Source organism: Miscanthus floridulus, chromosome 11, assembly GCF_019320115.1.
Source record: "Miscanthus floridulus cultivar M001 chromosome 11, ASM1932011v1, whole genome shotgun sequence".
In the NCBI taxonomy this organism is placed as follows: Eukaryota; Viridiplantae; Streptophyta; class Magnoliopsida; order Poales; family Poaceae; genus Miscanthus; species Miscanthus floridulus.
In genome coordinates, this window is record NC_089590.1 from 494,827 (window position 1) to 639,005 (window position 144,179).

General features: G+C 45.1%; 5 protein-coding genes and 2 long non-coding RNA genes across 23 annotated transcripts; 4 read left to right on the forward strand and 3 right to left on the reverse strand.

The window, feature by feature from the left end:
- Window positions 1-7,029: 7,029 nt before the first annotated feature.
- Window positions 7,030-11,091, forward strand: LOC136493908 (uncharacterized). Its single transcript, XM_066490034.1, has 7 exons — window positions 7,030-7,141; window positions 7,338-7,629; window positions 8,127-8,229; window positions 8,461-8,505; window positions 9,651-9,712; window positions 10,425-10,472; window positions 10,915-11,091. Exons 1-6 carry the CDS (start codon window positions 7,030-7,032, stop codon window positions 10,426-10,428), a joined length of 618 nt encoding a protein of 205 aa, XP_066346131.1. The 3' UTR covers window positions 10,429-10,472; window positions 10,915-11,091.
- Window positions 11,092-13,973: 2,882 nt separating this feature from the next.
- LOC136493910 (uncharacterized) lies at window positions 13,974-16,031 on the reverse strand. Its single transcript, XM_066490036.1, has one exon. The coding sequence runs from the start codon at window positions 16,029-16,031 to the stop codon at window positions 13,974-13,976; it is 2,058 nt and encodes a 685-aa protein (XP_066346133.1).
- Window positions 16,032-28,044: 12,013 nt separating this feature from the next.
- Window positions 28,045-30,501, forward strand: LOC136494349 (uncharacterized). The gene is made up of 3 exons (XR_010768571.1): window positions 28,045-29,122; window positions 29,835-29,882; window positions 30,325-30,501. It is a non-coding gene; the product is annotated as an uncharacterized lncRNA (long non-coding RNA).
- Window positions 30,502-33,383: 2,882 nt separating this feature from the next.
- Window positions 33,384-35,441, reverse strand: LOC136493912 (uncharacterized). Its single transcript, XM_066490037.1, has one exon. The coding sequence runs from the start codon at window positions 35,439-35,441 to the stop codon at window positions 33,384-33,386; it is 2,058 nt and encodes a 685-aa protein (XP_066346134.1).
- Window positions 35,442-49,451: 14,010 nt separating this feature from the next.
- On the forward strand, window positions 49,452-57,096 carry LOC136493918 (uncharacterized). The gene is made up of 4 exons (XM_066490042.1): window positions 49,452-49,576; window positions 49,654-49,990; window positions 56,574-56,856; window positions 56,930-57,096. The coding sequence occupies exons 1-4, from the start codon at window positions 49,452-49,454 to the stop codon at window positions 57,094-57,096; spliced, it is 912 nt and encodes a 303-aa protein (XP_066346139.1).
- A 65,349-nt stretch (window positions 57,097-122,445) lies between these two features.
- LOC136493924 (uncharacterized) lies at window positions 122,446-123,378 on the reverse strand. Its single transcript, XM_066490046.1, has one exon. It carries the CDS (start codon window positions 123,376-123,378, stop codon window positions 122,446-122,448), a length of 933 nt encoding a protein of 310 aa, XP_066346143.1.
- A 1,902-nt stretch (window positions 123,379-125,280) lies between these two features.
- On the forward strand, window positions 125,281-136,108 carry LOC136494092 (uncharacterized). Of its 17 annotated transcripts, XR_010768503.1 has the most exons (12): window positions 126,957-128,909; window positions 129,245-129,344; window positions 129,979-130,049; window positions 130,599-130,643; window positions 132,889-132,988; window positions 133,093-134,323; window positions 134,785-134,910; window positions 135,017-135,058; window positions 135,186-135,234; window positions 135,660-135,696; window positions 135,803-135,898; window positions 135,978-136,108. It is a non-coding gene; the product is annotated as an uncharacterized lncRNA (long non-coding RNA). The 17 variants fall into 17 exon arrangements; XR_010768492.1 differs by adding exons at window positions 125,281-125,412; window positions 125,522-125,671 and having other exon boundaries at window positions 128,895-128,909; window positions 135,186-136,108; XR_010768490.1 differs by adding exons at window positions 125,298-125,432; window positions 125,522-125,671 and having other exon boundaries at window positions 128,895-128,909; window positions 135,186-136,108.
- The last annotated feature ends 8,071 nt before the right edge of the window (window positions 136,109-144,179 follow it).

The window sequence follows — 144,179 nt, forward strand, 5'->3', positions numbered from 1 at the left end:
AGAGCTTGTCAACTAGCTTGCGATAATTGTAAAGAGAGTGATCAAGGTAGTTATACCGCCGTGTAGATGAAGAACCAATCAATCACAAAGAAGAATAACAATGAAGACCAATCACCTCGGAATCAATGATGAACATAATGATTTTTACCGAGGTTCACTTGCTTGCCGTCAAGCTAGTCCTCATTGTGGCGATTCACTCACTTAGAGGTTCACGCGCTAATTGGCTTCACACGCCAAACCCTCAATAGGGTGCCGCACAACCAACACAAGATGAGGATCACACAAGCCACGAGCAATTCACTAGAGTATATTTTGGTGCTCCGCCGGGGAAAGGTCAAGAACCCCTCACAATCACCATGATCGGAGCCGGAGACAATCACCACCTCCGCTCGACGATCCTCGCTGCTCCAAGCCATCTAGGTGGCAGCAACCACCAAGAGTAACAAGCGAAATCCATAGCAAAACACAAACACCAAGTGCCTCTAGATGCAATCACTCAAGCAATGCACTTGGATCACTCCCAATCTCACTATGATGATGAATCAATGATGGAGATGAGTGGGAGGACTTTGGCTAGGCTCACAAGGTTGCTATGTCAATGAAAATGGCCAAAGATATGAGCTACAACCGGCCATGGGGCTTAAATAGAAGCCCCCACGAAATAGAGCCGTTGTACCCCTTCACTAGGCACACTGTGCTCTGACCGGACGCTCCGGTCTTTCTGACCGGACCCTGGACTCAGTGTCCGGTCCACAGATGGATGCCACGCATCACCAGCTTCAAACATTGTTCGTTAGATTCCAACGGCTATGAGGTTGACCAAACACTCTGGTAAAACTAACTGGACGCTAGAGCCTCAGCGTCCGGTCGAGTACAGTAAGGGTCGAAACCTGGTTTTCCTCGACCGGACATAGCCCAGCGTCCAGTGGTAAACCCTAGCCTCTGTATCGCCAGTCAACGCGACCGGACATAGGCGTCAGCGTCCGGTGCTTTTGGATCTAGCGTCCGGTCACTTGACCGACGCTGGCATCTCCTCTGTTTTCACTTCTAACTTCTCCACCCTTGCTCCAATGTGCCAACCACCAAGTGTATCACCTTGTGCACATGTGTTAGCATATTTTCACAAATATTTTCATGGCTGTTAGCATTCCACTAGATCCTAAATGCATATGCAATGAGTTAGAGCATCTAGTGGCACTTTGATAACCGTATTCCGATATGAGTTTCACCCCTCTTAATAGTACGGCTATCAAACCTAAATGTGATCACACTCTCTAAGTGTCTTGATCACCAAAACAACATAGCTCCTACAAGTTATACCTTTGCCTTGAGCCTTTTTGTTTTTCTCTTTCTTCTTTTTAAGTTTAAGCCCTTGATCATCTCCATGCCATCACCATTGTCATGCTATGATCTTCATTAGCTTCTCTTCTTGAAGTGTGCTACCTATCTCATGATCACTTGATAAACTAGGTTAGCACTTAGGGTTTCATCAATTCACCAAAACCAAACTAGAGCTTTCACCCTTGCATTGCATCCTAGCAAGTAGATAGTTTTTAAATTCCAAATTTTTACTATTTGCTTGTTTTGGTCGTGTTGTCATCAATCACCAAAAAGGGAGAGATTGTAAGGAAAATGGACCCTAGGTCCATTTACTTTGGATTTTGGTGTTTGATGACCAACACAACCAAATTGGACTAATGAATTTGCAAGTGATTGTTTTGTAGTTCAATAGGGTGCAAGACGTGACATTAGACGAAGGCGACGTGATGATCCCACGATCAACACTTTAAGCAAAACCTTAGAAGCACAAGAGAAGACATAAGATATCAAACAAAGTCCAAGCACGAAGATAGGAACCAAGCCGGATGCAAGATGTGAAGAAACGAGCTCACAGAGGTGATCAGACGCTGGCTTATAGCGACCGGACGCTCCGATCAAGAGGCTCGACAACAGAAGGCGTCAGTAGCAGCGACCGAACGCTAAATAGTAAAGTGACCGGACGCACCGATGGTACTGTTCATCATCGTCCGGTCAGTAGCAGAAAAGTAGGATTTTGTCCCCAATGGCTACTTTCTCAGTGGGGCTTATAAATAGACCCCCAACCGGCCATTTGGTTAAGTGGAGCAAAAAAACATATCAAGGGTGTTGATACACTATTTTAGTGATCTCCACTTGCATAGTGCTTAGTGATTCATTAGGTGATTAGCGTAGGTACTTTGCGAAGTGCTTAGGTTGATTAGACCACCGCTTATGCATTTGCTCTAGGTTTATGCCTAGTGTTTAGTGAGGTTTACATACCTCTTACCACTCGGTGCTTGCACGCACCATTGTTGTACATCGGAGGGGCTTGTAGTCTTGGGAGATCACACCAACCATGGTTGTGGTGTGGCCGCCACCGTGTACCGGAGGGAACAAGGCCCATGACATTTTGGCCAGAAGCTTGATAGTGAAGACGGCGGGGAGCATCCGGGAGAGGCTTGCCTGAAGACACGTCAGAGACCCACTTGCGCATGGGGAAGGCCCGAGGCTATTCATGGAGTTACTCGACCAGGAGCTTGGCCCTTACGAGGGATTCCTTGCTAGGGGCTCCAACGAGGACTAGGGGGAAGCTTGTGCGTGTCTCGATACCTCGATAAAAATACCGGAGTCATCGACGGGAGTTTGCATATCTCTACCTTGCTCTTTAGCTTTTGCATTTACATTGATTGTATTACTCCTTTTGCAGTAGAGATAGCAACACACTAGCAAAACCATAGTTGCACATTTAGATAGTTTATCTTTTGCATAGGTTTTGCTAAGGTTAGTAAAAGAGGCCATAATTTAGAAGTAGAATTTTAAGTTGCCTAATTCACCCCCCCTCTCAGGCGTCATGGTCCCCTACACAAAGTACACCCATGATATGGTCAAGAAGTTTGACATGGTGAATGCCAAGCCTATCAAAACTCCCATGTCAACCAATGGACTTCTAGATCTCAATAAAGAAGGGAAAGCCATGGATACTAAGGTATATCGCTCCATGATCGGCTCTCTACTTTATTTATGCGCATCTAGGCCTGATATTATGCTTAGTGTGTGTATGTGTGCTAGATTTCAAGCTAACCCGAAAGAGTGTCACTTAGTGGCCGTTAAGAGAATCTTGAGATATTTAGTACACACTCCTAACCTTGGCTTGTGGTATCCTAAGGGCTCTAGGTTTGATCTACTTGGGTATTCGGATTCCAATTACGTCGGTTGCAAAGTAAATCGAAAAAGCACTTCAGGGACATGTCAATTCCTTGGATGGTCTCTAGTGTCTTGGAGTTCTAAAAAGCAAAATTGTATAGCCCTTTTCACCACCGAGGCTGAGTATGTTGCAGTCGGTGCATGCTGTGCTCAGCTACTTTGGATGAGGCAAACCCTTCAAGATTTTAGATGTCACTTCACAAAAATCCCACTCTTGTGTGACAATGAAAGTGCCATAAAGTTAGCCAACAATCCCATAAGCCACTCAAGAACTAAGCACATAGACATCCGATATCATTTCTTGAGAGACCACAAAGCTAAAGGAGATATCTAAATTCGCCATATGAGCACCAAAAAACAACTAGCCGATATCTTCACTAAGCCTCTTGACGAGTCAAGGTTTTGTGCTTTGCGTAGTGAGATAAATATACTTGATTCTCATAACATGGTTTGAAATTTAGCATGCCTCTAATTGATCAACTAGTATCTCAGCAAAAGAGTTCGACATTTTATATTCTGCTTCAAAATGGTTTAAAAAAGGCAACCTATGTATCATGATCATGGTCTGTATTGTTCATCTGTTGTTGTTCATGATATATAAGTGATATGTGTCCATATCTTATGTAGAGTGAGTCTCTTAGATAGTAGCTAACTCCCACTATTTTGGAGAGTGCGGCAGTGCCGGGCTACGGGTGCGGCAGTGTCGCACTTTGAATCTTTATTAAGATTTGGCCCATAATGGTTTTACTGCAGGGCCCATCTACCTTATCTCTTTACCCAGGCCTACGGTAACTTCCTCTCTCCCTCATTCTCACCCGACGCCGATGCCTACACCTTCTCTTCCTCTCATGCCCGCGCGTCGCCGTCGCCTGGCCACGTGCTGCTAGTCTCTGATAGTGCCGTGGTGGTTGCCAGCCATCTTCCAACGCCGCCGATGATTGTTGCTGCTCTTGGCCCAAGCAGTTGCTCTTCTTCCCTCTCCAATCCTCGTTTGAGAAGGTATAACCCTAATCCAACTTGATCTATGTAATGTGAGGTTGCTTGTGATGGATTCAGGTTCTTAGTGATAGTATGAACGAGTCGGAGGGAGATTTGATGGACAAATTGAATCAATATGTCGATTCATTAGTGGGGGGGCACAGCACGTGCGGTAGTGCCACACTCAGGTGCGGCAGTGCTGCACCCTGCAGCTTGAATCTACACCTAGCTATGACTTTCCACAAGATGACTCGATGTATTGATTGGATTTGCTCACCACATGCTCTCTCCCACTCAAATTGCTGCTGCTACTCCCATTCATTGCATGACCTCAAGTGTTTTATCTTGAACTGTGAGCTATGAGATCATGTGGTGATGTGGGAAAACATTTGAAGAATGGATTTGGTAAGAAAGAAGAAGGAGGTCATGAGCTCGTGGAGATGCTGAGTGCGGTAGTGCCGCTCTCAGGGTGTAGCAGTGCCGCACTGCCTGAGAAGCACTGCCCAAGTGGTCTCCCAAATTCATGATCTAAATCTGTTTTCTTATCAAGACTGTTCTATAGGTGTTTTTCTGCCTCCCATTCATATAGTTTCTTATCTAGTTCCATTACAATGCATAGATGGAGCACAAAGATGATGACCGTAGAGGAAAGAGGAAGATGGTTGAGTCAAGAGTCAAGGATCCCCCTCGCCGTGGTCATGGAAGATCAGTAGCATCTAGCAGTGGTGCAGCTCCAAGGGGTCATGGTGATAGGGGGAGGCGTGAGAAGTACATCGAAGATGAGGAAAGGTTGGAGATGACTGGCCACACCACTGATGCTTGTCTGAACACTCCCCTTCACTTGACCGAGTTTGACAGATCCTACATCAGAGAGGTTGATGGGGAGATGCTTATGAAAGTACCAGATGACTCTCGTCAGCATCCAGTCATCGACTATTCCAAGAGTTGGAAGTTGGTCGAAGAGGTGAGATAGATAAATCCCTATGCAGTGCGCAAGGATTTGGGCATCGACTACATGTTTTGGAATGAGTTTCATTCCAACTTCTATGCCACTGCTATCCTTGGTGCGAGGAAGACCAAGATAAGGAAGATGCAGTATGTTGATTGGGATGAGATATAAGAAAAGGAGGAGCCTGAGTTTGACAAGGTGATCAAGGTCTGTGACCGCTTTGAGCTCTCCGATATCATGGGTTTCTAGTATAACTGGAATGAAGAGGTACTTGCACAGTTCCATGCCACCTACTTCTATGATCAGTCCACTGATAAGATACATTGGATGACGGATGGTCAACACTACCATATTGATTTTGTCACCTTCAGTCGGATTCTGGGTTTTGGGGAAGAGCATCGGACTTACACTCATATTCATGATGAGCCCAGAGCAGAGATCCGTGACATTAGATACATGTGGAGAGACAGTAGGGTCGCTGATGGCAAAAGGAGTGGGCTGCATAGTTACTATTACATCCTAAACAACCTCATCAGGAACACTATCAATCCCAAGGATGGAGCAGCCTCGGACATAAATGGATATGTGAGGAACGTGCTAGCTCACTTTGCTCTAGGAGGGGATAAGTTCAATATCCCTTAGTTTATTTGGCATGAGCTAAGGCTTGTTATGGAGGATGAGAGGAAGGGGCTGCCCTATGCTCCTTACCTCATGTTCTTGATTGAGAGGGTCACATGGATTAGCTTTCCAAAAGACGGGATGCACACCGTCTACAAGATTGAGAAGACCTAGCCTGCAGTAGCTAGCTAGGCCGCAGGAGGCTCCTATGCTCATGAGGACATTCCCGAGTCCTCTCACTCTAGGTCTCACAAGGACAACAAGATGAAGAAATTTGGAAAGTGGCTCAAGGCGATATTTAGCAAGTGCACCTATGCAGCTGAGCGAGCCTATGAGACACAGCTTGAACACTAGGCCTGGATCAAATGACAACCAATGAGGTGCCCAAGTGGATGGCTGTAATTGGACTATATCACCCTAGATTAAAAATGGCAGAGGTGGCAATGGTCCCTTGTCAACCATAGCAAGCAATGGCTCTAACAGCAATGTTTTTGGAGCACTCATTTCCTCAAACACCTTCTAGTCATCATCAACTTCAGTGGTAGTATTACCCGATAGAACAACACCCATCCATGATGTAGAGGTAAGGCTGGTGATATACCTTTGTTGCATTCCATCGAACACCAGTTGAGCATCCATCGGGGTAGATGAAGGTTTGCTTGCAATAGTCACTATGGCGACTGGCTTGGGCTTGACATGCTTGGGGTTGTCTTGGAACTCGACTGTAGGAGGCAAACGTGTGGCCACCACATTCGGAGTAGCTGGAGCAGTGGCCAACGCAGCGGTCGTCGATGGAGTGACCGAGTTGGCGACAGAGTATGTGCCGCAGAGGTAGACGAGGCCTAGGGTGGAGGCAAGCGCCGCGATAGGCTCGTGGAAGAAGGCCGCGAAGGGTGGGTCTAGGACCAACTGCTTGGTGGCATGCTAGCCACCGTCGAGGAAGAAGAGCGGGATACGGACCCCGTCGACGTCGCAGTCGATGGAGGGAAACACAGAGTCATCCGCGTCAGCGGAGCAGACCCATGAGTTGTCGACCTCTAGTGACGCAAGCACCTGGAGGGCGCCCGGTGGTGCGCATGTGGGGAGGCGGCCACAGTAGGTGTCGTCATTGTTGGAGGTGATGGAGATGGGAGAGTCGAAGCCGTCCTAGGGAGGCTGGTACTGGACCGACGGCCTGGGTGCACCCAGGGTGAAGAGCATAGGTGTGGCCATGACGAACACGATGGCGTGGTGGCGAGGAGTATCGTGGCGTCAGACTAGGCATGGGCCGCCGTGGGGACAGGGCTGACTTTGACTGTGTGGAGGCCAAAGAGGTCTTCGGGGACCGCGGGGTACGGCGCAGGGGTGTTGAGCACGTCGACAAACCACTGGTCGGTGAAGACGCCCTCGCCGGCTTAGAAGTCATGGATGCGCTCCTCTAGGACACGGATAGGCTCCTCGAACAATCCACCCTAGTTGTCGACCATGATGTGTTGCGACGCGCTGAACTGCCCAGAAGCGGCGACGGAAGCAGTGGGCGCGTTTTTTTTTGAGAAAAATGTACATGTTAATTAATCGACGCTTTGTTTAGCTGGGCCCAAAAACCGGCCCATCCATGAGGATGGGCTTCATTTCGTGATCCAACAGCTCGCCGAGGGGCGGAAGTCGGAAGGCACCTCTTCCGGCGACGAGCTGCCGCCAGCGACGTCGCAACTACACCGGCGGCTTAGTCTCTCTCTCCCTTGGCGCTGCTCGTCGCCAACGCCGCCGTGGGAGCCGATTCCCGGGGGAAGGGAAGGTGCAGGCTCCAACGCCACGGCGTTCAGGCGGGTCCACCGTTGCTGCCAGCGTCGCTGCTGCAGAAGTTGTTCCGGCTCCGCAAGGTGCGTGCTTCACGTGCTCGATCAAATGCTCCACCGCCTTTGCCTCTTCCAGCCATCCCTCTAAGTTAATTTGTACAGCTTGGAAAGTGAGACACGGTATGCTTAGTGTTCGTCCTGTCCTGTGGGGGATGGTTCTGTAGCTGTTTAGCTTTACATCATGTACAAAAAGGCTGGCATGCTGCAAGTTATCTTGCTTTGAATGCAAATTCAGCCCCCATGCAAAGCTTACACTCTTAAATCAACTAGTACAACTCTCAAAGCAAGAGAAACAAATTTCTGTTCTCGTGTCAGATCTCACACACATTCTGTTTTCACTGTACTTGATAGTATACTGTGCTCACACATAATTAAACGGAGGAGCAACGAACAATTGTGTAGCACCGACAGTTTATAGAGTAGTATTTACTGATAGAAAATTCCAAATTTGTATCCATTATCAATCGATTAAGTATGCACAAATATTCCAAAACATGACACTCTTACTCTGTGACCACCAGCATTGCTTCAATAGAAGGAAAACTGCATCCATCCGAGTTTCTTCCAGGCCGAGTGCTCATGCGACAACACAAATCCTTGCCAGAGTTTTTTTGTAAGCTTGAGGTACTTCAGGTTGCTGCTTCCTTTACGTTCTTTGGTGAAGAATATTCTGGAGCATGTTGTTGCCATGTGTGAAATTGAATTCCGAAAGTGTTGAGGTTCAAATGCAGTAGATTAGCATCCTATTCTGTGTTTTACTTTTACATATATACATGTCATTTTATTCTTATCCCCTTTTAACTTTTGAACAACCATTGACTGCTCATACTTATTCAATGGATTCTATTGTTGCAGCAACACCGGTTGAGAAGGGTAACGAATGGCATGAGTAAATCAGTGGTAGATGGTTTTCTGTTTTTACACCCCCCCCCCCCCCCCCCCCCCCCCCCTGCGCGCGTTATCTGTTTTGTCTTTGCAAATATATATATTTTTTGGTATCATATGTAGTGAGTTAGGATACATTATGCATTTGCTAATTTGCTGGCATATGTGCAGTTTTGAGAAAATGTGAGTTATGACATTCTTTGGAAGAAATGGAATCTGTAGTTTGAGTATGGTAAAACTTGAAGGGGTTTTCTTCTGTACTGATCTCTTTAAAAAAATTATCTTAAAGCAAAGTAGTTTACATTAAGGTGGAGCAGTTTAACTTATACTCTTCACACAGAAATGGCGATTAGATCAAATATTTTCCTTCATCTAGTATATATAAACCTATGGTTGCTGTGCTGTGCTGCAATGTGTCGGAACTGTTACTTTCTGGTATGGATCTTAAAAAGATGCTAATACCTAATAGTCAACTCTCATGTCCAGATCTAGAAAGAAATAAGTGCTTTTGAAAAAGTGACCACAATGCCCCAACGAAGCCTTATTCTTTGTGGTTGGTACAGAGTTACTCCACCGATTATGGCATTTTGTGGATTTTGCACTCCTTCCTTTGTCGCTTGAGAATTTGACACTCAATGCATCATGGACATTTGGTTCATGGGGCCATTTGTTTGTAAAACAATGGACTGTCAAATCATTTTCCCATCGGTTATGACCTATCTTCCCCTAGTACCATTACATGAATGAGAAAGTTGGTGACTTGTCATCATGGTTTATAATTTGTATGATGCGACATCAATCACTGACCAAATAGTGACATGAACTGATAATATGCCTCAGTTTTTCACAAACTATCATCTGTATTTTTAGTAATTATCAGGAGGACGATCTAATTGACATTCTTTCATTATTTGGGGAAGTTTGTGGAGCCACAAATCTTTGCCATTGTTCTCTTCATTTTTCATTTCCTGCAGTTTCTGTCTTCAGTATTTCTTCATGCAACCATACTGTATTGTGCCATGTTACAAAGCCTGGTTATTTTACAGTTCATCTTGCACACATGTATATCATGTTTTGATGTAGTTATGGTTTATTGACAAAGAAAAAAGTGGCGTGGATGAACACCAATGATATTGTAAACTGAGCCAGTTTTGATGTAGAGTGATGAACTCCGGAGAGTGGGTACTGAAACCCCTGTAACCGGCCTCAGTACGAAGCCAAGGTATTCTTCTTTAGGACAAAATCTTGGACGTCTCTCCCTCTGGCCAAGTATTTTTTTGGTCCTCTATTGTAGTAAGATACATCATTTTAATTGTTTACCATTTCTTCCATATGTGAAATAACTTTGTTTACTGTACATAGAGCCTCCTTGGTTGGGTTCCAAAACTTGCCTAGCCAAAATGAAGGTATGATTTTGGTTGTGCAGGTTTTGGAACCCAAAAGCAGGCTCATAAACCAACCGTAAGTCCTGGCAGGGCACAAACATGCCTGAGTTGTGATCCATCTTAGACAAAGTTTATGACATCTAATCTCAACACTAACCTCTCACATCAGTACATCGCTATTAAACTATCTAATAGAATATGATAAGATCTGATTCTGATAAAGAGCTTGGGGAAAACTTCAATATGTTGTCCACCAAAATCAAAGCAAACAACTTCCCGAAGAATACTATGAATCAGTGAGTAGATTGATTGCAATATCACACGTTGAGGTTGCAAACTAGATTGATTGAATGGTCAAGGCTCTACCTATTCCTGTGTTCAAACATTAGAAAATAAAGTTTTCCTCGCTTCCAAGCGTCTGCCTAGGATGATTGTTTGATTTGGACTACATTGGCTTGCCATCGGATTGTTGTTTCATCTGGCTAGAATGTGTTTCATTTCTTCTCATGCCCAACTCATGCTCTACAATTTATACAAATTATATTTCAGGTGAGGATTGGGCAATCTAGGCTTAAATCGAAAGGAAGATAACAAAAGGTATGTACTTTTAAAAATATTGTAACCTTACACGTGATATATTTTTTTTCTCGAACATGCAAAAGATTTGTGCATCTTTGTATTAAGGAAATTCCACAATGCGTGGAGGAATTTCCACTGGATACATGATTGACCTTTTTAATACTGTAATTTGGACGTCCATCATCTACCAACTTGAATATCGCGGAATCAACTTATCAATCAGCTGTAATTGTACCATCATGTTTTAGTAAATTTTAGCGCTCAACATGCTAGCTACGTCTCGGACTAAAAAGGGGTAATGAAAAAGAAATCTGAACTTTCAAATGACCATTCAATTAGGTAGCCTTTTCATCCAAACTACAGTTAAGACAATTTGTCTGCTCATAACTCGACTCCTGACCATCAGAATTTTGATACCCTACAATCTTGTTTGGATTTTTGATTGTCTCCTTTTTCGAAGCTGTGTTATCTCAAGCTGGCACGGTGTTAACTCCATACGGGCTCGGCTCTCCACTGGCCAAGCTCAAAGTGGCACGGCTCTCCACTGGTCAAGCTCAAAGTGTGCCGCGCCTCAAGTTTTCTAGTTTGTTTGTAAAACAACGGACTGTCAAATCATTTTCCCATCGGTTATGACCTATCTTCCCCTAGTACCATTACATGAGTGAGAAAGTTGGTGACTTGTCATCATGGTTTATAATTTGTATGATGCGACATCAGTCACTGACCAAATAGTGTCATGAACTGATAATATGCCTCAGTTTTTCACAAACTATCATCTGTATTTTTAGTAATTATCAAGAGGACGATCTAATTGACATTCTTTCATTATTTGGGGAAGTTTGTGGAGCCACAAATCTTTGCCATTGTTCTCTTCATTTTTCATTTCCTGCAGTTTCTGTCTTCAGTATTTCTTCATGCAACCATACTGTATTGTGCCATGTTACAAAGCCTGGTTATTTTACAGTTCATCTTGCACACATGTATATCATGTTTTGATGTAGTTATGGTTTATTGACAAAGAAAAAAGTGGCGTGGATGAACACCAATGATATTGTAAACTGAGCCAGTTTTTAGATGTAGCCTAATGGGGCTATATAGCACAATATTTTTGTTAGTAACCGAGTCCTCTAGTGCAGTACCAAAGCTTACCGCGGTGCAACGGTAGAGTGATGAACTCTGGAGAGTGGGTACTGAAACCCCTGTAACCGGCCTCGGTTCGAAGCCAAGGTATTCTTCTTTAGGACAAAATCTTGGACGTCTTTCCCTCTGGTCGAGTATTTTTTTAGTCCTCTATTGTAGTAAGATACATCATTTTAATTGTTTTAAAGGTTTCAGGAAAAGATGGGGAGTAGTGCCTTGGTAATGAGAATCAGATTGATTTCTATGTAGCTTTCAGATTTACATGGCGTAAATATATATCTATTTTTTTCAAAGGTATTTGATTAGTCTGGATGCTAAATGATATTATTGTAATCTGTAATTTTTTTCCCTTGGGAATATGGCCACCATTGTGGTCAACAAACCACCTGGAATGCCAATGTAAGTAGATGTAGATAGCTTTATTTCCTTTTCCTGCAGTTTCATCCCCAAAAAAATCAGCTCCTATCTGAAACCTTTGCTTCATTCTGAAGGGTGGCATTGGCATACAAATTAGTACTGATATTCTGATCCCAATATTTGGGGAGGGTTCTTCTTAAGCACCTCGACTGTTGAGTTCTGGGCGGCATACTGTGCTAGTTACTGGCCAGGCGCACTGTGTGCACCCACTTATACATCCTGCACACCATCTGCTCCATTAGGTCCCAAGCTCCCAGCTTTGCAGCTTCAATGGTTGCCTGAACTGAAAGGGTGTTCTTGATATCTCTAATCCACTGCCGATCTAGTTGATTATCCGCCACTGTGCGTTCGTTGATGAACCTTTACTGACAACCGCACTAGTTTGGGTGCAATGTGTAAGAATGTTGTCCATTGAGCCAGCAGTACTACCTTAGCACATGGCAGTGCGCAACGACTACAACAGATATTGGCCCCGTAAAAAGGCCTTAGATGGTAAGGAAAAAAAAGTGAATGTCAAAAGGTAACTGAAGCTAAGAATTCGTTATCCAAAGAAGCATCCAGTTATATCAAAGTGACCACAATCTTGATAACATAAGGTCTAGACCCAAAGAAAGGCATACAGTTGTAATGGGCAACACCTGAAAAAGAAAAACCGGAGGCCCAGCATTATCTGCCACTCCATTTTTGCCACACAGAATATGCTGAAGAGATAAAGAAAGCAATCATCCATTCAAACTGCACGGAAGGCTAAGTTAATATTCTTATAAAAAAGGGCAGCAAACAAGCTCAACAACATTAAATTACAAGAATTGCTGCGATCATGTTGCATGCTACCAGAAGCTTAAGCTATGGAAAGAACCTCAAGACTGGCAAGGTTTGAACTATACATAAAAAAAATCGCTATCGAGAAGAAATCATTAGATGCCTATTTTTACAATCATCAATGCAGTATTGTGAAAATGTAAATGCCATAATTGACACTTGACCAAGAGTCTTCCCCTCCCCTATGTTGCATATGTATGTTTCAAATATTTTAGGCGTTTTAGACGTATGTTGCAAAAGTTGATCGGGGGATGTCGCACATGTTGCATATGTTGCAATTGTTTTAGAGGCATGTTGCAAACGTATGTTTCGAGTGTTTTGGATGTTCCAGAGGTATGTTTCACCTGTGTTTTCTGGACGCATGTTACAAGTGTGTTTTTCTGGATGTTGCATATGCTTCACGCATACGTTGCATGTGTTTTATTTGGATGTTGCGCATGGTTTTCAAGTGTTTCAGAAGCATGTTTCAAGTGTTTCAATTGCCTTCACACTTATGTTGCAACTGTTGTATTTGGATGTTTCAAAAGTAGATCTGGTGTTGCATCTCTCCTCCGCACCTTCTACTGCATCGTCTCGGTGTGTCCTCCTCCCGGCGCCGACAGGGCATCCATACGACGTCGCGGCTGGGTCCTTCCGAATCGGAGGCGCCGTGCCCTTTCCCCTCTTGTCGCTCGGGCGGCATGGGCCGCGCGTGGAGGGCGCGAAGCGGAGTGCATCGCGCAGGCGTCCGTCCGGACATCCGGGCGCTAGCACTACCGATATATTAAATAGTGTTGTAAGTGTCCTTATGAAGCATCTTATGGACGTTTAGACCTCTTTTGAATGAAGGATGATTTTTTCTTTCCTTATGAAAATGAACTGATCATATTTGAAAGTTCTTTCAGACTATATTAGTCTTATAAATGATGTATGATTGGGGGAAACATTGATTAAAAGAAAGTTTTGAACACCATGTGGAACACATGCATGCCTTGTATTTTGGGACGGCAAGAGTACACCTTTGAGTCTTTGCATCAACCGTATATGGATATTAGAGCCATCATTACACTCACAAATATCTAAATATATTTAGTAAGTAGACAAATAAATGATGCATGCATTGCGTTTGTAATGCATGCATTTTAAAAGGGACGGTGATTCTCATGGCAGTGGTGGTAGCATCGGAAGGGCCTGCACGCTGACATATTCCACTAGAAGGGAAGCGATAGTGATGAGCTCACCGCCGCTGCCAAGCTGCTTGGCATGAGAATACGCGCTGCACCGGTGGCCTGCGTAGCATAATATCTCGATCCACACCTGGGCGATGAGCTCCGGCATTATTGCAGAAGAAGGCAAGTCTGGCATCCCGTTGTGGATCAGCTCTGTGGCAAGCCTACATCCACGGTGCAATGTAAGGTCTATCCGGTAGGCCTTTTGTCTGTCTTGTGCATCACCCAGACTAGTGTCAAACGGGATATCAGACTGCAGGGTCGCCGTCGCCGTATCCTCCTCCCTGTAGTGCCGCAGCAGCAAGTTGGCCAGATCCTCAGCTGAGCTGCACATTATACCAATCAACTCATAGCAGGAATTAGCGTACATCCCACGGTCAACAGGGGCAGGCAGCATGTAGGGACGTGAGGCAAGGAGGAAGAGCATGTAACTGGAGAGCGCCTCCACCGCCTCGACGAGATCAGCCTGCCTCTGCCTCCGTGCGTCGTCGTCGCCTTGACCGCCGGCATTTGCTTGCTCCGCCTGCTTCTGCTTGTACCAAAAGAGATAGATGTCAGTGCCGATGTGCCATGTAAGGATGGTCTGCTCCAAGGACCTTTTGGGGTCCAAGCTCCATTCCAGCTCCTCGTACAGTCCCTTGCTCTTCAGGGCGGCCAGACCCCTTGAGTTAGCGATGTGATCTTCGTTTGTTGGAAGGACGCCGCAACTCAACACCTGGTTGACCAGCAGCTGCTTGATGAATGCCGAGACAGGGACGGAGGAGCAGTAAGCCAGCGTATTCCACGGGTCCTCAAATCCCATCCATCTCGCAATTTTGCTGATTCGGCTGACCCTGCTACCAACGCACAACTGAAGCAAGTTGTGCTGCCCCATGGAGCCGGACCAGTACCTTCCTCTCCATTCTGCTGCATGCACAAACCGACGGACAGATGTAATCCCACGACCAAGCAAGATACTGATATTTCTTTCTTCCTCTCCTGGCCTACTGAAATCCCTCCTCGGTTTTAGCAGGAGCGAACTTGTCCAGCTCGAGAACATTGCCTTAATAGTTGACATGGCCTCCAAAACAACAGCCCCAATAAGCAGGACATAACTGATAGCAATGTCTACTTTACTGTAACTCCTCCTCCCCATACCTTGATCACCCAAAAGATAAAACAACAACAATGCCACGGCTGTGCCCGGCAGCGAGATGACACGGATGCAAAGGCCACACCAACTGTGCACCACCTCAGTCTTTGTAAACAAGACATCGTGCATCAAGGAGAGTTGCATCTCAACCACCTCCTCCAAAGCATGCTCATCTACATCATGAAACCGCAGCTCCTCTTCATCCCGCAACATACTCATCATGAATTTCTTAGGAACAGCCAGGAAGAGGTGAGCATCCAATAGGTAATCTTCCTTATCCGGGCAACTTTTGGACGGTATGGTCCGGTACTGGGATCCCGAGACGTAAATTAGAGGTTGATAGTTGCCGCCCTGCTCTGAGGTACTACTACCAGCGCACTTGAGTGCCCACACTCTCTCTCCATACTTGGCAACACCAACCACAAACATCAGGATGGTGGCTGCCCGGAGCAGTGACCCGCTGGCAAGGATGGAAGACACATAGACGACATATGTAGCTGCAGCCACCTGCACGGCAAGAGTCTGCAGGTGCCGCAGCCACAGATTGTTGTCTTCGATGCTGTAGGCGGTGATGTTGTCTTGCCCACCGAGGTGCAGGAGGAGGAAGGGCGCCCAAAACGCCACCAGCTCATGCTCCGGCGATCTGCTCGTCACAGACATGTGTCCCAGCACGTAGATTGCCGTCGCATCGGCCAGCATGTACGCTGACCACGCAAAGGCCCGTAGCACGCCGGAGTCGATGCGCCGGCGGAGCTCCGCCATGATGAGGAGCATGATCTGGAGGGTGAAGCTGAGCAGCACCAGCACCTGGATGCCCCATTCGTTCCATAGATGCAGCACTTGCCCTGCCCCTGCCATCGGCCGTCTGAAATGGATTCAATTAAACTATACATTCCTTGCATTAATGGCTTTCATATTTTAAAGAGTAATATTCTCTAAATTACCTACTAACTGTGAAGAGATTTGTTATTATAGAGAGCTAACGACAGGTACCAGTACATTAATTATTAGCTATTGGTGAGTCTTTTACGGTCTTACGATATACAAATATGTGACTAACGGTACCTCATTTTTCATGACAAGGTAAAGAAAAACGTACTGACGGTATACCCATCATTATTTCTTTCTTTTGTGTTGGTACCGAAATTAATTAACATTAGCTAGTGATGTAATAACCAGAACAACGCAACTTACATGGGATAAGTGGAGAACCACCAGAATACAGATGATAGATGACCCACGGCCGACTGCAGCAAGCGCTTTGATATACTGGACTATGAATACTTGCAATGCAAGTATATATCCAACTGTATTCACAGTGAAAATGAAACATCCATTTATATATAGGACAGCACATGAAGCTAGGGCAAGATTTGGTTGAGGCCACCGGCACATCCGGCTTTAATTTGGCTAACCATCCTGATTTGTTTTTACATTTTTCTTGCCCTTGCCCTTTCCTTTTCCTTTATCTTTATCTTTATCTTTTTGTTTTTGGACAGAATCTCGTTTCCTTCTCTCTATGTCATGTATTTTTGCTTTTCACGTTACCTGGGTCTAAAACATGAACTGGCACCGGGCTTTTTCGTTATCGTTAAAAAAAACATGAACATGAACTGATTTGTTTTTACATTTTTCTTTGCCCTTTCCTTTTCCTTTATCTTTTTCTTTTTTGGACAGAATCTCGTTTCCTTCACTCTGGATCGTGTACCTTTGCTTTCACATCATCTGGGTCTAAAACATGAACCGACATTCCGCACCTTTTTGTTTTGTTAAAATTAAATACGCCCTCGATCTGTTTTTTAATATATGACGTTTAGGACAAAAAATTTAGTTCATTTTGAAATAAAATTGTTGTTGTCCTAAACATCATATATTTTAAAAACGGAGGTAGTAAATAAAAGCAGATCCTAGATATCCTCAAAGATCAATAAGATATCCCAAATTCGTTGTCAAAGGTGGCGTTAATCCTTGTTAAGGGGGCACGTGATACTCTGCATACGTTCCGTGTTAAGGAGCGCCTATATATTCCACGTTCAGCATGCAGTCATGCACCGATCCAATGAAAATCACAGACTAGCCGCCGTCTTCCCCCACCGTTGGCTATCTAGCTATCTAAAACTGCTATTTAGGTCCCTACGCTCTAAATAATATTTAGAGCACCGTCAACCACGGTCAGTCGTCGCAGGCATCCGCTCCTACTGTCTTGAAAGAATATGATTTCCACAACCGTCGTCCTGTTCGCTTGGCTTATAAGTCGTACTTTTTCAGTCAACGAACAGTATTTTTTTTTCATAATAAATCAGCCAACAGTACTTTCAGTCTTGGCTTATCAGCCGAGCGAATAGGCACTACTGGATTCAGGTTCTTTGCCGAGTGCTTGAGGCACTCGGCAAAGGCTATATTGCACTCGGCAAAGCCTTTGCCGAGTGCGGCACTCGGCAAAGCACACACGGCAAAAAATTAATCGGCAAAGCACTCTTTGCCGAGTGTATTTTATCGGGCACTCGGCAAAGGCTTTGCCGAGTGCTCCGGGGGCACTCAGCAAAGAAAAGCGACCGTCACGGCGCCGGTCCCGTTGACGGTCACTTTGCCGAGTGTCAACCCCACAGGCACTCGGCAAAGATTTTTTTAATTTTTTTTTAAAATTTCTTTGCCGAGTGCCAACCCGTGAGGCGCTCGGCAAAGATTTTTTTTTTTAAAAAAATTCTTTGCCGAGTGCCAAACCATGAGGCACTCGGCAAAGAGCTTTTATTTTTTTTTGAAAATTTTCTTTGCCGAGTGCCAACCCTCCAGGCACTCGGCAAAGATTTTTTATTTTTTTTAAAAAATTCTTTGCCGAGCGCCAACCCGGAAGGCACTCGGCAAAGAGCTTTTATTTTTTTTTGAAAATTTTCTTTGCCGAGTGCCACCCCTCTAGGCACTCGGCAAAGATTTTTTATTTTTTTTAAAAAACTCTTTGCCGAGTGCCAACACGGCAGGCACTCGGCAAAGTTTAAATTTTTTTTTAAAATTTCTTTGCCGAGTGTTATAGTCACAGCACTCGGCAAAGCTGGAAAATCTGTTTTCTGGTCGCCCATTTTGCCAGCTTTGCCGAGTGTTGTGACCATTGCGCTCAGCAAAGGGGTCCTTTGCCGAGTGCAACACTCGGCAAAGTGACCCAAAACGGCAATTTTTTTTTTGCATTCCATCATGACAAATACATTCATACAAACATATATCACATATATATATATCTCATCCGTCACATATATATCTCATCCATCGCATATATATCTCATCCATCACATATATATCTCATCCATCTACACATCCATCCGCCCATATCACATCCATCACAATATATAATAATAAGTGCTCAAGTCCATCCAAATAAGTTTACAAGTCTATCAAAGTCCACAAGTGCATCACAAGTATATCACAAGTTCATCACCAAGTGAACAACAAATGTAAAAAATACAACATGCACTCATCTCGGCCACTGCGACTGTGGTGAAGGCCTAGATGCATCATTTGTAGGTGCATGAGGTGGATTATTCGAACCATCGTCAAATGGAGACTACACAAAGGAGAAGAGATTACATGTGAGACAAGATTATTTTGATAGCTAATCTAGGACGATAGATGCCATACAAGCAAAGCACAAGCGAAAGTAAAAAACTTTAATACTCACAGGAGTAGCTGCAACTGTAGGACGCGGAGGCGGAGGTGGAACCAACAGCCCAGGTGGCAGAGACAAGCCCATACGTTGCCCAAGCCCTTGTAGGAAATCTGTAATGTCCATCAGCCTCTGCGCCTGGGCCTGCCGCTCGGCCCGCTCGGCCTCCAACTGGCCCCCCCAGCTCCTGACGTTCCTTCATTTCTTATTCCAGCCGGGCCTGCAATATTTCACTCCAATGTTTCAGTAATGCAAAGCTAATTAAGGTGTGTAAAGATCAATGTATGACGAGTAAAACAGGAATAACCTCAAGTGCGTCGACCCGGTGCTGTGCAGCGGTCGGCCGTGTGCGAATGGCCGGGCTCTCGCTCGTGCTCCGTGCTCGGATCTGGGAGAGAGAGGGAGTAGAGGCCGTGTCGATGACGCCGTCGCCAAGCCAGAACCGCCCATGGTTCTTGCCTTGCCCCGCCCTCATGACGGCCTCTCCATCAAAGTCCTAGGTGCTCGGATCGTGGTCTGCCCCATGGAGCGACCTCGCCACCTCAGTGTACTCACTGATGCGGGAGTGGACGCTCGGGTTCGTGTATGCCTCGGGCGGGTCCTCCAAGTTGAAGGAGACGTCGGATGTCGCCTTACCCTTGTGGGCCATACACCATGCCTGGAAGTCCGAGCAAGCCTGGCGACTTTGTGACGCCAACTGCGAGAAAGACAGCACAATGATTAGAAATCAGACAGAACTGAGCATGACAATAGATAAATCAATTCGCGTACCCATGCTTGTTTGTATCCGGCGAGGTTGCGACTGCCTTGATGGTGTGCTGGACCTTGCATCAGTAAACGATGGTCCCGGGCATCCCTGTGCATCTTGAGGTACTCCTCCGTGAACCACCTGTCCACCATCATCGCCCAGCACTCGGGATACGCTTGGCACCACTAGGGAATCACCTACACGTCATCAAGTATTGGACATATAAGAAGATCAAATTAAACCAACTTAATCTCAAATCGAATCAATATTGATGTTCTTCATTTACCTCAAGGTACTGCTCCCGGGTCAGCTGCATCTCTCTTGCGTCTTTCTTGGTTTTCCTCTCTCCAAGCTTCGACCCGTAGTAGGTTACGATGGCCTGGATGCGCACCTCGTGATGCATGTCGGTGATGAGTTTTTTACAAGCTTTGGTAGTCACCTGCTCCGCCCTGGCCTCAAATCCCTCCTCGCATCTGTAATAAGTCTGCATACAAAAGCGATGTATCGATTCATTATTTCAAGAAAAGTTCAATGAATGCGACATATTGAGCAATGTTGTGCAAGGGAGACTTACCCAAAACTCTGCCTTCACCCGCGCCGCCTTGTTGGGATACTCCGCATCAGAGGCGATGACGTAGTGGTCAAACGAGTAGGCCGGCTCCGTCTTCGATGCGTATGTGACAATGCCGGGGAAGTGCTGCCTGCACAGAAGACCCAGGATGCCATTGACTAGCCGTGCGCTACCACCCGACACAACCACCCAGTTCCTGCACAAGTAATTAAGAAAAATTATTAGTTTTTTTCATCATATCATACGAAGTAGTGGTGATAACATATACAATTACTTACTTTTGTCCTTCGGGGCGAATCATTGGGCGTTGGTGAGGAAGCAAAACCTGTGGGAGGCTCGCGGGACCTTGCAAGTAGACACTCAAAGAGGAGTTGGAGGAAGCGGAACCCGTGCCTGCCGCCTCCCCCCTCCTCCTCCTCCACCTCCTCCTCCACCACCTCCTCCTCCTCCTCCTCCTCCGTCTGCCGAACCAACTCCTCGTCTGACTCGTCCACGGGCGCCACCTCCTCCTACGGCTGGCGGTCCTCCTCACGTGGCATGGGAGGAGACGGCCCCCTCCTGCGGCTAGCGGTCCTCCTCCTCCTGTTCAATCCCTCTGCCGCCCCCTCCGCCCCCTCCTGCAACCGGCGTGGTCTTTGGTAAATCGAGTCCATAGACCTATGACGGTCGCCCACCATCTTTGTTCAATCACCTGCAATAAAAAAGAAAAACAAGACGTAATTAGAAATAGGTGCAAAAATAAACAAAACATAATTACAAAAAACATAGTATTACATGTATTAGAAATATATGCAAAAATGAACAAAACATAATTACAAAAAACATAATATTACATGTATTAGAAATATATGCAAAAATGAACAAAACATAATTACAAAAAACATAATATTACATGTATTAGAAATAATCTTCATAATTGAAATTAGCTGGATCATAGGTCTCGTCATCACTATCAACATTGTCCAACTCATCAACACTATCCGAAGGAGGAATGCTGTCTTCATTGTCATTGCCGAAATGTAATCGCTCAAGCATTTGTATGTCCTTCAGATTTCACACCTCGTCTCCAGCGTCCTCGTCATCATCCCTTTCATTATCTACTTCCATTCCTATCTCTTCGGTTAAGTCTATGTCAAACCTCCCTTGTAGCCCCTCTTCTTGATAGAACTCTCCATCATATGTGTTTGGGTTGAAGTTGTAATCTTCATCGTTTGGGACAGGTAGTTTACCATGTGGCGATACCTTGTGCACAATAGACCAACCCTTAAGATGCTCGGCGTCTTTGCACGCGTATGACGTATAATAAACCTGGACGGCCTGTTGAGCCACAATGTAGATATCTTTTCCTGGATAGACGGAATCCTGTTGAATCTTGACTAGCCCAAGCTTAGGGGCCCGTCTCGTTACACCAGGATGAAACCAGTGGCATTTGAATATGACAGGAGTAAGAGGTTTGGAACCATAAAATGATAGTTCATAGATTTCTTCAATTCTTCCATAATAGTCAAGTCCATCAGTGCCGGGCGTAACAACTCCGCTGTTTGTGGTTTGTCGATTGGGCCGACTCTGCTCGTAGCTTGCTATGTGAAAACGATATCCATTCACGTCATAACCGGTAAATGACTTGACCCTAACGACACAGCCATTTGCAACCTGTCTTAACTCATCACTTATAGGCGCATCAGTTTGGGCTTTCTGTTTGAACCAACAAATGAAATCGGGGCTCCCTAGTCCCGCACCCTATGAAAGAAGGGTATCATTTTCTTATGGGGTAGGTTGCCTTGATCCATGCCAGGATTGACAAAGAAATTCCCTGTACCAACGAGAAACAAGGGGGTTGGACGACGAAACAAGGACATACGGCGAAATGAAACAAGTTCGTTTAGAACTTACCGAATGAACGGTTGCACCTCGACAAGGTTGGTCAACACATATAGCATGATACTATGCCACTCTTCATTTTTCAATTGCTTAGTGGTCGATGCACTTGCGCTTCCAAGTTGCCCTTGGAAAAGGCTGAGGTTCAATTCATTTTCTCCAGCATTGTAACGAGGGGGGTGGATTATGAACGTTAGGAAGTTTCTCAGTGTAGTATTTCTCTGTGAAGTTCGACACCTCCTCTAGAATGTATGCCTCTGCAATGGAAGCCTCAATTCTGGCTTTATTTCTACATTTTTTGCGAAGAGTCTTCAGACATCTCTCGATTGGATAGCACCAATTGTTCTGCACGAGCCCCCCCATCCATGCCTCATACGGGAGGTGTACAATCAAATGTTGCATCGACAAGAAGCAGGCGGGTGGAAAGATCTTCTCTAACTTACAGAGCAACACGGGTGCCGCTTTTTCCAAGTCATCAATGATGGTCCGAGAGAGCTCCTTGGCACAAAGCTGGTGGAATAAGTAGCTCAACTCTGCCAGCACTTGCCAGACATGCTCTGGGACATAGCCTCGAACCATCGTCAGAAGAAGCCGCTCAATCCATATGTGGTAGTCATGACTCTTGATCCCGTTGACTCGCAGAGTGCCTAAGTTAACTCCCCTCTTTAGATTCGCTGCATACCCATCAGGGAACATTAGCTTCTTGATCCATTCAAGTACTTCCCTCCTTTGGTCCTTTTTCAAGACGAAATCAGCCTTAGGCCTTCTCCAGGTCTTGCCACGACTAGGAGGTTGCATCTCTTGATTTGGTCTATCGCACAATGTTGCTAGTCTACTCTAGCCTTTGGGTTGTCCTTAGACTTTTTAGTGTCCATGAGTGTTGCCCAAAGTGCCTCGGCGACATTCTTTTTAGTGTGCATTACATCAATGTTATGTGGTAGAAGAAGGTCATCGAAATAGGGGAGCCTCGTCATGCCCGAGATATGAGTCCACATATGCTGCTCACCATATCCCACAAAACCACCTTCTTCATTGGGCACGAGAGCACCTATCTGAGCATGAACCTCGGCACCATTCATCATCCGTGGTGCAGGGTTTGTCACTTTGACGCCTTTCGTAAAGTTCTTGATGTCTTGTCTGAATGGATGGTCAAGAGGTAGGAATTGACGATGTCTATCAAATGATGAATACTTGCCACCCTTCTGCAACCAAATAAACCTCACACCTTCCTTGCATATTGGACATGGGAACTTCCCATGAACACACCAGGCGCAGAATATCCCATACGCCAAGAAGTCATGCAGGGAGTAGTGGTACCAAACGTGCATTTTGAAGGTTGTCTTTGTAGCTCGATCGTATGTCCATACCCCTTCGTCCCAAGCACGGACCAATTCATCAAACACGGGCTCCATGAACACACCCATATTACTCCCTGGGTGTCTAGGAATTATCAACGATAAGAATATGTTATGTCGTTGAAAGGAGACACCGGGGGGAGATTAAGGGGATAACAAAGATGGGCCAACATGTGTATGGGGCAGCCATCATTCCATAAGGATTGAACCCATCTGTTGCCAACGCGACATATACATTACGAGCCTCATCTGCTTTGTCACGATGTTTGTCATTAAAGCGGATCCAAGCTTCACCATCGGATGGATGTACCATCTTGTCAGGATTGTACCATTTGCCATTTTTGTGCCATGTCATCTGTTTCGCGGATTCCTCGGTCATGTATAGCCGTTGGATCCTCGGTAGGAATGAAAGGTACCATAGGATTTTCATGGGGATCGTAAGTTGCCTCTTCTGGCCATCATCAGAGTCTACCTCCAGGTACCTGGAGGATTTACACTTTGGACAAAACTTTGCATGCTTGTGTTCTTTCCTAAATAGGAGGCACCCTTTTGGACAAGCATGTATCTGCTCATACGGCATCTTAAGTGCTCGAAGGAGTTTCTGTGACTCGTACATGCTATTCGGCAGAATGTGGCCCTCCGGAAGCAAGGTGCCAATCATGGCCAACATCTTATCAAAGCCAGGTCGACTTAAGTTTAACTCAGACTTCAACCCCATTAAGCGTCCAATGGCATCCAGTTGAGACACCGTTGACCGATCGTGAAGGGGTTTCTGTGCCGAGTCCATCATATCATAGAACGCCTGTGCAGCTGCTTCCATCTCCTCCTTCTCACGTCCCTCATCGAACTGTCCTTGGTGAAAGTCATCTAACATGTCTGCTACCCCAGCATCAGCATCAAAATCCTCCACCCGTGGTCTCACCACCTCCTCTCTCATACGATGGGCTTCACCATGGTGGACCCACCGGGTGTAGTCTGGCGTAAATCCATTCTTCACAAGATGTTTACCCATTTCCACCTTGTTTACCCTTCTCCTATTTCCACATTTGCTGCAGGGACACAAAACTAGGCAATGTCCTTTAGCAGCGTTGCCAAATGCACTATTCAAGAAAGCATCGGTCTTGTTCATCCATTCCGTGGTGTAATCACTCTGACTTCTCCAGCCCGTGTACATCCACTGACGGTCATCCATCCTCTAACATATGTATCGGCGAGTAATGTAACCATCAATTGCATCTACATGGTGTTCCTACTGCCTAATAGGTGAGGATAGGTCCTAATCCCACCCGCAGATGCATAGATGAGGTTAGTTTCCATGCTCTACTCCTATCCGAGATAGAATTTCGGCAGCACCTCCCCGCTGTTCTCCAAATACACGTCCTGCCAAAGAAGAGTGTGTATCCGGAGAACAACAGGGAGGTGATGCCGAAACTCTATCTCGGACTAGAGCAGAACATGGAAACTAACCCATCTACGCATCCGTGGGCTGTCCAAAAAGCGTGGACAATCCGAAATAGATACGGTCATAGATATGCAAAGATCTGCATACCTCCAACCGTATCTCTTTCGAACGGGAGACGCCTAACTGGGTTACGTGATCTATGACAATGATACGAAAAGAGGGGTTATACCTAGGGTGGCGATGGAGTCAGGCTAGCGGGGCCGTGGCGGGTCGGTGCAGTGGCGAGACGATGCGGTGCAGGCAGACCGACACGGTGGCAAGAACTTCAACTCAACTCTGACGGGCTCTTCTCTAAAAAAATGGAACAAAATACTGTCATTTACAAAAAAAATTCGGCAGAACCTCCCCTGCACGGTGAGGTTTCCAAAACCTGCAAAAAACAACAACACGATGGCCGACAAGCACATATGGCTCAACAGAAGCCATGTAGTTTGGATATCAATCCATGCAGAAGAATATATCCAAGTAGTACCACTACTTGTACTACTACTTTCACTATTGCTACTACTACTACCATTGGTTCTTCTACTACTACCACTATTGCTACAACTACTACCATTAGTTGTACTACTACTACTACCACTACTTCTACTACTACTACCACTAATTCTACTACTAATACTACCACTAGTTGTACTAATACTACCATTAGTACAACTAATACTACTACAACTACCACTACCTCGACAATAATAAGTGAGAAGGCATACCTGACGGGCGATGGGGTAGGGGCGGGCGGCGTCGGGATCGGGCGGAGTCGTGGACGGGGTCGAGCACGGATGGCATCGGGGCGGGTGGTCCACGGGGCGCGGCCAGGGGCAGGGCAAGGCCAGAAAAAAGGCGTAGCCGGGGCGCAGGGCCAGCCAGGGTCAGGGTGGCGTGGTCGGGGGAAGGGCCAGCCGGGGGCACGGCGCGGCCTGGCGCGCGGGCAGTGGGCGGCGCGACTGGGGGAAGGGCCGGCCGGGGCACGGCGCGGCCGGCGGTAGGGCGCGAAGGCAGCGGGCGGCGTGACCAGGGGAAGGGCCGGCCGTGGGCAGGGCCGGCCGAGGGCACGGCGCGCGGGTGGCCGAGCGCGTGGGCAGCGAGGGCAAGGCGGCGCGGGCGGCTAAGCACGCGGGCGCGCAGGCAGCATGGCGGTCGGGCAGCGTGGGCGCGCGGGCGCACGGGCAGCGCGGCGGCCGGGCGGCACGGGCGCGCGGGCAGCCGGTGGCAGCGCAGGCGAGCGGGGCGGTGTGGGCGCGGCGCGGAGGCGGGGGCGGGCAGGCGTGGGCACGGGGTGGCTGGCTGTGACTGCCCGGCCGGTCAAAAACCGCTAAGTCCGTGGCTTTGTCGAGTGCCGGATCAGGGAGGCACTCGGCAAAGATTTGTTTTTTTTTGTTTTTAATTTCCTTGCCGAGTGCCCCAGATCTGGCACTCGGCAAAGATTTAATTTTTTTAAATTATTTGCCGAGCGTCTCAGATCTGACGCTCGGCAAAGAAATTTTTTTTATTTTAAAAATACTTTGCCGAGTGCCCCCTGGACGGCACTCGGCAAAGATTTATTTATTTTTATTATTTCTTTGACGAGTGCTCCTGTGGATGCACTCGGCAAAGAGGAAATTTTAAAAAAAAATTAAAACATTCTTTGCCGAAGAATGTTTTAATTTTTTTTTAAATTTCCTCTTTGCCGAGTGCATCCACAGGAGCACTCGGCAAAGAAATAATAAAAAAAATTAAATCTTTGCCGAGTGCCGTCTAGGGGGCACTCGGCAAAGTATTTTAAAAATAAAAAAAATTTCTTTGCCGAGCGCCAGATCTGAGACGCTCGGCAAAGAATTTAAAAAAAAATTTAAATCTTTGCCGAGTGCTAGATCTGGGGCACTCGGCAAAGAAATTAAAAACAAAAAAAACAAATCTTTGCCGAGTGCCTAACCGCAGGCGCTCGACAAAGAAGGCCATGACAGGACGCCATTTCATGGGCAGCCTATGCCGAGTGTAGAGATTTTGCCGAGAGTCTAGCCCTCGGCAAAGAAGTCCTTTGCCGAGTGCCCGTGTTTGCCGAGTTGCCAGCACTTGGCAAAGAAATCTTTGCCAAGTGCAATTCTTTGCCGAGTGCAGCACTTGGCAAAGAAGGTCTTTGCCGAGTGCTCGATTTTTGACACTCGGCAAAGAATTTTGCACTCGGCAAAGTCTCTATTTCCAGTAGTGAGGGTGCGTAAACTCGTTCGTTATGGTAGTAAAAGTAGAACACCAGAAAGTTACGTGTATAAGGGCAACTCCAACCAGCCCCCTATCTGTCGACAGAATATCATCGACAGTTCTCCGAGGGGTATCCCACGAAGGTAGATTGATCGATAGAGAAGCGTGTGATCAAGAACAAGAAGGCAACAGAGACACACGAGTTAGACAGGTTCAGGCCATCAGTATGACATAATACCCTACTCCTGTGGTTTGTATTAGCTATCGTATGATATTGCGTGTGTTTGGAGGGGGTCCTTGCCCGTCTTATATAGTCCGAAGGGCAGGGTTACAAGTCGGTTAGATCTGATTAATAATCGGAAAGTAATAACAAATTATAGGAATCTTGGGATCATACGTATCCTAATAGATCTCGTAATATCTTCATAATATCTTCCTAGTGTCTTGTGGGAGGCGTCGAGCAGAGTCGTGCCCTGCAAGGCTTCATCTTGTGGGCTGGGCCGCCCCTGGGGGCGCAGCCCATGTGGTCTATCGTGGGTATCCAGGGTCGTACCCCCCACAGCTAGTCCCCGAGCGCCTTGTACCCGTTGTGCAATGCCATTTTGAGCTTGTCCGAGTAGGTGCGAACGAAGCCGAACTGTCAAACTCATAGTCCGACCACCGTGATGAGTTACCGAGCAGTTGTGAGCAGTTGTCGAGCAGCATGAACCATCGCCGAGCAGTGTGAACCATAGCTGAGCAATATAACCCAAGTACGGCTTGCGATAAGGGTGTAAGGAGCTCAAGTTTAGAATCGAAAAATTCTTCACAGTGGACCAAGTGTGCCCACTTAGAGTCCGATCACAAGAAAAGGAGATAGTCTTCTTTAGCTTCAAGAGACGCGGAGTCTTCTAGAATAAAGCAAACACATTCACCGCGAGGTGAAGTGTGCCCACTTAGTCCCCCTGCGCGCGTTATCTGTTTTGTCTTTGCAAATATATATATTTTTTGGTATCATATGTAGTGAGTTAGGATACATTATGCATTTGCTAATTTGCTGGCATATGTGCAGTTTTGAGAAAATGTGAGTTATGACATTCTTTGGAAGAAATGGAATCTGTAGTTTGAGTATGGTAAAACTTGAAGGGGTTTTCTTCTGTACTGATCTCTTTAAAAAAATTATCTTAAAGCAAAGTAGTTTACATTAAGGTGGAGCAGTTTAACTTATACTCTTCACACAGAAATGGCGATTAGATCAAATATTTTCCTTCATCTAGTATATATAAACCTATGGTTGCTGTGCTGTGCTGCAATGTGTCGGAACTGTTACTTTCTGGTATGGATCTTAAAAAGATGCTAATACCTAATAGTCAACTCTCATGTCCAGATCTAGAAAGAAATAAGTGCTTTTGAAAAAGTGACCACAATGCCCCAACGAAGCCTTATTCTTTGTGGTTGGTACAGAGTTACTCCACCGATTATGGCATTTTGTGGATTTTGCACTCCTTCCTTTGTCGCTTGAGAATTTGACACTCAATGCATCATGGACATTTGGTTCATGGGGCCATTTGTTTGTAAAACAATGGACTGTCAAATCATTTTCCCATCGGTTATGACCTATCTTCCCCTAGTACCATTACATGAATGAGAAAGTTGGTGACTTGTCATCATGGTTTATAATTTGTATGATGCGACATCAATCACTGACCAAATAGTGACATGAACTGATAATATGCCTCAGTTTTTCACAAACTATCATCTGTATTTTTAGTAATTATCAGGAGGACGATCTAATTGACATTCTTTCATTATTTGGGGAAGTTTGTGGAGCCACAAATCTTTGCCATTGTTCTCTTCATTTTTCATTTCCTGCAGTTTCTGTCTTCAGTATTTCTTCATGCAACCATACTGTATTGTGCCATGTTACAAAGCCTGGTTATTTTACAGTTCATCTTGCACACATGTATATCATGTTTTGATGTAGTTATGGTTTATTGACAAAGAAAAAAGTGGCGTGGATGAACACCAATGATATTGTAAACTGAGCCAGTTTTGATGTAGAGTGATGAACTCCGGAGAGTGGGTACTGAAACCCCTGTAACCGGCCTCAGTACGAAGCCAAGGTATTCTTCTTTAGGACAAAATCTTGGACGTCTCTCCCTCTGGCCAAGTATTTTTTTGGTCCTCTATTGTAGTAAGATACATCATTTTAATTGTTTACCATTTCTTCCATATGTGAAATAACTTTGTTTACTGTACATAGAGCCTCCTTGGTTGGGTTCCAAAACTTGCCTAGCCAAAATGAAGGTATGATTTTGGTTGTGCAGGTTTTGGAACCCAAAAGCAGGCTCATAAACCAACCGTAAGTCCTGGCAGGGCACAAACATGCCTGAGTTGTGATCCATCTTAGACAAAGTTTATGACATCTAATCTCAACACTAACCTCTCACATCAGTACATCGCTATTAAACTATCTAATAGAATATGATAAGATCTGATTCTGATAAAGAGCTTGGGGAAAACTTCAATATGTTGTCCACCAAAATCAAAGCAAACAACTTCCCGAAGAATACTATGAATCAGTGAGTAGATTGATTGCAATATCACACGTTGAGGTTGCAAACTAGATTGATTGAATGGTCAAGGCTCTACCTATTCCTGTGTTCAAACATTAGAAAATAAAGTTTTCCTCGCTTCCAAGCGTCTGCCTAGGATGATTGTTTGATTTGGACTACATTGGCTTGCCATCGGATTGTTGTTTCATCTGGCTAGAATGTGTTTCATTTCTTCTCATGCCCAACTCATGCTCTACAATTTATACAAATTATATTTCAGGTGAGGATTGGGCAATCTAGGCTTAAATCGAAAGGAAGATAACAAAAGGTATGTACTTTTAAAAATATTGTAACCTTACACGTGATATATTTTTTTTCTCGAACATGCAAAAGATTTGTGCATCTTTGTATTAAGGAAATTCCACAATGCGTGGAGGAATTTCCACTGGATACATGATTGACCTTTTTAATACTGTAATTTGGACGTCCATCATCTACCAACTTGAATATCGCGGAATCAACTTATCAATCAGCTGTAATTGTACCATCATGTTTTAGTAAATTTTAGCGCTCAACATGCTAGCTACGTCTCGGACTAAAAAGGGGTAATGAAAAAGAAATCTGAACTTTCAAATGACCATTCAATTAGGTAGCCTTTTCATCCAAACTACAGTTAAGACAATTTGTCTGCTCATAACTCGACTCCTGACCATCAGAATTTTGATACCCTACAATCTTGTTTGGATTTTTGATTGTCTCCTTTTTCGAAGCTGTGTTATCTCAAGCTGGCACGGTGTTAACTCCATACGGGCTCGGCTCTCCACTGGCCAAGCTCAAAGTGGCACGGCTCTCCACTGGTCAAGCTCAAAGTGTGCCGCGCCTCAAGTTTTCTAGTTTGTTTGTAAAACAACGGACTGTCAAATCATTTTCCCATCGGTTATGACCTATCTTCCCCTAGTACCATTACATGAGTGAGAAAGTTGGTGACTTGTCATCATGGTTTATAATTTGTATGATGCGACATCAGTCACTGACCAAATAGTGTCATGAACTGATAATATGCCTCAGTTTTTCACAAACTATCATCTGTATTTTTAGTAATTATCAAGAGGACGATCTAATTGACATTCTTTCATTATTTGGGGAAGTTTGTGGAGCCACAAATCTTTGCCATTGTTCTCTTCATTTTTCATTTCCTGCAGTTTCTGTCTTCAGTATTTCTTCATGCAACCATACTGTATTGTGCCATGTTACAAAGCCTGGTTATTTTACAGTTCATCTTGCACACATGTATATCATGTTTTGATGTAGTTATGGTTTATTGACAAAGAAAAAAGTGGCGTGGATGAACACCAATGATATTGTAAACTGAGCCAGTTTTTAGATGTAGCCTAATGGGGCTATATAGCACAATATTTTTGTTAGTAACCGAGTCCTCTAGTGCAGTACCAAAGCTTACCGCGGTGCAACGGTAGAGTGATGAACTCTGGAGAGTGGGTACTGAAACCCCTGTAACCGGCCTCGGTTCGAAGCCAAGGTATTCTTCTTTAGGACAAAATCTTGGACGTCTTTCCCTCTGGTCGAGTATTTTTTTAGTCCTCTATTGTAGTAAGATACATCATTTTAATTGTTTTAAAGGTTTCAGGAAAAGATGGGGAGTAGTGCCTTGGTAATGAGAATCAGATTGATTTCTATGTAGCTTTCAGATTTACATGGCGTAAATATATATCTATTTTTTTCAAAGGTATTTGATTAGTCTGGATGCTAAATGATATTATTGTAATCTGTAATTTTTTTCCCTTGGGAATATGGCCACCATTGTGGTCAACAAACCACCTGGAATGCCAATGTAAGTAGATGTAGATAGCTTTATTTCCTTTTCCTGCAGTTTCATCCCCAAAAAAATCAGCTCCTATCTGAAACCTTTGCTTCATTCTGAAGGGTGGCATTGGCATACAAATTAGTACTGATATTCTGATCCCAATATTTGGGGAGGGTTCTTCTTAAGCACCTCGACTGTTGAGTTCTGGGCGGCATACTGTGCTAGTTACTGGCCAGGCGCACTGTGTGCACCCACTTATACATCCTGCACACCATCTGCTCCATTAGGTCCCAAGCTCCCAGCTTTGCAGCTTCAATGGTTGCCTGAACTGAAAGGGTGTTCTTGATATCTCTAATCCACTGCCGATCTAGTTGATTATCCGCCACTGTGCGTTCGTTGATGAACCTTTACTGACAACCGCACTAGTTTGGGTGCAATGTGTAAGAATGTTGTCCATTGAGCCAGCAGTACTACCTTAGCACATGGCAGTGCGCAACGACTACAACAGATATTGGCCCCGTAAAAAGGCCTTAGATGGTAAGGAAAAAAAAGTGAATGTCAAAAGGTAACTGAAGCTAAGAATTCGTTATCCAAAGAAGCATCCAGTTATATCAAAGTGACCACAATCTTGATAACATAAGGTCTAGACCCAAAGAAAGGCATACAGTTGTAATGGGCAACACCTGAAAAAGAAAAACCGGAGGCCCAGCATTATCTGCCACTCCATTTTTGCCACACAGAATATGCTGAAGAGATAAAGAAAGCAATCATCCATTCAAACTGCACGGAAGGCTAAGTTAATATTCTTATAAAAAAGGGCAGCAAACAAGCTCAACAACATTAAATTACAAGAATTGCTGCGATCATGTTGCATGCTACCAGAAGCTTAAGCTATGGAAAGAACCTCAAGACTGGCAAGGTTTGAACTATACATAAAAAAAATCGCTATCGAGAAGAAATCATTAGATGCCTATTTTTACAATCATCAATGCAGTATTGTGAAAATGTAAATGCCATAATTGACACTTGACCAAGAGTCTTCCCCTCCCCTATGTTGCATATGTATGTTTCAAATATTTTAGGCGTTTTAGACGTATGTTGCAAAAGTTGATCGGGGGATGTCGCACATGTTGCATATGTTGCAATTGTTTTAGAGGCATGTTGCAAACGTATGTTTCGAGTGTTTTGGATGTTCCAGAGGTATGTTTCACCTGTGTTTTCTGGACGCATGTTACAAGTGTGTTTTTCTGGATGTTGCATATGCTTCACGCATACGTTGCATGTGTTTTATTTGGATGTTGCGCATGGTTTTCAAGTGTTTCAGAAGCATGTTTCAAGTGTTTCAATTGCCTTCACACTTATGTTGCAACTGTTGTATTTGGATGTTTCAAAAGTAGATCTGGTGTTGCATCTCTCCTCCGCACCTTCTACTGCATCGTCTCGGTGTGTCCTCCTCCCGGCGCCGACAGGGCATCCATACGACGTCGCGGCTGGGTCCTTCCGAATCGGAGGCGCCGTGCCCTTTCCCCTCTTGTCGCTCGGGCGGCATGGGCCGCGCGTGGAGGGCGCGAAGCGGAGTGCATCGCGCAGGCGTCCGTCCGGACATCCGGGCGCTAGCACTACCGATATATTAAATAGTGTTGTAAGTGTCCTTATGAAGCATCTTATGGACGTTTAGACCTCTTTTGAATGAAGGATGATTTTTTCTTTCCTTATGAAAATGAACTGATCATATTTGAAAGTTCTTTCAGACTATATTAGTCTTATAAATGATGTATGATTGGGGGAAACATTGATTAAAAGAAAGTTTTGAACACCATGTGGAACACATGCATGCCTTGTATTTTGGGACGGCAAGAGTACACCTTTGAGTCTTTGCATCAACCGTATATGGATATTAGAGCCATCATTACACTCACAAATATCTAAATATATTTAGTAAGTAGACAAATAAATGATGCATGCATTGCGTTTGTAATGCATGCATTTTAAAAGGGACGGTGATTCTCATGGCAGTGGTGGTAGCATCGGAAGGGCCTGCACGCTGACATATTCCACTAGAAGGGAAGCGATAGTGATGAGCTCACCGCCGCTGCCAAGCTGCTTGGCATGAGAATACGCGCTGCACCGGTGGCCTGCGTAGCATAATATCTCGATCCACACCTGGGCGATGAGCTCCGGCATTATTGCAGAAGAAGGCAAGTCTGGCATCCCGTTGTGGATCAGCTCTGTGGCAAGCCTACATCCACGGTGCAATGTAAGGTCTATCCGGTAGGCCTTTTGTCTGTCTTGTGCATCACCCAGACTAGTGTCAAACGGGATATCAGACTGCAGGGTCGCCGTCGCCGTATCCTCCTCCCTGTAGTGCCGCAGCAGCAAGTTGGCCAGATCCTCAGCTGAGCTGCACATTATACCAATCAACTCATAGCAGGAATTAGCGTACATCCCACGGTCAACAGGGGCAGGCAGCATGTAGGGACGTGAGGCAAGGAGGAAGAGCATGTAACTGGAGAGCGCCTCCACCGCCTCGACGAGATCAGCCTGCCTCTGCCTCCGTGCGTCGTCGTCGCCTTGACCGCCGGCATTTGCTTGCTCCGCCTGCTTCTGCTTGTACCAAAAGAGATAGATGTCAGTGCCGATGTGCCATGTAAGGATGGTCTGCTCCAAGGACCTTTTGGGGTCCAAGCTCCATTCCAGCTCCTCGTACAGTCCCTTGCTCTTCAGGGCGGCCAGACCCCTTGAGTTAGCGATGTGATCTTCGTTTGTTGGAAGGACGCCGCAACTCAACACCTGGTTGACCAGCAGCTGCTTGATGAATGCCGAGACAGGGACGGAGGAGCAGTAAGCCAGCGTATTCCACGGGTCCTCAAATCCCATCCATCTCGCAATTTTGCTGATTCGGCTGACCCTGCTACCAACGCACAACTGAAGCAAGTTGTGCTGCCCCATGGAGCCGGACCAGTACCTTCCTCTCCATTCTGCTGCATGCACAAACCGACGGACAGATGTAATCCCACGACCAAGCAAGATACTGATATTTCTTTCTTCCTCTCCTGGCCTACTGAAATCCCTCCTCGGTTTTAGCAGGAGCGAACTTGTCCAGCTCGAGAACATTGCCTTAATAGTTGACATGGCCTCCAAAACAACAGCCCCAATAAGCAGGACATAACTGATAGCAATGTCTACTTTACTGTAACTCCTCCTCCCCATACCTTGATCACCCAAAAGATAAAACAACAACAATGCCACGGCTGTGCCCGGCAGCGAGATGACACGGATGCAAAGGCCACACCAACTGTGCACCACCTCAGTCTTTGTAAACAAGACATCGTGCATCAAGGAGAGTTGCATCTCAACCACCTCCTCCAAAGCATGCTCATCTACATCATGAAACCGCAGCTCCTCTTCATCCCGCAACATACTCATCATGAATTTCTTAGGAACAGCCAGGAAGAGGTGAGCATCCAATAGGTAATCTTCCTTATCCGGGCAACTTTTGGACGGTATGGTCCGGTACTGGGATCCCGAGACGTAAATTAGAGGTTGATAGTTGCCGCCCTGCTCTGAGGTACTACTACCAGCGCACTTGAGTGCCCACACTCTCTCTCCATACTTGGCAACACCAACCACAAACATCAGGATGGTGGCTGCCCGGAGCAGTGACCCGCTGGCAAGGATGGAAGACACATAGACGACATATGTAGCTGCAGCCACCTGCACGGCAAGAGTCTGCAGGTGCCGCAGCCACAGATTGTTGTCTTCGATGCTGTAGGCGGTGATGTTGTCTTGCCCACCGAGGTGCAGGAGGAGGAAGGGCGCCCAAAACGCCACCAGCTCATGCTCCGGCGATCTGCTCGTCACAGACATGTGTCCCAGCACGTAGATTGCCGTCGCATCGGCCAGCATGTACGCTGACCACGCAAAGGCCCGTAGCACGCCGGAGTCGATGCGCCGGCGGAGCTCCGCCATGATGAGGAGCATGATCTGGAGGGTGAAGCTGAGCAGCACCAGCACCTGGATGCCCCATTCGTTCCATAGATGCAGCACTTGCCCTGCCCCTGCCATCGGCCGTCTGAAATGGATTCAATTAAACTATACATTCCTTGCATTAATGGCTTTCATATTTTAAAGAGTAATATTCTCTAAATTACCTACTAACTGTGAAGAGATTTGTTATTATAGAGAGCTAACGACAGGTACCAGTACATTAATTATTAGCTATTGGTGAGTCTTTTACGGTCTTACGATATACAAATATGTGACTAACGGTACCTCATTTTTCATGACAAGGTAAAGAAAAACGTACTGACGGTATACCCATCATTATTTCTTTCTTTTGTGTTGGTACCGAAATTAATTAACATTAGCTAGTGATGTAATAACCAGAACAACGCAACTTACATGGGATAAGTGGAGAACCACCAGAATACAGATGATAGATGACCCACGGCCGACTGCAGCAAGCGCTTTGATATACTGGACTATGAATACTTGCAATGCAAGTATATATCCAACTGTATTCACAGTGAAAATGAAACATCCATTTATATATAGGACAGCACATGAAGCTAGGGCAAGATTTGGTTGAGGCCACCGGCACATCCGGCTTTAATTTGGCTAACCATCCTGATTTGTTTTTACATTTTTCTTGCCCTTGCCCTTTCCTTTTCCTTTATCTTTATCTTTATCTTTTTGTTTTTGGACAGAATCTCGTTTCCTTCTCTCTATGTCATGTATTTTTGCTTTTCACGTTACCTGGGTCTAAAACATGAACTGGCACCGGGCTTTTTCGTTATCGTTAAAAAAAACATGAACATGAACTGATTTGTTTTTACATTTTTCTTTGCCCTTTCCTTTTCCTTTATCTTTTTCTTTTTTGGACAGAATCTCGTTTCCTTCACTCTGGATCGTGTACCTTTGCTTTCACATCATCTGGGTCTAAAACATGAACCGACATTCCGCACCTTTTTGTTTTGTTAAAATTAAATACGCCCTCGATCTGTTTTTTAATATATGACGTTTAGGACAAAAAATTTAGTTCATTTTGAAATAAAATTGTTGTTGTCCTAAACATCATATATTTTAAAAACGGAGGTAGTAAATAAAAGCAGATCCTAGATATCCTCAAAGATCAATAAGATATCCCAAATTCGTTGTCAAAGGTGGCGTTAATCCTTGTTAAGGGGGCACGTGATACTCTGCATACGTTCCGTGTTAAGGAGCGCCTATATATTCCACGTTCAGCATGCAGTCATGCACCGATCCAATGAAAATCACAGACTAGCCGCCGTCTTCCCCCACCGTTGGCTATCTAGCTATCTAAAACTGCTATTTAGGTCCCTACGCTCTAAATAATATTTAGAGCACCGTCAACCACGGTCAGTCGTCGCAGGCATCCGCTCCTACTGTCTTGAAAGAATATGATTTCCACAACCGTCGTCCTGTTCGCTTGGCTTATAAGTCGTACTTTTTCAGTCAACGAACAGTATTTTTTTTTCATAATAAATCAGCCAACAGTACTTTCAGTCTTGGCTTATCAGCCGAGCGAATAGGCACTACTGGATTCAGGTTCTTTGCCGAGTGCTTGAGGCACTCGGCAAAGGCTATATTGCACTCGGCAAAGCCTTTGCCGAGTGCGGCACTCGGCAAAGCACACACGGCAAAAAATTAATCGGCAAAGCACTCTTTGCCGAGTGTATTTTATCGGGCACTCGGCAAAGGCTTTGCCGAGTGCTCCGGGGGCACTCAGCAAAGAAAAGCGACCGTCACGGCGCCGGTCCCGTTGACGGTCACTTTGCCGAGTGTCAACCCCACAGGCACTCGGCAAAGATTTTTTTAATTTTTTTTTAAAATTTCTTTGCCGAGTGCCAACCCGTGAGGCGCTCGGCAAAGATTTTTTTTTTTAAAAAAATTCTTTGCCGAGTGCCAAACCATGAGGCACTCGGCAAAGAGCTTTTATTTTTTTTTGAAAATTTTCTTTGCCGAGTGCCAACCCTCCAGGCACTCGGCAAAGATTTTTTATTTTTTTTAAAAAATTCTTTGCCGAGCGCCAACCCGGAAGGCACTCGGCAAAGAGCTTTTATTTTTTTTTGAAAATTTTCTTTGCCGAGTGCCACCCCTCTAGGCACTCGGCAAAGATTTTTTATTTTTTTTAAAAAACTCTTTGCCGAGTGCCAACACGGCAGGCACTCGGCAAAGTTTAAATTTTTTTTTAAAATTTCTTTGCCGAGTGTTATAGTCACAGCACTCGGCAAAGCTGGAAAATCTGTTTTCTGGTCGCCCATTTTGCCAGCTTTGCCGAGTGTTGTGACCATTGCGCTCAGCAAAGGGGTCCTTTGCCGAGTGCAACACTCGGCAAAGTGACCCAAAACGGCAATTTTTTTTTTGCATTCCATCATGACAAATACATTCATACAAACATATATCACATATATATATATCTCATCCGTCACATATATATCTCATCCATCGCATATATATCTCATCCATCACATATATATCTCATCCATCTACACATCCATCCGCCCATATCACATCCATCACAATATATAATAATAAGTGCTCAAGTCCATCCAAATAAGTTTACAAGTCTATCAAAGTCCACAAGTGCATCACAAGTATATCACAAGTTCATCACCAAGTGAACAACAAATGTAAAAAATACAACATGCACTCATCTCGGCCACTGCGACTGTGGTGAAGGCCTAGATGCATCATTTGTAGGTGCATGAGGTGGATTATTCGAACCATCGTCAAATGGAGACTACACAAAGGAGAAGAGATTACATGTGAGACAAGATTATTTTGATAGCTAATCTAGGACGATAGATGCCATACAAGCAAAGCACAAGCGAAAGTAAAAAACTTTAATACTCACAGGAGTAGCTGCAACTGTAGGACGCGGAGGCGGAGGTGGAACCAACAGCCCAGGTGGCAGAGACAAGCCCATACGTTGCCCAAGCCCTTGTAGGAAATCTGTAATGTCCATCAGCCTCTGCGCCTGGGCCTGCCGCTCGGCCCGCTCGGCCTCCAACTGGCCCCCCCAGCTCCTGACGTTCCTTCATTTCTTATTCCAGCCGGGCCTGCAATATTTCACTCCAATGTTTCAGTAATGCAAAGCTAATTAAGGTGTGTAAAGATCAATGTATGACGAGTAAAACAGGAATAACCTCAAGTGCGTCGACCCGGTGCTGTGCAGCGGTCGGCCGTGTGCGAATGGCCGGGCTCTCGCTCGTGCTCCGTGCTCGGATCTGGGAGAGAGAGGGAGTAGAGGCCGTGTCGATGACGCCGTCGCCAAGCCAGAACCGCCCATGGTTCTTGCCTTGCCCCGCCCTCATGACGGCCTCTCCATCAAAGTCCTAGGTGCTCGGATCGTGGTCTGCCCCATGGAGCGACCTCGCCACCTCAGTGTACTCACTGATGCGGGAGTGGACGCTCGGGTTCGTGTATGCCTCGGGCGGGTCCTCCAAGTTGAAGGAGACGTCGGATGTCGCCTTACCCTTGTGGGCCATACACCATGCCTGGAAGTCCGAGCAAGCCTGGCGACTTTGTGACGCCAACTGCGAGAAAGACAGCACAATGATTAGAAATCAGACAGAACTGAGCATGACAATAGATAAATCAATTCGCGTACCCATGCTTGTTTGTATCCGGCGAGGTTGCGACTGCCTTGATGGTGTGCTGGACCTTGCATCAGTAAACGATGGTCCCGGGCATCCCTGTGCATCTTGAGGTACTCCTCCGTGAACCACCTGTCCACCATCATCGCCCAGCACTCGGGATACGCTTGGCACCACTAGGGAATCACCTACACGTCATCAAGTATTGGACATATAAGAAGATCAAATTAAACCAACTTAATCTCAAATCGAATCAATATTGATGTTCTTCATTTACCTCAAGGTACTGCTCCCGGGTCAGCTGCATCTCTCTTGCGTCTTTCTTGGTTTTCCTCTCTCCAAGCTTCGACCCGTAGTAGGTTACGATGGCCTGGATGCGCACCTCGTGATGCATGTCGGTGATGAGTTTTTTACAAGCTTTGGTAGTCACCTGCTCCGCCCTGGCCTCAAATCCCTCCTCGCATCTGTAATAAGTCTGCATACAAAAGCGATGTATCGATTCATTATTTCAAGAAAAGTTCAATGAATGCGACATATTGAGCAATGTTGTGCAAGGGAGACTTACCCAAAACTCTGCCTTCACCCGCGCCGCCTTGTTGGGATACTCCGCATCAGAGGCGATGACGTAGTGGTCAAACGAGTAGGCCGGCTCCGTCTTCGATGCGTATGTGACAATGCCGGGGAAGTGCTGCCTGCACAGAAGACCCAGGATGCCATTGACTAGCCGTGCGCTACCACCCGACACAACCACCCAGTTCCTGCACAAGTAATTAAGAAAAATTATTAGTTTTTTTCATCATATCATACGAAGTAGTGGTGATAACATATACAATTACTTACTTTTGTCCTTCGGGGCGAATCATTGGGCGTTGGTGAGGAAGCAAAACCTGTGGGAGGCTCGCGGGACCTTGCAAGTAGACACTCAAAGAGGAGTTGGAGGAAGCGGAACCCGTGCCTGCCGCCTCCCCCCTCCTCCTCCTCCACCTCCTCCTCCACCACCTCCTCCTCCTCCTCCTCCTCCGTCTGCCGAACCAACTCCTCGTCTGACTCGTCCACGGGCGCCACCTCCTCCTACGGCTGGCGGTCCTCCTCACGTGGCATGGGAGGAGACGGCCCCCTCCTGCGGCTAGCGGTCCTCCTCCTCCTGTTCAATCCCTCTGCCGCCCCCTCCGCCCCCTCCTGCAACCGGCGTGGTCTTTGGTAAATCGAGTCCATAGACCTATGACGGTCGCCCACCATCTTTGTTCAATCACCTGCAATAAAAAAGAAAAACAAGACGTAATTAGAAATAGGTGCAAAAATAAACAAAACATAATTACAAAAAACATAGTATTACATGTATTAGAAATATATGCAAAAATGAACAAAACATAATTACAAAAAACATAATATTACATGTATTAGAAATATATGCAAAAATGAACAAAACATAATTACAAAAAACATAATATTACATGTATTAGAAATAATCTTCATAATTGAAATTAGCTGGATCATAGGTCTCGTCATCACTATCAACATTGTCCAACTCATCAACACTATCCGAAGGAGGAATGCTGTCTTCATTGTCATTGCCGAAATGTAATCGCTCAAGCATTTGTATGTCCTTCAGATTTCACACCTCGTCTCCAGCGTCCTCGTCATCATCCCTTTCATTATCTACTTCCATTCCTATCTCTTCGGTTAAGTCTATGTCAAACCTCCCTTGTAGCCCCTCTTCTTGATAGAACTCTCCATCATATGTGTTTGGGTTGAAGTTGTAATCTTCATCGTTTGGGACAGGTAGTTTACCATGTGGCGATACCTTGTGCACAATAGACCAACCCTTAAGATGCTCGGCGTCTTTGCACGCGTATGACGTATAATAAACCTGGACGGCCTGTTGAGCCACAATGTAGATATCTTTTCCTGGATAGACGGAATCCTGTTGAATCTTGACTAGCCCAAGCTTAGGGGCCCGTCTCGTTACACCAGGATGAAACCAGTGGCATTTGAATATGACAGGAGTAAGAGGTTTGGAACCATAAAATGATAGTTCATAGATTTCTTCAATTCTTCCATAATAGTCAAGTCCATCAGTGCCGGGCGTAACAACTCCGCTGTTTGTGGTTTGTCGATTGGGCCGACTCTGCTCGTAGCTTGCTATGTGAAAACGATATCCATTCACGTCATAACCGGTAAATGACTTGACCCTAACGACACAGCCATTTGCAACCTGTCTTAACTCATCACTTATAGGCGCATCAGTTTGGGCTTTCTGTTTGAACCAACAAATGAAATCGGGGCTCCCTAGTCCCGCACCCTATGAAAGAAGGGTATCATTTTCTTATGGGGTAGGTTGCCTTGATCCATGCCAGGATTGACAAAGAAATTCCCTGTACCAACGAGAAACAAGGGGGTTGGACGACGAAACAAGGACATACGGCGAAATGAAACAAGTTCGTTTAGAACTTACCGAATGAACGGTTGCACCTCGACAAGGTTGGTCAACACATATAGCATGATACTATGCCACTCTTCATTTTTCAATTGCTTAGTGGTCGATGCACTTGCGCTTCCAAGTTGCCCTTGGAAAAGGCTGAGGTTCAATTCATTTTCTCCAGCATTGTAACGAGGGGGGTGGATTATGAACGTTAGGAAGTTTCTCAGTGTAGTATTTCTCTGTGAAGTTCGACACCTCCTCTAGAATGTATGCCTCTGCAATGGAAGCCTCAATTCTGGCTTTATTTCTACATTTTTTGCGAAGAGTCTTCAGACATCTCTCGATTGGATAGCACCAATTGTTCTGCACGAGCCCCCCCATCCATGCCTCATACGGGAGGTGTACAATCAAATGTTGCATCGACAAGAAGCAGGCGGGTGGAAAGATCTTCTCTAACTTACAGAGCAACACGGGTGCCGCTTTTTCCAAGTCATCAATGATGGTCCGAGAGAGCTCCTTGGCACAAAGCTGGTGGAATAAGTAGCTCAACTCTGCCAGCACTTGCCAGACATGCTCTGGGACATAGCCTCGAACCATCGTCAGAAGAAGCCGCTCAATCCATATGTGGTAGTCATGACTCTTGATCCCGTTGACTCGCAGAGTGCCTAAGTTAACTCCCCTCTTTAGATTCGCTGCATACCCATCAGGGAACATTAGCTTCTTGATCCATTCAAGTACTTCCCTCCTTTGGTCCTTTTTCAAGACGAAATCAGCCTTAGGCCTTCTCCAGGTCTTGCCACGACTAGGAGGTTGCATCTCTTGATTTGGTCTATCGCACAATGTTGCTAGTCTACTCTAGCCTTTGGGTTGTCCTTAGACTTTTTAGTGTCCATGAGTGTTGCCCAAAGTGCCTCGGCGACATTCTTTTTAGTGTGCATTACATCAATGTTATGTGGTAGAAGAAGGTCATCGAAATAGGGGAGCCTCGTCATGCCCGAGATATGAGTCCACATATGCTGCTCACCATATCCCACAAAACCACCTTCTTCATTGGGCACGAGAGCACCTATCTGAGCATGAACCTCGGCACCATTCATCATCCGTGGTGCAGGGTTTGTCACTTTGACGCCTTTCGTAAAGTTCTTGATGTCTTGTCTGAATGGATGGTCAAGAGGTAGGAATTGACGATGTCTATCAAATGATGAATACTTGCCACCCTTCTGCAACCAAATAAACCTCACACCTTCCTTGCATATTGGACATGGGAACTTCCCATGAACACACCAGGCGCAGAATATCCCATACGCCAAGAAGTCATGCAGGGAGTAGTGGTACCAAACGTGCATTTTGAAGGTTGTCTTTGTAGCTCGATCGTATGTCCATACCCCTTCGTCCCAAGCACGGACCAATTCATCAAACACGGGCTCCATGAACACACCCATATTACTCCCTGGGTGTCTAGGAATTATCAACGATAAGAATATGTTATGTCGTTGAAAGGAGACACCGGGGGGAGATTAAGGGGATAACAAAGATGGGCCAACATGTGTATGGGGCAGCCATCATTCCATAAGGATTGAACCCATCTGTTGCCAACGCGACATATACATTACGAGCCTCATCTGCTTTGTCACGATGTTTGTCATTAAAGCGGATCCAAGCTTCACCATCGGATGGATGTACCATCTTGTCAGGATTGTACCATTTGCCATTTTTGTGCCATGTCATCTGTTTCGCGGATTCCTCGGTCATGTATAGCCGTTGGATCCTCGGTAGGAATGAAAGGTACCATAGGATTTTCATGGGGATCGTAAGTTGCCTCTTCTGGCCATCATCAGAGTCTACCTCCAGGTACCTGGAGGATTTACACTTTGGACAAAACTTTGCATGCTTGTGTTCTTTCCTAAATAGGAGGCACCCTTTTGGACAAGCATGTATCTGCTCATACGGCATCTTAAGTGCTCGAAGGAGTTTCTGTGACTCGTACATGCTATTCGGCAGAATGTGGCCCTCCGGAAGCAAGGTGCCAATCATGGCCAACATCTTATCAAAGCCAGGTCGACTTAAGTTTAACTCAGACTTCAACCCCATTAAGCGTCCAATGGCATCCAGTTGAGACACCGTTGACCGATCGTGAAGGGGTTTCTGTGCCGAGTCCATCATATCATAGAACGCCTGTGCAGCTGCTTCCATCTCCTCCTTCTCACGTCCCTCATCGAACTGTCCTTGGTGAAAGTCATCTAACATGTCTGCTACCCCAGCATCAGCATCAAAATCCTCCACCCGTGGTCTCACCACCTCCTCTCTCATACGATGGGCTTCACCATGGTGGACCCACCGGGTGTAGTCTGGCGTAAATCCATTCTTCACAAGATGTTTACCCATTTCCACCTTGTTTACCCTTCTCCTATTTCCACATTTGCTGCAGGGACACAAAACTAGGCAATGTCCTTTAGCAGCGTTGCCAAATGCACTATTCAAGAAAGCATCGGTCTTGTTCATCCATTCCGTGGTGTAATCACTCTGACTTCTCCAGCCCGTGTACATCCACTGACGGTCATCCATCCTCTAACATATGTATCGGCGAGTAATGTAACCATCAATTGCATCTACATGGTGTTCCTACTGCCTAATAGGTGAGGATAGGTCCTAATCCCACCCGCAGATGCATAGATGAGGTTAGTTTCCATGCTCTACTCCTATCCGAGATAGAATTTCGGCAGCACCTCCCCGCTGTTCTCCAAATACACGTCCTGCCAAAGAAGAGTGTGTATCCGGAGAACAACAGGGAGGTGATGCCGAAACTCTATCTCGGACTAGAGCAGAACATGGAAACTAACCCATCTACGCATCCGTGGGCTGTCCAAAAAGCGTGGACAATCCGAAATAGATACGGTCATAGATATGCAAAGATCTGCATACCTCCAACCGTATCTCTTTCGAACGGGAGACGCCTAACTGGGTTACGTGATCTATGACAATGATACGAAAAGAGGGGTTATACCTAGGGTGGCGATGGAGTCAGGCTAGCGGGGCCGTGGCGGGTCGGTGCAGTGGCGAGACGATGCGGTGCAGGCAGACCGACACGGTGGCAAGAACTTCAACTCAACTCTGACGGGCTCTTCTCTAAAAAAATGGAACAAAATACTGTCATTTACAAAAAAAATTCGGCAGAACCTCCCCTGCACGGTGAGGTTTCCAAAACCTGCAAAAAACAACAACACGATGGCCGACAAGCACATATGGCTCAACAGAAGCCATGTAGTTTGGATATCAATCCATGCAGAAGAATATATCCAAGTAGTACCACTACTTGTACTACTACTTTCACTATTGCTACTACTACTACCATTGGTTCTTCTACTACTACCACTATTGCTACAACTACTACCATTAGTTGTACTACTACTACTACCACTACTTCTACTACTACTACCACTAATTCTACTACTAATACTACCACTAGTTGTACTAATACTACCATTAGTACAACTAATACTACTACAACTACCACTACCTCGACAATAATAAGTGAGAAGGCATACCTGACGGGCGATGGGGTAGGGGCGGGCGGCGTCGGGATCGGGCGGAGTCGTGGACGGGGTCGAGCACGGATGGCATCGGGGCGGGTGGTCCACGGGGCGCGGCCAGGGGCAGGGCAAGGCCAGAAAAAAGGCGTAGCCGGGGCGCAGGGCCAGCCAGGGTCAGGGTGGCGTGGTCGGGGGAAGGGCCAGCCGGGGGCACGGCGCGGCCTGGCGCGCGGGCAGTGGGCGGCGCGACTGGGGGAAGGGCCGGCCGGGGCACGGCGCGGCCGGCGGTAGGGCGCGAAGGCAGCGGGCGGCGTGACCAGGGGAAGGGCCGGCCGTGGGCAGGGCCGGCCGAGGGCACGGCGCGCGGGTGGCCGAGCGCGTGGGCAGCGAGGGCAAGGCGGCGCGGGCGGCTAAGCACGCGGGCGCGCAGGCAGCATGGCGGTCGGGCAGCGTGGGCGCGCGGGCGCACGGGCAGCGCGGCGGCCGGGCGGCACGGGCGCGCGGGCAGCCGGTGGCAGCGCAGGCGAGCGGGGCGGTGTGGGCGCGGCGCGGAGGCGGGGGCGGGCAGGCGTGGGCACGGGGTGGCTGGCTGTGACTGCCCGGCCGGTCAAAAACCGCTAAGTCCGTGGCTTTGTCGAGTGCCGGATCAGGGAGGCACTCGGCAAAGATTTGTTTTTTTTTGTTTTTAATTTCCTTGCCGAGTGCCCCAGATCTGGCACTCGGCAAAGATTTAATTTTTTTAAATTATTTGCCGAGCGTCTCAGATCTGACGCTCGGCAAAGAAATTTTTTTTATTTTAAAAATACTTTGCCGAGTGCCCCCTGGACGGCACTCGGCAAAGATTTATTTATTTTTATTATTTCTTTGACGAGTGCTCCTGTGGATGCACTCGGCAAAGAGGAAATTTTAAAAAAAAATTAAAACATTCTTTGCCGAAGAATGTTTTAATTTTTTTTTAAATTTCCTCTTTGCCGAGTGCATCCACAGGAGCACTCGGCAAAGAAATAATAAAAAAAATTAAATCTTTGCCGAGTGCCGTCTAGGGGGCACTCGGCAAAGTATTTTAAAAATAAAAAAAATTTCTTTGCCGAGCGCCAGATCTGAGACGCTCGGCAAAGAATTTAAAAAAAAATTTAAATCTTTGCCGAGTGCTAGATCTGGGGCACTCGGCAAAGAAATTAAAAACAAAAAAAACAAATCTTTGCCGAGTGCCTAACCGCAGGCGCTCGACAAAGAAGGCCATGACAGGACGCCATTTCATGGGCAGCCTATGCCGAGTGTAGAGATTTTGCCGAGAGTCTAGCCCTCGGCAAAGAAGTCCTTTGCCGAGTGCCCGTGTTTGCCGAGTTGCCAGCACTTGGCAAAGAAATCTTTGCCAAGTGCAATTCTTTGCCGAGTGCAGCACTTGGCAAAGAAGGTCTTTGCCGAGTGCTCGATTTTTGACACTCGGCAAAGAATTTTGCACTCGGCAAAGTCTCTATTTCCAGTAGTGAGGGTGCGTAAACTCGTTCGTTATGGTAGTAAAAGTAGAACACCAGAAAGTTACGTGTATAAGGGCAACTCCAACCAGCCCCCTATCTGTCGACAGAATATCATCGACAGTTCTCCGAGGGGTATCCCACGAAGGTAGATTGATCGATAGAGAAGCGTGTGATCAAGAACAAGAAGGCAACAGAGACACACGAGTTAGACAGGTTCAGGCCATCAGTATGACATAATACCCTACTCCTGTGGTTTGTATTAGCTATCGTATGATATTGCGTGTGTTTGGAGGGGGTCCTTGCCCGTCTTATATAGTCCGAAGGGCAGGGTTACAAGTCGGTTAGATCTGATTAATAATCGGAAAGTAATAACAAATTATAGGAATCTTGGGATCATACGTATCCTAATAGATCTCGTAATATCTTCATAATATCTTCCTAGTGTCTTGTGGGAGGCGTCGAGCAGAGTCGTGCCCTGCAAGGCTTCATCTTGTGGGCTGGGCCGCCCCTGGGGGCGCAGCCCATGTGGTCTATCGTGGGTATCCAGGGTCGTACCCCCCACAGCTAGTCCCCGAGCGCCTTGTACCCGTTGTGCAATGCCATTTTGAGCTTGTCCGAGTAGGTGCGAACGAAGCCGAACTGTCAAACTCATAGTCCGACCACCGTGATGAGTTACCGAGCAGTTGTGAGCAGTTGTCGAGCAGCATGAACCATCGCCGAGCAGTGTGAACCATAGCTGAGCAATATAACCCAAGTACGGCTTGCGATAAGGGTGTAAGGAGCTCAAGTTTAGAATCGAAAAATTCTTCACAGTGGACCAAGTGTGCCCACTTAGAGTCCGATCACAAGAAAAGGAGATAGTCTTCTTTAGCTTCAAGAGACGCGGAGTCTTCTAGAATAAAGCAAACACATTCACCGCGAGGTGAAGTGTGCCCACTTAGTCCCCGAGCCTAATAGTAGATGACATAGTCATGTGGTGCCAGGGTCCAAAGTAGAAGAAAAGTAGAAGACCAGCCGAGCAGGCAGTCAGTCCCCGGGCGTAGCCCCAAAAAGCACATTCACCACAAGGTAAAGTGTGCCCACTTAGTCCCTGAGCCTAACAGTAGGTGACATGGTCACGTGGTGTCAGGGTCAAAAACAGTAGTAAACTTGGAGAAAACAGAATCGCGGAGAAAACACCGGAGTAATGGCTGTACAATAGTGGTTACTGAGCCTCAATAAATGGCGGCGAAGTAGACGAATTTTCAGCGAGTAATAACCAATTGCGACGATAAATGGGCGATACGAGCTGCGGTTGCGCGAAAGCCCAGGTATCGGCCCATTAAACCACTTTGGAGTATTCAGAAAGGCGCAAATCGCAGGAACAGTTTCCTAAAAACCCTTGAACACGAAACAATGGAGGGAGTGCTTTATAACTATGCCACCGCACCCCACGCTCCCACCTTTGCCACTTTGCCATTTCATCTTCCTCCTCAGCTCTTGTTCTTCCCTATTCACATCCACACGCGCATCCACCACCAATCTTGAACCAGATCTAAGAAATGGCACCAAAGAAGGGAGCTGTGAAGCCAAAGAAGGCGGTCACCGGAGCCAGCCATGATGAGGAATGGATGCTGTCAAAGATGGGGGAGGCAAAGCTCAACAGGATGGTGGCGGCGGGCATTCTTCCAGACCTCATCACCGCCGGATGGCAGCCAGCCAACGGTGAGCCCTTCTTGATGACTAACACTGATGAAGCTATAGTGTTTGAGGATTATTTCTAGCATGGGTTGGGGTTCCCTGTTCATCCTTTCCTACGGGATCTTCTAGAGTTCTGGACAATTAGTCTGTGCAATCTCCACCCAAACACCATATTGCACATCTTGGTCTTTATCCATTTCTGTGAGACGTATCTGGGGGTTATGCCGCACTTCAACTTCTTCAGACACCTATTCTGGTTGAAGAAGAAGGGCGACGGTGGTTCCCAGGTGGTCGGCGGCGTATATCTGTAGCTCTAGGATGGGATGGCCAATGAGTACATTAATGTACCACTAAACACTTCTATGAAAGGGTGGAACTCTAGGTGGTTCTACATGAAGCAGAGCCACCCTGCAATCCGCTGCGACGTCCATCACATCCCGGAGAGCCAGAAGAGCAGGTTGGAGAAACCAAACAACACTGACATGGAGCAGGCGAGGGAGCTCCTCGGCTTGATTAAAGGTGTGGAGATTAACGGCAAACTGGTGGCGATAAGCTTTATAGTGTGCTGCATCTAGCCCTGCAAGGAGAGGGCCCACCCGGGCTTTGACTTCAAGGGTGATGACGATGGGACCCAGGAGAGGACGAAGCGACTGACGAGGAAAGATGTGCTAGAGAGGGCCGTAGAGCTATTCGCTACCAACACCTCATTCAGCATGTTAAGGCAAACGAGGGCCTTCAACTGTACAAATCTGCCTCCTCATGTAACCATCTTGATTGTTTTGCTCATGCTGCTTTGTATCCATGATTGTTGTCGAGCAGTGAACTAATTCACTTATGTAAAGATCCATTTGCAGGAAAGAGCAATGTACTTCTCAAGTGTGTCGAGGGGTGATTGGCCAAAGGGAGTAGACGCCTGACCATCAGCTCGGCCTGAGGAAGATGCGTCTAGTGCCTCGTCAGGGTCTGGAGGCATAGATACTGGTCGGACGGAGAGTTCTCCCCTGTTGTCGGAGAAGGTTCGGGGGAAGAGGGCAGCGTTAGATGAGCCAGCCCGAAAGAAGAGAAAGACAGCGGTCGTCGCTCCCCTCAAACCAAGCGGCATTTCACATGGCGATGACTAGACCACTTGAACGTGAAGGACCGCGGTGTTCAAGTGGTCTGATGACGATGAAATTTTGGTTGCTCCTCCACTGAGCACTGAAGCACCTCCGCGCAACACGCGTGTGGAGGTACAATCAAAGAGAGGCAAAGAAGTCCTCGAGCAGTGGGCGAGGGCAGTCCCCATGCAACATGCGATGGGAGTCCTTGAGCAGTAGGAGGAGGAAGTCCTAGAGTGGCGGGCAATGCAGAGGCCAACGGTGGAGGAGGCGGGACCTCCGCCCCAGAACACGGGAGCCGACCCCACGATCACGCCTGGGGGCTCGAGTATGAAGCGTCGGTTCAAGAAATTGTACCGGCAGACCAAGTCGTAAGTACCATTGCCTTGGAGTTACTTTGCTGTCGTTCCTTAGCTTATTTAGCGCTTGACAAACTGATCTGATGTAGTGCAAAGCGTGCAGAGGATCTGACCCTGCCAGTCCAGACTATTGAACAACCGAGGGCTAATCCTAGGGTGGAGGCAACACCGGCGGCTCCTGTCCTAGAGTCCCCAAGTGCTCAGCAGCCAGAGGAGGAGTCAACCGCCGCTGTTGGCGAACTTGGCGATGACGAACGGGTGGTGTTAACAATGGACGGGTCGGCGGCTATGCCCGAGGCAACGGCGGGAACCGTCGGGCCTTCGGGAGCAGAGGCTAGAGTTACCGATGATGCGCCGGAGTCTAGGGCAGTGAAACCGGTGGCACCCAAGGACCAAACGGTGCCCCCTGAGGCACCGCAAGGCATGGTTGGACCCGCTGTCTGGCCATGGAGCCCCCCGGTGGTGCCTTGAGCTATGGTGGAAGAGGACGAGGTGGAAGAGATCGAGCATGCTAAACCTCGACCCCAATCTATCCAAATCCTCCACAAGCGCGATGACGAGGTGGTGGTTATCGAGGAGGAAGACACCACCAGGGTGTAAGGAAAATGGACCCTTGGCCCATTTACTTTGGATTTTGGTGTTTGATGACCAACACAACCAAATTGGACTAATGAATTTGCAAGTGTTTATTTTGTAGTTCAATAGGGTGCAAGACGTGACTTGGACGAAGGCAATGTGATGATCCAATGATCAACACCTCAAGCAAGACCTTAGGAGCACAAGAGAAGACCCAAGAGATCAAGCAAAGTCCAAGCATGAAGATTGGAACCAAGCCATACGCAAGATTGCGAAGAAATGAGCTCACTGTGGTGACCGGATGCTGGACCGGATGCTGGACAAGCGACCAGACACTGCAACCAGACGCTAGGCAAGTGGCTCGGCAGACAGGCGACCGGGCACTAGACCGGACGCTGGCAGCAACTGACTGGACGTAGGACAGCAGCGTCTGATCGAGTACAAAGAGGTTCCAGAGCGGCAAATCTGCGACCGGACGCGTTCGGTGGTAGGCGTCCGGACGCTGGCCAGTGTCCAATCAGTATATTGCCGGCTCAATGGTCAGGACGACCGGACGTGTCCGGTCAGGATGATTCAGCGTCCGGTCAGTAGCAGAATTACGGGAGTTTGACCCCAACGGCTACTTTCTCAGTGGGGCTTATAAATATAACCCCAACTGGCCATTTGAGTTGTGTGGAGCTGAGGAAACATACCAAGGGTGTTGATACACCATTTTAGTGATCTCCACATGCATAGTGCTTAGTGTTTTATTAGGTGATTAGCATAAGTGCTTTGCGAAGTGCTTAGGTTGATTAGACCACCGCTTATGTGCTTGCTCTAGGTTTATGCCTAGTGTTTAGTGAGGTTTGCATACCTCTTGCCACCCCATGCTTGCGAGCACAAGTGTTGTACATCGGAGGGGCTTGAAGTCTTGAGAGATCACACCAACCGTGTTTGTGGTGTGGCCGCCACCGTGTACCGGAGGGAACAAGGCCCACGGCGTTTCGGCCGAAAGCTTGATAGTGAAGACGGCGGGGAGCATCCGGGAGAGGCTTGCCGAGAGGCACATCGGAGACCCACTTGCGTGTGGGGAAGGCCTAAGGCTATCCACGGAGTTACCCGACTGGGAGCTTGGCCCTTGCGAGGGATTCCTTGCGAGGGGCTCCAACAAGGACTAGGGGGAAGCTTGCGCGCTTCTCGATACCTCGGTAAAAATACCAAAGTCGTCGATGGGAGTTTGCATATCTCTACCTTGCTCTTTAGCTTCCGCATTTACTTTAATTGTATTACTCCTTTTTGCGGTAGAGATAGCAACACACTAGCAAAACCATAGTTGCACATTTAGATAGTTTATCTTTTACATAAGTTTTGCTAAGACTAGAAAAAGAGGCCATAGTTTAGAGTTAGAATTTTAAGTTACCTAATTCACCCCCCCCTCTTAGGCATCATGGTCCCTTCAATTGGTATCAGAGCCGGTTGGCTCATATTTGGACCTTTGGCTTAACCGTCGTTGAGCTGACGCTATTGTAGAGTGGTTGGGATGGATACCGCTAGGCCTCCACAATTTGATGGCACTAACTTCCTTTACTATAAAGCAAGAATGGCTTGCCACCTTGAGGCGGTTGATTTAGGTGTATGGAGAGTCACTCGTGATGGGATGAAACCCATTAAGAATCTTGAAAAGCCCACAAAGAGTGATAAAAAAGAAATGCATTTCAATGCTAGAGCTAAGAATTGCTTATTTGAATCTTTTAGCATGGATGTGTTTAACCAAGTGTTCACTTTAAATATGGCACATGAAATTTAGTTAAAACTCCAAGAGCTCTATGATGGCACAAGCAATGTTCGTGAGCAAAAACATTGTCTAGCAAAGCAAAACTATGATTCCTTTACTATGAATGATGATGAGCTTGTTCATGATATGTATTTTCGTTTGAATCTAATTATCAATGAGCTCCATTCTATAGGATTATTAAAGCTAGATGATGCGAACATCATGAGGAAGATCATCTCCGTGCTACCACAAAAGAAATATGCAAGCATCATCACCATCCTTCACAACATGGAGGACTTGAGCAATATGACCCCGGGCATAGCCATTGGCAAGTTAGTGGCATTTGAAATGTCACATAAGATGGGGCAAGAAGAAGCTTCTTCATCAAGCAAAGGCAAAGCTCTCGCTTGTAGCGAGAAGAAAAAGATGAAGGGCAAGAAAGTTGAGTCAAGCCCAAGCTCAAGCTCCTCAAGTGAAGAAGAAGATGAGGATGATGATGATGATGAACAAGAATCAAGTGATGATGATCAATCTTCCTCCTCCACCTCTGACCTTGATGAAGAATCAATCAAACTTATCAAAAAGGTGGAGAAGATGATCGTAAGGCTCAATGTCAAGGGTGTGCCCATCCAAATTCAAGACCTCGTTTTCACTAATCAAAGAGATGAGCAAAGAAAGAAAGGATGCTATGGATGCGGCGAGTTGGGGCACTTTGTGGAAGTTTGTCCAAACAAGCCCACACCCAAGGCAAAGAAGAAGGCATGCAAGAACAAAGCCCTCACATCAATAAGGTCATGGGATGATTCCTCAAGTGAAGAAGATCATCACAAGAGGCGAGGGCGCAAGCACTCATCATCAAGCTCTTCTCGTGTATGCCTTATGGCATGAGGTAATGAAAGCTCATCCTCTAGTGAGAGCGATAGTGATGATGATTTGCCTTCTTATAATACAATTGTGCTACAAAATCTTAAATATGCTAAAGTTTGCACTAGTCAACAAAAGAAGCTCAAAAATTTAAAAGAAGACCTAGGTAGTTCACAAGAAGCATACAAAAATTTGCTTGAACAATATGAAAACTTTGCAAATCTCAATGTTGAACTATCTACTAAAATTGAGCACCTTGATGCTAGTGCAACAACAAATGCATGCACAATCAATGATGAGCAACTTTTAAAGAAAAATGAAAAATTAAAAGAAAAGTTAGCTAGCTCACAAGAAGCATATAATAGTTTGCTTGCTAAAATGGAAACCATGTGCAAACATTGTGATGAGCTAACTAATAAAGTTGCTAATCTTGAAGCCGTTAGCACAAACCCCACCAAGGCATCTAAAAAGAAAAGTTCTATCTTTAACATGTCAAAAAGGGATGCCTCTACTTCTTATAATGATTTATGTTTAGACTCACCTTTGTGCAACCAAGTTTGTGTTGAGAAAGTTATTGTAGATACATGCACATAAGAGGTTGCAAAGGAGAATGAGCAACTCAAGCAAGAAGTAGCTCGCCTCACCAAGGACTTGACTCAAGTAAAAGGCAAGGCGAAGCAAACCCAATTTCATCAAGATAACACCATCAAGGGAGTGAAGAAGCTTGATGAAGGACAAACTGTGGTTTGTTACGTGTGCCACAAGGAAGGTCACAAGTCCTATGAGTGCAAGATGAAGAATGGGGGAGGAGCAAAGAAGAAGGAGAAAAAGAAAACAAGCAAACTCTCCAACACCTACACCAACAAGGTGGACAAGAAGGCCTCCACACCTTATCTCTTGAAGAAGAAGAAAAATGACAAGGTGGTGGCCATCAAGGTGAACAAGCAAGCCAACAATGGGGTCAAACACTTTTGGGTGCCAAAGGAAATAATTTTAAACATGAAGAGCACCAAGAAGGTTTGGATCCCGAAAGAGAAGTGAGAAATCTATCGGACTTTGGGGAATTTGGAGACTTGGCAAAGTTTGGGTGCATTTCATGGGGTGCATCATGATGGACAAAGTCATTGCCAAAGTAAGTTAGTAAATACAATGGACCCAAATTCCCCTTCCCATGTTAGGTAACTAGATGTCATTACTTTCAAATAGTATTCATTTCAATTGGCTTTGTCTCTCAATTGGTATACTCTTATAGCATCTAGTTATCTTTCATGCCTAATGTTTGCATTTACATGCTTAAATATTTTGTCATGCACTCAAAAGGTATATCATATGGTAGGCTTGCTCGGTTTCATTATCAACCCTTGGAGCAAACCTACATGGTTTAAAATTGTTCAGGAGCACAGCACATAGCTTGTTTTACAATTAATTATCTAATATGTGCCAAAGTCCAATTGTAGATAATCTCTCCCAAATATCATCTTTCAAAGTGGTATTTTGATACTTAAATCAATGTGCACAAATTTTACAAGTATTCAACACTTGTGTGCATAAATTTAGGGGGAGCTTAATCTACAACTTAGATGCTTTGAGACTAACACTTGTTCAAATGGTATCAATTTTTTCAAACCTATCGCATGTGTAGTAGTCTCATTGTAAGGAAATTGGAGTCCCCGGAGTTAAGCATCTTTCTTCAATTGGCATCATCATGTTGATTTCATTTCATATTTATATGCTTTCTCTATGCTTTATATAGATTAAACTCTCTTGTACAATAAATTGCTAATTATGCATATGCTTTGCTTTCTACCATATGTATGCATATATTTAGGGGGAGCTTAGTCTATATAATGTGAGATTCAAATCTTGTGATCCATTTCACTTTATACACAAAGGATCATGAAATTTGACCCTCCCTTGTGCTACTAATGTTTTCCTTTTCGGTGTTTGATGCCAAAGGGGGAGAATTTGAAGGACCAAAGACAAGCATTTAGTTACAAATAGTAATGGTCTGAGAAAGGGAGGAAAGTGAATTATGGATTAGTCTAAGTAATGGGAGATTTTTTTTAGAAAGCTAGTCTTTAATCCATAATATCACATGGGGACATTTGCAAGGGCAAGACAAGCTTTTAAGTAAAGTTTCAATTGGTATCTATCTATTAGTATCCTATCTATTAGTATCATATAACCTTGTCCTTTGCATTGCATCCTAGCAAGTAGATAGTTTTTATCTTCCAAATTCTTATTATTTGCTTGCTTTGGTCGTGTTGGCATCAATCACCAAAAAGGGGGAGATTGTAAGGAAAATGGACCCTTGGCCCATTTACTTTGGATTTTGGTGTTTGATGACCAACACAACCAAATTGGACTAATAAATTTGCAAGTGTTTGTTTTGTAGTTCAATAGGGTGCAAGACGTAACTTGGATGAAGGCGACGTGATGATCCGATGATCAACACCTCAAGCAAGACCTTAGGAGCACAAGAGAAGACCCAAGAGATCAAGCAAAGTCCAAGCATGAAGATTGGAACCAAGCCGTATGCAAGATCGCGAAGAAATGAGCTCACTGTGGTGACCGGATGCTGGACCGAACGCTGGACAAGCATCCGGACGCTGTGACCGGACACTAGGCAAGTGGCTCGGCAGACAGGCGACCGGACACTAGACCGGACACTGGTGGCAACTGACTGGACGCAGGATAGCAGCGTCCGATCGAGTACAGAGAGGTTCTAGAGCAGCAAATCTATGACCGGACGCTGGCCAGCGTCCGTTCAGTATATTGCCGGCTCAATGGCCGGGACGATCGGACGCGTCCGGTTAGGACGATTCAGCGTCCAATCAGTAGCAGAATTGCAGGAGTTTGACCCCAACGACTACTTTCTCAGTGGGGCTTATAAATACAACCCCCAACTGGCCATTTTAGTTGTGTGGAGCTGAGGAAACATACCAAGGGTGTTGATACACCATTTTAGTGATCTCCACATGCATAGTGCTTAGTGTTTTATTAGGTGATTAGCATAAGTGCTTTGCGAAGTGCTTAGGTTGATTAGACCACCGCTTATGCGCTTGCTCTAGGTTTATGCCTAGTGTTTAGTGAGGTTTGCATACCTCTTGCCACCCCGTGCTTGCGAGCACAAGTTTTGTACATCGGAGGGGCTTGAAGTCTTGCGAGATCACACCAACCGCGTTTGTGGTGTGGCCACCACCGTGAACCGGAGGGAACAAGGCCCGTGGTGTTTTGGCCGGAAGCTTGATAGTGAAGATAGCGGGGAGCATCCGGGAGAGGCTTGCCGAGAGGCATATCGGAGACCCACTTGCGCGTGGGGAAGGCCTAAGGCTATCCACGGAGTTACCCGACCAGGAGCTTGGCCCTTGCGAGGGATTCCTTGCGAGGGGCTCCAATGAGGACTAGGGGGAAGCTTGCGTGCTTCTTGATACCTTGGTAAAAATACTGAAGTCATCGACGAGAGTTTGCAAATCTCTACCTTGCTCTTTAGCTTCCGCATTTACTTTAATTGTATTACTCCTTTTTGCGGTAGAGATAGCAACACACTAGCAAAACCATAGTTGCACATTTAGATAGTTTATCTTTTGCATAGGTTTTGCTAAGGCTAGAAAAAGAGGCCATAGTTTAGAGTAAGAATTTTAAGTTGCCTAATTCACCCCCCTCTTAGGCGTCACGGTCCCTTCACAGGGAAATGAGAAGATCGAAGACCGCCCTTGCTGAAGTGATGAAACAAATTGAGGTCAGTACTACATCTGTAATGCTCGTCTATGATGTTGGAGATCGGAGTATGTCATTATCATTGTGCATTTGCAGGGGATAACTCGGAATGCTGAGCAGCGGCACCAGCTGATAAAGAGGATGGAGCCCCTCACCGAGGAGAACGAAAAACTCAGAGAGGCGATGAACCTTATGGAGAGAAACATCCAGAGGGCCTTGCGCGAGCAAGACCTTGCTGAGTCCAACGTGTGGGACCTAGAATACCAGAAGGGGGTCCTGTCCGAGCAGCTGCGGTGCAAGTCCGAAGAGCTGGCGAGTGCCTCCATGCAACTGGAACAGAAATTCGAGCAGCTCAGAAGTGTATCCGAGCAAAAAACAGGTACAGTATATCGGCGAATGTGCTTTGTATTGCTAAACAGCCATATTTTTTGTAATGACTGTTGTGCTTGTAGAGCAAGACGTGGAGCTCGGCCAGCTATGCCAGGCCCTCGAACATCTTCAAGAGGAGAAGGCGAAGGAGACAGGGCGAGCAGACAAACTGGCCGAGGAACTGAATGGTGAGTACTTCCTGGTTAGAGTTACTGCTGAAGTAGTTTCCTTGCTTGATGGAACCTTGTAATGCTTACAGACTACCATTGGAGGGTCAAGGCAGAGTTCGATGTGTTGGAGCAGGATGCCCGGACCTAGAGGGACAAGTTTGACGCCGTAGTTGCCAGAGTCAAACCAGTGCTCGACTGCGTTGACCTGGAGGTGGCTCCTCAGCCCGACGGTAGGCCGCCGTGCCCAGACATCATCATCGAAAGGTGCAAGATGGCGTGGGAGAGCTTTAAGAGCTTCAACCGTGATGTCGTTGTTACTGCCATTACTCATGCCCTTGCAGTGGTTTGGTCCCACTATCAATCCATTGACCTTTAGGCGATAGGGGCCAAATTCACCGAAGGGATGGGCGAGGTGGAGACCTAGAAGCTAGAGGATGAGGTGGAGGACACGGCGAAAAAACTGGCCGGCGACATCGACCTGTTTGGTGAGACGGACGGTGATGGCGAAGCTCGGTGATCTTCTTGGAGATTATCATCTGTAACATCTGGACAGTGTAGTTAGAACGCGTGAAAGCGCAAAAAACATTTATGTATGTGTATAAATGTTATAAGGTGCATGTGTATGCAGTTTGCTGGTATTTCGGTGAAAAAATCTTCATAGTTTTAACCATAACGCAATTATACATAGTATAAGTAGCGTCCGAGCAGTTAGTTCGCTACTGAACCCTATGGCATTGGCTAGCCCATAGTCCATAACGTCGAGCGTGGATCCCATGCACGTGTAGGAGGAACAGGCATGACCAAGGAACCACGGCCGACCACCCATAACGCAGAGCACGGAGCCCGTGGCACCTGTTGTTGATGCAAAAGTGGATCTGCAAACACAAAGGGCTAATACCCGAATCGATATCCAAAGCGTGCCAGTCGATTTGACCTGCTAATCGACAAGGATGGAGATACGAACACTTTAGTCCTGACAACAGCGATACGCCCGGAAGTCACGGCCAAGAGGTGCTCACGCGGAACTCAAGAATCGCCGAAGATCGCACTGAAACGATGCAGCTCGCCGAATCAATGAGAACTCGTAAAAAAGGAAAAATATGCAAATTGACGAAGTCGCCGAAAAGTAAGTAGATGCGAATAGGAGTAAAAATTGGTTTTTATATTGATTGATATATCTATTACATTGCCCCTTACTCCATATTTATACCCTGATCTAAAGAGATACAACCAAACACAACTAGGACACCAATCCCATATCTAAGGAAACACGTGACTCTTACATGAATCATACCCTAACAAATATAGAAAAGGAAATCAACTCCTATCTATTTCCCTGTCCGCCTCAATTACGATGGAAATCTCACCGTCCTCCTTCCCATCGGCATACTCCCTATTTCATCGGCAGTAGTCTTCAAGCCTCCCTTCATCGGCATACTCCATGTTTCATCGGCAGTAGTCCTCAAGCCTCCCTTCATCGGCATCGACAATAACACCTCCAACCTCATCGGCAACGCCCGAGTCCAAATCAACCTTTCCATCGACCATCACCAGCTATCGGCAACCATCTTTACAACTGGCTTTCATCGGCTATCAAAGTATTCAATAACTTTCCCCTTGCCGATTAGTCCACTCCGATTATTTTGACACGTGCAAAAAACGGTGTCAACACATGCCCCCCAATTTCGGAGTATAAAACCATTAATGCTCCGAAATTTACTCCAGATAACGCTTGCCTTTGCCCGATTACCGTAACTCATTCTCCAAGCCAAAACTTGATTTGTTATCAAATCCAATCAAATCTAATCTTGATTCACGCACTTCAGTAAATATCGCACAATCGCCAACCACTCTTGCCTTGATTATGGTTAAGATACCGAAACAATAACCCATCGGCAAGATCTTAACATGATAATGCTGCCATTTTCAGAATTAAAATATCATGTATCGATATCCCTTCCAAGTCATGATTACTTGTCATCAACTCATCTGTACAATCCCCTGATTATCGCTGCGAACAGTTACCATATCCCTCTGAACCGCCTTGACCTATATGCGCGCGACATAGAGATAAGTCCAAAATACCCTTATTCTGGGCGGCTTATAAATAGATTTCTCCGGAACCCTCATTTTCTATCTTCAGCCTCCAATCCTTGGCATTCTCTCTCTCCGGCGGCGACTCCGACGAACAACCGCGCGACCTCAACCAACAAGAACCCTTCTCCGGCGCTAACTTCAAGTTTCCGGCTCGTACCTCCACCTTCCTCAAGACAATGGCCATCAACTTCGACGTCCCCGCGGTTCGCTCCACTTCCATTACCTTTTACTTTGATCTTTTTGCAAATTCATTCAGTTGGTGATTTTTCCTTTCTTCTGTCTTCTGGATTCCATAACCTTAGGAACTGCGCAACAAATTAATTATCCCAACCGATCAGCCGCACGTCCAATGCCTTGGACCAATGGGCAACCCAGATCCAACCGATCTGATCAATGCAGAGGTTAACAGAATCCCCTTTAGAGCTCAAAATTTCTCTCTGAATTTGTGGAAAGACACATTCCGATCTTGGCCCAAAACCACCAAAGGGTGGAAAGATTGGTACTTGAGGGTTAATAGATCGATGCAAGTATACTGGGCAGAACGAAGGTTAGACCAATGCATTAGGCTCTCTATTGCCGATATGCAGAAAAATGAATCAATGATAATTGCAGCTGCTTATTTCTGGTCAGACACGACCAATACTTTTATGTTTGGACATGGCCCAGCTACTCCTACCCTTGCCGATATCCACATGCTTACTGGCTTGGACATCTCAACTGCCGATGAAGGCTCCATCTATGGTAGAAAGTCTGAATATAGGGTGAATACCCGCAACATCGGCGGTTGGACAGGATATATTCAAGAATACCAGAAAACCGGGACACTTAGCCAGAGGGAACATGCCACATTCCTGAATATGTGGTTAGAAAAATTTATCTTCTGTGGTCGATCAGTAGGACCAACCAACGCCTTCCTCCCTGCAGCTGAACTTTTGGCTAATGGCGTAAGGTTTCCTCTTGGCCGATACCTTCTGAGCTCCACTTATCATCTTCTTCATCAAGTGTCTCAGAAACTTTTGCTTGGCGAACCCATCGGCAACCTGGGAGGCCCGTGGTGGTTTATCAACATGTGGCTGAATGCCCATATGCACAAACGTTTGCAATGGGACTTTTTTGCTCAACAATTCCCACGAGAAATTGCTGAAGACTATGTGCTTGGGGATGATGAATCGGCAACACGCTCACCCCTCAATTTTGGTGAAGCCATAATTGTCCTTCCTGGAATAGAAGCCAACGAAGACCAAATCGGCAGATTCTTTCAAAGCTTCTACAATGGTCTTTCTCGTGATCATAGGGCCTGGGTGCCTTATATTGACGAAGAAAACAGATTCCCCCTTCTTTTCAACTTTGCCGATGACACTCTGAATCAAGATAATGAGCTCATGATGGCTATCATCACTCCCAGGGCGATTCCAGTAAACACATTCGGCAGCGGGAAAAACACCAATATTACATATGAATTTTACAACCCATCGGCAGTATCCCGCCAATTGGCTTTTGGGCAACTGCCAATCAAACTCTGCTTTGCCGATGTGATCAAACCCAGGGAAACAATCACCTGTGGAACAGATTGGAACAAGGTAGTACAACTCTCCCCCGATGCCGATACTACAGATGTTGATATATCCACCTGGACACCAATATCTTTCATCACCGAGTCATACAAGCAATGGTGGCGAGAGTGGAAAGAACAACTGTTCGCAACTTCTGCTCACACATATCGGCACATGATCGACCCTGAATATGCCATCCCTGACGACGCGGTAAGTTTCCTTTAACTCCCTTCTGCTTTTCCCTTCATATATCAGTAACTGATTCTCTTGTAACAGGTTAACAACCCAGCACCATCGGTGAGCAAAAGTGGGAAACCCTTCAATCTCCGGCCTGTTTCCCCAACATCGCCGATCGGCTACAACGCTCCCACCTTAGCCGCTTTGACCCACCAGAAGATTCGTACCAAGACCATCACTTCTAAGTCCAAATTGGCTACATCCAGGGCTACTCCATCGGCCGCTGCTACAACCTTGGTCAAAGCATTTAAGGTAACAACCTTGTTTATTTTCACTTATGCCGATCACAAACTATATTAACCTTAATCATCAGGGGGTAAGAGCTGCTACTGGATCGTCATCGGCAATTCCGCCGATATCAAGCACCACTTCTTTCGATGAACCTTCAGAGGTAGCTTCTTGACTTTACATTTTAGCTGTTAAATATCATATCTTACACTTGTTTTGCAGCAACAATTGGGTACATCGGCAAACGTACCAGATGTCCAAGCTTCACAACCAACAAGTGTCGATGCCCCCCAGCCAATCGTTGCCGATGCCCAAGCAAAGCGCAAAGCTTTAACAGATACTGAAGCACAGCCAAAACGACAAAGGTCTATGCCGATCCCTACATCTGCCCCAATATCATCGGTCATCATACCTCAAGAGCCCACCACCGATGAAGTCACAGAGGATATCCCATCGGCAAGCTCAGCCGATCCCCCACACGACATACTCCAGGTTGCTTCCTCCAGTCAAGCACAGGAAATTGCCTTGAAATAGGTAAACCAATCAACCTATCTGATTTTACAATACTCATACTTACCCCTAACTGATCTCCTTTTCTCTCTCTCAGGAACAAGATTCCCCGAACAGCCTATTTTCCTTTGCCATTGACATTTCTGACGACGATGGAGAGGAGACAAGTTCTTCCCTTGCACTGGGAACAATATCGGCAGAGACTAAATCCAAGTTGGAAACTCCTCCTGAACTTGCTACAGCAAGGTACCGCCCAACTGGTAGATGACTCGGATCCCGCAAAGGCAATTTTCAAAACAATTCACGGCCAGGTCCCTGCCGATGTTGAAGAAGTTACTCTTCCCAGCAGCTCACTTAGAAAGCCGCCAACTGCAATATCAACGGGCTGCTCAGCGCATTGCCGATAGAGCAGCTCAAGCTCAACTTAAAGAAGAGATGCTACAACTGAAACAAATCGCTGATGAGAAGCACAAGGGCATCGTCAACTTGCAGACTTCGGGTGCTGCACTTAAGCAGAAAATCTTGGATCTATCAGCAAGGAAGGTAGCTCTATTGGCTGAATTGAAAGAAATCGATGTAGCCTTAACTCATGCTCAACAAGAAGAAAGCCAGCTACCCAATGCCGTCAAAGCCCTTCAGCAAGAAAGAGATATCCAAGCTCGCAAAGCTTTAGCCATGAAGAAAAAACTCAAGCCTGTGGAGGGTGCTGCCGATGACGATATCAAAGAAATGGAGGAAGCCGACCAGATTCGCCTGCGTGCGATATTAGCTATCCAATCCTTGTTGAACGTGTAATCTTATTTATTGTATCGGCACTTTATGAGACATTGACACTCTTGCATAATTCTAGCCGATAGTACTGTTATCGGCACTTATACTTTTATGCATCTGTCCAGATACTAGGGTAATATTTCTTTAAATATTTTCCATTTAACGCTCTGGGAAACACAACCCCTTCGAGGGTTTCTAAAATATAGGCATTACCAGGAACAGACTGATTTATCCGATATGGACCTTCCCAATTAGGAGACCACTTTCCAAACTTTGAACTTTTAGTCCCAATCGGTAAAATCAATTTCCAGACCAGATCTCCATCGGTAAACTCTTTTACTCTCACCTTCTTGTCATACCATCTAGCTACTCTTTTCTTATTTTCTTCGATACTAACTAAAGCCCTTAACCGATGACCCGCCACATCTTCTAACTCATCTTTCATAAGAGTATTATAATCATCTGCTGTCAGCTGATTTTGAGAACGTATTCGTCTAGAGCCAACCTTAATTTCCCAAGGCAATACTGCATCGTGTCCATATACTAACTGATAAGGCGTTACTTTGGTTGCACCATGATATGACATCCGATATGACCACAAGGCTTCATTTAATACTGTATGCCACCTCCTAGGATTCTCTTCAATTTTGCGCTTAATGAGTTTGACGATCCCTTTGTTAGAAGCCTCAGCTTGACCATTAGCTTGAGCATAATATGGAGAAGAATTTAAAATTTTAATTCCCATACCTACAGCAAACTCATCAAATTCTCCTGATGTAAACATAGTACCCTGATCGGTAGTGATAGTCTGAGGAATACCAAATCGGTAAACAATATGTTCTTTCACAAAATCAATCATATTGACCGATGTCACCTTTTTTAAAGGAATTGCCTCAACCCACTTTGTGAAATAATCGGTAGCAACCAGAATAAATTTATGTCCTTTACTCGATGGCGGATAAATCTGACCAATGAGATCAATAGCCCATCCCCGGAACGGCCATGGTTTGATTATAGGATTCATAGCCGATGCAGGCGCTCTCTTGAATATTACCAAACTTTTGACACCCCTGGCATCCCTTAAAATATTTAAAACAATCTTCAAGAATAGTCGGCCAATAGTACCCATTCCTTCTGATCATCCATTTCATCTTGAAAGCCGATTGATGTGCCCCCACATACTCCTTCATGAATTTCACCCATCAAGCTTTTCGATTCATCATTGCTAACACATCTGAGTAAAACTCCATCTATAGTTCGATAATATAATTCATCATCGAGGAGCACATATTTGGTAGCTTGGAACCTTATACGTCTCTCAACCTTTCTATATGGATCCTTTAAATAATCGACAATCTCTTTCCTCCAGTCATCGGTATCAACTGCCGATGTTAGCACTTCCTGAATAGGCTGATACCCTGAAGCATGCTGAGCTAGTCGATTAGCTTCCTCATTATGCAATCGAGAGATATGTTCAAGATGAAAATCTCTAAATCCTTTCAACAATTGCAAACATCTTTCATAATACGAAATCAAAGCTTCACTTCGGCATTCATAAATTCCAGCCAATTGATTTATAACTAGCATAGAATCACCAAAGATTTCAACAACATCGACACGTATCTCCTTTAGCAATTCTAACCCTTTTATCAAGGCTTGGTATTCAGCTTGATTGTTTGTCGCTGTAGCAACAATCGGCAATGAAAACTCATACTTCCTTCCTTGAGGTGAAATTAACACAATGCCGATACCTGCTCCTTCACCACATGTGGACCCATCGAAGAAAAGTGTCCAGGGAGCAATCCCCAGAGAGTCCACTGCATTACAATGCTGAGTGACAAAATCAGCCATCACTTGCCCTTTAACTGCCTTAGTTGATTTGTAGCGTAGTTCAAATTCTGATAATGCTAAAATCCATTTGCCGATTCTACCACTTAATATCGGCATCGACAGCATATATTTGACCACATCGTCTTTGCATATGACCGTACATTCGGCAGATAACAAATAATGCCTTAATTTAACACAAGAAAAGTATAAACACAGACACAATTTTTCGATGGCCGAATACCTCGTCTCAGCATCCACTAATCTTCTACTCAAATAATAAATAACACGTTCTTTCCCTTCAAATTCTTGAATAAGAGCTGAACCGATAACCGTATCATCAGCTGATAAATATAACCTGAAAGGCTTCCCATGTTGAGGTGGAACTAGCACTGGAGGACTTGATAAATATTTCTTAATTTCATCAAGGGCTAATTGCTGTTCAACTCCCCATACAAATTCCTGATCAGCTTTTAATTTAAGTAGTGGGCTGAAAGCCTTAATCTTACCCGACAGATTAGATATGAATCTTCTAATGAAATTAATCTTACCGATCAAAGATTGCAATTCAGTCTTATTGGCAGGAGCAATCACCTTGTTAATTGCATCAATAGACTTCCTACTGATTTCAATGCCCCGCTGATGCACCATAAAACCCAAGAATTGTCCTGCCGATACACCGAATGCACATTTATTAGGATTCATCTTCAATCCATGCTTCCTTGTGCACTCCAGTATCTTTCGCAGATCGGCTAAATGTGCTGTGATATCCCTAGACTTAATCACTACATCATCAATGTAGATCTCCACTAATGTGCCGATGTACTCATGAAAAATAAAGTTCATAGCCCTTTGATAAGTAGCACTGGCATTTTTCAAACCAAACGTCATGACTATCCACTCGAACAACCCCACATGACCTGGACATCTGAAAGCAGTCTTGGGAATATCTTCCTCAGCCATGAATATTTGATTGTACCCTGCATTACCATCCATGAAGCTGATAATTTGATGTCCCGCCGCAGCATCAATCAACAAATCAGCAATCGGCATTGGATATCCATCCATCGGTGTGGCTTTGTTGAGATTCCTGAAATCAATACAGACACGAAGTTTTCCATTTTTCTTATAAACAGGAACCACATTAGAGATCCACTCTGCGTATCGACATTGCCGAATAAACTTTGCTTCAATTAATTTAGTTATTTCGGCCTTAATGTCAGGAAGTACATTAGGGTTGCATCGGCGCGCTGGCTGCTGATGTGGCCGAAATCCAGATTTGATAGGTAACCGATGTTCAACTATCGATCGGTCTAATCCAGGCATCTCAGTATAATCCCAAGCAAAACAATCTTTATACTCTTTTAACAAATCTGTTATTCGCTGTTTACACTTGGAATCTAACTTAGCACTAATAAAAGTAGGCCTTGACCTATCACCATTACCGATATCTACTTCTACTAAATCATCTGCCGATGTGAACCCTTGACCTAATTTTCCATCATCGGCAAACCTATCCATTAAAACTCCTCTTCAGAACCGACTGCTTGGATCGGTGGAATTTCATAATCAGCAACTCTAAGGAACTCTTTTTCCCAAGCTTCTCCTGATATGCACTTAGTTCGCTCATAAGTATCTGATTCTGCCGATGCGATGATATAAGAAGAATCACCAGGGACGACCTCAATCTTATCCCCAATCCACTATACGAGGCATTGATGCATTGTAGAAGGAACACAACAATTAGCATGAATCCAATCCCTCCCTAGAAGCAGATTATATGCACCCTTGCCGTTGATAACAAAGAACGTCGTTGGCAAGGTTTTGCTGCCGATGGTCAATTCAACGCACACTGCCCCTTTAGCCGGTGACACATTGCCTTCAAAATCTTTCAACATCATATCGGTTTTGGTCAAGTCTTGATCTCCCTTACCAAGTTTCCGATACATCACGTAAGGCATAATATTAATCGCAGCCCCTCCATCAATAAGTACCTTAGACACAGGCTGCCCATCAACTCTGCCCTTCACAAATAAAGCCTTAAGATGCTGTCTCTCGTCATCGGTAGGTTTCTCAAAAACAGCCATCATTGGATCTAGTGTTAACTGAGCTACTTGATCAGAGAGAACAACTTCTTCCTCATCAGATAGTGCCAAAAACTCCATCGGCAACATGAATACCATATTAACATCTGCCGATGGACCCTTATTTTTGTGTTTTACCTGCCACTGCTGATGACCAGGCCTTTCATTGGAGGAATTTTCCTCTTGGTATAAATCCTCCTGACGCTCACGTTGCATCCTCCTTCTCTGCGTCTTTGTCAGACCCTCTGGGCACCATCGAGGAAACTTGGTTTTCCAAACCGGCTGATAACAAGTCCTAGTTGGTTCTACACGACGTATATTAGGGTCCCTGTAGAATATTTCCTCATCGGGAACTCTTGCGTTTGCCATTTCCTCAAGCTCCTCTTGATTCCTTGGAAAATATCCAGCGCGTTTACCAAGCCTCTCATGTACACTAAGTCTGCCCCCTAGCCGATCATGCACTGATGCTCTGCCTCTGATCGGCTCATTGACAGACAAACCCTGATTACCAAGTTGAAACCTCCTTTCTGAGCGATTGACTCCGTAATAACCATTACACTCAGGGCAATTTTCAACAGTTGGCAACTTAATACCTTCTTCCCAGCAATGGATGAAAAACGGACATCTCCAATGATCTTTATGTCGATTCCATTCTTCCTGACGTCTCATTTCTTGCTGTTGTCGATATCGGTCATTACGTTGACGCCAACCCTCCTGCTGCCTTCGATGAGTAATCACAATGCCAGGTCGAGGAGGATTTTTGGAACTACTGCTTTCTCCTAGCAAACCTTTACTCTTTGCATCATCGGTAGTTATCCGATGTTGGGGGTCCACTGACGCGTTTTTCTCAGCAGCCTCTGACGTCAATACCTTGGTCTTTCCTTTGGCATCCAACATATTTGCTGGAAAAGGGTGTTGATCAATTTTCATCGGCTTCTGGGCCTTGGAAGTACCAAACTTAATTCTCCCAGATTCAATAGCCGATTGTAACTGTTGCCTGAATACCTTGCACTCATTTGTACTGTGCGAAGTTGCATTGTGCCATTTGCAGTACAAAATCTTCTTCAACTCTTCTGCCGATGGGATCACATGATTAGGTGACAGCTTAATTTGGCCCTCTTGAAGCAGAAGATCAAATATTTTATCGGCCTTGGTGATATCAAAGGTAAACTTTTCTGGCTTTTTTTGACCAAAGGGACATGATATCGGCTTTTTATTCTTAACCCACTCAGCTAAGCCGATAACTGGTTCTTCATCAGAGTCAGAATCTCCTACTTCTTCAACAAATGATACCTTTTTACTCCAGTTCTTTTTAGGTTCAAAAACCCTAGTATCTTGATCAGAGATCCTTTGCACAAGATGACTGAGGCTTTCAAACTCCTGAGAAGCATATCTGTCTTTAAGATGTGGCAATAACCCTTGGAAAGCCAGATCGGCAAGCTGCCGATCATCCAGCACCAGGCTGTAGCACTTATTTTTTACATCTCGTAGCCTTTGTACAAAGTTCTCTACCGATTCATCATTACGCTGTCTCAATTTTACTAAATCGGTAAGCTTCTTTTCATGGATTCCAGCAAAGAAATACTTATGGAATTGTTTTTCTAGATCAACCCAAGTAATAATAGAATTTGGTGGTAATGAAATGAACCATGTAAATGCTGATCCAGACAAAGATGATGAAAATAATCGAACTCTTAATTCATCTCTGTTAGCTGCCTCTCCACATTGAATAATGAAGCGATTGACATGTTCCATTGTTGATGTATCATCTTGCCCAGAGAATTTAGTGAAATCCGGTACCTTGTACCGATTTGGGAGAGGAATTAAATCGTATGCAGGAGGGTATGGAGTCCGATAAGAATAAGTATTGACCTTGGGCTTTATCCCAAACTGATCCTTCACAATTTCTGCTATCTTATCGGCCCAAAAAGCATCAGCCTCCTGCTGACGAACTGGTTGAATTTCTACAGGAGGTGCCTGCTGACATCCCTCCACATATCTTTGTGGCCCACGATCTCCAGCAATCGGCATATTTGCCGTTACTTGTGGTCCATTAGCCTGTTGGAAAGGATTCATCGGCTGGGCTGCCGATGCTTGATTCTGGAAACCAGTTTGCATATGACCTTGTTGAATCCCTGCAACCTGCTGATTTTGCTGAACTGTATTTTGAACAGGTAACTGTCCTGACCAATCATTATTAGAACTCATCGGTACAAAACTTACCGATGGCTGGTAATTTGCTGATATTGTTGGATAATTATAACTGGTTTGAGGCATGAACTGAACCCCAGTTTGACTCATAGCAGGGGCTTTCTGCTGCATCGGCAGTAAGCTCACCGATGGACTTGAATTGAATGTTTGAACCATAGGCATCTGAAAACCTCCTGGAGTTGGTTGCACAGAAGTAGTTGCGGCATATTGAGGCACTTGAGCCATCGGCGAAACGGCCGATGGTATAGGCGCTCTTCCTACTGCATCAAACACTTGAGGTAATCTAGGATTGAAAGCAGATGACTCTGGAGGCATGCCATATCCCCACCAATTAGTAGGAATCTGGCTATTCTGAGACACAGGGCCTGACATAGCTGATGCCGATAGATCTGTATTAAGCTGAACTCGCCCTCCTGGTAGTACCTGATCTGATTGTATCGGTGTAGATTGAATATTAGGTGAGCCTGCCAATACTGGAGGGGAAGTAACTTCTGTACCCACAACGGCCGAAGGAGCCGATGGAGTTTTGACAGACGCCGGCTCTGGTTGATGATAGGCAGGCCCAACGTAATGTGGTGCCGCTTGTCCTTCTTTGAGAGTTCGAACCACAGCATTATGAACAGTATTGGACAGCACATTGGAATGATTAATCAAAGCATGATTTACTGCAGAATTAACCATCTCTTGAAGTTTACCAGGATTGGAGTCAAAGGTAACCTGCCGAGGCAACGGCAAATCTTACTTCTGGATGACTTGTCCACTCTTGTTCAAGCTAAATGATCTCAGACAAAGCTGCTTGTATTCTTCTACAGCCTTTTCCATAGCCTGCCTCTGTTCTTCCTTGAGATCTTCTTCTGATACTGCGATAATGTTCCCTGAATCGATCTCGGGATTGAACATATTGATTGATTGGTCCCACTGGGCATGCCAAAAGATGTGTTGATGCAAAAGTGGATCTGCAAACACAAAGGGCTAATACCCGAATCGATATCCAAAGCGTGCTAGTCGATTTGACCTGCTAATCGACAAGGATGGAGATACGAACACTTTAGTCCTGACAATAGCGATACGCCCGGAAGTCACGGCCAAGAGGTGCTCACGCGGAACTCAAGAATCGCCGAAGATCGCACTGAAACGATGCAGCTCGCCGAATCAATGAGAACTCGTAAAAAAGGAAAAATATGCAAATTGACGAAGTCGCCGAAAAGTAAGTAGATGCGAATAGGAGTAAAAATTGGTTTTGATATTGATTGATATATCTATTACATTGCCCCTTACTCCATATTTATACCCTGATCTAAAGAGATACAACCAAACACAACTAGGACACCAATCCCATATCTAAGGAAACACGTGACTCTTACATGAATCATACCCTAACAAATATAGAAAAGGAAATCAACTCCTATCTATTTCCCTGTCCGCCTCAATTACGATGGAAATCTCACCGTCCTCCTTCCCATCGGCATACTCCCTATTTCATCGGCAGTAGTCTTCAAGCCTCCCTTCATCGGCATACTCCATGTTTCATCGGCAGTAGTCCTCAAGCCTCCCTTCATCAGCATCGACAATAACACCTCCAACCTCATCGGCAACGCCCGAGTCCAAATCAACCTTTCCATCGACCATCACCAGCTATCGGCAACCATCTGGCTTTCATTGGCTATCAAAGTATTCAATAACTTTCCCCTTGCCGATTAGTCCACTCCGATTATTTTGACACGTGCAAAAAAACGGTGTCAACACCTGTATGGAGAGATCAGAGACTGGGTCTTCTCCAGAGAGAGCAGAACAAAACATGTGCTGCTCAGTAGTTGTTGAAATAACTTAGAGATAAACGTAGTATAAGTGGCGTCTGAGCAGTTAGTTCTTTACTGAGCTCTCAGCCTTGGCTAGCCCATAGTCCATAACATCGAGCGCAGAGCCCGTGCACATGTAGGAGGAACATGCATGACCAAGGAACCACAGCCGACCACCCATAACGCAGAGCGTGAAGCCCGTAGCACGTGTAGGGAGAGATCGGAGGCTGGGTCTTTTCCATAGAGAACAGAACAGAATGTATGTTGCTCGCTGATCGATGAAATATCTTGGAGATTTGGAGAAAAGTGTTTAGCGATTTGGAGAAAACTGTTTGGCAAAATACGATGGTGATTTGGAGAAACGTGTTCGGTGATTTGGAGAAACATGTTCGGCAATTTGGAGAAACATGTTCGGCAATTTAGACAAACGTGTTCGGTGATTTGGAGAAACCTGTTTGGCGAGATACCATGGTGATTTGGAGAAACCCGTTTGGCGAAAATGCTAGAGATTTGGAGAAACGTGGTTGGCGAAATGGAGAAACTCGTTCGGTGAAAATGTTGGAGATTTGGAGAAACGTGGTCGATGATTTGGAGAAACTTGTTCGACAAAAACATTGGAGATTTGGAGAAATGTGTTCGGCGCATTAATGGCGATTTCGTATTGGAGTTTGTTATGGAGTAGCTGAAAGCTCAGCGACCGTAAGTGGAGATTAAATCATAATGGAGAAATAATGGAGACAAATTATGGAGACCAAGACTTTATTCATCATGAAGTGGAGAGTACACATCAGGAGCGTTTCAAGGATAGAAACGTATAAGGTGCTCGATGTGACATGAATTGGGGACATCGATTCCGTCTAAGTCATGTAGGTGATAAGACCCTGGTTTTGGACTTGACGACCACATCATCGATGTAAGATTCGATGTTGTGGCCGATCTGTTGATCCAGGCACATCTAGATAGCCCTTTGATAAGTCGCCCCGATGTTCTTGAGTCCGAAGGACATGGTGGTGTAACAGTACACATCGAAGTGCGTGATGAACGACGTCTTGATCTGGTCTTCTTCCTTAAGGGAGATCTGGTGATACCTGGAGTAACAATCAAGGAAGGAGAGCAGTTCATAGCCGGCGGTGGAGTCTACAACCTCATCTATTCGAGGCAGACCGAAGGGGTCTTTAGCGCAGTATTTGTTAAGATCCATGTAATCAACTCACATTCTCCATTCTATATTCTTTTTTCAAACGAGAACAGGGTTTGCTAACCACTCAGAATGATACACTTCTTTTATGAATTCGGTAGATAAGAGCCATTTTATTTCTACCCTAATAGCCTCCTCGTTGTCTGGCGTGAATCGATGGAGTTTCTGCTTGATCGGTTTGGCGATCGGCGAGACATTCAAGGAGTGCTCGATCTTCTCCCGTGGTACCCCCGGCATGTCTATAGGTTTCCAAGTAAACATGTTGGCATTGCCACATAGGAAGGAGATGAGCGTGCTTTCCTATTTGGGGTCAAGGTGAGCCCCAATCTTCATGGTCTTGGAGGGGTCGTCGAGGCCGAGGCTGACCTCCTTTATTTCCTTGGACTTGGCGGAGGCGCGAGGAGGCTCTAGCTCTAGGATCTCCATGTCGTCGGCAGGCACCGTCTTGGCTTCGGTGACCACGTTGGTCATCTGGATGGAGAGGTCAGTGGCTTTGATGAGGGCGAGACTCTCTGTCTCGCAGGCGTAGGCGATGGAGAGGTTGGCCCGCAGGGCCAAGACTCCTACAGGCGAAGGCATCTTCAGCACTAGACACGCGTAGTGTGGCATAGCCATGAACTTGGCCAGAGCTGGCCAACCAAGTATGGCATGGTAGGCGGTGTTGAAGTCGGCGACGTAGAAGTTGATGTGCTCGATGTGGTAGTTGCTTGCTATGCTGAACTGTACTGGTAGGGTGATCTCTCCAAGTGGTTTGGATGCCCTGCTAGGTACCACACCCTAGAAGGAGGAGTCTAAGGGTGTGAGATCCATCATCCTGAGGCCCAACTCCTTTAGGGCTCCAACGAAGAGGAGATTCAGAGCGCTCCCACCGTCGACAAGCACTTTTCCGAAAAGCACCTTCTGGATGGTTGCATCAAGGACAAGGGGAAAACACCCTATGTAGGGAATGTCTGCCCACTGGTTGGCCCTATTGAAGGTGATAGGGACCTCAGACCATGGGCGATAGCTGGGGTTAGCGGCGGTGTCTTCCGTAGTGACAGCGAGCACTTGCCGGGCGGTGAGCTTCCGTTCTCTTCTGCTCTCGGTGGAGGCGAGGCCGCTGAAGATGGTGGCGACCACCTTGTCATGGTCCTAGAAGGCATTGTCATTGCCCCTAGGTGGTCGGTGGCCTTTGGCTCCATTGTTGGTGTTGTCGTCTAGATTTTTGTCCTGGAACTCCTTAGCCAAACCAAGGCAGTTCTTCATCTTATGCTCGACGTTCTTATGGAGAGGGTATGGGTCAGCGAGGATCTTTTTATATTGCTCATTGTACTTGCGCTTGGCCCGAGGCTCATTGACGGCGGCGACAATGTGGTCTAGCCAGCGGCGGCAATTTTGGCCAGACTTAGGTCCTTCAGGCTGATCACGACCGCTGTCACAATGGTAACTACGATCATCATAGTGGTGGTCATTGTGGCATCGATCGTTAGGGCGGTCGTCATAGCGACGTGTTGGGCGATGAGTGCCCGCATCCTTGTTGAAGCGCACCTCGGCTTCCTCGGTGTCAGTGTACTGGTTGGTGATCATGATCATCTCGCCAATCCCTATGGGCGGCTTATGGTTGAACTTGGAGCGAAGCTCGCGATGGTGGAGTCCTCGGATGAAGGTGGTGATGACCTCGGCTTCCGTGATATTGGGAATAGAATTCCTCATCTCAGAAAAGCATCAGATGTAGCTACAGAGGAGCTCGGATAGCTTCTGGTTGATGTGGTTTAGATCATGCTTGGTGCCTGGCCGAGTACACGTAGCCATGTAATTGTTGGTGAAGACTTTTTTCAGCTCTTCCCAGGATCCGATGGAGTCCAGGGCAAGGCTTGTAAACTAGCTCTTGGCAGCTAGCGTGAGGATAACGGGAAGATAGTTTGCCATGACACTGGTGTCTCCTCTGGCAGCGCAGACAGCAGTGGCATAAGCCTGTAGCCACTGTGTCGTGTTCATCCTTCCTTTGTAGGGCTCAACCCTAGTGATCTTGAAACCACGAGGGCACTGAAGTGTTCGGAGCACCCTTATGAATGCTGGGGGGCCCTCAGGGTTGTCGGCACCGTCATTTGCAGCAGGCCCTCAGGGTTATCGGCGCCGTCGTCTGTAGCGTTGCCATTAGTGAGCGGCTCGAGAGCTGAGTCCGGGTTACCATACTCTTGCTTGTACTCCTGGCGATGGCGTACTTCTTCTTCTTGGCAACCGAAATGGCGTTCATCGATATGTTGTCGTGCATCTCAGAGATTGTTGAGGTGCACTCAGATGTCCTGGTTGACCTCCTGGTTGGGTTGGCGGTGATGTTCAATGCGGTTGCCCCTAGCTCTGCCCTGGAGGGGTTGCCTATCGTCGTGGTGCTAGTCGGTGAAGCGACTTGGGTGGTGATCAGATCTTGTGGCAACTGATCGGCGAATCGAGGTTGTGGAGTAAGAAGGTCTCTAATCCTGGTGGATCTCATTGACCTAGCAATGCGCCGTTTTAAGCATTACGGTGACCTTAGCAACCTCTGGTGTCTGTGGGAGCCAAGCGAGCTCGTTGGCAGCCACGGCCAAGTTGGCGCTTGGGGTCTTGTAGATGTCGTGGCCATCAACATGGACAAACTCATCATCGAGGTTGCGTTGGAGTGGTCTTCCTTGCGAGTCAAGCTGCTGCTCGGCCCTCGCAAGGACAATCTCGTTTGCTTGGCGCTGCACGTGGTTGACGTTCTGGTTCTTGCAAGCGGCACGTTCCTGCTCGGTTTAGCCGTTCTGAGGGGGGCTGTCGACGCTGACGTTGAAGATTACGCCGCCACAAAATGGAGGGGGAAGAAGTAGTTTGGTGGTCGTTTCAGTGATGGTCTCTATAGAGCCCTGGGACTCGGAGTCCAGATTCTCCTCTGGGATGGTCTGGAGGGACGCTTCGAAGCACCGGCTGACGTGGAGCATGTTGACGGCTGGCGGAGGCTAGTCGGCGATTTGGTCGGCGATAGGATGGACATCTCCAACCTGGTTAGCGAATCTGCCCCTTAGGGCATCTTGGTAAGTGGTGGCGGCATTGGTGAACCCAAAGGGTAGGGCCATAAGCCCTAGAGTTTCCCAAGCAGTCTCTGATAGATCTAGATCAGAGGGTGGTTGGTACTGAACTAGAGTATCCAGAGCCGATTCGGCGATGGAGAGGCAATCGGCGAGCTTCAGACCAACCCGATCGATGGATGCGATCAGGTCGTCATTGTTGATCTACCTCCTCTGGTAGCGAGGAAGCGGGCGGCGAGTCGTCGTTGAAGGCGACCTCGGAGGCGGTTTCAAGATCGGATCTGCAGTCGCAAGTGTGGGGGTGATCCGCGCAGAATTGATCTGCACCAGCTCGAGGAGCTCTCTGACTCTGTCAGCGTTGATGATCCACGAGATGGATCTAACCATGAAGATCTAGCCGGGCTACGGGTGGGACGAAGAGCCTGCAGAAAAAGCCATCTTGCTCGTCAAGGAAATAGCACGCACACCCCTACCTGGCGCGCCAACTGTCGACAGAATATCATCAGCAGTCCTCCGATGGGTATCCCATGAAGGTAGATTGATCGGCAGAGAAGCGTGTGATCAAGAACAAGAAGACAACAGAGACACACGAGTTAGACAAGTTCAGGCCATCAGTATGACATAATACCCTACTCCTGTGGTCTATTGATTTGTATTAACTATCGTATGATATTACGTGTGTTTGGAGGGGGTCCCTGCCCGCCTTATATAGTCCGGGGGTAGGGTTACAAGTCGGTTAGATCTAAGAGATAACCGAAAAGTAATAACAGATTATAGGAATCTTGGGATCATACGTATCTAATAGATCTCGTAGTATCTTTAGGATATCTTCCCGGTGTCTTGTGGGAGGCGCCGAGCAGAGCCGTGCCCCGTAAGGCTTCGTCTTGTGGACTGGGCCGCCCCTAGGGGCGCAACCCATGTGGTCTGCCGTGGGTATCCAGGGTCATACCCCCCACACTATCTCAACTCCTCTCTTATTTTTGAGGGTTCAAACACAAAATTTTGTCTCCAACCAATCCCTCATCCAAACCCCGATGGATGAGGGTCTCCTATTTCTCTCTCCTCATCTCCTAGATGTGGGGGACTCTCAACCGATCGCTCTTCCGCCTAGGAGGCCAATGGCCCGGTTCCCGCGCCGCCGCTGAGTTTTCCTTTTAGGTGCGTGCGACCGCTTCCTTCTTCTATCTGTGGCCTTCATCCCCGCCCGTGCTCGCCCAAGGGCAATGGGTGACCTGTATTCAATGAGAGAGTGAGGGAAAAGAACCTGTGTGTTGTGGATCTAGCCGCGCCGGCCATGCTCCGATCTCCTGCACACGCGCTCGTTCCACGGAGGCCAGCTCGTCGACGTGCCCGAGTGCAGCCCCATCTTCCCGTGCCGCACCTGTACGCGCAGCCGCCGCTGCTCCAAACCAGCCCTACAAGCTTTGGCATTATTTAATCAAGCTTTGTCGCTGCTCCCAATCGGCCCACGTTGCCCCACCCGTAGTAGCGTGGAGTGTTGTGAGGGAGCTGTGAGAGTGGCGTGAGGTGAGAAAAAAATAATAGTTGCCAATTATTTGGAAAAAAATAATTCCTCCAATATTTAGCCGTAAAAAAATGTTGTTAACAAGTATCCATTCCAATAATACTAACACGGTTTAGATATAAAATACTGGACTTGGTAGTTAGAAGTTGTGTATAAAATATAGGTGAGAGAAATTAAGGAGGCTGAAATGAGAATTCGGTTAAAGTGCAGAGAGAAATGAGAGCTAAAATCTGGATGAGGGATCCTCATTTGTTCCTATAGAAGGAAAAATTTGCGGGATTGGTTAGAGTTGCCCTAAAATACTAGGTCCTTGTCTCTTCCTCATTTCCCTCCTTATTTCTCTCTCCTCGTAACTTCCCATTATTTCCTCCCTTCCCTCTCTCCACATTACCCCAAATCTGTATCTCGCGACACTGGTGACGGCGCTCCCTCCCTCCGCTTCACCTCCCAGCGACGGCGGTGGCCAAGCAGAGGCTCGACCGGGCGATATCTTGGCGGCGTGAAGTCGAGGGCGCTCCCTTCGGCCATCGTCCGGCGGCGGCAGCCCAGGGGAATGGCGGCAGCGGCATCATCGCGCCTCCATCCCATGCCGTGGCGGTGGCTGACACGGCGCCCTCGCCGTGGCCACGGCTCCTCCATTTGATAGCCACCCACCCCACGGCGGCGGTGGCCCACCAAGCTCCTCCATGGCGCCCGCACGGCCCTCCCCGCCCGCACGGCGCGGCCCCTTCCCCGACAACAACGGCGGTGGCCTCCCTTGCCATGTGTCGCCCCTGTTCGAGGTGAATCCGGTGGCAGCGCTCCCTTCCTCCACCAACAATGGTGGACGTCACCTCCATTCCTAGATCCAGATCGGCACCAGGCACAACTGCAGTTGCGCCCTCTTCCACTCCCGGATCCAGATCGGCACAAGTCATCTCCTGGATTAGTTACGCTATAATTTGAAAATGCCCATGGTAATCCCTTGATTAATTGCTCAAATAATAATACCTCATGCATCATGTAACCTACCAAATACTAGTAATTTTGTACATAAACTATTGTAGAAATCTGAGGTAAATAAATGAGTCGTCTCCTGGATTAGTTACATTGTAATTGTAATATGAAAATGCTCAGGATAATTCCTGGATTTACCAAGTAGTAATTTTGAACTTGAACTACTGTAGTAATAATATCTCTATTTGCATCCTGTGATTTACCAAGTAGTAAGTTTGAACTTGAACTATTGTAGACATCTGAGGTAAATATGTCTTGACTGTTAGGTTTCTAGAATTCTGTCTTCTATGCTAAGAAAAACCGAAGAAGCAAACTCAGCTAACTTTATAAAAAAACTGGACCCGGCCACGATGGTTCGCAGTAATGGAAGAAGTAAACTGTCGGTGCGAAAAGTGACCAACACGTAAATATTTGTAGTTTTATCGTGCGTTGTGATCGGATGTGGCATAGCACTCAATAACATAGGGTTTATACTGGTTCAGGCAACGTGCCCTACATTCAGTTTCAGTTGGTCGTTGACTTTATTCCTGAGTCCAGGTGCTCAAAATTTATCGTGGGGTTACAAACGAGTGAGAATAAGATGGGGGTGTTAGAGGTCCGGTCGGACTTTGGACCAAAGAGCCAAGAGTGATGGGAGCTCCTACGTGCGCTGGGTATTGGAACGTATGCTATGTGTAGCTTTAGAGTTCTAGAGCCGTGGAGCTGTTCGAGTGCTCAGCGTGTCTAAAGCTAGCCGAGAGAGAGTCGAAATGACCGTTTTTTTCTTTTAGGAGAGAGCGCATCCCCTTTTATAGATGAAGGGGGTCAGCTTTACTAGTTAGGAGAGAGAGAGTGTGTATTTTCTAGTCTTGTTGCCCACGCCATCAGGTACAAGACAGTTTGTCGACGCCCACAATACTGTTGACGCTCAGATGCACGTGGTAGGCTCTATCGTGTTCTTCTGGTATGAAAAATGTCGACGCCCACAACACTGCTTGTGTTCTGACATGTCTGAAAGATTGCAAAGCATCCTTCTGGCATGGCCTGACAGTACTATCCTGTAGATGTGCAGGGTACGGTCCTCGGTATTGCGGTTGACTTGAACGCCTTACCTTATCTGCTCCGCCTGATTTCTTGGGTCCTCACTGAGTGGGCGTCCCCGGTCGGTCATTCCTAGTTGGCTCCGACCGTGCCGGTCGGAGAAGAGACATAAGCAGAGGTTCGGTGTATTCCCGGTCGGAGAAGCGGGTCAGAGTCGGAAACGAGTGTCATCCCCTCCTTGGTCAGGCCTTCCGGTCGAAAAAGCGGGTCGGAGTCAGAAGCGAGCGTCGTCCCCTCCTTGGACAAGCCTTCTGGTCAGAGACTGGATCGCTCTTCTGGCCTATCGTTAGGTAGCTGGGCCGGCCTAGGAGTTGTGAGTCGTTTGTAATGTCGTCTACTGGGGCGAGCTTTTGTTGGGAAGCGGGCCTATTACAGACCCCAGGTATATGAACTTGACAGGAGCCCCCCAAGCCCCCGGGTGATTCGGGTAGAATCGTCTGGGGGATTTTTTGACTTGCCAGCGGGTGCGCGCGAGCGCACCCGGTGGGTGTAGCCCTCGAGCCTACGTCCAACTGGTGAGTCGGTTGGAGGCTGAGTATCTTGGTACCCTTTCCTGGGGCCGCAGACTCCTATGTTTTTGTCGGTCGGGGTGTTCGTCCGTGTTTGTCCCACCCATGACCCACGCGGTCGGTTGGTTTCTTGAGTCGGCATCGGGCGACCCGAGCCCTTGAGCCCCGTTGAGTTTGGTAGGGGTTGGTCTAGTTTCGTGCGTTACCCTGTCCATGGTTTCCACAACCAGAGGGGCTGAGCTAACGTCGTTTGCCTCGATGGCTCAAGTGACACGCTCGGTGAGCTCACTAACGGGCACGTTCGAGCCGAATCCGGGTCCATTGTTCGTAACGGGGTCGGCATAGCCCTCATGTGGCATTCCACTGCTCCTTAACCTGCCTCCCAGTAGATGTCTGAGCCATTTCGGAGACCGACTCAGGTGGCCCACTGGCCTCCCCTCGATGGAGATTATGTGGGCATGGCTTGAGGTTAGGATCGAACAAGAAGGTCGAGATGACCCTACCTGCTTCTGAGTAGATTGGGCGAGGGCTACTGGGGCTCATCTATGTTTTCTCCCCTAGCTCTGTTTGACATGAGGTAGCCTCGAGCCCTTCATAAGCTGGCCTTTGAATCCCGATCAGTCGTCGCTTATGTCAAATGAGGCGACTACCGCTTCGTGACGTAACACGAAGCGTTGTGATGCATCAATTGCATATGCAATGCTTTGGATGTATGGGATGAATGAATGATTGCATGGATGAATGTGTGAATGCGTGTATGAGGAAGGATGAATGTGTGAACATGCATCAAAAAATAAAGTAAGACGGTTTGGTAAAGTTACCTCGATGACTCGAGTGACGGGTTTAAGGAGCTCTTATCGGATATGTCCATATGGGATCCATGTTCGTCGTTCGTGATGGAGACAGCATAGCCTGCACGAGGTGTCCCACTACTCCTTACCTGTCTTTCGGTAGTCGCCTGAGCCGTCCGATCGACTCAGGAAGCCCATTTGTCTCTCCTCGACGGAGATCCTATTGGTGGGCCCTTCCGAACCCTGCTCGAGAAGGTGGAGGGTCATTTGCATGCGATTGCGCCTTGTTTACTGTGCCTGGGTTGTGGTAGTGGTGGGCCCTACCTAGGCCATGTCCCGCTTTAATCGGGTGATGTTTTGTTGGACATGGTGTGTCCCATCAGTCAGGACGCGTCCCACCGCATGCCTATCCGCATTAAATAGGGGAAGGGAGAGGGTTTTCATCCCATTCCTTCGTCTTTCTCCATCTGTCGCCTCTCCTCCTTTCTTCTCGCCAAGCGTGTTCGTGTGCCACGGTGGTTCCTAGGAGAAAGAGGATAAAGCGAGGGAGAGGAGAACTCATAGTTTTGTTCGCGAGTCCGGAGCACGATGTCGAACTAGAGGCCATCCAATGTAGATGAGGAGGTGCTGGCCATCTTTGCTGAGAAGGGGCTGCTTCCGCCAAAGGAGGTGGCACATTAGAGGGCTCCTGCGCTAGGGGAAGTCGTTCCGCGACCTCGGACGGACAAGGTTGTCTCCTTTGGGGGCTCCTGTCAGGTTCATAATCCCGAGGTCCATAATGGGCCCGCTTCCCAGTAAAAGCTTGGCCAAACAGACGACATTACAAATAATGCGCAACTCCTAGGCCGGCCCAGATACCTAACGATAGGCCGGAAGAGCGATCCAATCTCCGATCATAAGGCCTGGCTAAGGAGGGGATGACGCTCGCTTCCGACTCCAACCCGCTTTTTTGACCGGAAGGCCTAGCCAAGGAGGGGACAACGCTCGCTTCTGACTCTAACCCGCTTTTCCGACCGGAAGGCCTGGCCAAGGAGGGGACGACGTTCGCTTCTGACTCCGACCCACTTTTCCGACTGAGAATACACCGAATCTCTGCTTATGGCTCTTCTCCGACCAGCGTGGTCGGAGCCAACTGGGAATGACCGGCTGAGGATGCCCGCTCAATGAGGACCCAAGAAATCAGGCGGAGCAAATAAGGTAAGGTGCTCAAGTCAACCGCAATACCGAGGACCGTACCCTGCACACCTATAGTATGGTAGGCGCCATGGTAGAAGGGTGCTTTGTAACCTTCCAAACATGTTTAAGCTATTTGCAAGGTCACACAATCACTTCATGTAGTAGTCACTCATTGAGCTAGTTAGTGTAAACACAAGAAAGCTTAAGTGTTGGTTCATGAAATGTAACCCTAAACAAGGTTCTATTTGCTACCCTAGGTGTGGCTACATGTTTGTGTGACTCACATCCACCAAGTACATGTGTCCACTCATGATCATATGCATAGGCACATGGAGACATGAAATAACGAGAAAAGTTGCATATGTTTAAGAAACATGCGATAATAAGCAAACGTTGTAGATGTTGCAATCCAATGTTTCAAGTGTCAAAGCTTATATATGAATGCTTTATGATCATGCTCATGCTATGCAAGTCAAGTTATGCAAGGCTAACACCCGAGGTGTTACAGCCCCTCCCCCTTGTAAAAATCTCGTCCCGAGATTTACAAGACCTACCATTCTTGGAAAAAGGCGGGATAAACTTCTCGTAGATAATCTTCTCTTTCCCACGTAGCATCTTGTTCACTATGATTGTTCCACACCACCTTATAGAACTTAATAATCTTACTCCGTGTTACTCTCTCCATCTCCTCTAATACTCGAATTGGCTTTTCCTCATAGGTCAAATCCGATTGAAGCTGCACGTTGGTGGGTGCAATAGCTTCTTTCGGTACTCGAAGACATTTCTTTAGCTGAGAAACATGGAACACATCAAATATTGCACTCATTTCTGGTGGAAGTTGTACCTTATACGCAACATTCCCTTTTCGTTCCAAAATTTTGTATGGCCCTACATATCTTGGTGAAAGCTTCTTTTTCATCCCAAATCTTTTCACACCTTTCATGGGTGATACTCTCAAGTATACATAGTCACCCACTTCAAAAGTTAGTGGTCTTCTTCTTCTATCGGCATAACTCTTTTTATCTTGATTGAGCTGCCTTCATGTGTTGTTGAATGATACGTACTTGCTCTTCGGCTTCATTGACAAAGTCAATACCAAAGTATCTCCTTTCACCGGGCTCAATCCAGTTCAAGGGAGTTCTACATTTTCTGCCATACAAGGCTTCAAATGGAGCCATTTTGATACTCGCTTGATAACTGTTGTTATAGGAGAATTCAGCTAAAGGTAACCATTTCTCCCATGAACCTTTTGAAGATATAACACAAGCTCTAAGTAAATCTTCTAGGATTTGGTTCACTCGCTCTGTCTGTCCTGAAGTTTGCGGATGATATGATGAGCTTCTGATTAGCTTGGTTCCCAAAGCCTGGTGTAAGTGCTCCTAGAAACGAGCTATGATCTGTGGTCCTCGATCTGAGATTATAGTCCTGGGTACTCCATGTAGTCTCACGATCTGGGAAACATATATCTCAGCATATTTTCCAACTATATACCATGTGTTCACGGGTATAAAGTGTGCTGACTTGGTGAGACGATCAATAATTACCCATATTGAATTGTGACCTTGTGGTGTCATTGGAAGGCCTATGATAAAGTCCATGCTGATTTCCTCCCATTTCCATCCTGGAATCGGCAATGGCTGAAGTAACCCAGCAGTTTTCATATGGACGGCTTTCACTCTACTGCAGTTATCACACCTAGCAATATAGGCTGCGATCTCTTTCTTCATCTTAGTCCACCAAAAATAGGTTTTCAAATCTTGATACATCTTACTACTACCCGGATGGATAGACAATTTGGATGAGTGACCTTCATCTAGAATTTGATTCCTTAGCTCATGGTCTTTTGGTACCACTAGCCGGTCCTCAAAACATAATACACCTCTTTCGTCCAATCTAAAATGTTTGGTTTCCTACTCTTGCATTTTTCTCTTGATGTGACTTATTCCTACATCTGTCTGCTGTAGCTCTATGATTTTGCCCTCAAGTGAACAACTGATTATGATATTGTATAGTACAGCAGGATGTAACAAGTTGAATCCATCTTCCAACAATGCTTCCACAGTGTTGCAATGGGACTTCCGACTGAGTGCATCGGCTACTACATTAGCTTTACCTGGATGGTAATGCACTTCTAAATTGTAGTCCTTAATCAATTCTAACCATCTTCGTTGTCTCATGTTCAGCTCTGGCTGGGTAAAGATATACTTGAGGCTTTTGTGGTCAGTATAGATATGACATATATTGCCCAACAAGTAATGTCTCCATATCTTTAATGCATGAACAACAGCTGCAAGTTCCAAATCATGTGTAGGGTAGTTGACTTCATGTTTTCTCAATTGCCGAGAAGCATATGCAATTACTCTTCCTTCTTGCATCAGCACACATCCTAAACGTATTCCCGATGCATCACAAAATACATCAAAAGGCTTTTCAATGTCTGGTTGTGCTAGCACAGGTGTTGTAGTCAACAAAGTTCTGAGGGTGTGAAAAGCTGTTTCACATTCTGGTGTCCATTTATACTTCTCATCTTTCTGAAGTAGTCTGGTCATAGGCTTAGCTATCTTTGAGAAATCTGGAATAAACCGATGATAGTATCCTGCTAACCCTAGAAAACTCCGAACTTCATAAATCGAAGTTGGGGTTTTCCAATCCATGACCTCTTGTACTTTTGATGGGTCTACAGAGATTCCATCTCTTAATAAGATGTGACCTAAGAAAGGTACTTTGCTCAAGCAAAATTCATATTTGCTAAACTTGGCATATAGCTTATGCTCCCTCAGTCTAGATAGGACAATCCTCGGATGCTCTTCACGATCTGACTCATTTTCTGAATAAATCAATATGTCATCGATAAACACGACCATGAACTTGTCAAGTTTGGGCATGAATACCGAGTTCATCAGGTACATGAAGTAGGCTGGAGCATTTGTTAGTCCGAAAGACATAACCAAATACTCGTATAAGCCATACCTAGTAGAGAAAGCAGTTTTTGGTATATCCTCCGGTCTGATCTTTATCTGATGGTAACCTGATCTCAAGTCAATTTTGGAGAATACCTTTGCCTTCGCTAGCTGATCGAACAAGATGTCGATGCGGGGCAATGGATATTTGTTCTTGATGGTCACAGTATTGAGTGGTCTGTAATCTACACACATTCTCAGTGACTTGTCCTTCTTTTTCACAAACAAGGCTGGACATCCCCACGGAGATGAGCTAGGTTGGATAAGACCCTTGTCCAACAGATCTTGCAACTGAACCTTAAGTTCCGCTAACTCATTGGGTGGCATTCTATAGGGCCTTCTTGATATGGGCGTCGTACCTGGCACTAACTCGATTTTAAACTCCATGTCCCTATCCGGGGGTAGACTGGGTAATTCTTCTGGAAATACATCCGGAAACTCACAAACCACGGGGATATCACATATGGTGGTGGTTTGGATGGCACAGGCTAAATGTTGGGGCTCAAAATTGTGGGAGAGTGGTACTAGAAAAGCATTCCCTCCCGTGGGTTCTCTCAACATAATAGTACAGGTGCTAGGGTCAATAAGAACACCATGATCCTTCATCCAATTCATACCTAAGATTACACTTATCGATAACCTAGGCAATATTATCAAATCTGTTGTGTACTCCCTCCCTTGTATAGAGATGAGTACATTTTTTACTATCTTTTTGGTAGTAACAGTTCCCCCTGCTAAACTTATGTTAAAACCCCCTTTGCTTACTTCAATTATTTCTTGATCATGTCTAGATGCAAATGCTTGACTCATAAATAAATGAGAAGCTCCCGAATCAAATAAAACAACAGTGGGATGCTTGTTGACGAGAAACATACCAGCCGTGACAACTTCTCCAGCGGGCACTTCCTCCACAGCGGTATAATGCACTTGTCCCTGACGTGCCCTAGCATTCGCCTGTCTCTGATTATTCTGATTCTGGTTGCTATTCTTCTTGGGGTGGGGGCACTCTTTGGACCAATGACCCAGTTGGTTGCAGTTGAAACATGGTTGATTACTTCTGAATCCGGTAGAGCTGTTCTGATTGCCATTTCCTTTTGGTAGGGCAATAGTGAATGCCTTATGAAATGGTTTCTGTGGCCTATTATTCTGAGCTTTCGGTGGTGGAGACCTAAACTTGGGTGTAGGTGGACGGAATTGTGGCCTAGCTATGATAGGCGCTTTTGACTAGAAGGATCCGAATGCACCGGCCTCATATGCCCTCTTGCGACCCTTGGCAACTGCATGCATGTTGTTGTGGTTCTCTTGGGTCAAGGCATCACTAATAAACTCATTGTACATGGCACACCTAGAATTGGCCATGGTCTTCATAAGTTTAGTACCTAGACCTCGCTTGAAACTCTCTATCTTTTTCTCCTCAGTTTCCACGAAACTTGGAGCATATCTAGACAAGTTGTTGAATGCGTGCATATATTCTGTGAGTGACTTTGTTCCTTGAGTGAGCCTCATAAATTCGGCTGCTTTCATGCGCATCAGGCCCAGGGGAATATAATGTCCCCTAAAAGCCAGCTTAAACTGTTCCTAGGTAACTCACGCATTAGTAGGCAAAGACGATAGAAAATGTGTCCACCAGATCCCTGCTAGTCCTTGCAATTGATGAGAAGCATACTCTGCTTTCAGATGCTCCGTGACCCTCAGCAGACGGAATTTCTGCTCAATGGTATTCAGCCACTCATCGGCCTGTAGTGGTTCCTCAGCCACCTTGAAGATTGGAGGCTTCGTATCCAGAAACTCCTTGAATGTACTGTGCTGATTTGGCTCGGCCCCTGGTTGATGTGGGTGGCCACGAGCAGTGTTTTGTGCGATAAGGCGCAAAGCTTCCTCCATTGTCCTTTGGCTCCCCAAGAACTGGGTAAAGAACTCCTAAGCAGACGGCGGCGGTGGGGGTGGCAAGTCACCATGGTTGCCATCCTGACTGCCACTAGCTCCAGCATGGATGCGCATCATCTGCGATGTTGCAACAATAAGCGATTATTGGTTGATGTCAAGAGATTGCAGATGAATTAGGTACTCATGCCAAACTGAAACTACTGGAGAAAATTCTCAAAATCACAATAAAAACAAAGGCATAACAATTCATTCTCACAACATGACATCCCCAATTTGACCACTCATCGCGCTCATAACGCATGCAAATTTAAATCGTGATTACCGACAAAGGACTGTAATTGCATTGATGTTCAACCAAGCGTGCGATTAATCAACATTACAAGATAGTCGGGTCACTAATGCCAAACTCGAACTATAGGTCCATTACATGAATAAAGGTGATACATTAGACCTTCCACTAAGTGCTAAGTGATCTAATCCTCATCATGATCACTATCAAGGTCAGACGTAGGATCATCTCCTTCCTCAGGCTCCACTTCTTCTTTAGGCTCTACTTCTTCTTCTTCCTCGTCCTCTTCTAGATCCATCTCTGTGGCTTCAGGTGGAACATAAGGGTGGAGCTGGTTGTTCAGTAGATGAACCTCTTCATGTAGGTGATCATTGTATTCTTTCGCATTGGCCAGCTGCTGCCCCAGCTCGAACTATCGAGCTCTCAGAACATCTTCCCTGGTCCAGGCCGCATTCCTTTGGTGAGTTAACCGAGTCATCTCTTCAGTGAGCCTCTCAATCTCGGCATCGTGCTCCCTCTGAAGCTGATGTCGGTCCTCGTGGGCATGACCAAGAGCACCAGACACACGTCTGAGGCTACCTTCTACTCCATCTAACACTCTCATCACTGCGAACATGGCGCTCATGGAAGGGTTATCGCTGTTCTGCCCTTCTGCTGCACCAATCTCCAAAGATCTTCCTCTTGCTTACTGCCATGAGTCATTGGAGGGGTTACCCCTCAGAAAGACTCCAGCCAAAGCGGCTGCCAGCTCCTGAGGAAAACGATCCATGATATCCCTTAGGATCCCAAAGGCTGCTCTGCCAGCTGCTTCTTCAGCAGTCCTACCAGTTGACTCATAACACCAACCTGTCCACTTAGAATCGTCACCTCAGGGACGAACAATGGCCTCCACAGTAACTAAGAGACCTTCTCCCAACTGCTCATTCGCTCAAAAGTAGTGGGGTTCCATTCCATTAGGATAGCCTACATAGCTGAGCACTCTCCACAAGAGTGTAGGCATCCCAAACTCTCCAAGGAATGTGTGATGTTGATGGGTACGTGGAGCAAGCTGATGGCTGAGAGCTCTGCCTCCGATGGACTTGCGAGCAGTCTGCTTGGTGCGTGCCATCTGCACCATTAACATGTACCCTTTGGTGAGACAATGCCATAATGGATAAGAGTTACATAACCGAGTAAGAATTTTATAAGGGGAGGAACAATGTAATTATGTGAATGATAATTATCATGATGCATGCTCATTCCATACGTCCTCACAAACTTAGGAAAAATTTGTTTCTAACGGTAGACACGGTGGCATACATATGTTCTCTCATAAATAGCGTAACTAGTCGAGCTACACGTTTCGTTGTTAGTGTACCTGCATAAGAATTCCATTTCAGCCCTAAACCCATAATGAAATATGCATAATGTAATTGTAAATACTTCCATATATGTATACCCATACATATACTTCCATATCAATCTACCCGACAATAATTTTAAACCCACAATTAAATACGTACCATATACATATGCAAGCATGCATACATAGCCATACCAAAGCTAACTCTTCCCGACCGCACTCTCACATCTTGCGGTCATACACTCATCATCTTACCTTGGCGTAGAGGCATTTGATCCATACATTACCACTCAACTGAATGGTATTCATACAATAGCACGCCGTATGGACGACGAAGTAGAAACCCCCATGTTAGTACTTAAATAGCCACCTAATAGTCCTTAATTTGGGCATAAGGAAAGTGATCATTGGCACACTTTAGATTTCAAATACCTATTATATAACTATTAGTTGCTAGAGAAGGGTTTTTTTGAAAACAAAAACTTTTGTTTTAAATACACTTGTGACAATTAACGTTGAATCTTGCTCTGATACCAGCTGTCACAGAATCGACCAATTTATAAGAGTACAAGTACAATGGTAGCCCACAAGCGGTCGCACTGTCATACTTGAACCCATATAAACCCGGTAGTCCGTCGAGTACCACGACGGGTCTCGATAAACGATTTACAACAACCAAGATCATACAGGATTCAACATACATGCCACATATTACATAAAGTTCACAGATACATTTCGTCATCAGAGTATGAATAAAAGTTATTACAAACCGAGTTTGATAATTTAAGCGGAAGCAATTAAGTTCGAAAATAAAGTTTCCAACACAGTTTGATACAGTGCCAACTCGGATCACGGTCCACAAAAGCAAGGATAGGAATTACTAAAGAAGCCTGCCCAAGGCTTACTTCTCATCCACAATGGGATAGAAGCAACTCTTGCAATAACCATAATACACAGTGCCATCTGCAACAATGGGAAAATAAACCCTGAGTACGAGAAAGTACTCAGCTAGACTTACCCGTCATGAACCAGAAATAAAATGATTCCAAGGATTATGCAAGGTTATATAAGTGGATGTAACTTGACAACATTTTTGCGTAAAAGCAATTGAATCCTAGTACAGTTACAATTTCTTTATCAGGTTAATTATAACTATCCATTTCTAGATTAGCAACTATCATGTGCCAAACATGTGGTATATCATTTAGAAGCATACAATAGTAACCATAGCAGGTATTGTAATTCCGTATTCATCCAAACCATCATGTTTCATAACACAGTTGCTACGATATTGGGACTAGCCAAGTTTCTCACTATCCGGGAGAGATGGCAATTCGAATCGATTTCAACCAGCTGGGAATTTATTCCTAACACAAACCCAGGTCTACCAGCTACGATAGCCTTAGGTCACCTTTGGTACAACTCAGGTACATATTTTGTGGGTCTATACCACGCCGCACAATCTGGAACACCAGATGCTAGGATGCTCAGGTCAAGCGTGCCCTTGGGCTCAGTCTGATCGTTCCCCGGAAGGAGCGCACAACAGAATGGTTCCCGGCCTGAGTTGAATTACTCGGCTTCGTGGTCGGAACGAGTTATCCGGCCAGCTAAGTGAGAGGCATGCGTTCAATCTTGTCAGAAGCGCCAACAATGGTATGGTCCTTAATCGACACAGACGGGGATAGATCCACACCCAAGACCTCCATGTCTTGTTGCTTCTCTATCGACTTCCCATCCGGTCTCGATTTTCTTTTACCCCATGGTTCTGTTCCACGATTGCAAATATAGCCAACCGTGCTCCGGTGTCCACCTATATCTCGCAGGTGATAGGACATCACCCGACTTCTACCGGTCTAAGCATGGCTAAGCATTTATTCGATCCTGGACCTATACCAGTTAAAGGGTTAATATCTGGACAAGGAATTTACATGCATCAAGTGGTTCCATTCAACTCTTATAACCTAATGCATCAATCATAAGTACATAAGTAAACATTTGTAAATTACTGGGAGACTTATAATGCTCTGGGGCTTGCCTCGTAGAAAGGAAGTAGGGCGGTGGTCAGGACACTCCGGAAGCTCTTCAAGGTTCTGCTCCACGCCTTCGGGAGCTGCGGCTTGCGGATCCTCTTGCTGATTCCCTTCTTCTGCTTCTTCAAATTCCAGCAACATGATCTCTTCCTCCGATCCTAGATGCATGAGTATGGCATAAGTATTACGAATGCATATATGTTAACAAGTGCATCATGTTTATTGAGTAGGTGCATATCTCTTCTCAATTATTTAATTAACTATTTCCACAATGCATCGATTATGCCACAAAACAGTAGCTACTTGTTTCACTCATAACTGGAGTTCTACTAATCCAAACATAGTGATCCTGGACTTTCTGGAAAGCTTATCAAATTCCCTACAACTTTGTTATTAACTATTTTTACAGTACACATCATTTCCAACATGCAATTCATCAAACTCTAGAATCTGTCCGGAAACTATTCAACATGCATTACAAAGTAACAATACTTCTACTTCATGTAATCATTCCAAATTTGACAACATAAAACCTACCAACAGTTTAAGCATACCAAATCCATTTAAGATAATATAATGGTGAAGCCCAAACTATTTATTTAAATGCCTTTATTATTTTATTTAGATATCTAGGTTAAATAATAAACATATATCAGATGTGTTTCAAAAATTCTTACAAATTTACAGTGCCTTACTAATGCTATCAAAGGACTACTATAAAAATTTCATGTCATTTTGCCAAGTATAACATCCTATACAAAAATGACAAGGCAGCAAGGCTTGAAATAGCATAAATAGAAAACCTTATTGAAAAGTGTCAAGCAATAGATTTCCTATTTTTCTTAGCATCCATATACTACTAGGATTACCTCCAAAAATTTTCATGAAGTTTGGATTCATAAATAATTTATAAAAATTTACACAAGGATTAACTATTCATAAAAGAAAAATCTATAACTATAGATCTACACATGCACTGGTCCTCAAATTTTTATCAGAGTTCATATATGCTAAGACTAGCTTACCACAAAAATTTCATAATTTTTGGAGCACAGGAACTCTGGATATAAAATAAACAAATTTGAATGCATTCAAAAGCACATTTCAAATCCTTATTTAAATCTCTAAAAATTTCTACTGTAAATGTGAAGAACATAATTTTCTTAAATACTACACTTCCTAAGGGACACTAACAAGTTTATTTCACAATTTTTGAAGCTACCAAACTGAAGATACAAAAATTACAAAACATATGAAATCTGCATTCAAAATGAACTGGCTTTAAAACATGGAGTCGCTGACACGCGGGACCCACTGGTCAGTTGACCCCACCGGTGAGCAAAACCAAAATAGAGTCGGTGGCGCTGAGCAAGCTCGCGCGGCCATGGCTCGTCGACGGCGAGTTCGCCGGCGGTGACGTCTTCACCGAGCGACCTACTTGACCTAGCGCACTGGGTGAGCTACTCGGTGGAACCTCTCGTCAGGGCTATGTACAGCGGCGGCGCTCATGGCGGAGCGGCTGCGCTGGACGACGGCGCTACCCCGGTGGGGGCTACGGCGGCTCGGCCTAAAGCTTGGACGAGCACCAGTGCCCTACGGCGAACCTAGCGCACACGGTTGCACGGTCTACGGTGGAGGAAGGTGCCCTAGCCACGGTGATGGGCGCGGCGGGGATGCTCCGGCGAGCTAGCGCACGGCGCCGTTGCTTACCAGGTGCGGTCAGCGAGCGCGGGTGGAGGCAGTGGGTCGCTGGGGAGCTAGTGGTGCTGCTGCGGTGACGATTGGGTGGCTCGCCGCGAGCTTGCGCATGGCTATGGCGACGGCGGTGCTGCTCGGTGCTGCGGGAGCTCGACGGCTCTGCTGTGGGCGAAGAAGGAGGCTGGGAAAACGAAATGAGGGCGCTGGGCGTTGCGGGCGAACGTTGGAGTGTTGAAGCCGCGCTCAGGCGCGTCGTGGCCTGCGCGGTCAGGGCAATGGCGACGCGCGGCCGTCGCCGCGGACACACGGCGCGTAGGCTCTGCCGGTGGTCGGCCACTGAACGGCTTCGTTCAGTTCGTCAGTTAAGCAAGCCGAGCCTGACAGCGGATTTTGCAATCGAGTTAACTCCCTATGCAAAGCGATTCAGTGATTTCTTTCAGAACCAAAGTCGTAGTCCTAAGTACCATCTCCAAATGTTGTTCAATGATCTTGTGCTAACTCACAACATAAACTGAGTAAAATCATGATCAAGGTCAGCTTGTCAGGCTGTCAGTGATCCAGGACTTAGCAAAATTTTGCTAAGTGTGGAAATCTTGGTTTTGCTGATTTTTGTGGGACCCATTCAAGCATGTTAGAAGCTAAATCAGTCAATGACCCAAAAATAAAAGTTGTTCCTTATGTCAAACACTACAACTTTGCTTTAGTGATCTTTTCCATGCAAGGTCTCTAACACCTAGTTCAACTTTGGTTAAACATGTCACTTTTAAATGATGATACACATCAAAGCATGGCTTAATGACCAAATTAGCCCTAGCACTAAATACCAAGTTGTTCATGATGATATTCTAAACATGTTTAAGCTATTTGCAAGGTCACACAATCACTTCATGTAGTAGTCACTCATTGAGCTAGTTAGTGTACACACAAGAAAGCTTAAGTGTTGGTTCATGAAATGTAACCCTGAACAAGGTTCTATTTGCTACCCTAGGTGTGGCTACATGTTTGTGTGACTCACATCCACCAAGTACATGTGTCCACTCATGATCATATGCATAGACACATGGAGACATGAAATAACGAGAAAAGTTGCATATATTTAAGAAACATGCGATAATAAGCAAACGTTGCAGATGTTGCAATCCAATGTTTCAAGTGTCAAAGCTTATATATGAATGCTTTATGATAATGCTCATGCTATGCAAGTCAAGTTATGCAAGGCTAACACCCGAGGTGTTACAAAAAACCCCGGTAGAGATCGTGAGTCGAGCAGAGCTCAAACCCATGACCGGCCGCTGCACCACCTGTAGCGTTTACCACTAGAGCTACGGCTCGATCCCCAAGAGCAAGTTATTTTGTAATATGATTCTGTGCAGAAGTGATGATTTTGTAATTTACTACTAAGATTATGTGATCTGGTTTGTGAATTTGCAACGACGATATAGCTTGATTTGTATGGATACCAAAGTGTTCAGTACTAAAGATTTACTACTAAAGATTAAAGAATACTACTGAATTAGTACTGCATATTCTGGTTTACTACTAAATTAGTAGCAGCATGTTCCAGTTTATTACTAAATTTACGTTCAAAGTAGTATTAGAAAGGACAAGTTACGAGTAAATTACGGTCATAGATAACACTCGGGACAAACAAAAACTTTTCAGAGAAGCTTTAATTGCCATAAAAATTGCTCTTTACGGCTAACATATGCGTGACCAGAAAATAAATGGGTGAATAGTTACGGTTGCATGGTGGTGGCAGATGTCTAATTGAGAGAAATAAAATCATGAACTTCCTTAATTACATGCATTTATTACGTTTAATTGAGGAGGAAAATCTGCTCCTTCCGTATCCACCCATAGTTAGAAATAAATAAACAAACATTAGATTCCTTAATTATAGGCATTTACGGTTAATCCACGAGGAAAATCTGCTGCTTCTTTCACGGTACTGCAGACATGCAGACTTTTACGGTAGCTGCTGATGGTTGCGGGAGAGAAGAGAGAGAAGTCGGCGTGCATGCACCGACGCGCTACACTATTACGGTCACGGGCTCGCGGCTTGCTGCTGGAGTTTGGAAGCTCTACGGTTGCGGGATTGGAGCTGGGTTCGGTTGCGGCACATTTAGGCCTCGTTTAGCAGAGCTTCACTTTATTAGTGAAGCTATTTTTTTTGCTTCAGCTTAACGAACAGCTCCACCGGTGGAGCTGAAGCAGTTTTGGTAAACCATTTGGTAAAATGGCTTCTCTGTGAGAGCATATTTTTAGGGGCCTGGAGGAGGAGCCAGGAGAAGCCACTTTTTTGCTCTATCCCACCCCAAATCACTGTGAGAGCATGTTTTTAGGGGCTTCACCGGTGAAGATATTTTACTTTACCCCGTTTGGTAGAAAACGGCTCTAAACAGCTCCTGAAGCCGGTGGAGAAGCCCTGTCAAACGGGGCCTTATTGTTGCGGACCAAAAACTACCGTAATTTACGGTTGCTGTTGGAGGAACCGCTGGAGCTCCGTGAGCTCCGTCGCACGTGCCCCGCGGACTCAATGAGTCGGGCGTGGAAGACCATAACAAAGAACATAGAAGGATAAGACCGACTGCGTTAGAAAACAGCATAAAAGGAATATAAGCACCTTAAAAAACAATATTCTACTACCAATAATAAATTAGAATTAGCTTTACAGGTTTTAGAAGAGAATAAAGTTTGTCTAGGAAGAATTAGCCAGAATAGTGATTATATTAAAAAAGATATAATTTATCTATATAAGAAGATTGGTAATATTAATATTGTTGAGCATAACAAAGAAATTGTGTTATCATCAGCAGGAATAGTTGAGTCTACCATATCTTTAAACTCAGAAAGATAGAAGTATCTGAGAGCCTCTCTAGAAGAGACAAGTCATTTTAGCTAGTAAATAGAGACATAAGACCTCTGGGTTTTATAGAAAAACTGAAGGAAGGATGTGATGATATTGAAACCTAACAAGAAATTATAGACATAGAAAGAGATCTTGAAAGATATCAGAAAGATATTTTAAGAAAAATAAAGCATCAACAAATATATCAAATGGGTTGGTTTGAAAATAAAAATGAATTATATAGAATATCTAGAGAAGTAGAATTAAGTGTATCGACAGAACCAGTTTTGGTAAGAATTGTTAGTAAATAATTTGAGAATGCTTTAAAATATTCAGGGTATAAATATATACATCAGAGAATGTATATCATTGGAATTAAAGGAATAACAAGGAAAAAATTAGGAACCAAGGTTTTAATAACTTTATTAGATAAAAGATGGAATTCAATAAATAAAGTAGCATTAGGATTTTTAGAAGATGATATGAATGAAAATATGTTAATAACATATATAGCTCTAGATTTAATAATGCCAGTTAAAGAATTTATAGATAAGATGGTATTTGGATTTCAGACTAAAGGATATGAAGACTTTAAAGGAACAAATCTATTAGTAAGCATAGAATTTATAGGAAGGTTAACCAACAGAAGTGGAACCAAATATAAAGTAAATATGAACAATGTTATAGAAAGTATGCAATCTAAAGGAATAAATTTTATGAGTCCTCTAAAAATAAGTTCTGAAGAAAGAGCAGGAGAAGAATAGAATATAAGCTCGTTAATAGAACCAAAAATTTTAAAACAACCTAAAGACTACATAAACTATGAAAATAATAGAGGGATGACTAGTATTAGGTTTGTAGATTATAAAGAACAAAGTTTAGATGATTTAGAAGTATCCAGTTCAGAGGCAAAATTAGAAGAAAATAGAAGGCATAGCATATGTGAATTTATGGAAAAATTAGATATAGATAATGAAATAAAACATTATGAGTTAAGCAAAATTCATGATGAATACAAAACCTCTATGATATGTCATTGGGCTGCTATAAGAGAAAAGAAACTTTACTTTAGACGAGAGTTATATAGACTTAATAACATCAAGAAAGATAGAGAGTTAAATAATAAGAAATTTAGCATTCCAATAAAGAAAAATGAATTTGTGTCAAAACAAATAGAAAATAGGGTAAGGGAAGCCCAAAAAAAATTAGAATATAGCAAAGATAAGATAAAAGACATAGACGATAATGATATAAGCGAAGAAGATCAATGGAAAATTAATAATAAGTTTTTACCAGAAAGCTATGAAGAAGAGGATGAAGATACAATTGAGATATGCAGTAAGTCAGTAACTCTCGTAAACTCCTTAGAAAATAAAGAGTTGCATAAAAATAATGCTATAGAAGCAATGGAAATAGATCCAAGTTCATCAAAAAGAAGACGAGGTCCGAAAATAAAGATAGAAGGAGAAAAAGAGAGACCAACTAGAAAACCTAGAACTTGGCCATCAGAAAAAAGAACCTGCATATAAATATATACCTGGACAATATAAGCATATGTGTTCAAAAAGAAGAGAATTTGAAAAGACGGTTCAATTCCAGAATTATAGAAGTGATGGTGCTATATTAAATTTAGCAGCACATGATCCTATAGATTGGTCAAATATAATTAGCATATGAAAATGATTGATAGTCCAAAAGTATATACAAAATCAGCATAATATTGGAAATAGAGTAGAAGATATGATTACATATTTAGAAACATTTTTAGGAGAATCAATCATAGTTTTATGGGAACAATGGGTAGAAGCTTTCCCTAATCATTATGCCTAATTAAAAATGGCTGGTAGTAACCCATATAATTTTGCAAATATTATATCAAGCATTATAATAGGTGAAGATCCTGAATTAGGATTTACTATTTTACAGAATGAAAGATTAAAAGAAATAGAAAAATTGTCACTAACAAGCTGGAAAGGAATAAAAGAATTTTCTCAACACTATTTGTATAATGCTACGACTGCCAAGCAAGGCTATAACCAAAGTATAGTTGAAAGATATTTTAATAAATTGACAGATCCTTTAGGTTCTATGATATTCGAAGAATATAAAAAAGAAACTAATGGTAAAGAATATAATATCTCTCAGGCTATAACATTCATTTTCAAACAATTAAGAAAAATATGCATGAACATACAAGCCCAAAGATCAATGAAACAATTAGATTATAATTTTTGCAATAAAATAGTTCAAACACCACTAACATATGGAGAAGAGAGATCTAGAAACAAGAAATATCCTAAGAATTATAAGAAAGTAAATGTAAGGACAAAGAGACGTTATTTTCTAAGAAGATCAGACAATAGAGCTCCATTCCTCCATAAGAGAAAAGTAAGAAGATATAATCCTAGAAAAAAATTATGATAGTACATGTAGATGCTTTATTTGCAACTCGCCAGATCACTTAAGCAAAACATGTCCTAATAAAGACAAGAAAATGTATTCCAATAAGCAAAAAGAACAAGAAAATGTTCTAATAATAGATAGTGTGAATGAAAATATTTTAGTCTGTGATGATGATATAATGGACGATGAATCGATATACTCAATTATAGAGATAGATGAAATAGAATATGATGAAGAAAAAGAATCAAGTGAAGAAGAGTTAGACTTAATTGATGAGTTAACAGGAATAAAGATAGAAATGATGGATCAAATAAACTGCGAACACAAGTGGAATCATAAAAAAGGTGATTCTAATATAAAATGTGTATTTTGTATATATTATCAAGATCCAGCAAAAAGTGCAACATATAGGTTATGTTTAAGACAAGCATGTATGTCATGTCTAAAACAGCAGAATGATATGAAAAATGAGTCAGAAGCTAAAATAATATATGAGGAAAATAAAGTACAATTAGAAGAAGAAGTAATTCTAGAGGAAAAAGGAAACAAATATTTAAATAATATTCCACAAGAGTTCCTCATTCCTAGATTAAGTTTTAAGACTGAACAAATTTTGTCATACTTTACTCATGATATTATAGATCTAATTTGAAAAAATATGCTGAAAGACAATACAAAACCTTTCATGATATACAAAACTATTTTATGAAATTATACCAAGGAAAAGAAAGGCCTCTAGGAATAATTGCGAATGCAAATATTTTTCTTTTACTTCATCTCGATGATAAATTAATTGTTAAGCCTCATCAAAGATTCTTAATATTGAGGGCTGATATAAATTTAAAATATTTCAAAAGCATACAAAGAAATATTAGAGATGATATCTCTTTACAAACTATTATTGATCATGGGTTAGTCCATGATATATATGGTACACTTGAAGAAATTTTCCAATCAACCTTGGAATAGCTATCAAATAAGCTTGTAAGAAATTAGCATGCATTCAAGGAAGATATAAAATTAAGTTTTGTTCTAATCCACTAAAATTTACACAACCAATATGACCAGCATGCCATGATATATATATATATATCACAAAGAGATCATACAAATTTCCTACTACATGGACTCCAGACTCATGGCAAATTATGAAGTGCTATTCGTAAAAGACACGAATCATGATAATTAGAGAATTTTCAGTGAAGCAAAAGAATTAGAAGGAGATACCAAATTTGCTTATGAATATTATATAATGTGCCAAAATAAAATAATAAAAGTATTCTTACGAGAATATTATGGAAGATATAGTATAATACAAAGAGAAATCGGAAGACTAATAAAGCCTAGTTATGGCAAAGAATGTTAATTATGAAAAGAATATCATGAATTGTTGTCCTGGTATAAAATATGGCAACCTAAAGAACTGGACAACGAAGAAAATATTGAGTAATAAAAAGAGTCAATATAGACTCAGTTCAATATCAATATATATATTCTAGACAAAAAATATACTCTCTATATTGATAAGGTGTTATCAACAATTTGGCCGGTGAAAGATACATGTCAGAATCCTTGATTGATATTTGCAACATCAATCATTCGAGCGTGGAAAACCATACCAAAGAATATCCAGAAGGATAAGACCGAGTGCGTCAGAGGACAGCGCAAAAGGAATATAGTCACTCTACTGTAGCCAGAACAATTATTGAAGTATGCAGCTCCGTCTAGCTGTCCAGGCAATAGTAAAGGAGAATAATTAAAGACACCAGAAGACTTAAGCATGAAGTAACTCCAGAAGATAAGGATAAGGACAATCCAAAAGGCTCCCTTCGTGCTATAAAGTGAGACGCTAGGCGCATTCATGCGGCATCGGACTGAAGACCACCAGCACCATCACCACGAACCCAGCCACTGAAGACTCCACCACCACCATCTCTCCACTCACACATATACCATGAAGACTACAATTTTAGGAGTTCTCTGAGTTCGTCCACCTTTAGTACTAATACTCCACTTACTTAGTAGCCACTCCACCGTTGTAAATTAGAAAATAAAGGAAGTCTCCATGATCTTACTGCGCTTATAAGGTAATCCCTAAGGTTTGTGCTAAGTGCTTAGGGTTTTTCGAAAGGAGAAGTCGTATGTAAGCTTGCTCTGTGGAAATGAATTAAGCTTTCTTATTTTAATCCCTGCCTTCCTTTAAGCTCATTTATATGGGACGATGTCTCTATGCTAGAGATCCTAGAGGAGAAACCTCTACGTATGTTGTTCTCGTGTTAGCCCTGGTAGCGACGTTTATAGAGAATCCTATGTACACAGAGAAGTGTTCCCTTCGGGTGAAACTGCCTGGAGAGACGATAGAGCCTGAGTCCAATGTGTGCGTGGCTGGGATAGCGAGGGAGAAGACCGAGTTAGTCTGGTTCTGAAGTGAGCTAGTGATGCATACGGTGAGTACCGAGTAGGACTGTCATAAGCTTAGTCGCACGACCGGCTGAACGTTGGTCTCGCCAGCCTACAAAAGATCCTAAAAAATATTAATCCGCATATTCACTAATCGCACGCATAACTAATCACTCACACATCATGCATCCATAAAGCAAAATAAGTGCTCCAAATAGTTTTACAGCATAGTGCTTGAATAGTGAAGGGGTTGAGTGTCTGAGCCACTCCCAGGAGAGTGCTCGTGCACTGTTCATATTCTGAATTTGAATAGTAATAAGTATTTTGAATAGTGAACGCTGAATTTGAATAGTGTTGTGAATAGTACCTCATGAATTTTAAATCTGAATTCTGAATCCGAGTTAGTTTCCCAGTGTTTGCTGTAATATCCGCCGCCATATAACAGTGGTATATATACACGCGCTATTTTACACCCTAGGTGTAGAATACTATTCTACACCAAGCTGTTATACTGAACAAAATTCAGTACTGTTCAGTAGTTGTGTTTCAGTATTTTTCAGTATTTCGAGGTACTGGGTATTGTACTGACTGATACTGAACATGGTTCAGTACTACTCAGTATTTTTTAGTCAGTTTTGGCTTGTGGTGTATAATAATATTCTACATCTAGAGTGTAGAATAGCGCTGCCGTGTGTGTGTTATATACTGGTGGAGATGCACGTGCGGTACGCATATGTCTGAAATCAAAATTCTAAATCTAGTTACTATAACTATAAAATCGTAGTCCTCAACCATAAAGCCTGATTTTTTATAATGCATAGAAGCGGTCTTGAACTCATATCACCATTGGCCTAGTCACAAACTCATAAAAATTTACAGCATCACTTGTAATGTCATATGGAAAGAATATTAATTCTAATGCATAGGGAAGCATAACGGCAAAATATTAATTTTCCTAATGTGTAGAAGCCGTCACAAACTCAAATCAATATTATTCTAGGCCCAAAGTAATAAACAATTACCATCACCTCTATCCTAATTGAAAATAAAGAATATTGATCCAGGCATACATATATATTCAGGTGAAGGCCAAACCCATCCAATAAACAGAGGCATAAATATTGTATCTGGCACTTTTGGTAAAGAACTCAATGAACTCACTTGCGCATGTTCGCCCGGTCTGGGTACCTCTCTAGTGCTTCCTTCACAAACCCCTTGTCATCCTTCTTGTCGAACTCCACTTGCACGGTGTAACAGAACCGACCAAATCATAAGAACGTAAGTACAAAAACAATCACCGAAGTGATCAAATTCTTGTACTTAAGCTCCTATAATCCCGGTAGTCCAGAAATCACGAAGGATTTCAACCAACTCTCGATATACAAACCAAGACCATAGTGATTCAACACAACACATCATTCGTTACAACATTTCACAAGTAGCATTCGGATTACATCCATCAAAGTTCAAATAAAATATTACAAACCAAGTTCAAATTGCAGAAGCAACATAGTTTAGTACATATCTTCATAGTTTTAAATACATTGCCAGATCATAGTCATATCCCACAAAAGCATCATCAGGTACAAGAACTAGGAGAGACCGCGCCCAATGGTCTAGTCTTCATCCCCAGCCGGGAGAAGGCAATACTTGCAGCAACTTTAAGAATAGCTCTATTCAAATCACTTTAAAACATATATCTAACTTAATTTGAAGAACGAGATCAACTTACCTAACTTGCATAACCTAAGATAAAGATGCTCATCTTCAGTTAAAGGCCTAACACCTAGGAACATTACCACAAACTTAGAAATAGTAAAGGCATACTTAAATTAATATTTAAAGTTTCGTATGCACACAAGTAGTCACATAATTCAATCACAACAAGAGTTCTACAATTCCAAATGACTTGCATGAGGACATTCTGGAAAGCTTATGAAATTCTCTACAAATCATTTGTAAACATCAAAGCATGTTTCTTACGTTAACCAAATCGAATTCAAGTAAACCTAGAATCTGTCTAGAAATGACAGGTTTACTAAATTAATTATTTGGTGATGATGCAAAAGCATAGTTGGACCAAACCAAGTTTACCAACTTGTTGAGCATACCAGAGGAACATCAAAAAGTATAGTGCCAACTTCTAAATAAATTATTCAATATCCTTTTCTAATTTATTTAGTTAATTAGGTGATTAAAGCAATATATAGTAAAACTATTCAAACAAATCTACAAAAATTACAGTAGCTATCTCATGCTTTACATACACTACCATAAAAATTTCAAAGCAATTGGGCAAGCAGAACATGATGTATCCAAAATAACAGATGGCATGTCTATTTCGAGCATAATTAGGAAACCCTATTGAAAAGTGTCAAGCAATAGATTTCTTATTTTTTCTAGTATCACTCTAGCATAAGAATAGCACTCACCAATTTTTACCTTTACTGGATCTATAGAAAAATTATGAAAATTCACACAAGATCCATCCATGCAAACAAGAGAATTTTCTAACTCCTACATACAGTGTCCAAAATGTATGAAACTTTAACTACAGGCTATTCATGATATGAGCAGTACATCATAAAAATTTCATGCCATTTCGAGCTACACAGAAAAATATATAATTACCCCTATTTCCTCCTTGATTAAAAGAGATAATTAGCAACTCCATTTTTCATAACAGAACATGGTATAAATTATATTTTTAGTATAAACTAGACATTATCATGAACTCAACAAAATTGGAACCGCATCATTTGAAGCTACCAACTAGGAGATACATATTTTTGAATATATACACAAATCTATGAAAAGAATAAAACAAAAACGAATTTGAAACCCTAACTCTACTGCTGGGCCAGCCCGAACAGACTTGGCGGCCCACGATGCATGCACAAGCGCAGCCCAGCCACGACGCGGCCCAGGATGGCTCCCGCCTCCGCTTTAGCGACTGACACACGAGACCCGCGAGACAGTGAGACAGGCAGGGGAGGAAGAGAAGATGGCGGTGTAGCTCATCGCAAGTGGCAGCTCCGGCGAGTCCATCGCTGCTCTGGTGTTCGCCTCACCCATGCGCATCTAATGGTGCCATCAATTGAAGCTATTGCTGCGGCTAAAGGGGGTGGTGATGGTCATGGCGGCGCACGGCCACGGCTTGGCCGGCTCCAGCGAGACGACGGCGTCACGGCCCTAGTGAGTGACCCTACAAGCCTTAGTAGCATTCATAGTACCAAGCACAAGGGAGAGAGGGGATGGGAAGGCCATGGTGGCAGTTGGCCATGTGGAGCGCCAACTCCAGCGAGGTCCTGCCATGGCGGCGGTGGAAGAAATGGCGATTACGCCCTTACCAAGCTTCAAACAACCTGACTGAATGGTGGAGGTGGTAGAGGCGATCACGGTGAAGCTAGGAGCAAGATGGCCAATGCATTTTTGCCATGGCGAGCGTGCAAGGTGACAGCGACGCTCGGTCAGAAATGGAGGAGCTAATGCAGCTTCGGTGCTACACGGGGTGGAGGCGAAAGAAGGCAAATGGAGCTGACGACTCGGTCGGGCAGGCGCGTGCGAGTTCAAGGCATGGCCAACAGTGCCAGGATGCCCATGGCACGTGGTAGTGAGAGCAGAAGACCGGTGACGGGTGGCAAACACATGACGTTCATTTTCTAAAGACTGTCAGTTACTGTAGTTCCCATTCAGACGACTTGAACCGCCTGACAGCGCGACTTCAACGTGTCAACATGGCTAAACCATTGATCGATTGCAAAAACTATGTACATAAAAAATGTAGGCCTACCATCCATCTACAACTTCTTTTCAAGGACCATCATCTAATTCGCCATGGATCAGAAGTTACATCAAGCCAAAGTTGGCTCAATCAAACTGAAAATGCAGTTCGGACTTAGAAACATTTTTCGGTGTTGAATCCACCATCAATAATAGCTTGTGGGCCATGTTTGAGGCTGTTCCACACATTTTCATGAGTTGATCATAAAACAACTTTTGTTCCTTGATAAATGAGCTACAACTTTGGTAAAGGGTGCACAGCCATGCAAGGTCTCTAAGTTAGTCTTTTGAATTAGTCAAATAGTGGCACTCTAAGGGTCATTCAAAGTCAAACCTCCACTTAAGGGCAATTTAGTCATTTTGATCTACATGAACAATGTCCCATCAATTTCCCTAAGTGTAGTTAAGGTGTATTAGACCCTAATTAACCACTTTGCATAAGTGCTATACCAATTTCTAATGATCACATGTGATAAAGCAATAAAACAATCAATTTCACTCAAATGTTGCAATTCCATGTCTCACATGTTTCATGCCTTTGTTGTAATTTTAACTTGCCACATTCCTACCATGTTGCCATGTTTCAAGGTATGAGAAACTCATGTTGCATTCACATGTTGCACTACTACCATTCACAAGCAAATCAAGTATGAAACAACCAGAATTGCGAATGTTGCATATGTATGTTTCAGTGACAATGGCATAATGAGATAGATGATGCATATGTTTATGAAATGAAATGCACTTTTGTGGAAGCCAAACACCTAGGGTGTTATAGCCCTCCCCCTTAGAAAAATCTCGTCCCAAGATTTGGAAAGCGTACCAATCAGTATAGAAAGCCGGATAATTTTCCTTTAGATAATCTTCTCGCTCCTAGGTTGCATCCCGATCACTATGATTACTCCAAACTACCTTGTATAACTTAACTACTCACCTATGAGTCACTCTTTCTTGAGTATCCAGAACCTGCACAGGCTTCTCCTCATAAGAAAGATCAGATTTCAAGTTGATTTTCCTCGTAGCTACTCTTTCCTCGGGAATACAGAGACACTTCTTCAGCTGAGACACATGGAATACCGGGAATATAGCTCCCATTTCACATGGTAGATCGAGTTTATATGCTACTCTTCCACTTTTCTCGATAATGCGGTAAGGTCCAACATATCGAGGCTCAAGCTTCCTTTTAATTCCAAAATGTTTTACTCCTTTCATAGGGGATACCTTCAAATAAACATGGTCACCTACTTCAAACTCAATAGGTTTTCTTCTCTTGTCAGCATAGCTCTTTTGTCTAGCCTGAGCGGCAGTCATATTCTTCTATATAGTTCGGACTTACTCTTCGGCTTCTTTTACAAAATCAATACCATAAAATCTTCTTTCTCCAGGTTCCACCCAGTTCAAAGGAGTCCTACACTTGCGGCCATAAAGAGCTTCAAAATGAGCCATTTTGATACTCTCTTGATAACTATTGTTATAAGAGAATTCAGCGAGAGGCAACCATTCCTCCCAAGAGCCTTTGCAAGAGATAAGACAAGCTCTAAGTATGTCTTCAAGAATTTGATTAACACGCTCAGTCTGTCCTGATGTTTGCGGATGATAGGCAGAACTGCGAATTAGATAAGTGCCAAGATTCTGATGTAAGCACTCCCAAAAGCGAGCCGTGAATTGCGGTCCTCTATCTGAAACAATGGATTCGGGTACACCATGGAGACGTACCACTTGTTGAAAATAAATCTCAGCATAATTATGAGGGTGATAGGTAGACTTGACTGGAATAAAGTGAGCGGATTTAGTTAGACGATCTACGATAACCCAGATGGAATCACAACCCTTTTTGGTAGTGGGTAATCCAACAATGAAATTCATGACAATTTCTTCCCACTTCCAGCCAGGAATAGAGAGTGGCTGCAATAATCCGAGCCTCATGTGAATAGCCTTGACTCTACAACAGTTATCGCACCTTGCCACGTAGGCTACGATTTCTTTCTTCATCTTGGTCCACCAATAATACAGCTTGAGATCTTGATATATTTTACTGCTACCAGGATGGATGGACAATCTAGAAGAATGGGCTTCAGCCATAATTTGATTTCTAAGTTCTTTGTCTTTGGGTACTACAAGCCTATCATTAAACTAGAGAATTCCTTTGTCATCGACCCTAAAGTGCTTGGTCTCTTGCTCTTTCATCTTTCGCTTGATGTGAAACACACCCACATCAGTCTTCTAGAGTTCGATAATTCGACTTCTAAGAGAGCAATCCACAGTGATATTGTGGAGTACTGCAAGATGAAGGAGGTGTGCCAGATGAAAGTCTTCACTAACTAAGGAATTGCAATGGGCCTTTCTGCTTAAGGCATCAGCAACCACATTGGCCTTGCCAGGATGGTAGTGCACTAGAAGGTTGTAGTCTTTGATCAATTCTAACCATCGTCGTTGACGCATGTTCAACTCGGGTTGAGTAAAGATGTACTTGAGACTTTTATGGTTAGTATAGATGTTGCACACATTACTAAGCAAGTAATGTCTCCAAATCTTCAGGGCATGAACAACCGCAGCTAGCTCTAAGTCATGGGTAGGATAATTGACTTCATGTTTTCAAAGCTGGCGTGAAGCATAAGCAATGACTCGGCCCTCCTACATAAGAACACACCCAAACCGGTGCCACATGCATCACAATAGACATCAAAAGGCTTCTCGATGTCAGGTTGTGCCAATACAGGAGCAGAGGTTAGTAAGGTCCACAAAGTGTGGAAAGCCTCTTCACACTTCGGAGTCCACACAAACTTCTCATCCTTTTGAAGTAGTCGAGTCATGGGCTTGGTGATTTTTGAGAAATCTAGGATAAAGCGACGATAGTAGCCAGCCAAACCTAGGAAACTTTGGACTTCTATGACCGTAGTAGGTGCCCTCCACTTAAGGACTTCTTGCACCTTAGTAGGGTCAACCGAAATTCCATCTCCAGATAACACATGACCTAGAAAAGGTATCTTGTTCAACCAGAATTCGCACTTGCTGAACTTAGCATAAAGCTGGTTGTCACATAACCAAGTTAAAATAATTCTCAGATGTTCAGCATGCTCTTCTTCATTCTAAGAATATACAAGGATATCATCAATGAACACGACGACGAACTTGTCCAATTCTGGCATGAATATCGAATTCATTAGGTACATAAAGTGTGCTAGAGCGTTTGTCAACCCAAAGGACATGACAAGGTATTCGAACAAGCCATATCGAGTAGAGAAAGCTGTCTTAGGTATATCTTCAAGACGAATTTTGATCTTATGATAGCCAGACCTCAAATCGATCTTAGAGAATACCTTAGCTTTGGAGAGTTGATCAAATAGAATATTGATGCGAGGAAGAAGGTATTTGTTCTTGATGGTAACAGCATTAAGGGTGTGATAATCTATGCACATGCACAGAGACTCGTCCTTCTTCTTCACAAAGATAGCCGGACAACCCCAAGGAGAAGAACTAGGCCGAATCAAACCTTTCTTTAATAGCTCATTCAACTGAATCTTCAGCTCAGCCAACTCATTGGGCGGCATTCTATAGGGCCTTTGAGAAATAGGAGCCGTACCTAGAATGAGTTCTATCTTGAATTCTACATCATGGTCTGGAGGTAATCCAGGCAAGTCATCAGGGAAGACATCTGGAAACTCATAGACAACCGGTATATCTTCAATGGCTTTGGCTAGGGTAGCATTGGTTGTACTGTGGATAGTGATATCATGAGGTAACTGCACTAGAAAACCCTTCTTATCCACATGATCTCTCAACATTACCACACGGGTTGATGTATCGATCAACACTCCATTCCCGCTCATCCACTTCATCCCTAGGATTACATCGATTCCTACCCCGGGCAGAACTACAAGATCTGTAAGGAACTCTCGATCCCTAATCTCAATCCTTACATCTTTAACTACTTGGTTAGTCATGATATTATTTCCAGTAGCACTAATACAATAACCACCCTTGACAATTGTAATCACATTCATCTTATGCTTAGATACAAAAGTAGAACTCACAAAGGAATGTGAAGCACCCGAATCAAAGAGCACAACTGTAGGGTGATCATTAACAAGAAACTTACCAGCGGTGACCACTTCACCAGCAGGAATTTCCTCCACAGTAGTGTAGTGAACACGCCCCTGACGGATATTTCCCTAAGCATTCTGCTTGGAAGGATAGGGACACTTATTAGCCCAGTGACCAGGCTAGTTACAGTTCTAGCATGGCCTGTTTGCTGGTGGGACATTGGAGCTGCCCTGCCCAGAGGTATTCTTTGGCAAGGAAATTGTGTACCCCTTGCGGAAACTAGTTTTAGCTTCATTCTTCTTCTAAGGTGGGCGGTACCGGACATTAGCATTGGGTGGACAATACTGGGTCTTGGATACCACTGGTGCCTTAGACTGAGAAGCACCTGCCTCAAAGTTTCTTTTATGGGTCTTGGAAGCAGCATATACCTTATCATTATTCTCCTAAGTCAGGGTGTCACTGATAAACTCATTGAAGGTGACACACTTGCAGTTGCCCATAGACTTCATCAGTTTAGGGGAAAGTCTCCTCTTGAAGCTAGCTATCTTTTTAGCGTCAGTATCAACAAACTCGGGAGCATACCTCGCCAGGTTGTTAAATGCCTGGAGGTATTCATTAAGACTCTTGTTGCCTTGGGTTAGCTTCATGAACTCGGTATGCTTAATGGCCATGAGACCAGGAGGGATAAAATGTCCCCTGAAAGCTGTCTAGAACTGGTCCCAAACTACCTCGACGTTTGCAGGGAAGGTGGTCCTGTGATGGGTCCACCAGATGCCTACAGGGCCTTGGAGCTGGTGTCCTGCATACGAGGCCTTCATACCTTTTGTCAATCGGAGCAATCCAAACCTTTGCTCTATCGTACTCAACCATTCATCAGCTTGTAATGGTTCTTCTGCCTCTCGAAAGATAGGAGGCTTTGTGTCCATGAAGTCCTTAAAGTTGCTATACTATTTCGGCTCGGGTCCCTGGCGGACATGTCGGTTATCATGGTTAGCCAGTTGGTGCATAGCCTCAGCTAGCATGCGCTGACTTTCGACAACTGTCTACATTAGCTTAGCTGGTGTGGGCAGTGGAGGAGGTGGTTGTTCCTCATCTCCCATGCTACGACCGCGATGAAGGTTGTAAGCCATCTGCAAAATGTATAGCCAATGAGCACTGACGATGTGGAAATTTTTGTAGATGAATTGTATAATTATGCCAAACTGATTCCATTGGAGAGAATGCATTTATATAATCAATAGAGGCACAATCATTCATCACAATCACACAACTCATCAAGCGCATCAATTGACACATAAATGCGATGAACTTAACCAACAACGAGATCTATAGACCGCAAAGACGGAATTTAACAAAGGCTCACATACGTGGAGCATAACACGTTTGATAGGTTACATCCAAGCCATAATGGTTCCAAACTTTCATCCAAAATAACATAGGGTCCGATATTACATCCCAATGATTAACTTATTACAAAGCTACTCGTTCATGCATGAGGATCAACAAAAGACTAGCTCTAGCGCATTAGCTAAGTAGTAAGCTAAACTACGCATCATCCTCGAAGTCAGTGTCAAAGATCTCTCCTCCATCTTCATCACTAGCAGGCTCTAACTCCTCATCTTCCTCCTCTTCAGGTGGAATGTCCTTAGGTCCATTGACCTCCATGTCATCATCACCTTCAGCCATGATGACACCAGAGCCCATCTCATCCTCATCATCAGGGGGCAGGAGAGGGTGAAGCTGATTATGTAATAGGTGAACCTCCTCATGGAGATGGTCATTGTACTCTTTGGCAACTGCCAACTACTGCTCCAGCTCCACCTATTGCGCTCTCAACACATTCTCTTCGTGCCAGGCTTCATTCCATTGGTTTAGCACGTGAATCAACATACGTTCACAGTTGCGGTGAGCAATTGTCAACCTCTGAACCTCTAGGGTCTCTTGGTCCTGTTCCTGTGTTACTTGCTCCAAATGGTGCTGAGCCACATTCCTCTCAGCAGTCACTTGGGCCAGCTCTGACCTCAGCCTTTCCGCCTTAGTAGGCTTCGGACGGGGCTCACGAGGAGCTAACCGGTGACGAGGCACCCTGCCTCCAACGAACTTGCGAGCAGTGCATTTTTTGCGCGCCATCTGTAGTAAAAAGTTGCAACATAAGGGAAGAATCATTTAAGGGATACAAAATTTAATTAGTCGAGACCATCAATTTTAAAGGAGGGAGTAATGCAAGAAATGCCATGTATGCTTGAACATGATGCATGCACGATCCGTACATCCTCACAAACCTAGAAAAATTTAAAGGCTAGCGAAATATACGGTGGCATACATACATTCTCTCATATACAGTAGCTAGTTGATCTACAACGATACATTGTTAGTGTACCTGCAGCAAATTTCATTTCAGCCCAATACTTTCCCAAATGCATGTAAAGTAAGCAGTAAACTAAATGCTTTCATACATACATCCCCCGATGTATATACTCTAGTATCATAGCTACCTGTCAGAGATACCCACACTTAAGTACTCTCATAGATACATGATTGAACATGTAAGTATGTGAGCAACCGCAACTACTCTCCCCTAGACCGACGATTGGACGGTCATGCTCTCACAACTCCCACTTACCAAAGCGTAGAGGTATTTTGATCCATACATTACCACCCAAGCGGATGGCATCCATACAATAGCACGCTGTATGGACAATGAAACAGAAACAAGCAGGAACCCCCACGTTAGTACTTTAATAAGCCACCTAAGAGTCCTTATTTGGGCATAAAGGATATGACCACTGGCAATACTTAGTATTTAATTTAGGATTTTCACAAATATTTTTGTTTTAAATACATAAATGACATGTTTAGTGTCAAATCTTGCTCTGATGCCAGCTATAACAGAACCGACCAAATCATAAGAACATAAGTACAAAAACAATCACCGAAGTGATCAAATTCCTGTACTTAAGCTCCCATAATCCCGGTAGTCCGGAAATCACGAAGGATTTCAACCAACTCTTGACATACAAACCAAGACCATAGTGATTCAACACAACACATCATTCGTTATAACATTTCACAAGTAGCATTCGGATTACATCCATCAGAGTTCAAATAAAATATTACAAACCAAGTTCAAATTGCGGAAGCAACATAGTTTAGTACATATCTTCATAGTTTCAAATACATTGCCAGATCATAGTCATGTCCCACAAAAGCATCATCAGGTATGAGAACTAGGAGAGACTGTGCCCAACGGTCTAGTCTTCATCCCCAGCCGGGAGAACGCAATACTTGCAGCAACCAAAGTAGAACTGGTCACCTGCAACAGGTGGGAGATAAACCCTGAGTACGAGAATGTACTCAGCTAGACTTACCCAACAAAAATAGAAATAAAAGACACCAAGGGTCATGCAAGGCTTATGAGGTGGGCTCGCTTGACACAGTTGCATAAAAGAGCTTATGAATGTAGTGCCCAATTTAAACTTAGCAACAAGCTTATCATCATTTACCTATCCACTAGATTAGCACTTGTACTAGAGCACTCACTTATTAGGAGCAAACAATATTAACCATAGCAGGTATAATAAGGCTGTCATCATCATATCATCATTTCCAAACCATTAGGTTATTAGTGTATCTACTTTGGAGATAAGCCCGTCAAGTTCTCACTAACCGGGAGAGACGGCGACTCGAATCGAATTACAACTCAGCTGAGGGGGTATTCCTAACTCTCACCCTGGCATACTTTGCAAGAGTAGCCGTGGGTCACCTTTGGAACAACTTAGGAACCAAATTTGCGGGTTCGATCAGCGCCAGCACTCTCAGGGATTACCCTTCTGCTAGGACGATCAGGACTTTTAAATCACCTACCCTTGGACTCACGCCTATGGCTCCCTTTCGAGGCGCACTTTATACTTATCGACTCCCGGCCTGAGGTGAGCTACTCGGCTTCGTGGTCGGTCTCTAGACCCGGCCAACTAAGAGAGAGGCATGCGTTCAACATGAACAGGAAAGGCTCCAAGATTTAGTACATAAGCGACATAGACGGAGTCACTGCAAACTGACAAGCCTCCGCTCGGTCTTCATTTCCAAATAAGACAGGTTCTTTTCCACGATAGCAAATATAGCCAACCGTGCCATATGTATGTCCCTATATCTCGCAGGTGACAGGAAATCACCCGACTTTTACCGCGTTTAAGCATGGCAAAGCACTACACGAACCTGAGCTACATAGGATTTAGGGTATCAATATCTGGACAAGGATTGGATAACCAATGTGGCAAGTGTTTGCATCCAACACCTAAACTTAATGCAACAATATATATATGTAACAATAATACTTTAACTGCATTTCGGAAATTAGGAGGCTTAATATGCTCCGGGGCTTGCCTTTCACAAAGTTGCACGGGCGGTGATCCGGGCACTCAACGGCGACCTCGTCTGGCACTTCTCCTGAGGGCTGCACCTCCTGAACCTCCGGTGTTGGCTGCTGCTCGCTCGGTTCCTCGAATTCTAGCAGTGTCACACCTTCTGGTACACCTATTGCATGCTGATGCACAAGATAAATATCATGGATGCATAAGGAATGACATGATGCTCATGATGAATGAATCACCATAAGTGTTTAACGAAAACATCACTGGACACTCGTTTACCGATTAAGAATAGCTCTATTCAAATCACTTTAAAACATGTATCTAACTAAATTTGAAGAACGAGATCAACTTACCTAACTTGCATAACCTAAGATAAAGATGCTCATCTTCAGTTAAAGGCCTAACACCTAGAAACATTACCACAAACTTAGAAATAGTAAAGGCATACTTAAATTAACATTTAAAGTTTCATATGCACACAAGTAGTCCCTTAATTCACTCACAACAAGAGTTCTACAATTCCAAATGACTTGCATGAGGACATTCTGGAAAGCTAATGAAATTCTCTACAAATCATTTGTAAACATCAAAGCATGATTCTTACGTTAACCAAATCGAATTCAAGTAAACCTAGAATCTGTCCAAAAATGACAGGTTTACTAAATTAATTATTTGGTGATGATGCAAAAGCATAATTGGACCAAATCAAGTTTACCAACTTGTTGAGCATACCAGAGGAACATCAGAAAGTATAGTGCCAACTTCTAAATAAATTATTCAATATCCTTTTCTAATTTATTTAGTTAATTAGGTGATTAAAGCAATATATAGTAAAACTATTCAGACAAATCTACAAAAATTATAGTAGCTATCTCATGCTTCACATAGACTACAATAAAAATTTCAAAGCAATTGGGCAAGCAGAACTTGTTGTATCCAAAATAATAGATGGCATGTCTATTTCGAGCATAATTAGGAAACCCTATTGAAAAGTGCCAAGCAACAGATGTCTTATTTTTCCTAGTATCACTCTAGCATAAGAATAGCACTCACCAATTTTTACCTTTACTGGATCTATAGAAAAATTATGAAAATTCACACAAGATCCATCCATGCAAACAAGAGAATTTTCTAACTCCTACATACAGTGTCCAAAATGTATGAAACTTTAACTACAGGCTATTCATGATATGACCAGTACACCATAAAAATTTCATGCCATTTGGAGCTACACAGAAAAAATATATAATTACCCCTATTTCCTCTATGATTAAAAGAGATAATTAGCAACTCCATTTTTCATAACAGAACATGGTATAAATTATATTTTTAGTATAAACTAGACATTATCATGAACTCAACAAAATTGGAACCGCATCATTTGAAGCTACCAACTAGGAGATACATATTTTTGAATATATACACAAATCTATGAAAAGAATAAAACAAAAACGAATTTGAAACCCTAACTCTACTGCTGGGCCAGCCCGAACAGACTCGGCGGCCCACGACGCATGCGCAAGCGCAGCCCAGCCACGACACGGCCCAGGCTAGCTCCTGCCTCCGCTTCAGCGACTGACACACGGGACCCGCGAGACAGTGAGACAGGTAGGGGAGGAAGAGAAGACGGCGGCGTAGCTTGTCGCTGGTGGCAGCTCCGGTGAGTCCATCGGTGCTATGGTGTTCGCCTCACCCATGCGCATCTAATGATGCCATCAATTGAAGCTATTGCTGCGGCTAAAGGGGGTGGCGACGGTCATGGCGGCGCACGGCCACGGCTTGGCCGGCTCTGGCGAGACGACAGTGTCACAGCCCTAGTGGGTGACCCTATGAGCCTCAGTAGCATTCACAATACCAAGCGCAAGGGAGAGAGGGGATGGGAAGGTCGCGGTGGCAGTTGGCCGCGTGGAGCGCCAACTCCGGCGAGGTCCTGCCATGGCGGTAGTGGAAGAAATGGCGATTACGCCCTTACCAAGCTTCAAACGACCCGACTGAATGGTGGAGGTGGTAGAGGAGATCACGGCGAAGCTAGGAGCAAGATGGCCGACGCGTTTTTGCAGTGGCGAGCGTGCAAGGCGACGGCGACGCTCGGTCGGAAATGGAGGAGCTATGGCAGCTTCGGTGCTGCGCGCGGTGGAGGCGAAAGAAGGCAAATGGAGCTGACAACTCGGTCGAGCAGGCACGTGCGAGTTCAAGGCATGGCCAGCAGCGCCAGGATGCCCGCGGCGCGTGGCAGTGCGAGCAAAAGACCGGCGACGGGTGGCAAACACGCGGCGTTCGTTTTCTGAAGACTGTCAGTTACTGTAGTTCCCATTCAAACAACTTGAACCGCCTGACAGCGTGACTTCAACGTGTCAACACGGCTAAACCATTGATCCATTACAAAAACTGTGTACATGAAAAATTTAGGCCTACCATCCATCTACAACTTCTTTTCAAGGACCATCATCTAATTCGCCATGGATCAGAAGTTACATCAAGCCAAAGTTGGCTCAACCAAACTGAAAATGCAGTTAGGACTTAGAAACATTTTTCAGTATTGAATCCACCATCAATAATGACTTGTGGGCCATGTTTGAGGCTATTCCACACATTTTCATGAGTTGATCATAAAACAACTTTTGTTCCTTGATAAATTAGCTACAACTTTGGTAAAGGATGCATAGCCATGCAAGGTCTCTAAGTTAGTCTTTTGAATCAGTCAAATAGTGGCACTCTAAGGGTCATTCAAAGTCAAACCTCCACTTAAGGGCAATTTAGTCATTTTGATCTACATGAACAATGTCCCATCAATTTCCCTAAGTGTAGTTAAGGTGTATTAGACCCTAATTAACCACTTTACACAAGTGCTATACCAATTTCTAATGATCACATGTGATAAAGCAATAAAACAATCAATTTCACTCAAATGTTGCAATTCCATGTCTCACATGTTTCATGCCTTTGTTGCAATTTTAACTTGCCACATTCCTACCATGTTGCCATGTTTCAAGGTATGAGAAACTCATGTTGCATTCACATGTTGCACTACTACCATTCACAAGCAAATCAAGTATGAAACAACCAGAATTGCGAATGTTGCATATGTATGTTTCAGTGACAATGTCATAATGAGATAGATGATGCATATGTTTATGAAATGAAATGCACTTTTGTGGAAGCCAAACACCTAGGGTGTTACACATGGTGCTCTTGTCGACAAGTTTCAGGTTCAGCAGCTGCATGAACCGTATGCTCTTGACCTGCCTAATGTTACCTTGTACTTGAAGACGTACTCCTGCACAAGCGGGATCACCATGAGCTACACGAACATTCAGTTAAATACAGAGCAGGCAGCATATTGGAGTGAAGGAGTAAAATCAAATATACATTTACTGAACTAGAGCAAAATATAGCAGAGCTACAGACCAGTTATTTATATGTAGATGGATACAAAATATGCATGCAGTGCCATTGATCATAACATTAATGGATAGAGGCTCTTTGGATAGGGAAAACAAATTCAGTGAGCAGGTTTGAGTATCAACTACACGTGCGGCACTCACATGTATCATAAAACTTTATTCACAATAAAAGAATTATATGTGCACACTTAATAAATTATGTTCCATGGTAAAATGAATTTTAACCAAATAGTCCGTAAACATAATTAAGGACAAACTTTGGTAAGGAAGTTTCAAGAGGCTTAAAAACTTAATTGATATTTGTACATACAATTTAACAATTAAGCAAATGCATCAATTCCTGCCCCTCAAGAGCGGGCCAAATTAACTGTTTAGGCATACCATATCTCTTGGTCAAGCGTGAATATTAGAGTTTTCGGCTAGATAAAAACTCTTTTTATTCAGCAAACAAATCATTTATTCTTAAACCCTTGACATTTTGAATTCATTTCCTCTAGGTCAAGCTTATTTTAAATTAACTGTTTAAGCATCCCATATCTCTTAGTCAAGTGTGAATATTAGAGTTTTCGGCTGGATAAAAAACTCTTTTATTCAACAAACAGATCACTGGTTCTTAAACCTTGACATTTTGAATTCATTTCCTATAGGTCAAGCTTATTTTAAAGAAGCCAATATTGCTACTTGGACTTATTATTACGGTCAAGTGTGAATATTAGAGCTCTCGGCCGGATAAAAACTCATTTTGTTCAACAAACAAACCATTGGTTCTTAAACCCTTGATATTTTAAACAGTATTTCCATGAGGACTTCTAAAATTTGTAAATCGGTAAATGCCATCTGGACTGTATAAATTAGATGGCAGTGTATTTATGAGGCTATAATCGAGCATGTTTCGAGGATCCTCCTCCCTCTGGTTAGCTTGATGAGGAACTTGATGATAATTGAGAAGCATGGCGGGTTTGTGCCGAGGGCATCACACGTGGATTGGACACGCGGTGGTGGACGCGAGCTAGCAAATAAACCGTAGCAAAGAACTGCACTATGATATTCTGCCATATACATGTAGAGATATCTCACAGGGGCATCACACGCGGATCAGACACACAGTGGTGGACGTGAGCAAGCAAACTGTAGCAAAGAACTGCACTATGATATCCTGCCATATACATGTAGATATATCTCACTTATGTCCAATGAATATAATAATAATTATTATTATATATAGAAACATCTCTACTAATTGCAGCACACTTTATCCTACTACAACTTCATTCATCAAAGGAGCAGAAATTAAAGTAAAGTCCATTAATTAAGCACATGAAATTCCATCTGATGCGTCATGCATGACAAGGCTCTCCAACGATCATTTTTCACCAATCTTGGACAATGACCTTTTCTTTGACCTCAACTGAAAAATCAAAGGACACAGATTAGATGAAAGAATGACCAAATGGCAAATGTGCTGATAGTAATTGAAGTATGGTTGCGATATAGTATGCAGAGTAGTAAACTCATCATCAATTAAAAGCAAAGTTTTAAATAGCCGGCTATAGCTGGAGCTATATCCGGCTATAGTTATTGGGCAAGACTAAAGCTAAGATATATCACTTTTAGCGCTAAGAAAAGTAAGAGGCTAATAGCCAGAGATAGCTGGAGATTGCCGCTAAATGAACCATAATTTAGCTGCAGTTAAGCTATTGTTGGGCCAGCAAATCGACCACGCGCCCCAGTAAAGCCTCCCTCACCCAATCCATTCGTCCATCGCAGCCCTATTGGCACTCAAGCTGTCACGCACGAACGGCTGCGGCCTGCGGCTAGAGCAGAGTAGCAGACTAGATCAACCAAGTAAATTTCTTCTTTACTAAGCTGCTCATTTGAAATTAGTTTTACTGATTGTTCACATTATAATTTAAAGATCAGTTGTACATTGTAGGATCTATGCTTGATTGCTTGTTCAAGCAAATAATTAAATATTTGTGACATGGTTCTGTGTATTTTTTTTCAATTTTTTGTAAAAACAGCTAAATGTCTTAGCCACAGCTATAGCCCGCTATAGCTGCCCTTAGCTGTTGGTGAGGACAGCAGCTAAGAGGCTTAGCCGGCTATTTAAAACCTTGATTAAAAGTCTATTTTGTTATAGATACTATGACTGGAAAAGAAAAAAAATTATGATCGCTTAAAACCAAGAATATATAAATGAAGGGACAAAAGTACACTTGATGACCTGTAATCCAATTATTCTGACAAGAAAATCTGAAAGAAATGACTACTCAAAGCAGGGATGCCAATGCAATGACCTCTCAAACAAAGTACTCCCTCCGTCCCAGAATATCTGTCGTTCTCGCTTCCCGAGAAACAACTTTAACAAAATATATATTAAAAATATTATTATTTATAATACATAATTAGTATTATTGGAAAGATCTTTGAATCTAGTTTTTTAACAAATTTATTTGGAGACACAAATGTTGCACATATTTTGTACAAATTGAGTTAAAGTCGTGGCACGGACACCAAAAACGACAGATAAATTGGGACGGAGGGAGTATTGTATAAGACGACTAAACAAACCTAGAAACATGGACAGTGCATCAACATCAACTAAAACCAATGAGCATGAAAAGTGACATATATAGTCTATAAGATCTAACAAATTAAATTATTGAATGAACAAGTAAAACTGATGGTTCTCACCTCGTCGCTGTGCGCCTGTGCCCAGACTTCTTGCGGCAGTTGGTTGCCCTGTGGGGAAGCCGTGCATAGCACCTGCAGGAGAAAGACTGAATTTTTTTATACGTGGAGAGGGATCAGAGTATGCGGCTGTGGCCTCTACCGTCGTGTAGGACGCGGAGGCCCTGATGGCGTACGTACCACGTAGGCGCCGTGCAGGAGGGCATCATGGAGGGCGCGTCTTCTTTCCTCGGGCCTTTGGTCTCCTGGTGGTGCGGATGCGGCTGCGGCCTCTGCTGCCATGTAGGACGCGGAGACCCTAATGGCCTACCACGTAGGCGCCGCGCAGGAGGGTACCGTGGAGGGCGCGTCTTCTTTCCTTGGGCCTTTGGTCTCCTGGTGCCGTGGGCCAATGCAGCCGCCATTATCGAGGCTATGCGGAAGGATTTGGATGGGAGATGCAGATGGAGAGGGAAAGGGAAAGAGGCCGTCGGGAATGTCGTCGGCCGGGGGTCGTGAGGCCGCGGGGGCGAGAGGAGGAGGGTAGACGCAGGCGCGGGCCGGTGGGAGATGGGGCGCGCGACGACGGGCGCGATGCCACGGAGGGGGAGTGCAGCGGAGGCCGGGAGCGAGATCGGCACGGAGAAGGAAACCGCGGTGGGGAAGGAAGCGTCGTGATTCATCGAGATGGTAACCACTGTGGGTATGCGGGCGGGTAAACAATCGCTCGGTGAAAAAAAAACGCGAGGGAAGCATGGCCGCAAGAGTGAAGGCATAAGATCTTACGCGTAAGATTACTACGGGTTTCCTACGTTCCTGTCATCCTTCTTTGGTGGATCCACATGTCAAATAAGATGGGCTAAGAACTAAGATGGGTAGAAAATTTTTACGATAACAATAAATTTCAATTCCTTCGCTCCTTTATACATGCACGTGCGACACGCACGTTTGCACGTGCGACACGCACGTTCGCACGTGCTTATAAGACATTTGTATTTTTTTTATTTGCTATTTTCTAGCTTGCTTGCCATTACATCTCATCCTAGTATTTCTATGTTTATTTGAAACCAACATTTTTTTTATTCTTGTATCTGTAAATTTTGTTGTATATAAATTCATTTATTTTTTGATTTTTCGTTTCAATATATGGGATTTTTTTTGAAACATTTGTATTTGTATCCAATTTATTTTTGTTTTGATGAATTCTATTTCTTTTTTTACTTTCATAATTTTAAATCCCTCGTTAGTTTTTTTAGCAACTTTGTACATGTATATATATTCTATTTAATAATTCTAATTGGACCAAAAGCCCACAGACCCACCGGTAGCAGCGAGCAGGCCTAGGCCCAAGCTTCCATAATTGCTCCTATCGGCACAAATTTATGTACAGCGGCGCATCCCAATTCAATGTCTTCCGCATTTCTCTCCAGCTCCTCTACGTACTTCGCCCCAGCTCCAATCCCGCCGTGGTTCCTTGCCGTAGATGTCGGGGAAGAATGCGAGCCGTGCAGAGCACCGCCTGTTGTCTTCACAGCTCGGCGCCCGCCACCGACGCTTGATCAATCACTCAACTGCACACTCAGAACGAGAACGCACATACATGCGAACAGCGAGAGGAAATTTTGGTGCCGCAACAGCGCGCAGTTTTTCTGACTCTATTCAACAACCTATTAAAAGTTACTAGGACGCTGAGATCTTCACACTCCGTCAAGTGTCGTGCCATCCCACGACTGGAGCCATGCCGATCACCACGGCAACTACGACGCGCACGCCACGACCTCCTACTGACCCGCGCCATCCCACGGATGAGAGCGAAGCGTGCGTCTAGGACCACTACTGCTAGAAAGAAGGAGAGTCTCTGCATGAACACAGCATGCATCAGACCCGTACATGACGCACCCGGCTTTGGCTAAGTCCGAGTTCAGTTTATTGAACTGAAAAAACGCTAACTGAAACTGAAGACTAAGACTAGCTACTGAAACTCTGAAACTGGACTGAACTACTGAATGAGGCCAACAATCTCCCCCCTCATGATGTTGGTTCAGCCCAGACTTACAACGCCGATCTTCTCCCGAAGTTCACAGAACCTTGATCGCCCAAGTGCCTTCGTCATCAGATCAGCGAGCTGCTGCTGTGAGCTCGCAAACTCTAGCGAGATGCTTCCCTTGTCGATGCATCCACGAATGAAATGGAACTTAGTATCGATGTGCTTACTTCGATCATGCAGTACAGGGTTCCTGCTGAGTGCGATTGCAGCCATGTTGTCCATCTTCAGTTGAGGCGTCTGTGGATCATCGCCAGTGATGTCCTTCAGCAGCCTCGCGAGCCACACCGCCTGGCACGCTGCTCCAGCGCCCGCGATATACTCCGCCTCACAGGATGAGAGCGCCACCACCCTCTGCTTCTGGGACTGCCAGGCCACCGCCTTCTTTCCCAGGAAGAAGATGATGCCCGTCGTGCTCTTCCTATCATCGGTGTCTCCCCCCAAGTCACTGTCACTGTAGCCGATCATGCTGTTGTCGCCGACTGACAGCTTGGGGTAGATGATGCCGAACTCGATCGTTCCAGCAATGTACCGGAGCAGATGCTTCACCGCCGCCATGTGCTCCTGCCTGGGCTTCTCCATGAAACGACTCACAAAGCCCACCGCAAACGAGATGTCTGGGCGAGTGTGAACCAAGTACCTGAGGCTTCCCACCAAACTGCGATATTCAGTGGCATCAACCAATGCCGTCGTTCCATCCTTCGAAAGCTTCAGACGTGTTTCCATTGGAGTATGGCAGGGGTTGCACCCAGCCATGTTCGCCTTCTGCAGCAGCCTGCATGCATACGCTGCTTGCCCGAGAGTGACAGCAGCCTTGGATTGCCTCACCTCGATGCCCAAGTAGTAGGACAGCAACCCGAGGTCACTCATCCTGAACAGGCGCTGCATCTCCACCTTGAATGCTTCGACCCCGCCTTCCTTGGCTCCGGTAATAATCAGATCATCGACGTAAACACCGACGACCACCCGCGAGGACCCCTTTCCACGGGTGTACATGCCATGCTCGCTGGTGCACCGCGTGAAGCCGAGATCACGCAGGCTGGCGTCCAGCTTCTGATTCCATGCCCTGGGAGCCTGACGGAGTCCATAAAGCGCCTTCTTCAGGCGCAGCACCTTCCTCTCGTGTCCAGCCGCGGTGAAACCGGGCGGCTGGTTCACGTACACCTCCTCGGCGAGATCTCCATTGAGAAAAGCCGATTTGACATCCATATGATGGACAAGCCAGCCTTCCTGTGCAGCGACAGCGAGGAGCATTCTCACCGACACCATCCTCGCCACAGGTGCGAACACTTCTTCGAAATCAACGCCGGCCTTCTGGACATACCCCTTTGCCACCAAGCGCGCTTTATGCTTGACGATGGCGCCCAGTTCGTCGCGCTTGATCTTGAACACCCACTTGAGCCCGATTGCACGGTGCCCTTGTGGGAGGTCGACGAGTGTCCAGGTATCATTCTGCTCGATGGACGACAGTTCGTCGAGCATGGCCTTCCGCCACTCTTCTTCGCCACGCGCCTCATCGAACGTGGTAGGCTCGTCGTCGATGGCGAGCAGTAGCCCCGCGCCATGCTCCCCATCACCCTCGCCAAGAGCTGGTGCGGTTCCTAGAATGTCCTCCATCGTCCGGAACCGCAGTGGCGCGTCGTCGTGATCAGCATCCACCACCGGCTCCCCGGCAGGTGGAGACACGAACAGCACCCCAGTTAGTGTTGCTGGTGCAGACGTGCTTGACATGGCTCCTTGCGCCGGTGTTGCAGACTCCTCGATGGGACCCGAAGCTGGTGTGGAGGGCCCCGACAAGGTTGGTGGTGTCGGCGTCGGCGTCTGTGGTGCATGCCTGTCGCTCGAGACAGACATCGTCACGTACTCGACGGTGAACGGCTCCCCCTGATCTGAGTCCGGCGAATCTCCGGTAGCAATCTCCCAGTTCCACGCTTTCCCTTCTTCGAACACCGCGTCACGCGAAATGCATACGCGTCCGGTGCTCGGATTGTAGAATCTGTACGCCTTTGTGTCGGGTTCATAGCCGATGAACGCCATGGGCGTGCTCCGGTCGTCCAGTTTGCGCTGGTGACCGCCGGCCACCTTCACGTGTGCAGTGCAGCCGAAAACACGAAGGAAATGCACAGCAGGCTTCGAACCATACCACACCTCATAGGGAGTCTTGCCGTCCATGCTCCGCGTCGGCGACCGGTTCAGGATGAAGACGGCCGTGCACACCGCCTCCCCCCAAAGCCATCCGGGCACCTTCATTCCCTTCATCATGCTCCGCGCCATTCCCAGCACCGTCTGGTTGCGCCTCTCCACCACACCGTTTTGCTGAGGTGTGTACGGTGCGGTGAAGTGGCGCTGCACGCCTTGATCAGCGCAGTGCTCCTCGAACACCCGCGCCGTGAACTCGCCGCCACGATCCGTGCGCAGCGTCCCCAGCTTATGCCCAGCCTCCTTCTCCAGACGCGCCTGCAGTTGAATTAGAGCCGTCCCGGCCTGGTCCTTGGACGCCAGTAGGACCAGCCACATGTACCGGCTCCGGTCGTCCACGACGAGCAGGAACAGGCGCTTGCCGCCCGGTGTGGCCGGTGTGATCGGACCGCACAGGTCCGCGTGAACGAGTTCCAGCGACCGGGACGCCCGGAACTTGCTCACCTCCGAGAACGGCTGCCGGCGCTGCTTCCCGGCGAGGTAGCTCTCGCACACCTGCTCCACGTGGTCAACCGCAGGAAGACCACACACCATGTCCTTCCTCGACAGCAGCTTCAGGCCGTGGAAGCCGAGATGCCCATACCTCGCGTGCCACCTCCAGACGATGTCGTCGGCATGTGCCGCCAGGCACACCGGTGTACTGATGGTGATGTCGAGGGTGTACAGCCGGTTTGCCGTGCGGACGACTTTGGCCAGAAGACGCCGCCGCTGATCCCACACACGCAGCACGCCGTCCTCGATCAGGATCTTGTAGTGATTCTCGTCGAGCTGGCCAAGGCTAATTATGTTAGCCGTGAGCTTGGGGATGAGGTACACGCCTGCCAGCTTCTGGTGCTCGCCATTCTTGCAACTGAACAGCACCGTGCCGCGCCCTTCGATGTTGACGACCGAGCCGTCCCCGAACCTGACGGTCCCGTGCACGCCCATGTCGAGGTCGGAGAAGGCCGACCGCTCCCCGGTCATATGGTTCGTGGCGCCCGTGTCGAGGATCCACCTCGTGCGCCCATCGCCTTGCTTCTCCCCGAGTTGGACGAACAACTTGTCCTCCTGGATGTGCACCTCCTTGCTCGACGTCGTAGTGGCCAGCGCCACGAACGCCGTGGTGTTCACCGCACTCGTCGCCTCATCGGTGAACATCCAGCGTGCACGCGCACACTCGTCGTGCACCGGCACATGCACCGCCTCCTCGGACACGGCGACCGGCTCCTCCCGAGATGGTGCGGCAGCCACATCGCCGGAGATCGTGGTGATCCCCATCAGCAGTGCGCCTTCTTCATCGGCTTCCGCAGCGTGCGCCTGCTCATCCCGCTTCTTCTTGCGACACTCGCGGGCCCAGTGCCCGGTTTTGCCGCAGTAGGCGCACTCGTCACCGGCCAGCTTCTTCTTTCTCTTGTCACCACCGCCGGACAGTGGTTTGGAGGCACCACTGGTCCCCCCGCCCTAGGAAGAGCTACCATTGCCGCCCCCGCCATGGGACGACGCGCCAGAGCGCCCACGCCGCTGAGACGCGTTCGACGGGCGCTTACCGCCTGATCCACCGGCGCCCGAGATCTGGAGCCGGTTCACGATGCGCTCCACCAGCTCATCCTCGGTGTGGTTGAGCCGTGCGGTGGATGACCCGGTCTTGCCGCCCACGTCATGCCCGTCATCCGCCGTCTTGATCATGCCCGTGACCTCCTCGATCGAGAGCTCATTGATGTCGAGGAGCGTCTCGATGGAGATTACGAGCTGCCGGTACCTTGGCCGCGCAACGCGGAGGTACTTGGCAACCACCTTGGGTTCCGGCTCTGGATCGCCAAGCATCTCCAAGCGCTGCACCAGATTAGACAGTCGGAGGGCGAAATCTTCAACCGACTCACCATCGCGGAAGGCGATCTGCTCATACTCCGCCCTAAGGCTTTGAGCCGTCGCCTTGCGCACGCGGTCGTCGCCGAGGCGCATGGTGCGGATCGCCTCCCACGCCTCCTTCGCCGTGCGCTTGTTGCCGAGGGTGAGCACCATCTCCTGGGGGATGGCGGAGCAGATCGCCTCCATGGCAGACCGCTCGTCGTGGTGGTCGATGTCGTCGTCGTCGCCCTTGATCGCCTCCCAGAGGTAGCGCGACTGCAGCTTCAGCTTCATGAGCATCGACCATGAGTCGTAGTTGGTCTTCGTGAGCTGCGGCCAATTGCCGGAGCCCGATGTCTCCCGGACGACGCGCTCGACGACGCCATCCCTTCCACGCCGTGGACGGCGCCCGTGACGCGATCGCGAACGGCGCGGCGAGCGGGTTGGTGACCGCCTACGCCGCGGGGACTTGTCGCCGCTCCCCGGCCTCTTCTCCTTCGCATCCGCCGACGATGTACGTCCGCGGGTTCGCGGTGGCGACGCCATGCACCCCGATCGCCTGGATCACTCGCCTATGGCTCTGATGCCAATTGTTGTCTTCACAGCTCGACGCCCGCCGCCGACGCTTGATCAATCACTCAACTGCACACTCAGAACGAGAACGCACACACACGCGAACAGCGAGAGGAAATTTTGGTGCCGCAACAGCGCGTAGTTTTTCTGACTCTATTCAACAACCTATTAAAAGTTACTAGGACGCTGAGATCTTCACGCTCCATCAAGTGTCGTGCCATCCCACGACTGGAGCCATGCCGATCACCACGGCAACTACGACGCGCACGCCACGACCTCCTACTGACCCGCGCCATCCCACGGATGAGAGCGAAGCGTGCGTCTAGAACCACTACTGCTAGAAAGAAGGAGAGTCTCTGCATGAACACAGCATGCATCAGACCCGTACATGACGCACCCGGCTTTGGCTAAGTCCGAGTTCAGTTTATTGAACTGAAAAAACGCTAACTGAAACTGAAGACTAAGACTAGCTACTGAAACTCTGAAACTGGACTGAACTACTGAATGAGGCCAACACCGCCGTCGGGGCCGGCCGCGCCGCCCAGGGCTGGCCGCCAGGGAAGAAGTTGTGCCGGGCAGAGCACCTCCGCCGGGGCTAGCCGCCGGAGCTGGTAGATCCGCCCGCTGGACGCCGGGGCAGGGCTGCGCCGGGTCTGGCCGTGATGCCTGCTGGCCGCCGGGGCAGGGCCGCGCCGCCGGGCCGGTTGTCGTTGCTGGTCGCGCCGTCCAGAGGCCGCCAGGGCAGGCCCTCCTTCTCGGCTGCGAGGCGACAAGGGCGCCTTCGGCTCCTACTCGACGAGTCCAGTGGTGGCTCCAGCAGCTTGCGTCTCCTTGCCGCGCTCTATTTCATGGGTTCACGACGGTAGGTCCACAACTACAGATGCGAAGGTGGCGCCGGCCGTCGGCCGCGTTCACGGCACGTGCTGTAAGCGGAGGCCCGGAAGGAGGTGGTGGACTTTCTGATCTTCCTGCTGCGTGTACGTGAGTCCATGCCGAGGCCCGGTATACGTGAGGTTTTATTCTAGGACTACATGAAGAGGATTACGTGAGTGAAAAATCCAATTTTATTATTGATTCTTTAAATATAGGACAACCACGAAAAACAATTCTGGGTGGTCGATACTCTGGGAGGGGCAATGTGGGTAAGGCGAGCGGGTTGGAGAACTATTTGGTAAAAAAAAATATAGCGAGGGAGGGCGACGGAGTGGTTTTACGTGGCAGGAACGTGTAAAACATGATTGTAAGACTTTTTTTACATACATGGTCCACCATTAGATTAACATCTACCGTTAGATTTAAAGATATAAATCATCCAAGGGTCTCAAATAAGGTGGGTATAAAACTTTAGGTAAGAGCTATTTTTCAATTCCTTCACTCTTTTATTTTATATATATATATATATATATATATATATATATATATATATATATATATATATATATATAAATATAATTCACAGGAGCTAGCTACCTAATAGATTCTGTTGCCAGACCATCCGACCGCACCCCTGATGCTAATCCGATCCAGCCGGAGTAATTATGCAAAGCAAGCCAGCTCATGCATGCGGCCATGCGAGCCTAGCGGCACAATCAACATGCTTCACGATGCGCATGGATAGATGGGTTACGAGAATATACATGAAGCTAGTGTAAACTTGCGTGCAAGTGTTACGAGAATACTAAAGGGAAAAACAAACCTATAGTATATTAAATAATTACGTGGTTACGTGAATATTTACGACAATCTGCACTAAGGCCAGTCTCAACGTAGGTTTCACCAGCGTTTCATAGTCATTTAATGAGGTTCCACGTAGACAAATTGGCTGAGGTGGCAACGTAATAATGATGAAAGAGACTGAACTCGTTTCATGGGTATGAAACGATACCTCTCGGTTTCCAACGTCTTGGAAACAGGACGACACCGCCACTGAGGCCGGCGAGTTTCATCCGATGCGGTTGTGGAGATCCCGTGCGCCGGCTCAATGAAATCCGCTTCTCCCGCACTGAGGTCCCCTTTGCGCCAATCTTGTGGGCATCTCCTGCGTTTCTTCGATTCGATCTTCTATTTCCCCTCCATATTTAGTCAAATAACCGTGTGTTCTTGTTCGTTCCAATAGATTCAGACTCCTCGGCACTAGGGGCTGCCCAAGTCGCAAGTACAATTCAGGGAAGCAGACGTCGCTAGTGCGATGGCGTCCTGAGAGAAAAAAGAAACGAGTGGTGGCAAGTGAACCTTCTGCCTCTGATTTCTTTGCGCTGCAAATCAGGTTTCAGACTTTATTCTCGGGAACCTGAGTGTTCTTGTTCGTTCATATAGATTCAGACTTTTAGAGGGGGTTGTAGAATGAGTGTTTGACTCGGTTTTACATGTGTTCGACTCTTGCTTTTACATGGGTTTACTGGGGAGGATTTGTGGTTTGAGGAAGGGTGGGTGGAAGTTCTGCTGAGCGGCAAGAGTGCCCACAAGCTGTTTGTGAAATTGCTCCAAAGGTGTTCGTAGGTTATGAGCTATACCAAAAAAGACGGAGTGTGTGTGGGCCATATCATATGAATGTTAAAGTAACTGATATATTTTTGTTTATAAAGTTTATTTACCTACTTAAAATTTCAAATACGAGAGATGACAACATATGGTAAACTTTGTTTATTTGCTCATGTGACCATATTCTAACGTGCTAATACTCAGAAAATATCAAATGGCCACATAGTTCACATTGCACATTTGATCATAACACCATACACAATTAAATGCTGTAGCTAGCCTATGAAACCGTGATATGAAATTATGCACTGAGGAAGGTTGTTTCATTCACATGTAGAGCTGATGTAGCCATCTTGGAAACAGTCACATGAAACACTCCGTTGAGACTGGCCTAAGAAATATTTACGAGATTTTGCATTACCAAATTTTTACGAGAATCCACGTTAAGAAGTATTTACGAGAATTTGCACTAATAATATTTACGAGAATCTACACTAAGAAATATTTACGATATTTACGAGAATCTGCACTGATGAATATTTACGAGAATCTGCACTAAGGAATATTTACGAGATTTACTATAATCTGCACTAAGAAATATGTACGAGATTTACAAGAATATGCAACAACTAACATGTCGTCGTTCATCGGTAATACATCACACATGAACTTTTGGATGAAATCAAACAAATTCATCTGTATTTGTACAAATAAATCCAACAAAAATCAAATAAAAAAAGTGTCGCTGCATCGGGGAAGGGGCCTGCCGCCACGCCATCGAGAGGGAGGAAGGCGACACCGCTTTGCTAGGCCGCCGCCGAGGGGCGCCGTTGGCGCGGAATGAGCCGCGCCACTGCTGGGGCCGCCATGCGCGTGATGGAAGCCGCTCCGCCATCGGGGGCAGCCATCCGACTGGGGAGGGCCGCGTTGCCGCCGGAACCGACATCCGTGCGAGGCGAGCAGCTCCGTCGCCGGGGCCGCCATCCGAGCAAGACCGACTGCGTCGCCGTCGGGGAGCGCCGTGCGGGCGGGATGAGCCGCGTCGCCGCTGGGGCCACCATCCATGCGAAACGGGGTCGCACGGTGGAAGCCTGCACCGCCGACGCCTAGGGCCACGACGAGCGGTGGAGCATGGAGCCGACGTCGTCGGTGGTGCGCAGGTAGGGAGGGGCCTCGGGGGAAGGAGCGGTGCTACCGTGCTGGATAGCCGCCGCCGCCACATGAGCCGGGAGGGCGAGCGCGCCGCCGTCGCGACAGGAAGGGCAGGGAGTATTGTGGTGACGAGGAGGCCACCGCTGCCGGGGTGCTGTCCGCGCGGGCATCGTCGTCGCTCTGGGTGCCGTCCGTGTGAGATCCACCACCTTAGGAAGAGAGCCGCCATGGATCCATCACGCACATCTGGAAAGATCGATGGCAAGAAAAAGGGAAAATGAGAATAAGAAATATTCCAGTAGCTTGTATGCAATGATCGTAGGAAGATATTTTGTAGCTGCTCACCACGAGAGCTGCCGCTGCACGGGCGGATGGAACCAGGAGGGCGTGCGGCAGTGGCGCCGCCGTTGCTCACCGTTGATGGAACAGTGCGCCGTGCGGCCACCAGTCACCATGGCGATGGAGCTGCCCAAACATGCAAAGCTGAATCACGTTGAAGAGTAGGCTGGATCGAGGGGCCCCTGGTGATGGGCGGGACGCCGCCGGTGCCGGCACCCGCGGCCATGGCCTCTACCCCGCCTCCCCTTCCCCTGCCGTGCGTGCATCTCTCTCTCCTCGCTCCCGACGTGGCGGCGCGGCGCATCGGCGCGAGTGCGCCCCGGCGGTTGGTGCCTCCTGCCACGTCGCGGTGCCGCCGGCGTAGCGCGTGGGCGGCTCGGCGGTGCGGGGCGAGCGCCCCCGACGCGGCAGAGCGGTGCGGGGCGAGCGCCCCCCGGCCGGCAGCGCGGTGGGTGCGGGCCGGACGTCGGTGGGCTGCTCCGGCGTGTGCTTCACCGACTCTGCGTCCAGGCTTCTTCTATCTCATCCTTCCCTCTCCTTTCCTGCTCTCTCTCTCCGACTTCCCTCTTCTCTATGCTCCAGCACGTGTTCCGGCGTGTGCTCCAGTAACTCCACCTCCAGATGTGGTGCCTCCATGACCGGATTTGTGCATCCCACCGTTCGAGCGTTCGTCTCTGGTACCCCTGCGGCTGGATCCGTCGGTCCCCTCACCGGATCTATGTCTACTGGGTACGAGGCTCTCCGCACTTGCGTGCGCTGGGAAAGACGTTTTTCTTTGGTTTGTGCTCTCCTTGCCAGCGCCAGGAAAGTGTACGCGTGTGTGGATCTGGCTCGCCGGCCTTTATCGCTGGAGGAGCCCCACACCGACGCATCTGGCCCATTGCGCATGGCGGGGGTGCGCTCTTCCCTCTTCCCTGACCTCCCCCTCCCCTGGGAGTCCATAGGCTGTCGGCTCACCTGTCGTTCTCTTGTTTTTAGATGCGCAGAACTGATATCCTTCGTTGTACAGTGATGATTGATTGTTTCGTTCTTTATGTTATCTGCTGAGGTTTTGGGATTGTGCAATGATGAACTTTTGTTAGACTAAGACAATGGAATTGTGCAATAATGCTTATAGTTGATTCATTCTTCCATGAATTTTGCTATTTGCATTGTTCTTGTGATGGCAATGTCGTTATATCTTAGCGATTCTCTTTTGCATGTGTTATGATGGCGGTGTCGCTATTGCTACATTCTGTACATTTGTTACTGAGCAATTGAGCATAAATCCATTGTCAATGATGTCTTTACTTCATGTAATTTGTTGGTTGTTCTATTACTGAGCACACCCCTTTGCCGATGATGAATTTATCCCTATCCATTTCTCTCCACTTTCTTGCAGGTTAGTATATATTCTGCTACAATTTCCTTTTTTTTTTTTTGCTTAAATTTGCTTCATCCATTTCTTGTTTTTGCTGTATGCTATAAATGCCGGATACGGTGCTGGAATTGGAATTTCATGGGCATAAAAAAAGCAGTTTACTATGCTCCAGGTGAAGCATTATCTCTTTCTTAGGTCTTATTAAGATTTTGGACAGAGGTTCCCTTTTCCATAAAGACGTTGGTGTATGGTTTTCTAGAAAGGTGTGGCTGGATTGGTAAAGCTTCTGTGTGTTAGCAAAGGCAGCATTATGAATTTCTTGCTCAAACTCATGTCAGCTCAACTGATGCACATCTTGTTGAGTTTTCAGAGGCTATGGCATGTAGGGATAGACATACTTTCTACTTTGAATAAAGCCAAAAATGTGCTACAAAAATACAAACATATGTAGAACCTTCTCCATATTTGGTTCTCCTGACCCCTTGTCCTTGTTTTTTTTTATCTCAGGACACCAACATATGAGCACCAGTTTCATATGGTGGAGGGAGACGAATTAAGAGAAGCAGCAAATCAATTTGGTGATAGAGACTGGTTTTTGATCTAGAAGGTATTTGATTTATGGCCATCCCTTGGGTGTTGTTTCATTCTTCGTCGAAAGCTTTCTTTTGACCTCTAGGCTGCTTGCTAACAACAATCCGTCGGTGGATAAAGGGTGGATCTCAAAGCATTGCATTAAAAATAGATATACAAAAATATACAACTAGAGTCAATATGGAACTGCCAATAGTTTCTAGAATTTGTATGGATAGTTCATTACTTTGTGGTGCATGCTATTTTTATGTAATTTGTGGAGAAAATCAGTTACCTTTTGCGACTCAGTTCAATTATGTTTATCATCACGTTTGTCATGTCAGGTCTTGTTCTGTATTGCATTCATATGATTGGATCTGTGTTCAACTTTCTTCTCCGATTTCCTTATTCCTTAGTAGTGTTAAAAGTGTTGTAGGTTTATAAGAGTGAATGAGCGAACAAATGAAAAAAAGATATCCTTTTCTGATTTATGAAGATAAATACACAATGGAATGTGATTTCTTTTATTTTACCCTGCCATCTTAATGTCTTATAAGGTTGCAGGTTTTTAATTTCCTTTCTTTTTGCCTCTGATTTTCTTTCTAGGTTTTCCCTGCTTTCTTTCTTTCGTTTCAGAACTGAGATTCTCCTTTCTTCTTTTACTATTCAAGGTGTGCACTGCAAAAAATCATCTAGATTGTGCGCTTCTCGGCCTGCTCGAGGTCACAACTCCAGTGTATTGGTAAGCCTTTTTGCCTACTATAATTATTTCCTGGCTTTTTAGTCAGTTCTGTCTGTCTTATCATGTGTCATTGCAGGCGTCTATATGTAGTTTCCTTTTCTTCTTAAATTGATTGATTGCATCGTTTTGGTTTTACCATCTGATTCGTACCACATGGAGAGAGGATAAAAAAGAAACCACTGGGAAAACAAGGTTGGGTCGAGAGTAGAGGCTCTGTTACAACAGCTTATCTCTTAGTTTCTTTTAGACATGTTACCTTTTGGATTATAACTCTCAGTTTGTGTGCTAAAGTTGAAAAGAATTTATGCGTCGCTCCCAAAGTTTTTGATTGCAGGAAAGGGATAGAGTTTATATGCTCCTCACAGTATTGCCTGACCTTCTAATCGGCTAACCAGCAGTGCTTCTGCTCACACATGCTTGCATTACAATAATAATAGTAACACAGTTAAGAGTAAACAAATACATGTGCTTCAGAATGTAGTTGACAATTGTTTCTGCAGCCGGCCCCTTCGTATCCGTTTTTACATATTTGTTTTCTTTTCATAACAGATACCGACCAGAAGGCAGCCATACATCGCCTCACTCTGATTCTATGTTAGTCCTCCAACAGCCAAGATAAATAGAGTTGTAACTTCCCAATTGTTTACTGGTTTAGTATGCTTTTAGGATGAGCCGTCCCATCTAAGAACTTTTATTTAGACTATCAACTGATCTGATCTCTCACTGTTGAATATAATTTGTTCCATGTTTTGAGTTTTTGCTATAATTATTTCCTCATAGGCTTGCTATCTGAATTTTTAAAAAAACATTTGGTTCCATTGTGGACCTGTGCAGATGTAACATGAAATCGGGGTGATTCGTGGTAGTAATGTGCACGTGTAACATTTTGACATGTCCCTGTAATATATCATATCCATGTTATATTATTAAAAATGTTGCATGATAATATCGCTCTAAATATATTCTGCAATTTGGAGATGCACTAATAAGTTTCTGGTAGTTGCATATGTCCGTTCCTTTTTCTTCAAACATTCAGTTTTGTTCTCACTTTGACAGCTACAATATTCTCTTTTCTCCCTCCAAAAAATATGTTCTTCTCTGTTCCAAATCAAGGTAATAACAAACAAGATCTAATGGTCCTAATCAGTTACCTCTTGGTTTTATCTTCTATGCATGCATATAAGATGTTGATTAGCAATGTTGCAAGGGAGAAAGAGATTTAGCATTTACTCTGGTTACTAACATACACATGGAACATCTATGGTTTATTCAGATTAATACATTTATGTAGTAATATTCTCATCCTTTATTCTATGTGGCTCGCTCAGGTTTGAATTCACTGCTTTATCCATTCTTGAGTCTGATTGGTGATTGCCATAAATAGCATCATTTCCCAATCTACCATTGTGATCTAAAGGTTTTCGATAAGCCAGGGTACAAAGTCTGGTCCTTTGCCATATCTACCTCCCTCAGCATTAGAGTTTCATGGCTGATATCCCAACACTATAGTGTCAACATAAGCCACTATGCAGCCTTGGTGAAACCCTACTGATCCGTCCTATGTGCTCTGTTTGCAATCATGACTGCTATTAATCTTATGAAACTGATTATTAAATATATATGCCAGTGCGGTGGATTTTTTTTGGTTATGTTTATGTTTTCCCTGTGCGTGACTTAATTTGAATCTTTCATGTACCTATGTATGCCTTTTACCACCTTGGCAAATGGTAGGCAGCAAACTACACATGAAGTGGTTCAGGTTCTGTTCTTTTGGTGAGGTTCTTGCGGCTCAGGCAGTTTCCCCAGTCCCATATTTGTGCTGTTTTAGTAGGTTTCCTTGGTCTGTTATTACTTCTGTATTTTAGTTGTTCTTGTCTCGAATTTCTTTTTGTCCTTTGTGCTTAGTGCATTGATTCCCGAGAAAAAAAAACTGTTACATGGTTCGAATGGTCTCTTGGAATTATTGGTGGTCTGTTGGAACTATTGCATGTTGTTATGTCAGTATAGTAATTTACAGGCTACGGTCAAGGGCTGATGGATAGATCCGTTTATTTTCCTTCCTTTCCCCTTTTTTTAGGCATTCTATTTTCCCTTATTTAATTTTCTTTTAAACAATTTTTCCTCCTGGTAACCCATGCTAAAAATGCTGTCCCTTCCCTCCTCCCCTTCCCCTTCTAAATTTCCTGGATGGTAAAGTAGCACATTTTGAAAAAACTATTTATAGTTAGACTCAAATAATATAGAACTACAACCAAAGATGGCTTAATTCCTTCCCTCCTCCCCTTCCCATCTTGAATTTCCTAGATCAAGGTAAAGTAGTACATTTTGAGAAGCTATTTACAGTTAAACTGAAATAATATATAACTACAGGCAAAGATGCCTTAATCTTGGTTTATATATGCCATAGCCCTTTTTAGTAATATAATATGTCCATGACAGGGTTCCATCCCCTCTGCATCAATTTGCTTGTGTCAGATAGTTTAGTTAATGTATTAGAGCATAGTCTCCAAAGATCTGCTCTACGTTTTAGCCAGCCAGCTTACCTTCTTAGTTAGTTGTTTTCTTCTTAGAGTGCCAACTTGCGTTACAGGATTGCAACTTGATTTTTGTTGCTCCCTCTTTCTGAATTTCCTTCCTGGTTTGCCAATTTACGTAGTTACTGATCATTTCCACATAATAGTTTTAAGCATAGGTGGATGATGCCGCAATGAAACAATGCAGTAAAAAAACAGACGATAGGACTTACAGCTACCTTGAATTAAGAGCTACTGTTCCTTCCCTTTTGGAAAGATTACATAACAGCTAATGTCACCTCTTTTCTTTTGTTTCGGTTGTGCAGCCTATGAGCTAAGAGAAGGATCCCAACTTTATTCCCCCTTGTTGATTTAAAAGAAGGAACGTGCTGATTACAAAAACGCTACCTCCTCCTGCCTCAGGCTGTACGTGCTCATGTCCTTTTCAATTGACTTTGATTTGTATGAAACAAAATGCCTGTCGTTTTCTGCTCTGATTCGGATCGTCTTGTACGTATGCCCTACTACAGCTCCATGGCTGCTACAAGTTCAAGGTTGGTGAAAGGAGTTTCAACATGGAACAGAGCATTTCAAAATCTAAATCTTGAGAATGATTTTATTCTAGCATTGGTTTGGTTCTGAACCTTTCTTCCTTTTCCTTCAATTGGTAGACCTGTCATGGTGGTGCTGCTTCGGCGGCAACATATTAGCATCATTTATTTATTTTTATAAAAGAAACTCTCCTTGGGAAAATATATGAATAAGTCAAATCTGAGATGCTGTCAGCCATAACGGGATGCTATGTCATCTGTGCAAGTCCAAGGCTGAAGCTATTTTGTATAGATCTGGTTTTATTCTAATTTCTTTTATTCCTTTTCCATTTGTTAACGGCTTTGTTTCTACTTATTTCAGCCTATTTAATTATGTTCCTATGATTGAGCTGTTGCTTTCAAAATTCCCACATAATGTCATACAAGTCTTGATAAAATGCTAATTGCTTTTTCCAATGAACATAGTTTCTTAGAACTGGTGTTTTCTTGCATTGCTATGATAGGATTAGGCTCATTTTCCGGTCTATAATACCTCCATGATAGATTTTAGTTCCATAAATCAGTATTGCTTTTGGGTAAAATTGTACCTAGAGCCTGTGTGAATTCATAATTTCTGGTTCTTTAGGAACTGAACAATAAAACACATGAAGATACATCAATCTCACCCACCGTTCACCTAAATGGCCGTTTAGCCCGTTTACACACCGTTTAAACGCTACATAGTGGTACACCGTTTCCGTTTAATCAGCTGTTTTGACCGTTTAAACACCCATTTTGCCCGAATAATGGGCTAACCGGTAGGTGACCGACTGTTTACCATTTAGCGTTTAGGATAACACTGATCTCACCTCTAAAATCAGCCTTGTTGGCTGCCAATCCATGCAGGTATGCAAATTACATTCTCTGCCATATTTCAGTTACAGATATTTACATGTGTCGTTTGCAGATATTTTGTGATGATTATGTTTTGTACCACTGCAGCTACCAATTCATCTCTACCAATGTGCTCATTTTGTAAAATCTAATCACTTATATGCTTTGCTCTGTGTTGTCTGAACCCAGAGGTTAAGCAGCCAGTACCAGAACTGCAGTGTGGCACGCAGGCATGTATCAGCTAGGCAGCCCGGCGATAGCATCGATTAGGTGCAAGCAAGAGGCAGCTCTGTACTCCAGCAAGGCAGTTTATTGCCTACTGAGTCACTATACCAAGGTATTTTGATTGCACTCCTTTCTTTTGCCCCTTGCTTCCTTTGATCTTCGCCAATTGGAAGATTGTTGTTCCCTTCCTGTCTTCCTGATGTGTGATGCCTCTTCATAATCTAGAGCCTGTTGATCAGATCAAAGTCTCGAAGCATCTAAAAATTCCAAGAGAAGTGTGAATGTCAGAGTACATTTCATACTTACCTTCAGTAAAGCGGACCTCATCATGTTTCCTTTGCCTTTCTTTTCCTACTTTCATATGTTATTCTTACATATGTTGATTATTGACTTATTTATCTATTTTTATGTTTGCCAACTGGCTGCAATTTTAAAGTTTGCAAAAACTCCTCTGGATGTACAATTTCTGGTTAAATAATGGCGTGTCTATTATTGTTACCTGATGTTACTGTGCTATCCTTTTTTTGCATACATGTTTACTTTGATCTCCTGTAATAACCATGTCTTGCATAGGTCGTATATGTATTGCCTGATAGCATGTGGCCAACTTTCAGCACATATATGGAGAACAATGCCGAAGGACCTTTCATGGTACCACAATCTAACCTTTGCAAGAGCATACAAAGAAAAGATTAAGAGGTAATACAACTTTTCAGGTATTGGATTCAATATATACTACTGAAAATGCATTAGAATACATTTAAAATCTGATCCCACCCCTTGTCCTTTTTTTGGTCCCTTACAGCTATAAGCACTTGAAGGAATTCAGCTAGCAAATGATGACCAGGTACGTTCCTTAAATTCTTTATAATCAGTGTTTTTCTGTGATTATCTAATGATTCTCTTCCATTGGTTTTATTTTGGGTTTCCCTACTCTCCAATTATACTCTACATTTGTATGTCTTCTTGTGCAGAGTACATGTTAGTGAAATTCAGAGTTGTTCCACTAGTAATCGGTACCTAGTAAGCCTCATTGTTGCCACCTGTTTTCATTTCCTATTCCATTTTAGATCTTCATATATTGGATTTGTACCTAGGCATGAAGGAAAAAAAATCGAAAGCTCATGTTTTGACCTACATGGTTTTTAATGTGGTGCCATTTTTATCTCTATCCAGACTAAAGGACTATGTTTTTCTGTTACCCTCTACTTCATGATGTTATTGCTTGGTTCTCAAAGAGGATTGTAGGTTTTATGCACATATTAATTTTTCCTTCAATGTCAGACCTTATCGCCTTGAAACCTATGGTCCCATCATCCTGCCATCCAGAGTCCAATTTTTATTCTGGTCTTAGCTTGTAATCCTAGCACCTGGGTTGCACGTGATTTGTTCAGTTACATTCAGAGTTATAGCAGGTCTAATTCTTTTTGCCCTTGGGAATGTACCAGACGATGATGAAACCCCCACCCGTCACAACCCACCTGAGTAAATAATCTATGATCAAAGTATGCATATATAGTGTTCTACGCCGTAACGGACAAAATGTTTCCTAACATGCTTCCTTTTAATATTATGTCTGCCAAAAAATTAGGTCGCCAAAAAATACCAGGAAATCCTTTGTGCAGAAAAAGCTATTTCACAGTGAAACTGACGATGGAAAGGCGAACAAACTTCGTGCCGATAAAATGTTTTTTTCTTTCTTTCTATGCAGATTCGTACTGCCTCACACTATACAATCTAACTCACACCCCGCTTTTGCATTCCAGGTTCCAAACATCTCAGGCGAAGTTCCCGGACTATGCAATCTGCAATATAGCTTGCCTGGACGATGTACTCTGTCTGCATAAAGACTTTAAAAACTTATATGCTGTATGATGAAGAGCCCACAGTTCTTAGATGTATTGCTGCCTTTTGCATATGCGCCATAAACGCTACTGCAGTACCTGGTTACCTGACTGAATCTGTCACCGCAGACGTTTAGTTTTCTGTAGACTATGGTGCTTTGCCACACTACAGTCTTTGTGTGTCACTTCATGCATGTTACGTTTGAAGTTCAAATTTTGTGGAGCCATACAGATGACAACGCAATATATTTTAAAAAAAAATCTATATTTTGAGAACTTTTTATGATTATTTTTAATGGATATAGCATTTATAACGTAAATAATCTTTTAGCGTAGGTTATATGATATATCATCTACAATCTTATAAAATTTGAGGAGCGGGAAGGGGTACCTGAGGAGGGAAGCTAAATGTCAGATTTTGATATGAGGTTATGTGGGATAAAGATTAAAGTTAGATATTTTACTTTTTTGAAAATTTCTATACTATTTCTCTAATTTTCTAACCCGGCATGGTGGGAGGATCATCTTTTTTATTAGTAAATAGATAGAGAGAGAAAAAAAATCAAATTCCATTGGAATTCATTATTGAAAAAGGGACAAACTCAGATCCATCCTCGTCTGGTTCGCCGCGCCCACCTCCGAGATCTGGACATGAGCATCGGGACCTCGGGTTTTGTTTGTGTGTCCCTAACGTGTGCACGCCTACCGCGGTGGATGCGTCGGTGTCGGTGTGCCTGCCCTGCCCCTACTTCTCCAGCGCTGACGCCCGTCTCATGTTTGATGGAAGGCAGCAGAGGACATCATCAATTTGATGGGTTTTTATTTGTTCCCTAATTTGATGGGGCTTTATTTCTTCTTTACTTTCTGTGTACCGGGAAGCCAAAGTTCTCCGGCTGCTGGACGATGGAAGATGACGTAGCTGGAAGCTGCACCTACCCTCTGTTGCGCTAGGTTACTTCCTCACTCTCAATTGTCCCAGTAGTCTCTACGCTGAGGTATAGTCAGATTTCTCGCATCTAAAAGTATTGACTCTAGCTATATTATGTTACAGTTGGATTTCTTAAGAATTTTGGGCACTTTTCTGTTATCTTTTTGTTTCCTATTTTTCATTTCAGTACGATACTGCCTTTTGCCTTCCATTGTTTGCAACAGAATAAAACAGTCCACGAACTGAATGGTTGTCATTCTTTCATACATGTACTGTCGCAGTGGCAAATTCTTTTGGCCATAACCATGAGTCACATGGATTGGTTTTGATTTGACCCTCATACATCATACAATTAGCTAAATTGGCAATCTCCATACCCTGCAACATACTATATCTAATATATCAAAGCAAGTTACTTTGGCCGCCTCTCACAGCATCCACTTCACCCGAATTGTTTCTAGCCGTTCGATCGTGCAATCGACGCTCCATATTCGCTCCACCGCCAGCTACAGTGCATCGCCCCCACCACGAAAACATCTCCGCTTCCCGTCTCCAGATCCTTCCCCTTTCTCTCCGACTCGCCTCTGCCGTCTGTCGCTCCGCCTTCCCTTCCTCGCGCTCTGCCTCCGCCTCCGCGTTGCTCCACCGCCGGTCGATCTGCTCTGCCCTCCGCATCCACCGGCGCTGACTTCCCTGCGGCGGATCCGGCCATGGTTGACCCCATTGCTGCGACCATGGAGCTTCCCTTTCCTCCCTCCTCCTTGTTCCTCGGGTTCCCAAAACCCTAGGTCCATCGCATCAATGCGCCTTGTGCTTCGCGCTTCACCTCCGACCGGTGTGGCCTGCATTGGAGCCTTCGTTTCGGTTCTGTACGGCGGGGGGTCTCCCGCTGGCCCTCCAAGGGCTGCGGGCCTACTGGGCCCTCGCCGTGCCGCCTCCGTTCTTCTCCGGCCGACAGGTGCTTCGGTGTGTGCTCTGCGCTTGCTTCGCCGCCTCCCTCTCTCCCCGTGCAGCGGCGCACTGGCTGAGCCGCGTATGGTGTGCAGGTGGGCCTCAATGGTGCCGCGGTTGGCATGGAGCGGTCTCAATGCCTGCAGCTCCATACCCGTTGCTCAAGGATTTGCCATTAATTGTTTCCTTAAGTCTGTGATGAAAATTCCATACCCGTTGCTCAGGGATATGAACTGATGTTCATTTGCTTGTGAGGTACTAGGCATGACCTGCTACTTATATTGTGCAATTTCTGGGTAACCCAGTTGTCAGCATGCCTTGAAGCTCCAAGTTGATGAACAGATGATGATTGGTATGTTTCTGAGGCCTATAAAAATCATGTCTTCATTCAAAAAAAACTTATCTTCTTCATTGCGACAAGAGAAATTTTACAAACCTTTAAAAGAACATGTTGGTTTGCAAGACTTAGGTTCAATTCCAGGTAGTGGAATGCGAGACTTAATATGGTTCAGTGCCAGGTACAGGAATGTAGGACTTAATATGGTTAAGTTCTATCCTTTAATTTCAGATATCCAAATCTATCTTTTGATAGTGAAATGAACTAAAACTTAGGTTATGTCCTTTAATTTCATATATCCAAATCTATCTTTTGACAGTGAAATGAACTAAAACTCTGAAATTCTATCTGTATAGTGTTCCATACCATAATCTGTCGGGAACTTCTTTTTTTTGCAGCTTAGCAAATTTTTACTATGATACAACCTAAAACTTTTGTTTCTACAACTAGATGCAATCATGTGACGTGAACATCCATATCTGAATTTTACTAATTCAATGAAATGCCTGCAAAGTTTGTCCTTGTTTTCAGTATGAGGTTCCTTGATCAACCTTTGTACATATATACATATATTTCTGAGGCCTCTAAAATTGTTAAAGGTTTCCTTTGTGATCTTCTTTGCCTATGATCTGGGGCCTTTGCCTTGTGCAGTCTTCTGTGGCTGTGATGATAGCTGACATATCCACGTTCCACCTGCATACTGAAAACATCTTTGTATTGTGCTTTTTTCTTTGCCATGGCTAGGTTGTGGATTTGAGTTTGTTCATGTCGAATTATTCAGATATTTAGTTAAGATAATATATGTCATGATACATGGCATCTGTATGTTACTTTGCCAAGTTCAGATATTTAGCAATGTAAGGTGCCATGCTCAAACATGTTACCTGTGTACAGATGGATAATTACCTTCTTATCTATGTATTCCTTCACAGCTAAAGGATATACTTTAGTCCTTACTACAAATAATGTTCCTTTTCCCATATGATTTCTTTGCAAAAAAAATTTCCAGTTCAATTAGTTGCACACGTTGTACACGTTCGCTTTATTCGGTTTTGGTCAACTTACTTTGCTTTTCATACATTTTCCTCGAAATTTATGGAAAATCTATGCTCTGTGTATGAGCAATACTTGGCTACAGTTTTCCATCTTTGCTGTATGTGCTCCCAATTTGGATTGTTACAAAGGCTGGTATTTCTCAGTGCATTCCATTGTGCCTAACTACAAGAGATCAGATGATGCCATTTCGTTTATTTCTGAAGCCACTCTTATTCACTAAATTCCTGCTATTTTTCCATTGTAGTGATTTATAGGTTCAGTTGGTCATTTTGTTCTTCTTTCAGTACCGCATCTGTAACTTTGATACTTTACTCTGTGTTGCATTTCAGCGGCTTTCGTCCTCTCAGTGCATTCATCAACTCATTTCCACAAGTTACCAAACAAGCTACCACGAAAAATTCAGGTCAATCATCATTTCCACAGAACATTAGGACTGCTACATTATATCCACATAGGTCTAACATGCTTCGACAATTACACAGGATCATCCGTTCATATACAAATTACAGAGACAAGGCAACGTTTTCAAAGGACCCTCAAACAGAAACTACTCATAGGCCTCCCTAACTGGGACCCCAAAATAGGTAAATACATGGTGCCTACTTAGTTTTCAGCTTAGTTGAGTTACCAAAGACAAGCCTAATTTTCATGTACAGGTCTTGTAATTATTAGTCTACAAGCTACTTATCGAAAGCTACCCAAACAAAACCATTTACTAATTCTGAAATCAGTTAATGACAGTCACATTTTAATGACTTTGTTGGTCCAATCCTGTCAGTGTCTGCTTTGTTAGTCGGTGAAAAGTGTATGAACTTTGCCACACCTTTCACATGTAATATATGCATCGTGCAAGTTTTAACTTATTACATCCCCCAAAAATAGCAAATCATATATGGAGTAGACTTGCTACCTCTGCAATGCATTTCCCGGTACTTACTATGCCTGTATTGATATCTAGATAAGCGCCGTTAGCTGCACGGTTTGATTTCCGTTTAATCGCCAGCGCGCGCAAAGGCGCGCGTGATGGACTAGTATTGTAATAAACTGACCTCCTTTTATTTTGCCCTTCAGGTCTGAAGCTGTTACAAGACATATTTATGTTTAACTGAGGGTTTCTACTAAGTTTCACACATCGAACCCTATTTTTCTTATTTATCTTCTGTTTGATTTTCAGGCATCCACTATAGGCAAGTCCAGCACCTTCTATTTCCTATCGCTGGCTAAATATATCAGGTGAGAGCAGCAGGAATTGGAGCCCAAACCCTAGAACAGAAATCCAAATTAATGTGGGAAGAAATCAGAGGGACAAAACCAAAATAACAAAATGAGGAAACGGGAGTGCCTGAAAGACGGAGCCGAGCCGTCTGGCGTCTGAAGCCATGCTGCGCCGCCTGGGCGTCCTCCACCACTGGGACCTGAGAGAAGAAAAGATGAAGATGGAACAGCAGATCAAAGTTTGAGATCGAGATGGAGGAGGGACGAACCTCAGTGTCAGGACGGTGGCGAGGTAGCTGATTTCGTCTCCGACTCGGTACGGTATTATTAGTGAGTTGGTTCGTTGTATTTTTATTATAACTGTATGTGAAGGGGGACAACACACTATTCCTTGTTGAACGCATAAGGGCGTTACCCAGCTGCCTGAAGAAGTACGTGAAGGAGATGGCTCAAGGCATGGTGACGGGGTTGCTGGGAACCCTTCGCGTCCATCTGCCTGATCTTGACATGAATTTGATAATGAGCCTGTTCGCTGGTTGGTTTCTGGGCTGATAAGTCTGGTTGGTGCTGGTTTGTTGTGAGAGGAAAACACTGTTGGCTGGCTGATAAGTCCTGGCTGAAACCAACAAGCGAACATGCTGAATGGTCAGGCAGCCGGATTGGTGCAACAAAGCCCAAATCAAAGCCGTGTTGGCGGTCCTTGACTCCTAAAAATAACCGTCAACACTCACATAAAATCCTAGCATATAGACATCAAACTTAGACATAGGGCTTTGGAACTAACAATTTTCACAAGTTTGGTGTTTTACCATTTGCAGGAGGACATTTATGGAAACATGAAAAATACATTCAAAATGCGCAAAGAAACAAAGCGTAACACCATATTGCGCAAAGCAACATGAGCCCAAGGGGGAGCAGGCCCATTACCAGACAAATCAGGGCCCAGACAAAGAGGAGAATAAGGCCAAAACCCAAATCCAAACACCACCAATTAGCGCAAAACCCACGTAGGCCCACTCTAGAAGACCAAAGACGACCGCACAAAAAATTCGACTCAAGGTGGCCCACCTATGGTGCGGGGGCACCCCTGGTGGCTCACCTCAGGCCCAACCTTATCAGGGTGGTTCAAACCACCTATCTTTGGTCGGTTCCTGGGGTTTGGCCCAGGTTCAACGTACTTGGAGGTCGGTTTGGTGCTTTCCATGAGAGGATGAAGCCTTTTTCAAAAAACCTCCTCCTCTCCACCTATAAAAGGAGGCTCCCTCCTCATTCACAACAACAACACACCAAGACAAAGAGCACTCCACATTTGAGCAACACTCCAAGGGCTTAGGCCCTAGTAGCTATCTAGAGTAGTAAGGGAGAGATGTGAGGGAAAGTACGGGGAAGCATCGGGTTTATCGGTGTCTCCCCAAACTTGTACCTCAATGAACACTTGTACCTCAACGGTTATCCCGCTCAAAGAGTGTTCGTGATTCTTATGTTATTAAGTCTTTGTTTAGTTAAGCTTTACTCTTGTTTGCGGGTTCGTCGTCCGTTCTTGTAACGGATACTCTAGTAGAGGGCCCTGATAAAGATGGATAACCATACGCAATGCTATAGTAGTCAATAGCACAGACATGGTGTCTAGGCTAGATGCTACCTTCGTTTGCCTCGTGCCCCACGGTTGAGGGGTAGGCGGCAGGTGGTGACAACCCTGTCTGTCCCTTGTAATCCCCCATGTTCGGGTTCGATGTAGAGCCATAGGCCGGTATCGCTTGGCAGACCAGGTGTACGTCGGTGCCCTAAGTAAGCAAGTAGAAGTATAGTTTATCTATCCTTATACTCTAGAACCATAGGAATCCATCTCAACCTCTTCCAACTCTACCCTTGTGTTGTCCTTGGACGAACTAGCTAGAAGAGTACCTCCGTTCCTTGTGGAAAATACGATACCCTAAATACTTCTGGGTGAAATGCTACAACGGTAATTCCGTGCGCTTGCGGATTATTTCTATATGCGTTAAGAAATACCAACAAGCCGCTAAAGATGAAGTAGAGGAGATAGCCTCGAGCTATGTAGATGGGTTGGAGTTCGAGTGAACCCACCCCTCGTTTAATCTTGTGTACATAAACATGTAGTATGAATGTTATCAAATCAATGAAAGACTCGTGTTTGGTCGCAGTGAACGCTTGTCTCTCAATTTTATCATTGAAAAGAGTTGCACTAGACTTGTAGTCGGCTCGCAGATTAGGATGCTTTCGAGTAGAAGGCTTTAGTTGAACGAAGTCGCTTCTAGACTTAGTTCTCTAAATAGGGGACTTAGTTTACCGCATCACTACAGACTTGGTCATCATGTAGGACTACTCGATCCCGCATAATTGTTAGTATTTGAAGTAGGGGACTTAGCTGACCGCATCACTACAGACTTAGTTGTCATGTAGGACTAGTCGATCCTACGTACTTGAAGTCGCAGCTAGGTACGGGTTCGACAGGAGGTAGCGCGCAGGCTATATGTCGATAGGATTGCGACATGAATACTATATATTTGGTTTGGAATATTTATGACGTTTACTTGTGGTTAATTTTCTTTGTTTCTTGTTATATTATCATGAGTAAAATGCACCATGGTTCTTAAACTTTTCATGGATTCTCAATTGAGTCCTTAACTAAAAAGTGATCATCTGGGTCCTCAATCTACTGTAGATTCTCGCCTAGGTCCTCTAACTAAAAAGTGACCATTTAGGTCATTCAACTAATGTTGTGCCTAAGTAGAGGTCCAAATCCCACCACGACACTTCTATAAGCCTACTTGGTTGTGCTAGTGTGGATGAGGCTAGGTGAAACTCCTCCACGTTCACTTCCTCTGTCTGGTCAGTTCCATGCCCGCCTCGCGGCTACGCCTATGTGCTCTCCCCGTCAACCTTGCGGTTACGCTTGCGCTTTGGAGGCACACGCTCAATGGCCATAGAACAAACAAAGAGATGTGGACTACAAGAGAGAGGGGGGATTGTAAGGGGAGAGAGTTGGAGATGGACGTTTTTTAACCTTAATCACCACGACCACATAGGAAGCTAACAGTGGTGTGGCAAGTTTTAGACCTTTAGTTGAGTACAATAGCAGATCGAGGACTTAGATGGTTTTTTTTTTGTTCGAGGTCACAAGTGAGAATTAGAGATAACTTGAGGACCTAGATAGTTATTGTTTTTTAGTTCGAGGACCCAATTGAGAATCATTAAAAAGTTGAAGGACCCAGGATGCATTTTACTTTAGTTATTCACCATTATTTATGATTTGGTATATATATAAAATGAGAAATACGGGAATCCATCAACTATGGTGCAACCATCGGTCAGCATCAAGACCCATCGATGATATTGATGGAGACCAGAGCCAACTGATCTGGCATCAATCAAGTATATATAATATATATCAACTTGCTTATCAGCGCCAAGATGTCACCTTGGATTCCAAGGTAGTCCAAGTGGGGTTGGCACAGGGTGATCGGACATCCTGCACTGCCTGATGGTACAAAAATGGGGGGCCGGCTAGCAAAGGTGACTGAGGTGGGGTCCATCCCAGATCTGTCCATTGTGGTCAATTATTGGTGTGGTTGATAAGGAGTGTGAGAGCTTCACACACATCCTAATTCAAATAATA

Bases quoted from the DNA above. Each gene is read 5' to 3' on its own strand.
- LOC136493908 (XM_066490034.1), top strand. From the start codon at position 7,030: ATGGGCCGCCGTGGGGACAGGGCTGACTTTGACTGTGTGGAGGCCAAA. The intron at 8,230-8,460 runs GTACTTCAGGTT...CTATTGTTGCAG, and splicing joins AGTTTTTTTGTAAGCTTGAG to CAACACCGGTTGAGAAGGGT. The intron at 8,506-9,650 runs GTAGATGGTTTT...GTTTTGATGTAG, and splicing joins ATGGCATGAGTAAATCAGTG to AGTGATGAACTCCGGAGAGT.
- LOC136493910 (XM_066490036.1), bottom strand. From the start codon at position 16,031: ATGGCAGGGGCAGGGCAAGTGCTGCATCTATGGAACGAATGGGGCATC.
- LOC136493912 (XM_066490037.1), bottom strand. From the start codon at position 35,441: ATGGCAGGGGCAGGGCAAGTGCTGCATCTATGGAACGAATGGGGCATC.
- LOC136493918 (XM_066490042.1), top strand. From the start codon at position 49,452: ATGCAGAGGCCAACGGTGGAGGAGGCGGGACCTCCGCCCCAGAACACG. The intron at 49,577-49,653 runs GTAAGTACCATT...GATCTGATGTAG, and splicing joins TTGTACCGGCAGACCAAGTC to TGCAAAGCGTGCAGAGGATC. The intron at 56,857-56,929 runs GTACAGTATATC...TTGTGCTTGTAG, and splicing joins TGTATCCGAGCAAAAAACAG to AGCAAGACGTGGAGCTCGGC.
- LOC136493924 (XM_066490046.1), bottom strand. From the start codon at position 123,378: ATGGCGTCGCCACCGCGAACCCGCGGACGTACATCGTCGGCGGATGCG.